The sequence below is a fragment of the Choloepus didactylus genome, chromosome 22 (genome assembly GCF_015220235.1).
Source record: "Choloepus didactylus isolate mChoDid1 chromosome 22, mChoDid1.pri, whole genome shotgun sequence".
Lineage (NCBI taxonomy): Eukaryota > Metazoa > Chordata > Mammalia > Pilosa > Megalonychidae > Choloepus > Choloepus didactylus.
In genome coordinates, this window is record NC_051328.1 from 39,721,599 (window position 1) to 39,858,222 (window position 136,624).

The 136,624-nt window shown below is 42.4% G+C and overlaps 1 protein-coding gene across 1 annotated transcript; it reads left to right on the forward strand.

The window, feature by feature from the left end:
* The first annotated feature begins 3,271 nt into the window (after positions 1-3,271).
* Positions 3,272-100,054, forward strand: USP10 (ubiquitin specific peptidase 10). The gene is made up of 14 exons (XM_037815827.1): positions 3,272-3,567; positions 36,152-36,220; positions 54,619-54,679; positions 59,980-61,023; positions 72,584-72,675; positions 73,190-73,299; positions 73,709-73,764; positions 73,991-74,094; positions 76,672-76,771; positions 77,993-78,170; positions 81,046-81,211; positions 84,269-84,413; positions 85,144-85,209; positions 99,010-100,054. Exons 1-14 carry the CDS (start codon positions 3,451-3,453, stop codon positions 99,195-99,197), a joined length of 2,496 nt encoding a protein of 831 aa, XP_037671755.1. The 5' UTR covers positions 3,272-3,450; the 3' UTR covers positions 99,198-100,054.
* Positions 100,055-136,624: the final 36,570 nt, after the last annotated feature.

The following is a 136,624-nucleotide window of genomic DNA, read 5'->3' on the forward strand; positions in this document are numbered from 1 at the left end:
CCCCATTTTACAGATTAGGAAACTGAGGTCCAGAGAGGTTAGAAAGTTGCCCAAGGTCACACAGCCAATGGCCTGCCTCTATGCTATCCACGTTCTTGAAAAGGATCCTCTGGCACAGGCTGGTGAAATACTCTGCCCCCTTGGGCCCATGAATTAACTCCTGCTTGTCAGACCGTGTATCTTATTCTGGTTTGCTAATGCCGCGTTTTCGCAAAACACCAGAAATGGATTGGCTTTTATAAAGGGGGGTTATTTGGTTACAAAGTTACAGTCTTAAGGCCATAAAGTGTCCAAGGTAAGTCATCAACAATCGGGTACCTTCACTGGAAGACGGCCAATGGTGTCCAGAAAACCTCTGTTACCTGGGAAGGCATGTGGCTGGCGTCTGCTCCAGAGTTCTGGTTTCAAAATGGCTTTCTCCCAGGACATTCCTCTCTAGGCTGCAGCTCCTCAAAAATGTCACTCTTAGTTGCTCTTGGGCCGTTTGTCCTCTCTTAGCTTCTCAGGAGCAAAAGACTGCTTTCAAAGGCTGTCTCCAAAATGTCTCTGTAAGCTGAAGCTCCTCTCTCAGCTCCTGTGCATTTTTCCATGTGTCCCCCTTGGCTGTAGCAAGCTGGCTCCTTCTGTCTGAGCTTATGTGGTGCTCCAGTAAATTAATCAAGGCCCATGCTGAATGGGCAGGGCCACACCTCTGTGGAAATTATCTAATTAGAGTTATCACCTGCAGTTGGGTGGGTCGCATCTCCATGGAAACAATCAAAGAATTACAATCTAATCAACACTAACACATCTGCCCACACAAGATTGCATTAAAGATAATGGTGTTTTGGGGGACATAATACATTCAAACTGGCACATATCTATTGGTTCAGATGGGGAGATATGGGTTCCCCCCACCCCCACCCCCCTAAAGACCTTGCTCAAATCCATGGAGCCTTCCACCTCCTTGACTAAGAGTGAGGACCCTGTTACCATTTGTTGAATGGTAGTTAAAAAAGCCCCAGACACCTTACTCCACGTGCTCCATCTATGACTTCATTTCTTCCTGGCAACATGCTTGCAAAGTAAGTGGTATTGCCTGCTATTGCTTCTGCCACAAACGCTACTGCTTCTGCATTTGCTGGCTTAGATTAACATGAATTCACTCTTTCACAGTTCTGCAGGTCAGAAGTCTCACTGGGCTAATATCAAGCTGTTGACGGGCTGCAGTCCTTCTGGAGGCACCAAGGAAGAATACGTTTTTTATTTTTTCCAGCTTGTGTAGGCCAACTGCATTCCTTGGCTTATGGCCTTTTTATCCATCTTCAAAGCCAGAGTGGCATCCTCAGATCTCTCGCTTTGTCTCTCTCTGTCTCTCTGTCTCTCTCTGACCTCTGCTTTCATTGTCACACTGCCTGGTCTCATTTTCCTGCCTCCCTCTTCCCTTTAGAAGGACCCTTGTGCTTATACTGGCCCACACAGATAATTTAGGATCATCTCCCATCTCAAGATTCTTAATTTGATCACACCTCAAAAGTCCCTTTTGCCATGTATCATAACATATTTATTCACAGGTTCTGGGGATTAGAACATGGACATCTTTATGGTGGGGACATTATTCTGTTTACCACCCCCTTATACAAAAGAGTCACTGAAAGATCAAGTAACTTGCAAAAGTTGACATAGAGAGTGGGGGAGTCAGGATTCGAATTCAGGTCTGTCTAGACTTGAGTTTCTTTATTGCCCCTAGACTCATGGCAAGTACCAGGGCCTGTAGGGTTTGTTCATTTATTTCTTTTAATATTTATTTTCTTGTATTATGGTCATGTGTTAATATTTCTGTCGATCATCTAAAAATTGGGACTGGGTTTTAATTATTATAACTTTTATTTTTTGTTCAAGCGACATTATAATGAAAATCAGATGTTGAACATGAATCTCTAATGGGTTTTTGTGGCCTTTCTAGTCCCTATCTATATGCAGATGTAATTTTTCTGTGGTTGTAATCATAGCATGGGTACAATATTCTATTCGGTGTTCTCCAATTTTTTCTTATAAAATTTTTTGAATATAGAAGTTGAAAGGTAGTATCACCTAGATTCAGTAATTAACATTTTTCCATATTTGCTTTCTCTATATATGTGCGTATATGATTTTATTTTTACTGACTCTTTTACAAAATAATTTACAAGCATCATTATGATCTTCACATCTAAATTTTTCAGCATGCATTTCCTAACAATAAGGATATCCTCTTACATAAGCACAATATAATTATTACATTATTAAAATTACTAATTCCCTAAGATCACTTAATCCCTATTCAAATTTCCACAATTACCAAAACATATATACCAGCTTCAAAAACAAAACAAGACAAAACAACAGGATTGATCACACATTGTATTTAGTTGTGGTCTTTTCTTAGTTCCCTTATTCAAGAACAACACCCTCCCACCCCACTTTTTTTTTCACGAGATCCCATTTTTGGCAAAGACCAGGCCCACTGTCTTATGAAACTGGGAATGGATCTTATTGTAATCTCCACTACTTAGCACAGGGTCTGGCAAAAGTCAGCTCTCTGAAGATGTTTGTTAAACAAGCGAAGCCAATATCGTTAGGATATTGGTAAGGAATAATAATCACAGCATATAATGTCTGTTGAGGGCTCTTGTGTCCAGTGTGCTCACATTCATCAGATTTGATCCCCACAGAAGTCTTTTAAGTTATGAAATCTTATTCCTTTTATTCACCAGTGAGGCAATCAAGGCTGGTAGACTGTATAGGCAGGGGAGATCACTAACTGTTTCTGGAACAAATGAATGAACCAACGACCCCAAAGCCGTTCTGTCTGTATATATGTATGAATGTGTGTAATAGATGACACTTACTAATTGCCAGGCCCCATGCTAAGTATTTATGGGCACAAAGGTTATTCTCCAAAGCCTTTGCAAAAGGCCTGACACAGAGTAGGCACTCAGCCAATACATTTGGAAAGGATGAATGAATGAATGGACAGAAATGTGATCTCCGTGAATCCTCTTTGGGGATCTTCAGCGATCACTTCGGAGTCTCCGGCCTAGGGAGGCCGTGGGGACCGCGTGGGGCCCCGATCGGCCTCGGGACGTCCCGAGTACCGCCTCCTGGCTCCCAGGTGGCCTTCCAGCAGGTGAGAAGCCCGGGGCCCGCTGGGCGCTTCGGTATAACCATCGTCATCTTCCTGCCCTCCCCCTTTCTGACGCCGCGACAGGGCCCCAGCGGGCTCCTCCCCGGCCCCCGGCCGGGCCCGCATCCGCCCAAGGGGCGCCGGGCTCAGAGTCCACCCTCTCCCGGTTGCAGCGCGGGGAGAGAAGGTCGGCGGGCCCCGGCGGCGCACGCCCACCTGTCGGCGGCGCAGGCGCAGCAGCGCCCTGGCGCGCCGGCCTCCCCGCGCCCCGCGGCGCGGCGCCCAGTGCGCAGGCGCGGCGGCCGATGCGAGTGTGTATGTGCGGGCGAGAAGATGGCGGCGGCGGGGGAGGCAGCGTGAGGAGTCCGGAGGAGCGCCGAGCTCCATTGAAACGGGCCGCCATGGCCCTCCACAACCCGCAGGTAGCTGCCGGCCGGGGCCCTCGGCGGGGAGGGGCCCCGGGCCCCGGGCGGGGCGGGGCCGACCGGCGGGCGTCCGCACCCTGCCCCGAGAGCGAGCGTGTGGAAGTGGGGGAGGGCGCCGGGACATGCTGCCCGGGACTAGGCCCCGGAGCCTCCCGCCGCCTGCGCGCTCCCGTCCGCCCGCAGCCCGGCAGGGACCCCCGGTCTCCGGCGGCTGGGAGAAGAGAGGAGGTGCCTGGGCCCCGCCTCGGAGAGGGCGTGGGGGGCGCCGAAGGGGTTAATCTCTGGGGGAACCTGGGCTGTGGAAATGGGGACCCTTCTCGCCGAGGCAGCCCCGGCTGTCCAGGAGAGCCCCCTGGAACGACGTATCCATTAGAGCAGCTCGAGGTTGCTTGCTTTTCTCGAAACGAGCCACAAAGATTTGGGGGTGCCTCCATTCCCCCATGCCCCAAAAGGTTGCTTTCTCAGCGTGGTCGATTATGGGGAGGGGGGTGGTGGCTGTTTTCCGGGTTTTTAGACTCAGTTACTGAGGGGCAGTCTTAGGTTACTGTTGCAAAGAAAACTCGACATAAGTCGCAAGGACCGTACTTTTGAAGTTGCATTTGAGTGACATCTTTTGCACGAATCCATCCCAGCCAAGCTGACACGAACACACACTGTCAGTACAGCAGATGATGTTTAGAAGCCTTTTAAAATAACCCCTTAGTGGAAAGAGTAAAATGCACCCTTCGCATTGGGGGACATGTATGTGGAGAGTTGAGCTCTTATTCCCCCTTTCCCTACCACCCCAGCCCCGTTACTATTACTCTGGGTAGAAATCGGCATGTAGTATTATTTGTCAAGCTTGTTTTAGACTGCTGATTTGACTTCTAATCCCTAGACATTTTAAACAATCGTATATCTTCTCCATATGCTTTTTGTAGTAAATATGGAAAGGTGAAACAAAGTAGTTATCTGGGAAACCGGTGGCAAGTAAATCATAACCCTTTATAAGCAGTTGGTTTTCTGTGGCCCCTTTGGAAATAACGTTGATCTGGAATAATTAGACATCTTTTAAGAAGCTGATTTTTAATAACTGTTGTAATTAAAGCATGTTGTGGAATTTAAAACGAGAAATCATTTTTTTAAAAATTAGATCTTAAGGGAAGCTGCAATTTTGTTAACTTTTTAGTAATTTTAGATTGTGTCAAAACTTTCCCTCCTTTTAACTTTCTATTCACTTGTACATTTACTTTTCGAAGTATTTAGTATAGTTCTTTGTACACAAAAGGGACTTAGTAGTTGAATAATATTTACAAATGTAATGCAAAGACTTTTCTCAATAGATTTAGTATTTGCCTTTTTCTCTACTTAATTATTAATGTAAATAGTGTGTTTTATTGTTAAAATAGGTATGAACATGTACATGGTTCGTTGTGAGCTAATGTGTCATATGATATAGTGATTTTGAAGTTAGGAAAGCATGTTTAGGCATAATTCGTTTCTATTAGTTAGTAACTACCTAGTGCAATGAAAAATTGATCAAAATGTTAATTAGTGGTGATAATTTAGAAACTTAATCATTTCATTTGCATCCATTGCCCCTTATTTATGTTTTATACAAAAATGTTGCCTACATACATCTTTAGAAGATTGGGATGGCGAAAGTTAGTTGAATATAAATGTTGGCAGCACATTGATAGGATTTATTCTTTTAAAGTATGATTTAGATGCTTTTTAGTGCTACTGTGGAGAAGGTAACAAAGGAAAAAATTTGATTTGTCATAATTTTCTTTTTAAAAGAGTAGTAATGAAAACAAGTAATGGAATCATATGACAGGATTTGATTATTAGATCCTGCATGAATCAGTCTGAGCATTTTAGTGAATTAGTCTTATTCATTTGTTTGCTGTCCTCAGGCCTTAATGGCCATTCATTCATTAATTTAAGAAATATTGATTGAGGCTTGCCAGGTGATAAGCACCGTGATATGCATATTACTTGTTTGCTGTTGGAAATAACAGCATGTTAAGAAGTAAAAGTCTTATTTTAAAATTGGGTGGTTAAGATTACAATAATAAAAAGGAAAACTTGTATAGCTTCTAATGTGTTTTGATATTATTGAACCCTTTTCCCCGGATTGAGGAGCAGTAGTGCAAAACTTGGCAACAATTCTAATGCCAATAACTTTCAATATTTTAGCAAATACAAATGATGAACTTTGACAGTTGAAGTATAAGTAGATTTCTATCACTATTTGTTGTCGTGAGGGAACTGATTAAATGATTTGGGGTGATTTGAACTGACCAGTTCTGCCTTATACCTGAAGACATTTTGATGATCACTGGAGCCATTTGTCATGACCACAGAGATGCTTCCTTTGCCCCTGCAGTTGTGGGTGTCCTGCGCTGGGCTCCTGTCCTTTGTCCCCTGCAGCAGGCCCACCCGCCTTTCCATTACCTCACAGTAATGCAAGCCCTCATTTTGCATGATGGGATTTCTTGGATCTAACTTCCAGCATATGGCAGCATGTTACTGTATTATTCAATATCTGTTTATAAGTGACAGCTGTATTAGTGTCATTCTTGAAAGAGATACATTTTTATTGGATTCTCTCACATAGTGAGCAGCTGAAGTAAATAAAATTATTCGAAATGCTGACTGTTTGGAGATGCCCGTTTCCTTTGCATAACATTTAAACATGCCCCAAGAAAAGATTAGCTGTGATATTAAAAGTTTGCAATTTGATGGTTGCCTCAGTGGTTTCTGCCAACTGACAGTGTGGACTAACCATCTCTAGGGCTTCACCCTTATGTTCTTGAGACCTTCTTGTTGGGATGGGCCACTGTGTACCGAAGTGACCCGCTTCATTCTGAAGTCCACTCTGTAGCCATAGTTATGACAGATATCCCACTGGTCTTTTATCTGAAATTGATGCGATTTAAACAGTGGTTCCCATCGGGAAGCTTAAGAGAAGCAAAGGATTACAAAATGTAATAGTTTTTATTTGATGCCAAGCCTAGTGGCACATTTAATTTGTTACAGGCTCAGAATATAATTGACTCAAGTAATTGAGGAAACTTGTATCAGCCCCACTTAAATTAGTTACAACATTTTTTTAACAAATTTCAGACACGTAAGTACTTCTGTTAACTCTCAAGTGTCACACTAAAAGTGGTTGTTTGAGGATGTTTCTTCCTGATAACATACTAAAGTATGAGAAATAGTAGGAAGAGCTTGCTTTTGAATTTGTAATTAGACTGTTATATTTCTGTTTGCTGCCACTGGCGCAAGGACCACTATTACACAAAACAGATAAATCTGTTTGCAGTAGAATGTGCTGGCCTTGGGCCATTGGATTACTGTCATTTGTCACTTTAGTGCTACTTCAGCAGTGTAGATATTCCTTTCCAAAGACTTACATATGCTTGTACTGCAGTTTTCTAGTTTATGACAATGGTATCTCAGAAGTCTTTCTGTGATCATTTCTGTTAACACAGGGCTGAATTTAGAACTGATACAGGTAAAATAGAGTTAGACCATGGGGGTGTATTTATAGTATTTATTTAAAGGATCAGAAATTGTAGGATTTCTTGTAAAACTAGATGTGGAATCTTCAGAAAGACTGATAGACTTTTCATGGGCTGGCTATTTTCTGACTATTTGAAAGCTCCTCAACCATGACCTCATTTTCAGCAGAAGACCTGAGAAACTAGACTCTATCAACCAGTAGCTCCATCCTGCTTCCCGCATCTTGAAACCTGTCGTGTTCATACCTGTTCTTCCCTCCCTGCTTTTGGGCCCTATTGGGAATAGGGGAGGTGAGGTGTAGAGCTCCGTGTGTCTTTTGTGCCTGGAAGAGAAAGGTAAGGTCAGAGAGGATTAAAACCTCCCGTCCTTGACTTTCCCTTTCTGGCAGACGTGAGACTCGGTGGATGACACTGTGCATGTGAGCATCAGCCCAGAGCCGGTCAGAGTATGTACACAGTAATGATGGCTGTTCTCTCCCTTTTGAACTGGTATCTGCAACTTTTTTGGTCATCATTCTTCAGATCACTTCTCAGTTTATTTTTCTGATATCAGCTTGAGGACCATTTCCTAAGCCTACATTTTCTGATTCAAGAATCTCATATCTAGTGCATTAGAAATGCAAGTACCTCCCAGTGAAAAGTTTGGTGTCCTCACTCTTAAGCCTTGGGTACCTGAGTTTTATATCTATCTGCCTCCTCCTGTTTTCTTTTTATTTATTTATTTAAATATATCTATTGGTGATTGGTTTTTGTTTCCCCATTTGTCCTTGTTTTATGAAATGCTTCTTTTCATCCGTGTTTATTGGGTATGGACAAATTGGTGTGCCCTTGCTCTTTGGCAATGTAATCTCAAAAGTATCAGAAGATTCACTCTGGCAGGTCCATATTTATATTCTCAAGGGCTACTGTGAAGCTGTCTATATGCATAAATCTTAATGGACTAATATTAGAAGTGTCAGGTATGGCCTGGTTTTAAGAAGCCGAAGTAGGAAAAAAGCAACATTGAAACTGCCCAGAATAGAGGTACTTACATTCCAGTCCTGAGTGCGTGGCTGTGCTGGCCAGGGCGGGCAGGGCGAGTCCCGTGAATGGTGCATCCCTGGGAGCTATAGGCGTAGAGGGGTCCGCCGGCTGGGCTGGAAAGGGTGTGAACAAAAAAATTTACTATTATTGTGAGTTCATGTCAAAAATACTCTTTTTTGTTTGTTTTAAAATATATTCAATAAAGCCAGATTTCTGTATAAACTCTATCTTGCCAGCTATGGGCCTTGTTGAACTACAACTTCCCTAGAGCATTTGACTTGTGATTCCATTTAGCAAATTTTGATTTGCCTTTGGGTCTAATGAGTCACAGCCTGCATTGTTTAATTGTTGTTGCATAAACATGACAGTGTCCTTTACCATGGACATAAGCACTGCATTTTTAACTTTATTACATTTATTTAAATTTAGTCAGGACCAATTAACTTGTGAATTTATTTAGCATTCTAATAACTTTCTAGTGTTCCTTTTTTTCCCTGCATTTCTCCTATTTTAGACAATTATAAGTCAGAAAAGGAGCAGAGCAGTGTCTCTCTTGAGAGACTTACGTCTTAAGTCATTTGAACATTTACTTTACCTGTTCTTTCTGAAAGTGTCCATCTTTTTTTCTTTTGATAGGACACATTGATGCTTTGGGAGGAAATGGAAGAGAATTTGAAAATGAAGTTTAATTCTGGTCCATATAAATCTTCTGTCCACTGTTCTTGCTTAAATTCCTGCCCAATATTGTAAAAAAAAAACTTGTCTTAATATTTTAAGTAATAATTTCCCTTGGATGGTGTCCAGGAACCTTTTTATTTATTTCAGACCTGAAGTAGACCTTCTGAGTAGCTCTGACAATTGGGCAAGGAAAAACATACTTAATTATGAAACATTAAGCATTGCAGCAATCAGTGTTTGGAGAATGTTGTATAATTTGTAAACTTCATGGCATGTGAAGTGGCATTCATATGTAGTAGCTTGTTTGCTCCTTACAACAACCCTGTGATGTGTTATTATCACCATTTTATAGATAAGTAAGGTGAGACCCAGAGAATTTATGACTTGTCTGAAGTCACATGGCTGATAAGGAAATGATCAGGGGTTAAAAAAAAAAAAAAGGAGGTATTTGAGCTTCTAAATCCTTTGCTTTTTCTGCTTTGCCCAACTGTTTTTCCGGGAGAGACTGGTGACTTCCCCCTAGTAGTTATTCAGTGAAAGTTTATAAATAAATGAATGAAGGAAATAAAGATGTTAGTATGTTTGCATTACTAAACTTTGTGTGGGGTGCATTTCAATAAAAGTCATTTTATTTTTAATTACCAAACAAGCACATGCTATTTTTAAAACATGCACATAATTCAGAAGTATTTACAGTAAAAAGTGCAAGTCATTCTCTTCTTCTCTCTATCCGTAATCCCCAGTTTGATGTGTATCTCTGTGCTTTTTTCTTTTAGGGCATTTTTACGTTCCATTTTATGTCACAGTACAGTCTATTCTAATCCAGTGGTTGCCGAACTGAACTTTCTGATGCTAGCCTTGTTTTCAAAATTATTGAAGGCGTCTACTCAAGTATAGTAAGGTTTCTTATTATTACCTGATTGTACTGGGGAATGGAGCAGATATTCTGAAGGTTAAAGTGGCTCATTGGGATCCAGTATACTGAGGACTGGGAGAGCTGAAGAAAATTCTGAGTGATAAAATGTTGCCCGCAGAACTTATTTTTAAAGAAATGTTATTTTGAAGACATTCAATCCCACAATCAGAGCATCTGTGCTGTCCAGTTTTTACATTGTAATAAAAAGTCTGCTTCAAATTCAAACACTTGTATCTCTGACACTTTTGTACCAGAGATTACCGAGAAGACAAGCCTTTTGTGAGTCGGAGACACCTCTAGTCTGAACAGACAGCAGGGTTGGGTAATTCACCTGAATTTTTCCCCATCCTCTCCCAAGTCAGGTTTTCTTTCCTTCCCCTTTTGTTTTTATCAAACTACTGCAGTAGCCAAAATAAAAAATAAAACAAAATAAAATAAAACCATGCAGAAGGACCTAATGATGAAAAGTAACAGACCCCCAACTCCCCCATCTCATTCCAGGTCCCTCTCCCCAGAAACAACCACACTTAGCCACTTGTGACCAATAAATGCGAAATCTGGTCTTCCAAGGGTAGCATCACTGTTTTGTTTGGAATTAATTTATAGGATAGCAGACACTATTCAGAACCACAGATAAAGGACTTTTATGTCTTTTTGTGACTGTTCATTCATTGGATAGAGATTTTTGGTTGACAGGCATTGGAAATATGGAGCTAAAAGGTAGTTCTTGGGCTTGAGAAGTTCACAGAGGTGTACGGGAGAGAAACAGGCTGGTAAATTCTGTTTTTGCATGCTAATTCCTATAACAGAAGGGGAACAACATAGCTGAGAACTTTCATTCATTCACTGATTTGTTCAGTCAGCGATATGGAGTAGCCTGTGTCCCATGTACTCAGGATGGAGTGACAGGCAGGGACAGGCATAGTGCCTCTTGCTAGAGAGCGTGTCTGCTGAGGGAGGCGGTTGCTAATCAGATCGTCACTATGATGGGCATGTCAGTCCAGGCTGGGAAATGTGTCCTCAAGGAATGGAACAAATCTCTGTTAGCATGGCCTGGGGAGGTCAAGGAAGGTTCCCCTGGAAGTGATCCATTTGCTGAGATTTATAGCATGAGATGGTAGGAACAGCATGTGCAGTGGCCCTGGGGCTGCAGGGAGTTAGTTGGGAGCACCCAACCTTGCAGCCTTCATTATGGGTTATTTATTCTAAGAAAAATGGGAACCCACTGGAGGGTGTTAGGAGTGCAGAGGAGGGGATGATACATTTGACACCTGGAACCTGGTAATCAGGTTGCAGTTTGGGATCAAACTCAGTAGGATGACACAGTGGAGAGATGGTCCATTCAAGAGATCTTCTGTGTAAGGTGCATTGGAAGAGGAAGAGAGAGTGGCTGATTGTCAGGGAGGCTGGGAAGACATCTCTTGTAGAAAAGTAACATTTGAGCTGGAATTTTCCAAGCAGAGAAACAGGAAGACAAGGGCATAGGAGGGAAAATACACAGAGAAACAAAATGTCAGAGACTGCGGGAAGCCATGATAAATTTGTGGTGGAATCGGATGTGTAGGGTGAAGTGGTTAGAAAGAGTCTGGGGAGGAGAGGTGAAAGAACTTGGTATTCCAAGCCAAAGACTGTGGATCTTACCTTATAAGCAGGTGGGTGTCCAGGAAACTGTAAGTTTCAGTAAACCTCTTTGGTAGCACTACTCTCAGCGCTGCTGGCGGAGGTGAGTGTGTGGTGGGCTGAGTGGGTCCTTCTGGGAGGGGAGCTTGCTGGTGCCTTGTCAGGGATTTGATTCTTTGGGTTCTCCTGCAGTTCTGGGAATGTACTCTGCTCATGGCAGTGCCCCAAGCCTCTCAAACCCCAAAACTTTGAGGGAAAAGAGCAGGACATTTCTTTGGGGACATCCCAGGCAGATTTATGCAAGACACATAGCCTTTGAATGTCCTCACTGATAATTGGGCAGAATAATTAGGAAAGGTCATTTGAGGACACTATTCCCTTTATTTTTAAGGGAACACCTTTAAGAAGTATTTGCCCTCTGATTATGCTCAGAGGAAATAAAGAAAATATTAAAAAAGAAAATATATCACACATAGTATTCCTCTACTCTGAGATGACTTCTGTTAACATTTTGGAATGTTTCTTTTCAGCACATTTTGTAAATTTTAGAAGTTTGGAATCACTGTGTATGGCAGTGTTTCTTAATTGTGATCCTTGGACACACTTTTTTCTCCCATCAGAATCACCTGGCACCTTTGCTAAAATTGAGATTCCTGTGTGTCATTCAGACATACCAAGTAAGATCCCTGAGAACAGGCCCCAAATCCGTATTTTAAACAGCTTCCCTGTGTTGCCTCGGCTGGTTTCAGAGTGGCTGTACCGTCTTGTACATGACTTTTTCACTTTACCTGCTAAGCACTTAATCGTAATAGAAATAATTAAATTGTATTTTGGACAAAGCAGATTTAACGTCCACAAAGTACAGGCTTGCGTCAGAAAGGTGATATCTAATTTTAATGCTGAGTGAAATTAGGGGACAGTTTTTAGCAAAGAAAACCAACATGAGATGCTGTAAAGGAGAGGCTAGGCCTCCCTATAATTGTGCCTAAGAGCCTCCTCCCAAATGCCTCTTTGTTGCTCAGATGTGGCCCTGTCTCTCTAGCTAAGCCAACTTGAAAGGTGAAATCACTGCCCTCCCCCCTACGTGGGATCAGACACCCAGGGGAGTGAATCTCCCTGGCAACGTGGAATATGACTCCCGGGGAGGAATGTAGACCCGGCATCGTGGGACGGAGAACATCTTCTTGACCAAAAGGGGGATGTGAAAGGAAATGAAATAAGCTTCAGTGGCAGAGAGATTCTAAAAGGAGCCGAGCGGTCGCTCTGGTGGGCACTCTTACGCACAATATAGACAACCCTTTTTAGGTTCTAAAGAATTGGGGTAGCTGGTGGTGGATACCTGAAACTATCAAACTACAACCCAGAACCCATGAATCTCGAAGACAATTGTATAAAAATGTAGCTTATGAGGAGTGACAATGGGATTGGGAAAGCCATAAGGACCACACTCCCCTTTGTCTAGTTTATGGATGGATGAGTAGAAAAATAGGGGAAGGAAACAAACAAACAAACAGACAAAGGTACCCAGTGTTCTTTTTTACTTCAGTTGCTCTTTTTCACTTTAATTATTATTCTTGTTATTTTTGTGTGTGTGCTAATGAAGGTGTCAGGGATTGATTTAGGTGATGAATGTACAACTATGTAATGGTACTGTGAACAATCAAATGTACGATTTGTTTTGTATGCCTGCGTGCTATGTGAATATATCTCAATAAAATGAAGATTAAAAAAAAAAAAAGAAAAAGAAAACCAACATGAGAACCCTGAAAATTTTGCCACTCTGAAGGGCCACCAGGGTTGTGTTTTCAGAATGAGATTTCAGTTTTGTTTGAGGTTCATTAACTTACTATAATTAGATAATTCCTTTTCAGCAAACATTTGCTATATGCTAGGGCCTTGTGTCAGAGTTTGTAAGTTACAAAACACTTTTTTTTTAAAAAAGTGCAAATACATTCCCCAAGCTGTGAGAGAAGATCTGCCTGATAACTTAGCTGTACTTGAGATCTTGGACTAGGACTGTGGTGGATGGATGGGGAGGAGAGCCGTGCAGACTCCATCGGAGCTGATTTTAACTGGTACCAGCAGATTTCCCAGGTATTTGGTACTAACTTTCCATTTCATCCTGAAATCTAGCTGTGGTCAGAATCTCTCTGAGGACATATGCATAGCATTAAGCCGTTTTGCCATCAGAGGTTCGTGCAACCTTCTTTGTTGCTGGCAATGGGTTTGTCAGCTTAGAAAATTCTTTCTTTGACTCCAGTTTTTCACAACCTGGTGCTACTAGTGGTTTCCCCTTGCTGCTTGGCTTTTCCATGCCACTACAGCCTAGTGTGAGTTAAACACCAAGAGCATAAACTTCCATTTTCATCTATGACTAGATCTCTTTGATGAGAGAGAGCTTTTTTTTTTTTTCAATTCTTTAAAAGCATTCTTTTCGGTTTTAGTCTGGAAGTTTAGCAGACTTTAACTGGAACTTCATATGCCGTGATACTGTAGCAATATCCTGGCGATGACTGGGCTTGGACACAGAGTTACCAGAACGGGTGTGGAAGAGTGTCTCTCTCATGGCACATATCGAACAGGCACTTTTTTTCTTTTTAACATGGACAGAAAATAAAGTACATTGCTATTTTGGTGACCTTTCTTTGCCATTGGTTTCTTCTTGGGTTGAAACACAGACTTGAGTTAGCTAATTAATTCAACTAATTAGTGATCACTTTTCTATGAAAAAAAAAAGAAATCCCCTGTATTTAGTGTGAGCAGCAAGCTTTAAGGGCCACATGGAATTATGAGTCTGTAGATAACCGAATCTTTCTCCGATAGTCAGTGAACTATTTGTAGAGTCTGCAGTGTGCTGGCCTCTGTGCAGAGAGCAGTGGAAGGAAAACATGGCGCCTGGCGGGTGGAAGTTGTGTTGTGTGCAGAGGTGAACCCACAGAATGATTTCTAAAATAGAGCTGTGACAGGTGCTACGAGGTAGGAGACTGGGGACTGGGGCGTGCTCATGGGCTTTAGTGGTCCGGTTGGTCAGGAGTCAGGCATGCTTTCTCGGGGTCAGGTGTAATCTGTCTTCTCCTCTGTTGCCCCTTACTCTGCATAGCCTTGTGTTTTGGCTTTGGTAAGCACTCAACTTTTTAAAAAAATTTTTAATTGTATTTTTTATTGTGGAATATAACATATATACACAGAAGTGATAACTTTCCAAGTAAGCGCTCAACTTTGTAGAATGGATATGTTAATTGATAGAAGGACCAGTTGAGGAGAATGACACAGAGAACAGGTGGTCATAGTGTATTTTAAAGACTGCGTTTGGGTTTGTTTTGGTGATTCTAGTTCTAGGAATGAAGGTCAAGACCACAGCGGGCAAAACCACAAGGGGCAGATTTGTCCTTCCTAGAAATACCTTTTTAATAATGAGAGCTGATTAAGAAGAGATGACTGCTTCATGAAGTATTCAAATTGATTGCACTTTCTGCATGAAGAATGCATAAGTGACCTCCAAGCTTCCCTTAAGGTTTTGTAGTGCTCTCTTTACCTCTGTAGTTTTTTGAATCTAAGTGACTGAAGTGTATAGCATATATATAAGCTATGTTGTTTCATTCCTTGGGCTGTTTCTCAACAGATGTAGTCCTGAGCTCAGATGACAGTTACTGAAGCAAATAAAATGTCTTCACAGTAGTTACCATCAAGTGGCCAGTATAAAGGCTTTGTATGCTAAAGTTTTTTCCATGATTAATTAGCGGTCCATGGCAGTAATCCTTTGTTGACTTGCGCAGAGCAAATACAGCTGTTCCTCAAATTACTGAACCACAGTGCAGCCATCCTTCCAAATTGGGGAACTTGATTGTGTGTCAATTATGAGCATGGAAAGAAGTTTTCAGTTGGCTTGCAGCAATTATTTTTCATTTTTCCCATCTTTACCACCTTAGATACCCCAGCCAGTGTTATCTTTTATCCATTAGCTATCTGTTGAGCTCTAGCTATGTGCCAGACACTGTAGATTCAAAAAAGAGCAAGAACCAGTTGTCTGTACCTGAGATACTCTGCTCCCAGCTCCGTCTGTCCCCCTGCATCCATGCAGCTTGCTCCCTTGCTTTTGGCAAGTCTTTGCTCAGGTGCCATCTTCTCAGAGAGGCCTGTTTCCTACCCTCTTTCCTTGCTCCTTCCTTCACACTCGTCACCCTCTCTCCTTCCTTCCTCTGAAAAGCATTTACCATCTTCTGATAGCCCATATGACATGGTTGTTTTATTTTCTGTCTCACCCTACCTGAATGAGGGCAGGGATTTTGTTTTTGTTCAATCCGACATCCCCTGGGCCTACAACATAATAGGTGCTCAATAATGTTTACTGAATGAATTAATAAATTAATGAAGGACATAAAAGTCTATATAGTCAGAAAGTCTACAGTTGAGTGTGGTATTCACCTGTTAAAATACAGATTAAGATAGTTAATAGAACAATTACAATAACATTTTTTCATCAGCTGTAACAAATGTACCACACTAATGCAAAGTGTTAATAATGGGAGGGGTATATTGGAACTCAGTATTTTCTGCATGATTTTTCTGTAAGCCTACAACTTCTCTAATTTTAAAAAAAGTGAAAAAGAAATACAAAGTGAGAAATGCTGTCACAGGAGAATATCAAGGCGGGGACGCCTTAACTGGCCAGGTTTGTTGGGAAAGTGGTTAACAAAGATGGGACTGTGGAACTGTGTAGTACATGCCAGGTCAGCCAGGCCACCAGGGCCAGAGAGAAGGATGCACGAAGCAGGGGGTCCAGCACTCACTGTGACGGGGGGGCCTAAGGCATTGAGAGAGATGCCCCAGGGTGGGGGTGGGGTGAGGACATGGTTGTGAGAAACAAGCACTGTTCCTAAAAGGGAACAAACACTCACCTGATTGTGGAGAAGAAAAGACTTTATTCACAATCTTGCAAGAACGGGCGCCCAACCAAATGTGGAGGTTGGCGCACAGAACAATAGATTCAGCAGTATTTATTTCCTAAACCTAACCTCAAGTCCCTCCCCTGTTTCTCCATTGGCTAGATACTCCAGAGGTTACATTCTATTCTACAAGCCTGACTAGCCCGCTCAGATTTGAAACATGCAGCCCGCCCAAATTGAAAATATTTGAAATACGTTTCCTGCGCAAATTTGCGACATTAGGAACCCTTGGAACGAATCTCCACCCCTGACCATAATGGGTATGCCCAGGCCTCTTTAGAGCCAGTCTGGGCTAGTTTGGTAACAAGTTATGAGGCTATTTTGAGAACCTCTATTCCGAGGCTCCACCCTGCAAGGATAGTAGATAGTGGGTGGATAAGCATGGGGACTGACTGGATAGTGGGTGGATAAGCAGGGGGACTGACTGGATTACAGTTTGTCTTTTTAACCTTCTACCAATTCTTTAACTGCCCCACCCTGCTAGGCACACCTGTCCTGTGTGTAAGCTAAACTTAATCTCATTCTCACAATGGTGATGACAAGTGACAGCGTGGCAGGTGAGTCTCAAAGGCAAACGGGCGCTGACTCCTGACGGCTCCTGTACACTCTTCCAGAGGGTTTAACCTGGAGGAGGTGAGGCTGGAGATGGGAACATCCACCAGGCAGGGGTCCCCTTGAGAAGCATGGAAAGCCTGGGCTAGGGCGGTGGTGAGGGGCAGACGAGCTGGAGACGTCGGTGACGAGTTAGAATGAGATGTGTGGGGAGCTGAGCAGCAAAGTGCTGTGATGAATTGGTAACAAGTCCTTTTTTTAAGTAAAATGAGATGACATTGTATCTGTTGTTGAGTGTTTGTGGACTGCAGAGTAGTTACAAGGTATATTATGCATACTGCAAATAGTGATGTTTGGCATTTTTTTGGATTACTTTTTTAGCTGTCTCTGTGAATTGATTGTCATATTTCCCAGAGCTAAATTATAGCACACCATTGTAAATTGAAGGGTGAGTGCCTTTAATTCATTGATTTTGGGGGCTGGGGTAGGGGGAGATATATTTTCTAAGTAATATTAAAAAAATAATTAGTGGATATTTACAATATAAAATTTTATTTTGGATTTTAAAACTATACTAATTTAATCAAAACAAGCTGTTCTAGTATATATGAAATGTTTGAGAAAGGTTGAGAAAGATCTTTTTTATCAAATATTTGTCAATAAGCAAGTGTGTTTGGTGAAGGCGAACAGTTTTAGCTACTGCTATAGATATTCAGGAAGGTAACAAAAACATTCTTTCCTTGTGCAGATTACAATCTGGTAGGTATCTAAGATCTAAGAAACAGTTGGGGCATGTTTTGGGATCTGTAATTAAGTGCTGAATTAGGTGGTGCACATGGTCAGTGCTGTAGCAGCAATTTAGAGCATGAAGGAGATGGGTAATGAACTGGCTTTGAGAATGAACAGTAGTTGGGCAAACAGAATGAGTAGGGCTTACATTTTAGAACTCACCTGTTTTTTTTTGTTTTTTGGGTGATTTTATTTATATGAATCCTCTGGTCACTTCTACTTGGAACAAGCCTTTGATCTCTTTTTTTGTTCAAACCATGCCTGTGATAGGATGCTTTTGATAACAAGGAAAAGAAAGCCTGACTCTAACTGGCTTATTCTATAAACTAGGGATTTATTAGCTCATGTAACTAGAAATTCCAGAGGTAGGTCAGGCTGCAGGGTTGGTTTGATTCAGCAGTTCAGTGATGTCTTTGAAGCCCTGGTTTCTTTTCTTTTCACTCTGCTGCCTTTTGTGTCAGTGTTACTCCTAAGGCAAGTTTTACAGTTGCAGCCTTCACATTTGTGCAGAGCCTACACCACACCATCCAGAACAAGAGAGTGAGTTGAGTGTGCATCGCAGAATTCTCAGCAATGTTCTGAGCATCCTGCTGTGTGGACCAGCCCTAAACCACAAGCACATTGGCTGGGAGGATGGCATGCCAGGTGTGCTCACCTCTGGAGCTAGAGAGTGCTGGATGCCAGTCTTCTGAGCTGGACGGGCAGGGGTGGGGTGAGGGGCGATGGAATGAATGTTGGGAGGATGGCCTCAAAGTCCATTTACAGTCCTACTTGGAAGCACCTCGCCATCCCTCCCTCCCCTCCTTTTCCAGTTTTGTCGTTCCTCCTTCTGGACTCCTCAAACTTAAGACTCTGTACTTCTGTGGTGGGTCATCCTGTGATGTCTGATGGCATCTTATTTATCTTATAATCTTAAATATTATTGCTGCTTAACTGTTCATATATCTGCATTTTGCGGTCAGCCCCACATTCCAATCCTTGCCATCCCATTTTCTGTTTGTGGGACCTTGGGCAAGGTTGGTTTCTCTGAACCTCAAGTTGTTTTATTCATCTAAATCATTCAAACAGATGTTTATTAGATGCTAAGTATTATGTTTTAGTGTGGGGATGCAGAAAGGAAGGACATAAGGAGTTCACAATTTAGTTGCAGAAATACATAGGTAAACAAAAATTATTGTGAGATATGAGCAACATTTTCATAGAAATAACGTTTAGGAACACTGCCCTGAGGAGGTGATACCTACGTTGAGTTCATCAGGGCAGTGGGGATAGGGCTTCTCAGGTAGAGGGAGCTGCTGGTGTGAAGGCTTAAAGATGGGGAAATCATGAGTAAATTTAGAGAACGGAGAGTGTAAGGCATGCAGTGGAGAGAAGGGGGATGGGTAGGCGGGAGCAGGGGAGGTTGATGTGGCCCATTACACCATGTGAAGAGTGAGTGTCCCTCTGTGTGCCTTACAGTGAGGAGTGACTGTTACGTCCTGCTTTTTATCTTTTGTCCCAGTGTAATTAGTAAGAGTGATCCTTTCACTCTGAAATGTGCCTCCAGTTTGATGATAAATGGTCATCCACCCTAAAATAGGATTTCAGAACCATAGAGACAAGTTACTCTGATGGCAGTGTACAGGAGACTCGGCTTACCTTAGAGTGGGACCCTGCTAGTACATGGAATACAGCATAGTGGTGCTTTCCGGGCTTAAAGTATATTAAGAATCAACCTGGTGTCTTTTTAATGTGTCTTTTCGGTATGTCTGGGATGGGGCTTGAGAATCTGCTTAAGCTCCCAGGTGACACCTATGCTGCTGGTCTGGAGAACAGGGGAGTATTGGACTTGGAGAGCACTGGAAGATCTGTGAAGTCCTTGAAATCACGTGCAGAAAAATTGTGTTTATGTGCATTCTTTGGGGAGTGGGCCTAAATTTGCTTATATCACATTCTCAGGAAGGTTTGTGACCACCCATAAAAGGTTAGGAATCACTGCCTTTTAGAAGATTAAACAAGATGTAGTATATTAAATGAGATATAGTATATTAAATGCCTTTAGTTCATTCTAGTCCATAATAGACGCTCAGTATGTGTTAGATATCTGTTCTCCTCTTCCTGCCTCCAAGTTCTTTGAAGCCAGTAATCATTGCTTAAACTTTTTTTTTAAAATATGTATGTGTTATTGTGTGCACCATTGATGCTTAATAAAATATCTATTTGGTTTGGTGACAGTCTGTTTTAGGACTGTTAGCCCTTCCATCAGCATTTGAGGGCTCTTACGAGCCAAGCATTTTACTCAGTTTTAAGTCCAATCTTGCTTGTCGCAGATATCCTGATGTGGGTGGGACAACTGGGACAGATCGTAACAGTAGGATTGAATAGGAGATGAAGACATTTTTTTTTAGTAATATTCTTAAGGTAAAATATATGTTCAGAAAGATGCACATGTCCTAAATTTACAGCTCAGTGAGTTTTCTCATAAAATGAACACATCTGTGACCAGTATCCAGAAGCCCCCTCGTGTCCCCTTTAATCACTACCCCTCTCCCCAAGGTAACACCACTTTCCCAAATTCTAATGTCATGAGTTATTTTGCTTGTTGTTAAACTTTATATGGATGGAGTCATATGGTGTGTACTCTTGGATCTGACTTCTTTCCCTCAGCATTAGGTTTGCACGATGCATCTGCACTGCTGTGTGTGTGGTTGCGGTTTAATCATTCCCATTCCCATACTGGGCAACATATTCCCAAACATATGTTGCCCAGTATGTGAACATAGCCCAGTTGATCTGTTCTGCTATTGCTGGGCAGCTATGGTTGGATTTTTCCACTGTAGCAAACTTTTTGAAGGAACAGTGGACTGGATTCCTGACCTCTTGGTAGAGTACAGGCCTTGTGACCCTATTTTCTGAAATAAATGTTAGAAACCATAGTTTGCCAAAGGTTCCCACCCCTCCCCTTTTGTGAACTTAATTATATGAAGTCTAACAAAAGTATAAAAATTAAATAATTTTGTTACACATTTAATAGCCTTTGCTGAAATGAATGCATCCGCTTGCAAAAATATAAAATACAGCAAAAAGTTCTTGTTGCTTAAAATTAGGTATCTAGACTGTCATTTTGTCATTTATCCCATCCTGTTTTTCAGTAATATTTCTTTGTGGAGCCCAGCCTACTCAGGGTTGATTGTTCTTAAAATTTGCTAATTTCTCATGCAAATTAGTGAAACAGATTTTTCGCATGTATTAAAATGCTACTCCTGCCTTTGATTCGTTGAGATCCTTTTTTCTGGATCTCGAATGTATATGATTTTGGTATGAATTAATTATAATGATGGTTTCAATTCATTCACTTGCTGTCATTCTTGCCGAGAAATAATTTTCTGGACATTTTGATGTTTTGTTGAGATTGTCCCAGAAATTTGAGGTTTGTAATCATTTTAGGGTGTTTGGGACGGAAAGCATGTAATTCAAGATACCTTCAAAGTTTCTCACCCAGGAGATTGGAAGAACAATAAAGTGTGCCATTGGCAAAAGTGCAGGGGCTTGTTTCGAGAAGATAATGGACCTTTGGGATTTAAGGTTAAGGTAGAACATAAAAGTGGGAGTGCCATGTAATTGGCAGCCTGAAAAATGAACTGGAGTATAATTGAGCAAAGTTTAAGATGTGAATTTGGAATTCTTTAACGCAGTTGGAGCAGTAAGAGCAGATGAGTTGCTGAGGGGAAATATGTAGGTACAAGCCCCAAAATGAGGGAGGGATGGTTAAAAGACAGAGTCAGGTCTTGTAGAGTCCATGGAAATCACAGAAGAAAAGAGTATTATGAAGGGAGAGCATGTTCCTGTGTGTTCTTGTAAATCAGATGCTGTAGAGAGATTGATTAGCTTGAGAAATGAAAATGAATTTGGGTTGGATTGGAAAAGTATTTTGAGAAATCAGAGCATTGGAAGTCAAAGATTTCAGTGAGTTAAAAGAGCAAATGGGAAAAGAGTTCAGCTATAAAAAGCAGTTTTCTTTTGTGTAAAAGACATTTCTGAAAAGTTCAGTTTTTCTGTCAGATCATTTCTGGTTTAGTTGCATCACAGTTTTTTTTCTGATTGATATTTAGGTTTGTTTTTTTGACTTTATAAGTTGTTAATGATCAGTAAACCCTTAAAAGCTCTAAAAGATTTCCCAGTCTAAAAACTTTGGCTCTGGATGTTCACAAAGCAGCAGATTGTCTTACAAAATGAATAATCACATCGTTTTATCATTTCTGATTTTTGATTGGGGTGTATACCTGTGTGGAAATGCAGCTCTGCTCACCCTGCCTCCTGTTTTCTGCTTAGTTTCTCCCATTCCCTCTGTTGGCTCTAGTGATAGGGCTTTTTCTTGGGTATGAGAACACTGTACAGGGTGATTCTGAATCCTGACTGCACAGTAGAGTCAGGCAGGAAGCATTTAAAAATGGCTGGATGATGCATGGCTTGAGCATCTGAGTATTTAAAAAGCTCTTCTGGTTCTATGTGTAGTCGGGGCTGGGAACCCCTGTCTTAGCCCTTTGTCCTGCCCAGCTGGTGCTGCTCACCTATTAGGGGCGAGTACCACCTGCCGGTGGTTTTCTGCTTTTGAAGGGGAAACAGATGACGTGAGCTGATGGGGTGGAAACATCTCTCTTCCAGGGTGCCCAAGTCCTGAGGGACACATGCTTACCAGAAGAGGGGCTTGCTGAAATCTTGTTGCATTTTTCTAATAATAGATATTAATCATAACAGCGAACTTAATTACTTAAAGATCGGGGTGCAATCTGTTATAATTTAGGCTGGTAAATTATATCATAATTGCATTTTTTGGACGATACTTGATCACTTGGTGGAAGTCAAATTAAGAGAGAAAACAGTGGACTGCTTTCCTAGTGTACCCTGGGCAGAATTCTTAGGTATCATTACCCCTTTTTGCATTCTTTTTTTTTTTGTATATAGTAATTTTACAGTATTAACTTCTTTGACCAAACCTTTTAAGTAACAATGGTTTTTATTAACAAAGCAACAGATTAAGGGGAAAACTCTGTATTTCCTTCTTAAAATCAGAAGGGGAAATATATATACCAGCTAACAAATACTCCTCATTTAGGCAAGTCTCAATTTTCCATGCTATTTGAAGAGACCGTTGGTAATGGCCAGCAAATTAGAAGAAAGTAATGTTGGTAGTCTGATTTATTTTTTCTTGATGTCATTTTAAAATGAAATTTTGCTTTAGTGACACGCTTTCCTGCCTGGCAGGTGACCTTTAGTAGGTGTGCTTTTGTTGGTTTTGTTCCAGCATATTCCATTAAGTGAAAAAGCCTGTAGAACAGATACACTTAAAAGTTTCTGCCCATATAGTACTCTGTTTAGTGAAACTATAGTTTTGATTCAGTGTTTTTGGGTGGTGATTGTCTTGTGTGGTGTGGAGTGTGAGTAGATGGTCAGGGATCAGAGCAGACGGAAAGGCTGAGCCAGGCCAGTGTAATCAAGAAGTGGTGATTGAGCAAAGACGGCAGGGCAGGGGCTTGAAGAAGGGTGCGGCACAGCTACAGTGACAGCAGACACCAAATAAAAGTGCAATGCACTTTGTTTTTAGGGGTCCTTGTGTACCCCTAATAAGAGTGTTGGGACCAAGGAACCTGCCATCTTTTTAGAAACCCCAGTGTTTAGATGTTTACAAATACAAAGTACTTAAAGAATTCCATCTATGCAAATGAAGTGTTAATGCTATGGTCCTCAGTCTTCCAGAGCTGTTTTTATAACACTGAAAGTTTCCTCATCCACCTTTTATGGATGGTGCATCAATTTAAAAAAAATCAACTTTATTGATGAGTAACTTTCTACACCAAATGTACCCATTTTAAGGGTACATTTGCTTTTTGGCAAATATGTACAGCAGGTAACTACCAACCCAGTCAAGATATAGAATATTTCCATTGCTTGAAAAGTGCACACACAGCCCTTGCCCAGGCAACTCGTAGTCTGCTCTTTGTCACTGTAAATTAAGTTTGCCTTTCTAGAATTTCATTTACACAGTTATGTGGTGGGTACTCTTCTGTCTGACTTTTTTCACTTGGCATAATGTTTTTGAGATTCTTCCATGTTGTTTGTAAGTGTGTTCCTAAATTTTTAGTGCTGAGTAGTATTCCATTGTATGGATTTGCCACGGTATGTTTATCTTTTCATCTCTTGATGGGCATTTGTGTCATTTCCGGAGTTGGACTGTTAGGAATAAAGCTGCTATCTACGCTCATGTACAGATCTCTTTAGATCTCTGTAGACAAATGTTTTCATTTCTCTTGGGTAAACTGCCTAGGAGTGGAATTACTGGGTCATATGGTGAGTTATATAAGAAACTGCTGTAATTGCCATGGTTTTCCAAAGAGGTTGTACCATTTTCCATTCGACTTTCACAGTGTATGAGAATTCCACTTGTTCTATGTCTTCACTAGCTCTTGGTATTGTCAGTCGTTCTAATTTTATTGTGTGTCAACTTGAAAGGACTTTTTGCCCAGAGGAATGTGAATCCCTTTCTATGACAGAAAAGTAGATCTAACTTCAGACAGTTGTGTTTTTAGTGAAATAGGTCCAAAACGATAGTTTAAACACAGGAGTGAGGGTGAGAGGCAAGGAAGAATAGGCTTGTGCCCTCTTCTTTATGCTGGACACAGGAAACTTTATGTTCTTGCCACTTTATTTGGAGTTTAAAAATGGATTTTTAAAGGATTTGCCTGCACTGATACTTTCCGATTACATCCATGGTTTATATTGTCCCGTTTTTCTTTCTAAATTTAAGATTTTCGGAGTTTAGATTTCTTTGGCTTGGGGAGACCACGTGGTAATTGTGAATGAAAATAGGTGGAATCTATTAGGGCTGACTGTATTCAATTCCTAGTTTATCTGTTCTGTTTCATGTGATAAAAATTCCATATTGCAAGGTATTGAATAATGAGCATTCTAACTATTATCTTGCTGTTTAGTACTAGTTTAGAACAATCAGATTAAAATTTAACTGCCATTGTGTAATGTAACAGTAATGTAGCCATAGAATTGGAAAGTTGGTAAAAGTGGGTTTCTGTTAAGTGAATCATGTTGTCTAACTTGCAGGCTCAGGCTGTGGGAAAAATTACAGCTCAGAATCTCCATGTAAGCACTTAAAGAATATGCAGCCAACCAATTAAAACCATACTTTTTAATTTAATACAGTTTTATTGAGATATATTCACATACCCTACAATCATCCACAGTGTACAATCAGCTCTTCACAGTACCATCATAGTTGTGCATTCATCACCAGAATCAACTTTTGAACATTTTTCTTATTCCAAAAATAAATCAATAATAAATAAATAAAAGTAAAAAAGAACACTCAAAACATTCCGTCCTCCCCACCCCACCCTATTTTTCATTTAGTTTTTGTCCCCATTTTTCTACTCATCCCTCCATACACTGGACAGAGGGAGTGTGAGCCATGAGGTAAAACCATACTTTTAAAGGGGAGAGGATTACTTTTTGGTAGGATTCAATAGACAAATACGCAAACACAACACAGGAAACTAGACACTAAATTGCAATATTTGAACATTGGAATCTTAAGAAAGAGAGATGCAACCATGGGGGTGGAGGTGGCTTTATCACAGTTTGTTCCATTTGTTCCCTTTCCCTTCTGCCCCCAAGAAAAGCAAAATTATGCTACAGCCCAAATCAGTTGAGGAACAAGACTTTTTCTGTCTCTCCATGTCTGCTCTAGCCATTCGTAACCTCATTGCCACTTGCAGTTAACTTGCGCTGTAACAAAACTGTGAACGTCATGACGTCCTGAACATTGTGGTGTCTGTCTCATTCAAAGTTTTCTTCTGAGAATCCAGGGAAGTTCATTGTGGATAGTTGGTGCGCGATAAATATTGTTAGATCAATGGAATTCTTGCTGTGCTTTGACTAATTGAACAGTGACATTTCCAGATATCCCCTAAAACACCACACAAACCACGTTCCAAAGTTGAAAGCTCACCAGGTACTGGGCCATGACCAATAATGTGCAATAAAGAAATTAAAATTTTTTGTTTGATGCAGGTTCTGACCTGATGATAGTTTTTTTTTCTTTATTTGAGATATACTTTACATACTATACAGTGTACCCATTTAAAGTTTATAGTCCTCTGTTTTTGAATATATTCACAGAGTTGTGCACATGTCAACACGATCAATTTTAGGACAGTTTTGGATCAAGTTTAGGATCAGTTTTACTCTGTACTGATAGCAGTCACTCCCCTTCTCCTCTTCCCACATCCCCTGGCAACCACAAATCTATTTTCTCTTTTCCTAGGTCTGTCTGTTCTGAACATTTCATATGACTGGACTCATACAATATGTAGCCTTTTTGTGTCTGACTTTAATGTTTTCCAGGATCTTCCATGTTGTAGCGGATTTATTCTTAGTCTGTTTTAAAACCCATGTTTCTTAATCCTTGTTAGGTCCAGGAGGTTGGTCTTGGATCCATAGTCCAGACCAGCATATGCTCGTTTTATCCATAAAGAAATTAAGGCTGCTCTCACTCCAAACAGTTTATTTCTCCTTAATGTTACCTCGTATCTCTCAAACTCACCTTATTTGGACCAGTAAATGAGGGAGAAGAAGACTTTGTATGTCTCTGTTTCTTCTTTATTAATTGTGACTTTGGTTATGTCACTTAACTGTGACGCTTTGAAGCTTCGTTTTGCATCTGTAACTGGGAGACTGTGCCGAGAGCTGGGCTGATAGTTATCCAACTGCCTTTGAAATTGTCAAGTCTGATGCAAATACAGCACAGTATTTATTGATCACTGCTTCTTGTTTTAATTCTTTAACCAAGGGAATGATCCACTCCTGTTCCATTAGTCCTTTTGGAGGCAGAAAGCATTAATTTGGCGGCAACCTTCATGCTTATTTTCATTTCTGGAGAGTGGAAGCGTGTGAAAGTCTGAAGTTCCAGTGCCCTCTAGTGCCATGCTATAGCGCAGGCCTCGGTTTCTGCTTCTCCTGATGAAAGCGGCGTTTCCTGTGGCTTCATTAGCTCAGTTGGGAGGAACCGTAGAATCATGCAAGTGAATGGTAAACTTCATTTCCTCTTCTCCCCTTTGGGCTGAGATTGAAGAATTTATCTTCATTTCAGAGGTCGGTTTCTTTGCTTTTCCCTAAGCCTGAACATTGGTCTTTCCAGTGTTGCCTGACTCCTTCTACAGAGTTTGTAGACCTAGACCCTCTGATGCCTGTGGTGGCTCTCCAGGCTGCCCCCACTGTAAAGCGAAGAACAGCCAAGAGAAGGGGCTGGGCTTCAGTAAGGGGTCTTTTGTTTCTATCCTACTTGTGTTGGGGGCTTGCCCTTAGATAGGATCAAAAAATAACCAAGTTTGTGAGCATTTGGGAGTTTTTAAAGCCCGGGATTGGGGGAAAGTAGGAAATGAGGGGAAGCTCGGCTTTTGTTCCCAGTGAAAGTTGGGAATAGCTGCTGCATCTTACAGTCCTGCTTCCCCTGAAAGGGGACTGCAGATGCCCAAAGCCCTGGTAGCATGTTCCCCTTTCCTCGTGGCTGTGGCATTTCTGTACCATGTTCTCACAGCAGTGGGTGTTTCTTGTCATCACAGCAGGGGGCAAAGGAGGACTTGATGTTGTTTCCTTGTTTTTCCTTTTGAACCCATTATTCATTTCACTCTGGTGGGGAAGTGCTTAAATCTAGGGAAATTTCCAGCATTTGCCCTGTAGTATTTGATATAGTTATTAGTATACCAGATGGTCCTGATTGGCAGCTGCTCTTGAAGCATAAAGTTATTAACAGTGTAAGCATTTCTGAAATGCATTGTGGCTTACAGAGGGCCTCCGAGGTACACTATTTTACTTTAACCTTATGACAGACATTTATCAAACATCTCTGTGTTATAGATGTCACAAAATTAAAGACTTTAATATTGGTGAACTGTGACTGCTCACTTTCCCAAACTCGTGCCTTGTAAGATTGAAAATAGGTATAATTGTGGCAAGGGGACATGATTTCATGTGTATTTCGATGGAGTTGTTTATTGATGCACATGTGCCAGTGTTAAAGGATTTAAGTAGGTATTCAAAAGAGTTCTGGCTAGCCATTTGTCAAGTGTTAAATGATATTTTAGTGTTGCATAGTTGATTGTTAGCAGTTACTTATGGTATCTTAATTGGATTAAATGTTTTCATCAAGTCCTCATCTGTGAGATCTTGAAACTAACACATGGAAAATTATAACTTCTATTCAAGATGGGTTTATTTGAAGAGTTGTAAAATGATTTCGGTTGTTTACATTGATGTTTTTATGGTTAATTTTTTGAGTAGATAAGGTGTTTGCATGGTTCAAAAATAAACACTCTGAAAAGGTACACACTAAGAAATCTCACTCCCACTCCTGTTATTTAACATTATTTCTTGGAGCTGTCTTCCTGTCTGTACAGAAAGTTCTTGCTTATTGTTCCCTTATGAATTTTGTAATCAGATTGAAGATGCATATCTGTGGAGAAAGTATTGACATGTTGTAATAAACGTACACTTAGAATCTGCCTCAAACTTCTTCAAATAATACTTTTAAAATAAAGAATAATCCTCTGATAGGGCATTCATCGTAAAGTAAAATTAGTAAAACTGAAATAATAGGACAGAATATTTCACTGGAACCTTTCTAAGCATTCCAACCATTGAGCATGAGCTCGTTTCCAGATGGCTAGTGGTGAAGTGATTTGGCGTCTGAATTCTAGTGGAAAGAGTTGTGTCAACTAGTAGCTTGAAATCAGGTTTCCTTCTCCTTCTCCCTCTTTACTGCCAGGATTTTATTAAAATCTTGTGGAGCTTTACTTCTCTCACTGGATTAACTAGCTCTCTCTGTTTTAAAGACTTAGGCTCGTACAGTGTATGAACTCAAGGAAGGGTGCTTGAAAGTGTTATTTAAATGAACATTTCATTTTGATTTCTTTTCATTTCCCCCTCAGGAAGAAAACCTGCCTAAAGAAAATATCTAACAAGATTGTGGAACATCCCAGTTCTCATTTTTAATCTTTATATATCTGTTCTAGTTTGCTCCTGCTGCCAGAATGCAAAACACCAGAAACGGATTGGCTTTTATAAAAGGGGGGTTATTTGGTTACACAGTTACAGTCTTAAGGCCATAAAATGTCCAAGGTAATGCATCGACAGTCGGGTCCCTTCACTGGAGGATGGCCAGTAGCGTCCGGAAAACCTCTGTTAGCTGGGAAGGCACGTGGCTGGTGTCTGCTTGCTCCCAGGTTGCGTTTCAAAATGGCGTTCTCCAAAATGTCTGCATCAGCTTCCAGTGGCCGTCTTCAAAATGTCTTGTCTCAGCTACAGCTAGCTGTGAGCTCCTTCTGTCTGAGCTTTTATAGAGCTCTGGTGAACTAATCAAGGCCAACACTGAATGGGAAGGGCCACGCCTCCATGGAAATTATCTACACCTGAAGTTGGGTGGGTCACATCTCCATGGACACAGCCTAATCCAGAGGTTCCAACTTAATCAATACTACTATGCCTGCCCCTACAAGAATGTAGTAAAGAATATGGCTTTTTCTGGGGGACATAATATATACAAAGCGGCACAATAGCTTCTCCAAATTTGGAATTGAAGTAGAGTCCTTTTTCTCATTCACAAGAACATGATTGTAGAGTAGTAATTGCTTTTGAAGATTTGCATTAAAAGTCACAGTTACAATATCAGTGGTTTCTTGTATTTTACTTCATTGTTCACTACTCTTGTATCCTTTTACTTGAATTCATTTTCTGGAATTCTTAAGCAGGCACCCCCCCCCCCAAAAAAAAAAAGTATATGCTATCAAAGAATATTATTTTTCTTTGCACTTGAATAATAATCTAACTATAGAATAGAATTCTTTGGGGACAAACTTCTAGGAACAAAATACTTTTTTCCAGAACTTTTTTTTTTTTTTTTTTAGGTGGGGAAGCCCAACACCCTTGAATTCTCCACCACCTCAAGGGGGCTCTGCATATTTTTTTCATTTTTTTTTTTTAATTAGCTCTCTCTTTTTTAAATTAACTATATCAAAAAATAAACATACAGCAAAAAAACATGTCAGACAAACCATAACATAACAAGGGAGTAAAAAAAAGGCAGCTAACCTAAAATAACTACTTTACTTCCAATATGTTCCTACTCTACCCCAAGAATATAACCTAATACAGCAACATTTCCAGAACGTTTTAAACATTGCTCCGTTGCTTTATGGCATTTAATGTTGCAAAAGAGATCGTCTTTTCCTCCACCCCAGCAAAGGTTTAGAGGATTGTCTGTTCATGGATGCGGAAGTTTAGACCAACTGTACAGGTGGAAGGAACATAGTCTACACAAGACCACCCTCATTTCTGGCACCAACTGCAAGTTTGGTGGGGTTTCTAAAACCACCCTCAGGTTTGATAATTTGCTAGAAGGACCCACAGAACTCACTGAAAGCCATTATACTCACAGTTACGGTTTATTACAGGGAAAGGACGCAGATTAGAATCAGTGCATGGAGTAGAGTCCAGGGAGGGCACCAATTATGGAGCTTTCTATTGTCCTCTCCCCAGGGAGTCATAGATGTGTTACTCTACTAGTGTCATTGTGTGACAATATAATACGTGTGAAGTATTGCCAACCAGGGAAGCTCATCTGAGCTTTTGGTGTTCAGAGTTTTTAGTGGGGCTTGATCACATGCTGCCTTGTGGCTGATCTTTAGTCTCCAGCCCCTCCCAGAGGTCAGGCTGATGCCTTTAGTCTCTGGTCCCTTCTGGGGGCAAAGCTGATACTATGTAGCCCAAAGCTGCCATCATAACTCACATTTAGACTAGTAAGACTGGTGGCCAAAGCCCCCAAGCAAACAAAGTCCTGTCAGACGCGACATACCAAGGGACTAGAGACCACCTCCAGTAGCCAAGGGCAAAAGCCAGACCTTTCTTTGGGAAAAGTTAATTCTTCACTACATATTAGAGTTCAGGAGTTTAGTTACAGTTAGGCAAGTATGCATACAACATTCCTTTTGGCACCTGGTGTGAGACTGGTTTAAAGACTCAGGTCTTGCTTCAGCTTTGGATTATTTTAATATTTTTTAGGATTCCACTTTAACTTATCTTTAGATTTTTAGATATACTCCACATTATATTTTTACAGTGGTTGCTGTAGGTTATTACAGTATACATTTTATACATTCTTAAGTTTTCATAGGCTGTTTAGAGTTAAGATTGTGCCACTTAATGTAAAAGAAAGAAAGCTTGAAATGGTATGGGTCCATTTATACTCCCCTTCCCAACCCTTCTGTATACCTTACATTAGACAGTATAATAATTGCTTTAAATAGCCCTGCATACTTTAAAAATATTGAAGGAAGGAGAGATAGTCTAACATTTACCCAGATATTTACCATTTCCTGTGCGCTTCAGTCCTTCTTAAGATCAAAGTTTCCAGCCTGTTGCATTGTCCTTTAGCCTGAACACCTTCCTTGAAGTATTACTTGCCGTGTAGATCTGCTGCCAGCAAATTCTCCCATTGTTCTTTTGTGAATTCTCGGTTAACAGTTTTGTTTCTTTTCACACTTTGAGGATGTCTTTTGGCCTCCATAATTTTCTGATGGGAAGTCAGCATTCACCTCCACTGTTATTCCCCTTTATGTAATGTACTATTTTTTGTTTTGTTTTGTTTTGTTTTGTTTTATGGCTGCTTTCAGGATTTTCTTTTTACCTTTGGTTTTCAGCAGTTTTACTTTGATGTTTGTAGCCATGTGCTTTTTCATTTTATATATATATATATATACACACATACACATAGACATACACATATGTATATTGGCTGCTCTTCTTGGATTTCACTGGATTTCTTGAATCTGTAAATTTACATTGTTCACATATTTGGGGAAATCTGAGTTTCTTGAATCTGTAAATTTACATTGTTCAGATAATTTGGGGAATTTTTAATTGTCATATAGTCATACTTTTTTTTTTCCTGCCCCATTCTCTTTTCTTTGTAGTTACATGTATGTTAGACCTTTTATTATTGTCCTGCAGGTCCCAAAGGTTTTGTTCATTTTTTTTTTCCCCAAACTTTTCTTCTGATTGACTTTGTCTTCTCTCAACATCATTCAGCTTTTAAGCCTATCTGGAAAGTTTTTTTTTGTTTTTGGTTTTGTTTTAATTCAGATATTGTATTATTCGGTTTTAGAATTTCCATTTGGTTCTTTTTTTAACTTTTTATTTTGAAATATTTTCAAACCTAACAGGACACTTAAAAAAATAATACAAAACCCGTACAGAGAACTCCAACATATCCACCACCCAGATACCCAGATCCACCAACTTTTACCATTTTGTGACATTTGCAGTATCATTCTGTCTGTTCATCCATCCATCGTCCATTCATCTATCTCTCTGTTTACCTATTTTTAAATATTGGAAAGAATGTTATATGCATCATAGTCCTTGATAACTTAATACTGCCACCCACATTCCCTAAGAACAAGGATATTCACTCATGTAACCATCTTAGGTATGGTTATTCAAATTCAAGAATTTTAACATTGATACAAAGCTTACAGTCTATATTTCAATTTTTTCATGTGTCTCAATAATGTCCTTTGGGGCATTTTCTCCATTATTATTAGTTCAGTCCAGGATCATGTATTGCTTTTAGCCGTTATTGTCTCATTAATCTCTCTCTCTTTTTTCTTAATTGTGGGAATGTATACAACATGAACTTCCATTTCGACCACTCCCAAGAATATGATTCAGTAGGATTTATCACATTCACAGTGTTGTGCTACCTTCACCACCATCTGTTAACCAGAACTTTCCCATCACCCCAAACAGAAACCTTGCACTTATTATGCATTAACACCCCATCTCCCCCACCAACCTTTAGTCTACTTTGTCTTCATGTATTTGCTTATTCTAGCTATTTCATATAAGTGGAATTGTACAGTATACGTTCCTTTGAGTCTGACTTATTTCACTCAGCTTTGTGTCTTCAGGGTTCATCCATGTAGTAGCATGTATCAGAACTTTCAGTTCTTTTCAGGGCTGAAAAATATTCCTCTGTGTGTGTGTGTGTGTGTGTACACCACATTTTGTTTATCCATTTATCTGCTGATGGACATTGGCTGTTGTGTTAACGCTGCTATGAACATTGGTGCGCAAATATCCAGCTGAGTCCCTGCTTTCAGTTCTTTTGGGTACATACCTAGAAGTGGGTCATTTGGTAGTTACATGTTTAACTTTTTGAGGAACGACTAAACTGTTGTCCACAGTGGTTGCATCATTTTACGTTCCCACCAACAATGTGTTAAGTTTCATATTTCTGTGTGTCCTCACCAGCACTTGCTATTTTTTGTTTTTTCAAATAGTCATTCTAGTGGGTGTGAGGTGTTAACTTATTGAGGATTTGATTTGCATTTCCCTAAATGTCTAATGATGTTGAGTGTCTTTTCATGTACTTATTGGCCATATTTATGTCTTCTTTGGAGAAGTCTGTTCAAGTCCTCTATTTTTTAATTGGGCTGGTTTTTGAGTTGAGTTATAGAAGTTCTTTATATAGTCTGAATATTAATCTCTTATCAGATATATGGTTTCCAGGTATTTTCTCCCATTCTATAGGTTGTCTTTTCACTTTCTCAGTAATGTCTTTTGATGCACAAAAGTTTTAAGTGTTGACAAAGTCCACTTTATTTTTTGTTGTTGTTGTTGCTTGTGCTTTTGGTGTAAAGAATCTGTTGCCTCACACAAGGTCCTGAAGATATTTCCCTTTGTTTTCTTCTAAGAGTTTTATTAGTTTAGCTAATATTTAGGTCACTGATCCATTTTAAGTTAATTTTTGTTTATGGTATGAGGTAAGGATCTACTTTCTTTCTTTTGTATGTGGATATCCGTTTTTTTCCAGCACCATTTGTTGAAGAGACTCTTTTTCCCATTGAGTGACCTTGGCACACTTGTCACAAATCAAATGGCCATAGATAGGTGGTTTTATTTCTGTGCTCCCAATTCTATTCCATTGGTCTATATGTCTGTCCTAGTGCCAGTACCACATTGTTTTGATTACCATGGCTTTATAGTAAGTTTTAAGATCAGGACATGTGAGTATTCCAACTTTGTTCTTTTTCGAGATGGTTTGGCTTCCCTATGAATGTGATGATAAGCTTTTCCATTTCTGTGAAGAAGGCTGCTGGAATTTTGATTGGTATTCTATTAAATATGTATATTCTTTTGGTTAGTATTGACATCTTACCTATATTAAGTCTTCCAGCCCATAAGCATGGAATATCTTTCCATTTACTTAGGTCTGCTTTAATTTCTTCCAGTACAGATTTGTAATTTTCTGTATGAGTTCTTTTACATCCTTGATTAAATTTATTCCTAGATATTTTATTCTTTTAGTTGCTATTGTACATTTGGTTCTTTTTTATATTTTCTATTTCTCAATTGCAATTTCCTGACTTTCATTCATTGCAAGCATATTTTCATTTTCCTTCATTGAACAGAGTTATAATAGCTGCTTTAAATTTCTTATAAGCTAATTCCAGTAACTGGGTCATCTTGGTATTTATCTTGGTTGATTGACCTTTCTCTTGAGACTGGTTCTTGGAATTTTGAGTGGTTTTTGGATTGTATCCAGGGCATTGTAAATATTATTTTTGAAGACTCTTGATTCCTCCAAAGAGTGGGTTGACATTTTTTTGTATTGTTGTTTTAACAGTAATTTAACTTGATTGGACTAAACTTAGTACATAGTTGGTGGGAACGTAAAATGATTCAACTACTGTGGAAAACAGTTTAATTGTTCCTCAAAAAAGTTAAACATGGAACTACCAAATGACCCACTTGTACCCAAAAGAACTGAAAGCAGGGACTCAGATAGATATTTGTGCACCATTGTTCATAGCAGCATTATTCACAACAGTCAAATGTCCATCAGCAGATGAATGGATAAACAAAATGTGGTGTGTATACACACGCAAAGAGGAATACTTTTCAGCGCTGAAAAAGAATGAGGTTCTGATACATGCTACTACATGGATGAACCCTGAAGACATCATGCTGAATGAAATAAGTCAGGCATAAAGGAACAGATACTGAAAAGACAAACAGAGTAGAAGAAAATACAGTGTCTTTTCATTTTGTCCTGAGTAAGTTTTTGTGGTTTATTCTAGACTTACACAGTTCTCTCTGCAGTGAGATTCTAATGGAATACCAGCCAGCAGTGTCACCCCCACCCTACCCCACCCCTGCCTTTCTTCTGCTTTCTTTTTAACTAAAGATGCCTTTTCATTCTATTACTTTGTATTGTGCCAGAGTGAAATTAATATAAGCCTTTCTCCAGTGATAACAAGAAGGTCTCAGCTCACATGGGTGTATTTCAGACCATTTTGGGACTCTGCTTATTTTTACTAATGCCGTCTGTCAATGCACGGTTCTTTGTGTACTTCTGCAAATATATGTAAATTCTACATGAAGGTGTTTTCGTTTTTGTTGTTTATTTACCGTTTTGCTGTTTTGATCGAGATTGCCAAAAACCATCCAGAAATGTTTTCTCCTGTGCATTCTTACCAGCAGGGTGTGGGAATTAGTTGCCATTTATTCGCATCTGCAGAAAAAACTGGTGTTACCCACGTATATAAGGTTTGGTTACTGGTTATTTTTTACTCACATGCTGGTAAATTTCCCTGTAAGTTACTACAACGTAAGCTCCTTTCGAGCAGAGGAACCACAGCTCTGCTCCTCATTTTTATCCCCAGGGCAGTCGGAGTGCATGGTGCTCAGTAGGTTCTGTGACGTTATTGATTGAGTGGATTAATAACTGTTGGATGATCTCTGTTATAGAAGTCTGGACATATCAGTCCTTGTCAATTACTTATTTCTTAAGCTCCAGGGAGAATATGAATTGGTAGGCACTTGCTAAACTCATATGCTGTTTAACCAACTGTTTTTCCAAGACGTCAGTCACATCCAGGATACAAGTTGGTTTATGTTTATTTAATAGTATGTGCATCTGTGCGTCATGTTCAAATACATTTTTAAAATTAAAATACTTATATGTATATTTAATGATCATTATCAGATCATTAACATTTTCCTTTGAGTTTCCCTGTTTTCCCGCTTGAACTACATTTTCTGCTTTCCTTTTTACGTATGGCAGAAGAAACGGAAATGGAGGTAGTGACATGAGTCGGCAGAAGGGTAAATGGAACAACTGGAAATTTTTGTGAACCAAAAAAATTCTCCTGCAAGCAGGACTCTACTTTATGAATTTGGTAAACAAAATTGACTTGTTTCAAATAAGCTTTACCCAGAGTGTTCTTCAGCAATTTGTAGAAAAGGTTAAGTAGTGTTTTCACTTTTTTAGTTGGAAAATACTACATCTGGATACCTCAATTTGCAGATCCTCGGTTTGTTTCATTCAGAAAGGATCTTGGAGATTCTGGCACAAATATTTCTTAGGATTATTATAATTTATAGCATTTTTGGAAAGTATATAATTTGTATATTTTGTGTGATTGGTACTCTCTTATTTTTTGCAGTATATTTTTGGAGACTTTAGCCCCGATGAGTTCAATCAGTTCTTTGTGACTCCTCGCTCTTCAGTTGAGGTAAGACAAAATTTTGTTTAGTGAGTACCTGTGTTGATAAAATTAATGGTTATGTTTCAGTTTTAATTTTTTTAATTAATGTTTTTTAATAAAGAATTTCAAGGTAGAGAAATGAGCAGAGACTAATAGGATAAATGCCTGTGAACCCACTGTATGGATTTGACTAATATTAACATTTTGCCATATTTGCTTTAGACTTTTTAAAAATAAAAGAAACGTACAGATACAATTGAAGCTTCCATTTTACCCCTCCCTCATCTCATTCCCCTTCTTCCCTAGATATACTGACTCTGTTGAAATTGGTAAGTGTTGTTTCTTGAGTATGGTTTTACTGTAATCTTTTACTACATAACGTGTGTATCAACAAATAGTACATTATATTGTTTTATGTGGTTCAAAATGCCACATTATTAGTATTATATGATATTTATTGTTTTGTCATTTAATTATTTTAAGCTAACATTATGCTCTTTAGAGTTTTACTACATAGATTTTTCTCTTTAGATTTATCTACACTGATACATTTTGTTCTTGTTCTTTGGTTTTAATTGTTGGATACCATTGGTTAAATACACCACAATTTATTTACCTGTTTTCTTGTTGAAGGCCATTTATTTAGGTCTTTAGTTTCACTGCTACAAAAATGTTGCAGTAAATGTATTTTGTCATGTCTCTTCCTCCTTTGTGGGCTTCTCCAGGATGATGGTACCAGGAGTAGAGTGGCTGGGTTCTGCAGAGATGGGCATCTTCAGCTTACCAGCTGCTGCTGCTTGTATGCTCTCTAAAGTGGTTTTATCGATTTGCATTCCCACCAGCAGCACATGAGTTTTCTTGCTATCTTTTTAAAAAAATCTTTGCTAGATCTTGGCATTGACGTACTTAATATTTGTTAATCTGTTAGGTAACAAATGGATTTTTATTGTTTTAATTTACATTTCCCAGATTACAAACAGTGCTCTACTGTTTCATTATTTTCATATGTCCAGTGGTGAGATAGATGTCTCTTCTCTGAATTACCTGACCCATAGCTCTTGCTTGTTTTTCTATCAGAGGTTTTACTTTTTCTTATTCATTTATAGGATTAATAATTTTTTGTATATTACAGGTATCAGGTATCTCTTCCTAGTATGTGTTTTTTTTTTTTTTTTGTTTTGTTTTTTGTTTCAGCTGGGGGCTCACACTTGCCTAGGCTTACACCTCCCCACATGTGTTTCTGGAAAAGAAGGATGGCTGGCAATTGCAGGATTACCTACCTGCTCTGTCTCCTATCCTTTTAGGATGGCTGGCTGGACCTCCCTTTCAGGGGGCCACTGTGACCTCTAGTACCAGAGACCCCCTTGTGTGTCTACTAGCCAACTTTGCTGAAGGGAGAGAAGCAGAAGCCTTCTCTGCAACACCCCCTCTTTTTTTCCTTTATCAGAGAAGTTTTAGGCTTACACGCAGAAAGTAGAAAATTCCCATACCCACCCCCTCACACACAGTTTTCCCTATTTTTAACATTTCACATTAGTGTGGTACCTTTATTACAGTTGATGAAACAATATTATTGTAATTATACTATTAACTGTAATCCATAGTTTTAATTAGGGTTCATTCTGTGTTGTGTGGTTCTGTGGTTTTTTAAATTTTTATTCTGTACAACCTAAAATTTCACATTTTAACCACTTTCAGACATACAGCTCAAGCATGGAAGCTTTTAAACCCTCGTGTATGATGCCCCACCCCATCTCCAAGGTTACAGGGGTACATTTTTAACTTTAATGTCAAATGTTTTTATCTTTCTCTTCATGATTCGTGGGTTTTTGTATTTTAAAAATATCTTTAAGAAATTCTGTCCTATCCTAAGATAATGTAATGTTTTCTTCTAAAGGTTTTTAAGTTTTCATTTTCACATTTCAGTGTGTGATACACCTGCAACTGAGTTATTGACTTGTATACTTGTCTGAGGTGGGGTTCTCTCCCCTCTGACCCTCCCCTCCCTTCATGGCAATAGCAAGTTGTCCCAGAACCATTTGCTGAGAACTCAGACCTTAGTTGTAATGCACCCCCCATACTTGGGCACATTTCCATGGTACTTGGGTCTGGTTCTGTGTCCCTTCTTCTTTGGTCTTCATGCTTTGTCTTTGTGCCATTACCACCTGTTTTCCTTGCTGTAGCTTTATAACAAGTCTTCTGGTAGGGCAGACATCCTCAACTTATTGTTTGGGCTATGCTGTTCCTTTACCTCGTGAGTTTTATGATCAGCATATTAAATTCCATGAAAAAACTACTGAAATTTTGATTGGAATTTCTTGAAAATTTGGATCAAATGTAGGAAAATTAACATTTTTGTGATAGTGAATTTTCCAAAATGTTTGTGATATAGTTAACCATTTATTCAGTTCTTTTACATCCATTCTATGTGATTAATAGTTTGTTTTAGTTTTTAAAAAGCTTATCTGGAAATTTTTTTCAGATTTATTTGTAAGTGTAAAAGCTGTCGAGATTGTCCTGCAAGGGGTAAAAAAAGGGAGAAGTAATTATGTAGCAAATATTTCCATAAGCTGATCTGTTGTTTTTATTTACTCTTGTAAATTCTTCTTTGTGCTCTTCTAAGGTCTTCTTGATGTCCTTTATATCCTGAGCCATGATCTTGTTGTTTGTGATTACTTATTTGGTTAATTGCTCCAGGTTCTGTGTCTCCTCTGGCTTTTTTTTTTTTTTCATTTTTTCATTTTTATTGAGATTGTTCAGATACCATACAATTATCCAAAGATCCAAAGTGTACAATCACTTGCCCCTGGGTACCCTCATACAGCTGTGCATCCATCACACTTAATTTTTGTTCAATTTTTAGAAACTTTTCATTACTCCAGACGAGAAATAAAGTGAAAGATGAAAAAAGAAAAAAAGAAAAGGAAACTCTAATCCTCCCCTATCCCTAACCAACCCCCCTCAATTGTTGACTCCTAGTATTGATATAGTACATTTGTTATTGTTTATGAAAAAATGTTGAAATACTACTAACTGTAGTATATAGTTTGTAATAGGTATATAGTTCTTTCCTATATGCCCCTCTATTATTAATTTCTAATTGTATTGTCATACATTTGTTCTGGTTCATGAAGTGATTTCTAGTATTTGTACAGTTGATCATGGACATTGCTCACCATAAAGAATCAGACAATACCACCAATGTCAAGTGTCTAACATGCCTCTCCTATCCCCCCCTCTTTTCTGCATTTACCTTAGTATATCACCTTTGTTACATTAAAGGAAGCATAATACAATGATTCTATTAGTTACAGTCTCTAGTTTATGCTGATTGCATCCCTCCCCTAATGCCTCCCCATTTTTAACACCTTGCAAGGTTGACATTTGCTTGTTCTCCCTCGTAAAAGAACATATTTGTACATTTTATCACAATTGTTGAATACTCTAGATTTCACCAAGTTACACAGTCCCAGTCATTATCTTTCCTCCTTTCTTGTGGTGTCTCACGTGCTCCCCATCTTCCTCTCTCAACCGTATTCATAGTTACCTTTGTTCAGTGTACTTACATTGTTGTGCTACCATCTCCCAAAATTGTGTTCCAAACCACACACTCCTGTCTTCTATCACCCTGTAGTGCTCCCTTTAGTATTTCCTGTAGGGCAGGTATCTTGTTCACAAAGTCTCTCATTGTCTGTTTGTCAGAAAATATTTTGAGCTCTCCCTCATATTTGAAGGACAGCTTTGCTGGATACAGGATTCTTGGTTGGTGGTTTTTCTCTTTCAGTATCTTAAACATATCACACCACTTCCTTCTTGCCTCCATGGTTTCTGCTGAGAGATCCGCACATAGTCTTATTAAGCTTCCTTTGTATGTAATGGATTGCTTTTCTCTTGCTGCTTTCAGTATTCTCTCTTTGTCTTTGACATTTGATAATCTGATTATTAAGTGTCTTGGCGTAGGCCTATTCATATCTCTTCTGTTTGGAGTACGCTGCGCTTCTTGGATCTGTAATTTTATGTCTTTCTTAAGAGATGGGAAATTTTCATTAATTATTTCCTCTATTATTGCTTCTGCCCCCTTTCCCCTCTCTTCTCCTTCTGGGACACCAATGATACGTACATTATTGTACTTTGTTTCATCTTTGAGTTCCCGGAGACGTTGCTCATATTTTTTCATTCTTTTCTCCATCTGCTCCTTTGCGTGTAGGCTTTCAGGTGTTTTGTTCTCCAGTTCCTGAGTGTTTTCTTCTGCCTCTTGAGATCTGCTGTTGTATGTTTCCATTGTGTCTTTCATCTCTTGTGTTGTGCCTTTCATTTCCATGGATTCTACCAGTAGGTTTTTTGAACTTTTGATTTCTGCCGTATACATGTCCAGTGCTTCCTTTACAGCCTCTATCTCTTTTGCAATATCTTCTCTAAACTTTTTGAATTGATTTAGCATTAGTTTAAATTCCTGTATCTCAGTTGAAGTGTACGTTTGTTCCTTTGACTGGGCCATAACTTTGTTTTTCTTAGTGTAGGTTGTAATTTTCTGTTGTCTAGGCATGGTTTCCTTGGTTATCCAAATCAGGTTTTCCCAGACCAGAACAGGCTCAGGTCCCAGAGGGAAGAAATATTCAGTATCTGGTTTCCCTGAGGGTGTGTCTTAGAAAATTGCTCCACCCTTTGATGCCTCGGGTCACTGTGCTTTTCTGCCCAGCAGGTGACGCCTGTTAGCCTATAATTCTTGACTGGTGTGAGGAGGTATGGCCCTGTTCCCCCAGGCTCTGGGGTCTGGTTCTGAATGGAAAGGGCCCCACCCCTTTCCTCCTAGAGAAGACAGACCCCCCAGGTGGAGGTCATTAGCATTTCAATGGTCTCGCTCTCTGCTTGTGCTGTCTCCGCCCTTCCCCGAGTCACAGCCCTGGAAACTTAAAATGACTGGGGCTTTCTCCACTGAGCCAAAAAAGAAACAGATAGTCCCCTTCAGACCCAGTCAAGGCGACCCTCTGGCTCTCCCAGGTCAGTCGTCACCCAAAGCCTCTGTCTGTTTTTTGGGGCTGCGTACCTGTAGTGGGCAGTTCACACTCGCTACTTAAAACCCCAGTTGGAGCTCAGCTGAGATGTATTCGCTTGCTGAGAGAGAGCTTCTCTCTGGTACCACGCGGCTCCGCAGCTCGGGCTATGGGGGAGGGGGTCTCCCGACCTGGTTCCGCAGGTTTTACTTACAGATTTTTTGCTGTGTTCTCGGGCATTCCTCCCAATTCAGGTTGGTGTATGATGAGTGGATGGTCTCGTTTGTCCCCCCGCAGTTATTCTGGATTATTTACTAGTTGTTTCTGGTTTTTTGTAGTTGCTCCAGGGGGACTGCTTAGCTTCCACTCCTCTCTATGCCGCCATCTTGCCTCCTCTGGCTTTTTGATTTGGGTGTTTGGGTTATCCATATTGTGAGAAACAAGCACTATTCCTAAAAAGGAATAAATGCTTACCCGATTGTGAAGAAACGAATTTATTCACGGTCTTGCAAGAACGGGCGCCCAACCAAAATGTGGGGGTTGGCGCACAGAACAATAGACCCAGCAGTATTTATTCCCTACACCTAACCTCAAGTCCCTCCCCTGTTTCTCCATTGGCTGGATACTTCAGAGGTTACGTTCTATTCGACAAGCCTAACTAGCCCACTGAAATTTGAAACATGCATCCCGCCCAAATTGGAAACATTTGAAAAAAGTCTCCTGTGCAGACTTGGAATGTTTGAAACAAGTCTCCACCCCTCTTTCCTTTGTTCTTGAGCTGCAGAGCCAGTCTGAGCTAGTTTGGTAACAACTTATGAAGCTGTTTAAGGAAACTCTACCCCGAGTCTCCACCTTGCAAGGACAGTAGATAGTGGGCAGATAAGCAGGGGGACTGTGGATAGTGGGCGGATAAGCAGGGGGACTGACTGTGGCTTATAGTTTGTCTTTTTAACCTTCTGCCAATTCCTTAACTGCCCCCACCCTGTGTGAAAGCTAAACTTAATCTAATTCTCACAATATCTTCTGGTTTCTTCATATACTTTAAAATTTTCTGTTGTTTTTGGCCTCTTGGCATTTGGTTATCTTGATAGGGTTCTTTTAGGATATGAGGGCTTATTTGAACAATTATCTATAATTTGACAGAGGTACAGCTTGGTGGAGCACACTTTCCCTGACCTACCAGCAGATGGCGCCCCCAGCCACCTATTACCCTCAAGCCAGTTTTCTCCCCAACTTCGTCTGTGCAGTGAGTGGGGGTCTAAACCTTGTGGAGGTCCAATCAGTGCACCAATTTTCTGTTTGCAGTTGGGACTGCCAGCTGTGAGGGTGGGGGGTGTGCCCTGTGCAGTTAGGGCAGACGGCTTTAAGACCCAGAACTCCTAGCTGTTTCCAGGGCTGCGACTGGAAAACCTTGGGGCTGTTGCACAAGTCCAGCCCTTCAGCTCAGATTCCCCACAGTCACTCTCTCCCACAGGCCCACAAGTCCCTGAGTTTGGTGTGTGATCCCCACTCTAAGCTGTGCCCTCCGTGGGCCTCTGCGGAGGAAGACTGCGCAACGTCACAGATGAGTGGAATCCCCAAGGGGAGCTCTCAGCTGCGGCACTGCAAAGGGGCATCTCCCAGCCCGCTGAAAAGATGGCTGTACAGGCATGGTAACTTCTCACTTTCGCGGTTCTCTGCCTGCTGCAGCAGCCCATTCCTGGCTCTGGGACTATTAGCTGCGGGTGTGTGAAAGGCTGTCACCCACCCCAGATACTGAGGTGGGTGCCCGGGGCGTGGAAGGCACTCCCCACCGCGCTCGATTGCGTGGCTCTCTCTGCTGGATCTGCAGCCGTCCTCTGGGTTTTCAGACTAACCCACCTCCAAATGCCAACCCCAGGTTTCTCCCCACTGTGGCCGCCGAGCGCCATTTCCCCAGCCGCTCAAAAACTCACTCGTTCCGAATGCAGACTCTCGGTTTCACCAAGTGCACAGTCACTGTGGATATAGCAGACCCTGTCCAGCCAGTAGAACCCTGGGACTGCTATTCTGGAGCACTTTTTGTCTTTTATCTAGTGTTTTTCACCGAGGAGTATTTTGCTCCTTCTCTCCTGATCTGCCATCTTGGATCCCTCCTATATAGCAAATAAAATCTTAGTTAACCTTTAATAAAACTTTACTAGTCTGTTACATCCTAATTTGATAAATTCACCCAAGTATACGTAAATATATACAATACAGATATATAGGGTTTTTTTTTTAATCGTATTTTTTTATTGTAGAATATAACTTTCCAAGTTCAATTTAACAAGTAGTTAGCAAATTTCAAAGACTATTACAGGTTACAGTTCCACAGTTTTGATTATTTTCCTATTTTGAATATAACATGTACAAAAAGGTAATATCTTTCAAAAGTATGATTTAACAAGTAGTTATATAGGAAATTTCCAAAGTTGTTATGAGTTATAGTACCATAGTTTCAGTTATTTCCTTGTTGTGAAATATAATATATATACAAAAAGGTGATAGCTTTCAAATTACAATTTAACAAGTAGCTGTAGAACAAATTTCAAGGGATGCTATGTATTACAGTTCCACCATTTCAGTTCTTTCCTCCTAACTATTCTACTACCCTAGCAATTAAAAAAAGAGAAAATTATATGAAGATTCAGTATTCATAATCCTTTGTTAATTCCATCTTGTCTGTTTTACCCCTTCCTCTAATTTAATCATTTTCCGATCTTCAGGGATGTCTAGGCAGTGACCACCTAACTTGTTCATGTTGGAAAGGGGTGTCAACTTTATGAGAAAAGGGGGCACATCTGGTTGATGGTCTTGAAGAGGCTATTGCCTCTGGGTTTGGGGACTTAGCTGGCATAGGGAATTCTCTGAAGAATTTTACGTTTCTGAAGAATAAACTTAGTGGAGTGAGCGCGAAACCTTTATAGAGTCTCAGATAGGGATCTGGGTATTCTTTAAGGTTTTCGGGACTATTGTTGACTTGGGCTTATCATATTGCGGTTATTTGGCATATGTAGGAGAGACTTGCATGGGAGTAATCTCCAGGACAGCTTCTTGACTCTTTGAATTCTCTTAGCCATTGAAACCTTATTTTGTTGCCTTTCTTTTCCCCCTTTTGGTTAAAAAGGCATTCTTGATCCCTCTATGCCAGGGTCAGGCTCATTCCTGAAATCTGTGTCCCACATCTCCAGGGAGACTCATTCATCTGGGGGGTCTGGTCCCATGTTGGGGAAGGGTGATGAATTTATTTGCAGAATTGGGCTTAGAGAAAGTCCACAATTGAGCAACCAAAGAGGTTCTCTGGAGGTGACTCCTAGGCCTAATTATAGGTGGGCTCAGCCTCCCCTTTACAACCATAAATTTCATCCGAACAAGCCTCAAGAATCAGGGCTTGCATAAGGACCACACTCCCCTTCGTCTAGTTTATGGATGGATGAGTAGAAAAATGGGGGACGGAAACAAACAAACAAACAAAGGCACCCAGTATTCTTTTTTACTTTAATTACTCTTTTTCACTTTAAGTATTATTCTTGTTATTTTTGTGTGTGTGGTAATGAAGGTGTCAGGGATTGATTTTGGTGATGAATGCACAACTATGTAATGGTACTGTGAACAATCGAATGTACGATTTGTTTTGTATGACTACATAGTATGTGAATATATCTCAGTAAAATGAATATTAAAAAAAGGAAAAAAAAAAGATTGAGGGCTTGACTTATAAAGTTGAGTGTTCCTGAGTTCACATAGCATATGTTATGTCCACGATAATTCATCCATATCTCGCATTATTGTCACTTAGTTGTACAATCCTCATTACTCTCTGTTTTAAGCAGTTCTCATGACCCAAAACATCTCGTAGTTCTTGTCAGCCCTTAATTATTTGTCCCTAATATTTGTGTAGTACTAGTATGGTATTCCTATAAATTATAGTCCCTAGTATGCAATTTGTAGATTTTCCCCATATATCCTTCTGTTGTCAACCCTCTGTGCTAGTGTCATACTTTAGAAGTATATCATGCAAGCTCCTGTCTATATTTGTAGTGCTGATCGGTGGGAGACATTCCTTTCAAGAAACTCTTTCAATTCTATTCACCTTTAATAGAAGGCTGATACTTATAATCCCATTGACAGACAGTCATCATGCCTGACCATTACTATACTTTGAATTCACCATCATTAACATATCTGAACCTATTAGCTTATCATTCCCCCTTACTAGCTGCTGTCTATCACTAGGTCCCCAATATTCTATATTATAAGACATTGATTTTACATTGTTCAGAGAGTTCATAGAAGTGGTAACATGCAATATCTTTCCTTTTGTGTATGACTTATTTCACTCAGAATTATCTCCTCAGGGTTCATTCATGTTGCTATATGTTTCAGGACCTTGTTCCTTCTTACTGCTGCATAGTATTCCATTTTATGTATATACCACGTTTTGTTTATCCGCTTGTTTGTTGAAGGACACTTGGATTGTTTCCTTCTCTTGGCAATTGTGAACAATGCTGCTATGGACATCAGTGTACAAGTGTCTGTTTGTGTCATTGCTTTCAAGTCTTCTGGTTATATATTGAGAAGTGGAATTGCCGGATTGTAGGGTAATTCAATATCTAGTTTTCTGAGAAACCACCAAACTGTCTTCCACAGTGGTTGTACCATTATACATTCCCACCAGCAATGAATAATAGTTGCAATTTCTCCATGCCCTCTGCAGCATTTATTGTTTCCTGTTTGTATAATAGCAGCCATTCTTACTGGTGTGAGATGGTATCTCATTGTGGTTTGATTTGCATCTCCCTAATGGCTAGTGAAAATGAACATTTTTTCATGTGTTTTTTAGTGATTTGTATTTCTTCTTTGGAAAAATACCTTTTCATATCTTTTGCCCATTTTATAATTAGGCTGTTTGTACTACTGTTGTTGAGATGTGTAGGATTTCTTTATATATGCAGGATCCTCAATCTCTTATTAGACATATGGTTTTCCAACTATTTTCTCCCATTGAGTTGGGTGCCTCTTCACCTTTTTGACAAAGTTTTTTGAGGCACAGAAGCTTTTGAGTTTGAGGAGTTCCCATTTATCTATTTTTCTTTTGTTGCTGGTGCTTTTGGTGTAAGGTCTAAGAAGCAACCTCCTAATACTAGGTCTTGAAGATGTTTCCCTACGTTACCTTCTAAGAGTTTTATGATACCGTCTCTTACATTGAGGTCTTTGATCCACTTTTGAGTTAATTTTTATATAAGGTGTGAGGTGTAGGGGTCCTCTTTCATTCTTGTGGTTATGGCTATCCAATTCTCCCAGCCCTATTTATTGAAGGGGCTGTTCTGTCCCTGTTCAGTGGATTTGGGGGCCTTATCAAAGGCCACTTGGCCATATATCTGGGGGTCTATTTCGGAACACTCAGTTCAATTCCATTGATCAATGTGTCTGTCTTTATGCCAATACCATGCTGTTTTGACCACTGTAGCTTTGTAAGTAGGCTTCAAAGTCTGGAATTGTAAGTCCTCCCCCTTCATTCTTCTTTTTTAGGATGTTTTTTGGCAATTCAAGGCCCCGTTCCCTTCCACATAAATTTGATAACTAGCTCTTCCAAGTCTGCAAAGTAGGTTGTTGGAATTTTGATTGGAATTGTGTTCATGTGTTTCCAGGAAATTGTCAGTTTGGGTAGAATTGACATCAAACAATGTTTAGTCTTCTTGTCCTTGAGCATGGAATATTTTTCCACCTATTTGGGTCTTTTTTTTAATGTCTTTTAGTAAAACTGTAATTTTCTCTGTAGAGGTCTTGTACATCCTTGGTTAAGTTTATTCCTAAGTACTTGATTTTTTTAGCTGCTATTGTGAATGGATTTTTTTTTTTTAATTGCCTCTTCAGTTAGGTCATTCCTAGTGTGTAGAAACATTACTGATTTATGTGCATTAATCTTATACCCCACCACTCTGCTGAATTTGTTTACTGGCTCAAGTAGCATTATGGTTGAATTCTCAGGATTTTCCAAATATGAAATCATATCATCAGCAAATAATGACAGTTTTATTTCCTCCTTTCCAATTCAGATACCTTTTTTATCTTTGTCTTGGCAAGTTGCTCTGGCTAGAACTTCTAGCACATTGTTGAATAACAGAGGTGACAGTGGGCATCCTTGTCTCATTCCCGATCTTAGGGGAAAGGCTTTCAGCCTCTCACCATTGAGTACTATGCTGGCTATGGGTTTTTCTTATATGCCCTTTTTCATATTGAGGAAGGTTCCCTCAATTCATACTTTTTGAAGTGTTTTTTTCAAAAAGGGATATTGAACTTTCTCTAATGCTGTTTCAGCATATATCAAGATGATCATCTGATTTTTCCCTTTCAATTTGTTCTGTCGAACTACATTAATTGATTTTCTTATGTTGAACCACCCTTGCATGCCAGGAATGAACCCCACTTGGTCTTTTAATGTGCCTTTGGATTTGATTTGCAAGTATTTGTTTAGGATTTTTGCATCTGTGTTCATTAGGGAGATTGGCCTAAGTTTTCCTTTTTTGTAGTATCTTTATCTGTTTTTTTGGTATCAGAGATAATGAGCTTCATAAAATGAGTTAGGTAGTTTCTCTTTTTCTTCATTTTTTTGAAACTGTTTGAGCAAGAATGGTGTCAGTTCTTTTTGGCTAGTTTGGTAAAATTCCCCTGTGAAGCCATCTCGCTCTGGCTTGAGCTTTTATTTGTAGGTAGATTTTTGATGACTGATTGGATCTCTTTGCTTGTGATTGGTTTGTTGAGGTCTTCTGTTTCTTCTTGGGTCAGTCAAGACTGTTCATGTGTTTCCAGGAAATTGTCCATTTCCTCTAAATTGTCTAGCTTGTTGGCATACAGTTGTTCATAGCATTCTCTTATGATTTTTTTTTTTTTTAATTTCTTTGGGATCTGTAGTAATTATCCCTGTCTCATTTCTTATTCTGCTTATTTGGGTCTTCTCTCTTTTTGATTTTGTCAGTCTAGCGAAGGGTCTGTCAATTTGTAGATCTTCTCAAAGAACCAACTTTTATTTGTTCTATTGTTTTTTTTGTTCTCCAACTCATTTATTTCTGCTCTAGTCTTTGTTATTTCTTTTTGTTTACTTTCTTTAGGGTTTGCTGATCATTCTTTAGCCTCTTCAGTTGTTAAGGTAGGTCTTTGATTTTAGCTCTTTCTTACTTTTTGATATATGCATTTAGAGCTATAAATTTCCCTCTCAGCACTGCCTTCGCTGCATCCCTCAGGTTTTGATATGTTGTGTTCTCATTTTCATTCATCTCTAGATATTTACCAATTTCTCTTGCAGTTTCTTATTTGATCCACTAGTGTGTTGTTTAACCTCCATATACTTGTGAAAGATCCGGTTCTTTGGTGGTTGTTGATTTGTAGTTGCATTACATTGTAATTAGAGAATGTGTTTTGAATAATTTGAATCTTTTTAAATTTAGTAAGACTTGTTTTGTGCCCCAGCATATGATCTATCCAGGAGAACATTCCATGGGCGCTAGAGAAGAGTGTATATCCTCGTACTTTGGTGTGTTAACGATCTATATATGTTCATTCTAATTCATTTATCATATTGTTTAGGTTCTCAATTTCCTTATTGTTCCTCTGTCTAGTTGTTCTGTCTATAGAAGAGAGTGGTGTTTTAAGTCTCCCACTATTATTTTTGATGTGTCTGTTGCCCCCTTCAGTTTACCCAATGTTTGTCTCATGTATTTTGGAGCTCCTTGATTGGGTGCATAAACATTTATGATTGTTATTTCTTCTTGGTGAATTATCCCTTTTATTAATATGTACTGTCCATCTTGGTCTCTAAGATGAGTCTCTTGTAAACAGCATATCAATGGGTCATACTTTTTAATCCAGTCTACCAGTCTGTATCTTTTAATTGTAGAGTTTAGTCCATTCACATTCAAAGTTATTACTGTGAAAGGAGTTCTTGAATCAGCCATCTTATCCTTTGGTTTTTAGTTGTTAGATCTATTTTTTTCCCCTTTTTCTCTCTCTTTCTCTTTCTTTTTCCTTTGTTACCCTTACTAATACTCTTCAGTTATGTGCTCTTCTCCAGACCTCGCTCTCCTTTTGCTTTTTCTCAGCTGGTAGAGCTCCCTTTAGTATTTCTTGCAGGGCAGGTCTCTTGTTAACAAATTCTCTCAGCATTTTCTCTCTGAAAGTTTTAAACTTTCCTTCAATTTTGAAGGGCAGCTTTGCTGGATAGAGTTCTTGGCTGGCAGTTTTTCTCTTTCAGAATCTTAAATGTGTCATCTTGCCTCCTGGGTGCTCATTGAGTAGTCAGTACTTAGTCTTATATTATTTCTCTTGTATGTGGTGAATCGCTTCTCTCTTGCTGCTTTCAGAAGTTTCTCCTTCCCTTCAGCATTTGACAGTCTAATCAATATATGTCTCAGAGTAGGTTTATTTGGATTTATTCTATTTGGAGTTTGTTGGGCATCTTTGATTTGCGTATTTGTGTAGTTGGGACGTTTTCCTCAACTGTGTCTTGAGACACTCTTCCTAGCTCTCTGCCCTTGTTTTTTCCTTCTGGGGACACCAATGATTCTTACATTTGTTTGCTTCATGTTGTCCATCATTTCTCTGAGATCCATTTCAGATTTTTCAATTTTTTTCCTCATTTGTTCTTTTGTGTGCTCACATTCAATTACTTTATCCTCAAGTTCACTTCTCCTTTATTCTGTCTCTTCAAATCTGCTATTTTGTGTCTCTAGTATATTTTTAATTTGATCCACAGTGTCTTTTATTTCCATAAGGTCTGCTATTTTTTCATTTACTCTTTCAAATTCTTCTTTATGCTTTTGTAGAGTCTTCTTGGTTTCCTTTATGTCTTTAGCCGTCTCGAAGTTGTTTTGGGGATTTGTTTGTACTTCTTTAATTAATTGCTCCAAATTTTGTGTCTCTTCTGGCTTTTTAATTTATTCATTTGCCTTGTCCATATCTTCTAGATTCTTCAGGTACTTTGTAATTTTCTGTTGGCTTTGTGGCATTTGCTTGTCTTGATAGGTTTATTTTGGGAAATGCAGGATTATTTGAGCACTTATTTAATTTGGTAAAACTGTAGCTTGCTGGAGTGCAGTTTCCTTAACCTACCAGCAGGTGGCCCTCTCAAGCCACCAAATTTCTGTGCAGTGGGTGATGTCCAAACCGGTTGGGGGCCAGTCAGCGCACTGGTTCTTCATGTTCATTGGGGACTGCCCGCCCAGTGCTGCGATGTGGACCCTGAGCAGGTAGGCAGGGAGCCTGGTCAAGGGTACCCTGCAGATGGAAGGTGGGTCCTGCCTGCCCACTCCCTGCCTGCTGTGCACCCATGAGTCTCTGGGATTTGGGAGGGCCTCCTGATCATTAGTATGGCACCTCTCCTGTCCCTGCTTCTCGCCACTTCTTGTCGCTGCACCCCCCAGACTTCTGTCGGGCCAGAGCAAATGCTGCCTGCTGGGTTCCCTCACGGGAGCTCCCCGCTGTCTAGCTGTGGAGGATTACCAACCCAGCTAACTGTCAAGGTAGGTGCTTGGGAGCGGAGAGCTCATTGCTCACTCCCTTGCCTGGCAGCCATCTTGCTGCTGCTGCTCAGGAAGTGGTCCAGGAACAAACTCCCCTGTCCCTTGAGCCTCCGTCTCTTTTCCGTTTTTTGTCAGTATACCCTCCACATACTGTGCCAGTCACACATCCCCGCTATGCCAGTTCACACCCCTGAAACTGCAGTCCTGGGCATCCTCTGGCCCCTCTCTAGTTACTTTCATGGAGGAGAAGATGGTTCCGCCTCACCTACTTCCCCGTCTTCCCCGAAGTCCGTATAGGGTTCTTTTATTGGTAAAATCAGCAGGGAGCCAACTCCTTAGATTAGGAGTCAGATGCCAGAGTTGAGGCCCACCTGGGCCACTTACGTTTGACTTTGACAAGCCCTTCACTCCTCTTCACCTTGGCTTCTTGAATTCTAACATTTTTTAGAGTCACAAAGGTAGGGTTAAGGGAGAACCTGTTGAAGGCATTTACGCTATACAGATGTAAGAAAGATTTGTACTTGCTTTCTTCTTTTTAGGGGAAAAAAGGAGATCAAAGAAAATAAGCTTATAGCAGATTTCATTGTGGAAAATGAATGCATTCAATTCAGTCTCCTCTGCATCTATTGTGTTGTGTCTGCTGATGTTAACAGGTGTCATTTTAAGCCACTTAGGCTCTTGGGCAGTGTCGTTAATCTTGCCACGTCTTCGTTTTTGTGTATGTTTTTCTTTTTAATTTGAAAAATCTAGGGGCCTCTTTACCTTGTAGAAATGTTGGGAAGTAAACTAATGTTGGTCTGGTACCTAATATGTAATAAGTGGGAATAGATAGAAAGGATGTAGAATGGTAAAGTTAGACCAGACTTTTTATGTGCACAAGTAGTGGCTGTGTTTGCACCAAATGAGTCAAGAGCCTCAGAAATTGTAGTGTTTCAGGGCTTGTTGGGGTCTTGAGCATGTGTTGGCATTCTGAGGGTCTGACCAGTGTTGTCTGTCAAAACCACATGAGGTCCCAGTGGCTCCCACAGACAGGAAATACAGGTCAGTTAACTCGATTAGGCTGAGTTGCCTTTATAATAATTACACATTACACTGTGAGTGTCTGTGAGTTGGCATGTGGTTGAATCGGTGAGTGAATGAGTGTAAGTGAGAGAGAAGGAGGGAGAGAGGGAAAGAGTGTAAGCAAGTGATATTTCCTCACTTCCACTGTGTAATCATTGGTTTGGCTTTTTCTCTCAGGTAAAATAATTGCACCTCATACACACACTTTTCTTACCATGTGACCATGGCATAAATTAGAATCTCAGTTCTATTTTTTATATACTTTTTTGGCTATTAGAAACTTGATAAAGCATTTTTTCCTCCTCAATCATAACCATGTTACCGCTGTTCAAAACTAGGTGTAAGAATCTCATTGCTCTTGAAAGTTTCCAGAATCTTAACTTTGGAGTCAACATGCACACTTCATTCAGTTACTAAATAAATAAGCCCACCATAGTGTATGAGCACCCAGTTGGTAGGCGTGTGTGAGAGAGCGAGTAAGTGATTGTGTGTGTTTGTGTGTGCGTAAGTGATGCACATCGTAATGGGAACTCAGAGGAAGGATTCACAGTTTATGTGGGTGTTTTAAAGAGTGGAACAAGCAGTGGCAGAACCAGAAAGAGACTTTAAAATGTTAGCCTCTTATGTTAGGGCTTAAGGATTACCTTAACACTGGAACACTGTTTTCAGACTAAGTTGATTCTGTTTTGTTTATAACTCACTTTCAGTTTTTTACATTGCTCTAGCTTGCATTTGTGTGTGAGGTAATGTATGTTTTTTGTGTTGATTTTCTATTTTGCATTTGTTAAAAACTAGCTGTATGGTTCAAGAAGGAACTTTGGACAGTTCTTACAGTTTTATTCTGTATATTTGTTCTGTCCACTTACCATAGACTCCTGAAGGGCCTCTTATGAGTGGTAGAGGTTTGTTGAATTAGACAGTAAACACACACGCATTCTGATTTTCACGCATTCCAGGATTTGTTAATTCCTGCAGTTATGTTGTCTTCTCAGATTGGCGAATCAGAGTAAGTGTTTTAACACAGTAACAGGAAATAGCAGTCATGCTCTGGCATTTGACGATATTATTGGATCCTGCCTGTACCACTTACTAGCCATGGGATTGAGAACAGACCACCCTTAGCTTTTTCATCTGTGAAGTGTCTTCGGACTTCCCTAGGCAGATGAGAGGAGCGAGACTCACCTGCCAAGCATGTCTTACTGTCAGGCAGTCATTTTAGTCCATCGTCTCGGCATGTGTCTCCAGCCTCATCTGTTGTTCTTTCAGATTGATGGTTTTTTCCTGTATGCACATTGCTCGGTGGGTGGTTTGGGAGTTTAGGTGAGGTTTTATGATTCCTGCAGAGGAGGGTAAGTGAAGGATGATTACTAGTGTTCCAGTGGCTCTCTGCTTGGGTTGGGGCTTTAAATGGATGAGTGCTGGGGTCTGTCTTGAAATTGGGAGTCTTCCCAGCCTGCCTAGCTCTCCGAGGGCTGAAGATTTTCTTTGAAGTTCTTCTCTTCCCCAAGCAGAACAGAAAAGAATAAGTGTGAAGAGATTGGTTTTATTTTCCTGTTTTCAACTTTAAAACAAATAAAATTATGTTGACTTTAGATATTGCTTTTTTGCGAAACATTCTAATATGCAGTATTATGAAGCTGTTTATTCTGACTCAGAAAAAGATGGCTTCTTGATGTGATTACAATGAGTTTCTGAAAATACAGTGATTCAAAGAGTTAAACACTTTTAGTGCCTTAAAATTGTATAGATTTCTATCACCAGGTGGCACCCTAGTGTTACATTGACAGAAAAAGAGACCCCATTCTGTGTATGGGAGTTTGCTGAACTACTGTGCCTTCAGGACACAAACCGATTCACAGCTTCCCCAGCGGTGTTGCCATGGTGCACACTGCCCTTTACGGGCATGCCCTCTCAGCTCCATGAGCACTGCCAGGGCCTGGTGGTGGGGCCCCTGGTGGCCCTAAAGTGGAGTGCAGCCACCCTGCTTTCTCCTTTTGTGTTAATGAGACGAAAACTGAGGTGCCCAAGTGGCAGAAATATGTCCAGCCCTCAAGTCCTGAAAGTGTTCGTCTCTTTTTGAATTAACTGTTTTTTCTTAGCTTCCTATTTGTCATTAATTCTCTGGGAGAGAACCTACTTGGAAAGATAAGCTTTTAGTGCTTCTTTTGTTCTGCCTTCAAGTAGCGGTTATCTGTCACCCTAAGCTTTCTCATCCCATACTTGTCCATTCTGAACATTCCCAACTCTTAAATAAATACTGTGGTGTAACTAGGAAGAAGAGTAATTTGAGATAGTCATAATACCTTCCTGCTTTTTGCAAAGACATCAGACATTTGCCATTTTGCTTTTTTTCTCTTACAAACAAGGAATGTGATTTCTAGCCATGAATTCATTTATTTAAGGCACTGTTAGAAAGGGAGCCACCTTCGCAGGCTTTTTCTTCCCAGTGGGCTTTTCTCTGCTCTCTGGCTATAGACCTGGTCCCACTTCAGCTTGCTGTGCTGCAGCGTAGGGATCTTGAACAAGAAGTGCTGGCTGTTCAGCCACTGAGGCAGGAGAAGAATGGTGTATAATGAGCATTTCAGTTTAGCAGATTCATGTGTCCACTGAAGTCCATTTCGATAGGATTCTTTTACCTCATTTTGGAATCAGTTTAATAGTAAATATTTGAAAGTGTCTCTAAGTTAGATGAAATTGATTTCTATTTTATTGACACCACATGTGTTATTTTGGTAAATGCAATGAGAAGTTGCATGGATAAATAGTTTTAATGAAGTGTGGTAATGAAGTAGGATGTATTGGGTTTTAACATTTTGTTGAATTAAAATTTGCTTTCCTCTTTCATGTGCAGCTTCCTCCATACAGTGGAACAGTTTTGTGTGGTACACAGGCTACCGATGAACTACCTGATGGTAAGCTGGTTTTCTACTTTATTTCCCTGAAGTGTGTTCTGACTGTATGCATTCTGGCTATTTGTGTATGTATTGTTTTCCTGTTTGTTCATACCTTTTGAATAATCATTTACTTCCTTACAGAGTAATATTCTTGCTGTAAACTATAGCAGATTTGATCGTTCAATCACTGTGACTAATAAATTACTTTTAAAATTTATTCTGTCTTCAGCATGACAAATGTTCAACATTTCATTCAGGAAGTAGTTATTAAATTCTTTTTTTCCCTTAACAGTTCTCAGTACCAGAGGTATGTTATTCTTCATGACCATGTGCTTTGTAAAAGTTCTGAAGTGGACTTTCTTGTCTTGTTGCTGAGACTGCTGGGTCCAGAAGCTTGCTAGTCTGTGAGTTTGTGCGCTTTGTCCTAAGTGGCAGCTTGGATCTGTTGTTCTTAACAGTCTACATTCATGTCTGGCTGTGTCGCTAACTCTTGGGAATGCAGATAACTTTTTCCCCTCCTGGTTTCTTCCTTTTTGTCTCTGTCACAGACACTGAGGCTGATTACTGGAGATTGTGCTTATGGAGATGAAACCATTTTGTATTGTATAAGGACCCAGTGTTTAAATAACAGCAGGATCAGTTAATTGTTGCAGGCTGCCATTACACCATTTCAGTCTATTTGGACCATTTTTCAGGCTGGATCACTATTTTAAAGGCCATTGTAAGCCTGGAGAAGGTGGAAGCCAGCCTTCTCTTTAAGAGCTAGGGATGTGGATTCCCTGGTTAGTGAGCCTAGTCAGACCTGCGAAGGGGATTTTCATTATAGTTTAGGAGTAAATAACCTTGAAAACATTAACCAAACTTTTTATCTAGAGTAAAATCAGAAAGTGATTATATTAAAAATTACTTTAGCACTTTTATAAGTCAGTAACAGTATACCATAAGGAAAAAAGCAGCTCTTAATAATAGATTAGGATGAGTAATAGAACAAAGAAGATGAAGCAGTTAGGACCCCAGACCTTGCAAGTGGCTTTTTCATCTGCCTTCTGCACTGTGTCCTTGTCTCTGTGTCACTGAGTATCCCTCTGTCTCCACATTGTCCAGCTGTGACTTTGTGCATAATAAGTGTGCCGCAAATGTTAGTTGAACATCTGAAGTGGTTCATAACTTTTTCTTTCATATTATTCCTTTCCTTCTAGTTAAGTTAATGGCCTTGCCATCCATCCAGAGGTTTAAGTTAGAAATAGGAGGCACCATCAGCTCCTCCCAACACCCCAACCCCTCAGTGTTCTAACTCCATACCTCTGAGAATCCATCCCTCCTTTTCTTTCTCACAGTTACTTAACTAGTTCCAGGATGTCTTCACTTTTCAGCCGTTGCTTCTAGGCTCTTCTCCCCATCTCTGCTCTCTTCCCTAAGTCCATCCTTTATTCTTCTGAAAACACAACTGGAATCTTGCCACCTGCTTGCACTGTTGGTGACAGGCCAGTTTAAAGGCTCCTTGTTCTCTGAAGCCTTTTCTTTATACTGTTGCATTTCTGTTGCTTTTATTTCTCTTAACAGTGCCTATCCCACTGGACAGTAAGGAATCTGCCTCCCCTTGTGGACTGAATTCACATCTTGAGGGCAGGGACCAAAGTTAATTCGTGTCTAGTAGCTGCACTGTGGAGGATCTGGAATGTTATAAGCCCTCAATACGTTCGTTGGAGGAATTATTTGGAATGATTTATTCCCATCACAACACAGCATGCGTTTTTATACTCCTACCTTTTTTTATTCATTTCTGAAAGCTTGAAATAGCCTATCCACCTCCCACCCCCCTATCAAAAATCTAGTCATCCTTCAGGTTGCACAGACCTCTCTGTAGCTTATGACTGAAATCATTGCTTTTTCTCTGTGTCTGGAAGAATTCTCTTTGTAAAATCATTGAGGGTCTTCTCCTCCTGCTGCCTTGTCGTCCTCAGTTGTATTGTGTTTGTGTCCCTAGTAAATGGAAACTCCCCAAGGACAGAGGCCTTGCCTAGGTCATTCTGTGCCCTCTGGTGACTGACACAGTCCTCGTGCACACAGTAGGTGCTCTGTGGTGATTGAACTGACTTGCTGAGAATTAAGTGGAGAAATCACTTGTAGAAGCCACTGAAGCAGCAGTTTTCAAACAATGGTGTGAGAATTCCCTGGAAGCCCCTGAGCATTGTAGACGCCAGGACCCCATCCAGGGCATCATATTTCATGTATGCAGTGAGCAGATTTTGAGAAGTGTTGTGTTAAGATGTAGTTGTTTTGTTTGAGCTGTGTGACTCAAACCTTGCCTGTATGACTTCAGTGTTGAGTTACCATTTATCCGATACATTGGTTGGGTTGTTTAAAACACAAGTTTTGCAGCTTTCCCTCCTACAGCCCGGCCGACTGGGCTTTGTCATGACCTCGCTGTCTTGCAGTGCTGTGTGAACATGTGTCCATGCTGATTATTATGTGATAAGAAAATGAACTGTTGTGGGCAGGAACCTTCCTTCCAGTGAAGTGATCAAACACTGTACTTGGTAAATGTTTTAGCGATAGCCTTAGCATATTGAAACGGTTCCATTAAGGACACGTCACATTCTAGGATGTTTTATGATATAAGATTAAGAATTGCAATGCAGAAGGCACTGTGTCTACTGGAAATAATCAGAGTCTTGCACAACTTGGATGACGCTAGTTTTTCATGTGATTTCACAACCCACACCATTGCATCTGGTCTCCAGAGGGTAGCCTCCCTGTGTACAGTACTTGTCACTTCTTCAGATACGTCCATTTCAATCCATGGAACTTTGCATAAGGAACTTTGGAATAAGTGATGCCTGGAAGCAAAACAGATATCCAGCCTCTAGGTATAATAGTAAATTCATTTTTTCTTTGATGGTTCTTTTCAGTAAAAAGGAAACAATACAAAATCAGTGCTCAGTGGACAAAGGAATCAAAGTAGCTTATAATCATCTAGGTAAAATCAGCAGCAGCATTCGTTTTTCCTGGAACTTTTGGTTGTTGGGCAGGAGAATGTCCCCCCTCCCCAGTGGGAGAGGTGATGGGAAACAGAAACGAAGGATTAGGAGACCTGCGTTTAGGCCTTTGTCCTGCCACCAGCTCTCACATGACTGACCTCTCTCTGGATCTTTTCTTTTTCCTTCTATAACAAGACTTCTAAGGGTCCTTCCAAATTAAAATAGATTTAATTCTATCTTTGGGCGTTGTGATTTTTTTTTTTCTTCTTTAAATAACATTCCTTAAAAAAATTGGCCTTATGCCAGACTTCGAGAAAGCCTCAGAGTTAGGCATTAAAAGTGAATTAAAAGGTATGTGTCCTTTCCTTCATCAACTCCACAGTTTTATGACTGTTTCATCAACATAAAATGACACTGATGTGCTGCATCTGCTGAAAAACACCAGCGATTCTAAGACTCAAACTAATTTCAGAGATGTGAAATGCGATAAAATATCCGTCTTGGAATGGTTGGAATGTAGATTGTACTCAACTGGGAGGAAGTATTGAAGGGTTTCAAAGAGATATTTAGAATTTTGCTGTCCCGACTTTATCTTTTGGTCCTTTTGGAAGAACTTTCGCCACTTGTGGAGTGAATCCAGTATGAATTCACTTGATGGACATTTGCATGCATTCACAGGAAGGCTGGTTTCAGGCTTCATGTGAGGTGTCAGGTAGGAGACTGAGAGGTGGGTAATTCGAAATAGTGTCTCCAAAGTGCCCTTTTGAAGAGCCCTTTCTATAAAAGGATCAGTTCTTTGTGTGGTTCCTATTTTTGGAATTATAAAATTAAAGTATAAACTAAAGAAGCCAGATTGTAAAGATTTGATTTAGGCAGCACCCTTTAGTGGTCCTGCTGCCTGGCCCAGCTCCCCAGCCATGCGGCTGGCAAGTGGAGGGGGTCCTGGGTTAGGGCTCTCCTGTCATGGCAACTGGGTGCCTGTTCCTTTTGAAGTCTCGTGTAAAAGTTGAATGACGTGTTACTGTAAACCATTGACCTTTGAAGCTATCGATTAAACTTTAATTCCATTAGTAAAGTTCTGAATTTGCAAGGAAGGTAATCCCAGAGATTTGACTGTTTCGTCTCCTGCCCCCAACCCCTTATCTTCTTTGTAGATGAACAATAAAACAGGTAGCTTCAGTTCTCAGCCAAAAGAAGTTGTGTGTGGGAGGTTAATTTCTTATGGGCTCAGCTCTCTTTCCCCTCTGGAGGAATTTCTGGGGATAAGATACATGTATATATACTTCAAAGAAATTATATTTATGTTATCTCTGGGGCAATGCTTAAAGCGTTAATAAAGAAGTAGGTGAAACTTGGCACCTTGAAAAGTTTCCTTAGTTTTGCAGGTTTGAAGTTAACTTTTGTAGAGTTTGTAGAGAATTGTTGACTCTAGTTGGAAAAATATATATGTGACTTTTTTAAAAAACATTTTTGTTTTCACACTTAATATATGAATTCACTTTTGTCATAAATTTAAGACATACTGATGAACATTATAATGAAGCAGGGTTTCTATGTAACATTTTAAGATGAAATATGAGAAAGAATTTGTTTAGTCTTTCACATATATTAAGTAGCATTTAAAATCTCTTAAATTAATTAAATGTAACTGGAATTTTAGTCATTCTATAGTGATCTTTTTAAGGGCAATTTTTCTTTTCGGTATCTTCAAAGCAAGTTCACAGTGCAAATGTTATCTGAATTATTTCCACATAAAAGATAAGTGATTAAAAAACTTGATTTCACCAACGAATTTTTTTTTGTTAGTACGGATTTTTAAAAAGCTATGTGTTTTAGTTTTAATGAAATGTAACAATGATTTTTTTTAAGTCCCTAGTTAGTTGGGGTGTGTGTGTATGTGTGTGTGTGTTTTTAAGATAAAGCTGTCCAGAATACTTATTCCCTAGTTTCAGTCTTAAAGTAAAGTAATAAACTAATGAAGTCAGATTCTACTGAAGGGTTTTTTAAAACAGGCAAATATTATTTACTTTTTATTATAAATTCATTTAGACTTGTACCTTCCAAGGGTTTGTTTTTTTAGCTACCCAGAAAGTGGAGGATAAGCATAGGCTTCTGTTTTTCATATCTCCAAATTAGTTATAATTTTAGTTATTTATGATTTTTAGCAAATTATTTCCTTGGCACAGAAATAAAATATATCATAGCTTTATTAATGAGGAAAAGAATTTAAGGTCTCAGTTTTCAAAGAGAAAATGAATGATAATTAATACTCTTATACTCTTTACAGCTGTTGGCTTCTGTTATGGCATGTTGACTGATTGTTTTCTTTCTGTACAGGACAAGAATATCAGAGAATTGAGTTTGGTGTTAATGAAGTAATAGAGCCCAGTGACACTTTGTTGAGAACCCCCAACTACAGTATTTCAAGCACATTGAATCCCCAGGCGCCTGAGTTTATTCTTGGTTGCACACCTTCCAAGAAGACCCCAGATGACATAGATAAAGAAGCAAACTACAGCTCCATCGAATGCCAGTACCCAGACTCTACCCTTGCCTTGGATGGCAGTTCTCATGTGGAGGCTGATGTTTCAGAAAATGATGGCATCTCAGGTGGTCTTGGACAAAGGGAGCGTAAAAAGAAGAAAAAACGGCCACCTGGCTATTACAGTTACTTGAAGGATGGCAGTGATGGAGGTATCCCCACGGAAGCCCTAGTCAATGGGCATGCCGGGTCAGCAGTCCCGAATAGTGCAAGCCCAGAGGATGCCGAGTTTTTGGGTGACATGCCACCATCGGCCACACCCAGGACTTGTAACAGCCCTCAGAGCTCCATGGACTTCGTCAGTGACACTGTGCCTGATGGCTCTTTCCCCAGAGCACTCGAAAGCAATGCCAGGACTGCGGGGCAGCCCGAGGCTTGCCACCTGACTGACTTTGAGCAGTCATGCCTCCCTGCAGAGGCTGGCAGAGACAGCCTAGTAAGGACAGCTGGGGCTCAGCCTTGTATTAGTACTGATACTACTGAAAACCTTGGCGTTGCTAATGGACAAATACTTGAATCCTTGGATGAGGGCTCGGCTGCCAATGGGGTGGAGTTGCACCTGCTGGAGAGCATGGACTCAGACCCAGCTAAACCTGAGAGCACTTCACCGCCTGCTGACCCCACAGCTGTGGTAGCAGGCTCCCTTCCTCTCAGCCAGCCTGCCAAGTCATGGGCTAGTCTTTTTCATGATTCTAAGCCCTCTTCTTCCTCACCTGTGGCTTATGTGGAAGCTAAATATTCCCCTCCTGCCACATCTCCCCTGGTCTCTGAAAAGCAGGTTGAAGTCAAAGAAGGACTTGTTCCAGTGTCAGAGGATCCTGTAGCCATAAAGATTGCAGGTATAGTTAAAAAGATACAAATCCACAGCGAAGATGGGCTCAAGTCTCATCTACCATTGAATGAGAATTTCAGCACAGTCTGGGATTATAAATTGTGTTGATATATTGTTATCCGTAGCACTAGTAGGCTACCTTTTGACGGAAATTTCTGAAGAGTGTCTTTGTCTTTACTGTTATCTAAAAGTAAAACGATATAAATAAATGAAAATGGGAGGGGGCTTCCCTCTGATATTAAGTGAAAAGTCCCTGTTTCTCACCAGTCCTTTTCTATGGACAGCTTACATTTCCTTTACTTGCTTTTGATTGAATATGTAATGAATTTGTCCTCTCTGTGCTACAGCTGTTTCGAACCTTTGGTCTGATAATCCCTGATTTGTACTCACTTTGTACTGTTTCTTTCTTTTTTTAAGTCATAGGAAACAATTTTGTGAATGACACAGGTTTTTGCTTTTTAATGCCTGTTTTGGATTGAGTAGATAAATTTTATTTAGAGTTTTAGCACATCAACATCAGCTCTTGACAGGTAAAGAAAAATTATGAAAGAGTTCCACCCAAAGATAACATTTTATTTTAAAGTGTGAAGTCTCTAAAATATGACCAAGTCACAATAAAAATACAGCATTGCGTAATGTTTTTCACATTCAGCTTAAAGCAGGAAGTGAAAAACAGGGTCATGCATGTGCATGCACATTAAGAAGCATAAGCTCTTTTTTCAGGTTTGATTCAGACAAGAAATTCAGTGACTGTCTCTTCAGATTCTTGCCCCGTTAGCCAATTTAAAGTAAGTTGTGTCATCGGGCTCTGTGTAACAGTTACTGATTTAACATCTTTGAAACCCCTGACAGTGTTCGCTGCCAGGGTTAGGAGAGCACAGTGGCAAGCAGCACGTTTCCTCTTTCATCACCTTCAGAATGACATCAAAAATGAAACACATTCCTTTGATAGCAGTAGGTTGATAGTAAGCAATACTAAGGGAAAAAGATAGCATTTTTATTCCTCTCAGAAATAATGTTATTTTAAATAATCTTGGTGTTCTGGAGTTCTCTTTAAGTGAGAAAATACTTCATAGGCCAACCAGCATCACTTTGGGCTTCATATGTATTTTTAAAAGCCACACAATTTCTTTATTATAACTTTCAGAGTGTAATTCATTGCAAGGTTACACTATCTCAGGATAAGGGAATGTAAACCTTTGTACATAGATTAAAAAGTTAAAAGTTTGTTTTGACCTATAGTAAGAAATGACAGTAGAGTGCTTTTTAAAATGTATATTTTAAATTCAAAGTTATGGAAACCTTGTAATTAGACTTTGCTAAAAATTATTTCAGGAAGGAAAATCTCCCATCTGTGGGAAATTTTTTGAATCCCTACTTAAAAGAAGAAAAGAAAAACTTCATTATAAGTGTTTTAAAATCATTCTGATCATAGTCCTATGGTACTTTGAGTGTGGTTTGAAACATAATTTGTGATATTCTGCATGTTAAAATTTAATTGTTAATCTGCATTATAAAAATACTGGTGAAAGTAGGGGACTTGTAGTTACTTGAGTTAGCAAAGGGGAGAAAATTGCTATAAAAATCCAGGTAATTGTTTGAATTGGTATATTGTATCCCTTCTCCCCCAGGCAGAGTAAATCCTATGTTTATTTGATTAAGCCAGTTATAAAGATGGTTTAATTATCTGAGCAGAAGTGTAAGACTTTTTAAAATATTTCATTCTTTTAAGCCTGTTAATTGAATATAGTTGTTGATGGTTTGCAATATTACTTCCTTTAAAATAATGTGCTCCAACTGTCACACTAAGTAACTCCTGAGATCATAAGAGCTTAAAGTATTGTTTAGAATTTTCCCCTTTTGTCGTTTTCTCCTATTTAGGGATTTACTTTATAAAGATGATAAAATATATTCAGTTTGTTATAAATTAAATCTACTACCACACACACACACCCACACACCTCTTTAATTGATGTAATTTCAAGCATAGACCCACTTATTTTAAGCAGCATTTAACTGGTATGTTAAAGGATCTGTTGATGTGACTTGCATTAGCAGCCAACTGGTTTTACTGAGAAAATGCTTGTTATGTTTACTGTTACATTTAATAACTTTGGGAAAGCAGAAGAAGGGAACAGTTGGTGCATCAAAGTCAGTTCTTGTCTGAATTCTCAGAGTAATATCCCCAACTGGACGCCAAGTCCATTTATTTCTGATGCCACATTTCTGGATCATTTTTCCTGTCATTAAGTCTCTACTCAATAAGTGCTAACTAATTTTTATATGACTAAAGATGGAGTACAAATAATGGAGGTAAATCAACTGTTAAAGAACCGTAAGAATCATATGTAAGGCATTTTGAAGTGAAATACAACTGACACTGATTACTTGGAGATGGTTTATCTGTTGTTCTAGCATGTTCTTCTTCCACCTTCTCTGGTATGCTCATCTTCCTTCTTCTCTGTGTAGATTATTGAACATTTGTCCTCATTTACTGTTTCTTCCAAAGTGTAAACTCTTACTTAAGAAGGAGATGGAAAGAAAGACACCATAAACTGAAACTTGAAAGAAGTACCTTCCCTAAAAATCCAAGGAAGCATGAGCTTAAGCAGAGAAGGCCTCATGAGAGTTGGGAAGGGATATGCCTTTCAGTGAATGGTTTGCATTAGTCTGAGAGAGGGTATTTGCCATTTTTCAGTAGGAATAACTGAGCCAGGAAACTAGAAAATCTTAATTGCTTCTGTTTGAAAATGGTTGCAAAACATCAGGCATACCCATATTCAAGGAAAAGTATGACAGATACAAGTAATGCAGGGATTATCTGTGCTGTGGCCACCCTCCATTAGCACAGATAATCAAGAATTGACCATATGTGTGATATTTGAAATTAAACAGTCACCTTTTTGAAAATTCAGTTTTATTGAGATATATTCACAGACCATACAATCATCCACAATGTACAATCAGTTGTTCACAGTACCATTATATAGTTGTGCATTCATTACCACAATCAATTTTGAACATTTTCATTACCACACACACACGTAAGGAATAAGAATAAAAATTAAAGTAAAAAAGAACACCCAAAACATCCTATACTCCCATCCCTCCCTATTATTCATTTACTTTTTGTCCTCATTTTTCTGCTCATCTGTCCGTACACTGGTTAAAGGGAGTGGGAGCCACAAGGTTTTCATAATCACACAGGCACACAGTGTAAGCTATATAGTTATGCAGTCATCTTCAAGAATCAAGGCTACTGGGTTGCAGTTCAACACTTTCAGGTATTTCCTTCTAGCTATTCCAACACACTGAAACTTAAAGAGGGATTAATGCATAAGAATAACCTCCAGAATGACCTTTCAGCCTCCATAATGATCTCTCAGCTACTCAATTTTATTTTGTTTCTGTTCTCTTTTCCCCTTTTGGTCCAAGAAGGCTTTCTTCATCCCACGATGCCAGGGCCCAGCTCATTCCTACGAGTCATGTCCCATGTTTTATGGGTCATACGCTTTTGATGAACATTAAACTTTCCCTGGGCCTTTCCCAAAGGGAGATGTGTTATAACCGAAACCTAAACGGTATCATATGCTTTCAAATCACAAGTTAGGACTGTTTTGATTTTATGGTTTGTCTTTAAAAATGTGTGTCAGTATATTTTCATTTAAAGGGGCATAAATAATACTGGGCAAGGAGAGGGATTAGGCCAAATGTGCCCAAATGAGTCAGAATTCTGATGAAAGAGAATTTGTTAAGCCAAAGTCTTTGACAGATCTTAAAAAAAATTTAATTCTGTTCTATGAGGAAACTGAAGTATTGATCCAGTAATGCCATTTATTAGGAATTGTTAGTCCATATCTGTTTAATAGATGATTTCACACAGTGGTATTATGCCTAAAAAGTGTTGTTGGAAAGAGCAACATGATCATTACAACTTAGGTGTGCCCAGAAAAATGAATTTCCGTGTCCATTTTAAGTGTAAGTGAAAATGTATCATAATACTGACCTTTGTTGTTTTGGTGGTTTGTAAATCACACATATAATTTCCTCCCCTGGGAAACGGTTTCTCAAATATTTTGACTTTCCTCTTCAAACACGTAGAGTAGCAAAGGCAGTGATAATATTAAAAAGGTGCGGTACCCGTTTCCAGGAATCTGTACTTGTAGATCGAGAGTTCAGCCTGTATCAGATTCAATATGTATATTTCTTTGCTGATCTGTATATGCAATTATAGAAACTAAGTTGATACTCTTTCACTTAGGAAACGTAAGTTGATCTGTAGCTAATGGGTAGTAGTACACTTGGGTCACTGTCCTCCACCTAAAGTGTTGGGTAATGAAGAAATGAAAACACTTGGAGAATGTTCTGAAAGTTAGGAAGATGACAGAAAAGCAGGTCAACTATATCAGAATGCCAGTTATGGGCCAGTTACTGAGACTTAAGAATCTGTGAAATTTCCATACAATGCATTTTAATAGATTTTAAATAGTAATATGACCTCTAAATCCTAGTATTTATAATTTTAGGAAAACAAAATGTGATACATAAAATATGTGTAAGAATAACCATAGCTTCTGTTGACATAAAAGTTAATGATGCTGGTATTGCCTTTGAGTTTAGAAGTAGTTTCAATTGAATGGTTTGTGCCACTGGACTTCAGCTAGCTGTGTGTGTCTTCAGACAATAAGGCTATTAAGCAACTCAGTTTTCTTTGTATGTCAGTCATAAGAAAGTTTAACTTTAATTCACCCATTTAATGTTTGAGCTGTTACAAAAGCAAAGACACTTTAGATGGTGTGGAGTCATTCTTGCATTTTTGTCCCCTTCCATAAACATTGTTCCGGGCAGCCTCACGAGCTCCTCTGTGACCAGATAGGCCATCTTCCTAAAGTTGCTGTCCAAATGGATCCAAGTACAAAACTACACCAACAATGATGAAGGGAAAAGAAGGCCTCTTGGGAAGAAAGTTGAAATTATGACAGTCAACTTCTGATGATTTGCCCTAGAAGGTGAAATAGATAAACTGACAGCAGTGACTGGAATGCAGGTCATGTGTAAAGTTTCAACCTCAGAAATACCCTGCCTCCTTTGCCTTCCAGTCCTTAGTGGCCCCCCATTTTCTGCTTTGAATTCTCTCGACTGCTATGATTGTAGTGCTTATTGGACTTCCGGCTAGAAATGAAATAGTAAGTGGAAATGGTGAGGATGTTATAAAAGGAACTTAAATAAAGGAAGGAGTCATACTAGAAAATTGAATGGAGTGTTAATACTAGCTTGTCTAGAAATCATGAAGAATTGACTTCTCAATTGGAGCAATAGGATTATTCATTCTGCCTGAATTCACTTCAGAGATGGTGAGTGTTACAAGGAATTAGACATCTTTGCACAGTGCTCTTTCACTCCTGGGTAGAAGAGGAGGATCTCGTTGATGAACTTATCAAGTGTCATTGTCAGCTTCAGTTGTGGTTATTGAAATTAGTCAGGAGAAAAAAAGCTTACTATGTGTTATAAAATCGGACCTTTAACTTTTTTGGAAGTTTAGGTTTTAAGGAAAAATCGTAGACAATTAGGTATTGAATCATGATTCTTTTATTTCCTTTCAGTCTTTTCTTTCTTTTGGAATGGAACTCAATTACTATGTATTTGCAAAGTGTTCAAAACTTAATTTTAAGGAATTTACGCTAACTTAATTCTTGGAATTGTGAAAATTGTTGGCTTTCTCAGTCTCTTGCATAGAAGATCTGCGGTGTCTGCGATGAGCCCTGCCCCTCCTGCCAGGTGTTTCCTACACACTGCCCCAATGCTCTCCATAGCTGCGCATGGTGCGGCTCATTATGTCTGTGCTGCAGCTGAGGCATCGGTGGCTCTGCTTCGGTGGGCTCTGGTGCAGGTGGCAGCGTGAACCAAGTGGCAGCGCCTGGGTTTGGACCCGAGTCCTTCTGGTTTGTGTGCCTGGGCTCTTGCCCTGACTGTGCTGCTCCATGCTCTAGGCTTTCCAAATGGGGGCCACGAAACTGGACCTTCAAAGTCCATCGAGTCATTTCTAAGAAACATCAATGCAGCCACCTGCTGTTGGCAGCACATTTGTGTGGAATGAGGACTTCTATATGCCACGCTCTCTCTGGGTGAATGAGTGCTGCGTGCTTTGCCTCGAAGGCCAAGGAATAAGTTAAGAAAGGAAAAGATGATTCATATTAGCAGAAGGAAAGAATCGTTTGTAGAAGGATGTGGGGAAAGGAGGCTAGGAGGAGACCTGATGCAGCCATTAGGGATGACAAAGAAGGACATTAAGTCCTGTTACCCTGGACGGAGGACTCTCGTGCAGTTGGCAGCAAGGGGCTGTTGTCTCTAAGGAGCTTCCTGTCTGGGCAGGGAGACAAGCACCACTCACACAGGGGAGGCGGTGGTGCCTGCTGCTGTGGGCCCCACTGCTGGGAATCTCGATGCCCTCAGGGCAGGGACTTTTCAGTCATTCTTTCTTTGAGGGTAAGATTTAGGATCATCAGAAGATACCAACCACAGAATGATAAGTGTATTGTAGTTTATGGAAGGTATGCTAGAAAGAAAATTTTTCTGGAATATATAACAAAATCATTAAGAAAAATCTAGTTTGTTCAATCTCTTGTCTTTGTTTGTCTTTGAAGCTCTACATTTAATAATATTATACCAGAGAGCTCTTTCGAAGAATTTTAAATGCTTGAAAAGATGTTAGTTCATTACATTCTTTAGTAAATACAGCAGGTGTCCTTTTGTTCTTCGCTTTTGTAGATATGTCTACCTGGAATGTTCTGTTACTTGCAGCTGTTAAACTAACCACTAGGTGATGCTCAAAGACTTGAACATAATGTTATGGAAGGTAACCAGTGAAACAGCTTTTTACTTTCCTGCTCCTCAAAATAAGCAAATCGCAAGTAATGGCCAGAATTTGGCATTGATTTGAGGGAACAGTTGCTGTAGAAAAGGTTTCTGTTCACTGATACTCACTGCTTCCCAAATAATTAATGGAAAGAAGAAAAAGCTTATAGTCAATTTTTTTTTTATTAGAGAAGTTGTGGATTTACAGAACACTCATGCTTAAAATACAGGATTTCTTTACAGCATCCCAGACACTCGGTGTTGGAGTAAATCATTTGCTAAATTGATGATAGCACATTTTTATAATTATACATTTTTATAATTGTATTTTTATAATTGTACTATTAAGTTCATGATTTAACTTGGGGCTTACTGTGTACTGTAGTTCCATGGATTTTTTTTTTATTTTATTTTATTCTGTTAACATATGTAATTGAACATTTCCCCTTTAATCATATTCAGATATGTATTTCAGTGCTGTTAATTGCATTTACAACATTGTGTTATCGTCACCACCATCCATTACCAAAGCATTTCCATCATTCCAAATAGGAACCTTGTACATTTTAAGCCCCTCCCCTGCCCTCCCCTTCCCTCCTCTTTCGTGGAAACATATGTATTAAAGGTTTCCCATCTTCCCAAATGGAAACCCATTAGACATGAACTCCCCATTTCCCCTGTCCCCTGCCCCTGACAACCTATACTCTACCCTCTGTCTTTGTGAGTTCGCATATTGTCCAATATTTCTTTGTAGATAGTTACTATGGGGCTTAAATTTAACATCCTAAATCTATAACAATCTTGTTTCTTTGATGCCAACATAACTTGGATAGTATACACACACTATGTTCCTATACCCCTCCGTCCCCCCACCTTTATGTAGTTTTTGTCACAGCTTCCATGTTTATACGTTACAAGTCCAAAACTATTGATTTATTACTACATTTTATGCATTTGCTTTTTAGATCCTGTAGGAAGTAAAAAATAGAGTTACAAACCAAAAATGCAACAGTACTGGCATTTGTATTTACCCCTATAATTACTCTCACCAGAGATCTTTATTTCTTCATGTGGCTTCAGTCTGTTGTCTGTTATCCTTTCCTTTCACCCTGTATGGCTCTATCATTTCTTGTAGGGCCAGTCTGTTGGTGATGAGCTCCCTCAGCTTTTGTTTATCTAGGAATGTCTTAATCTCGCCCTCATTTTTGAAAGACAGTTTTGCCAGATGTAGAATTCTTGGTTGGCAATTTTTTCTTTCAGTGCTTTAAATATGTCATCCCACTAGCTGCTTGCCTCATGGTTTCTAGTGGGAAATGGGCACTTAATCATATTGAGGCTCCCTTGTATGTCACACCCTGCTTCCCTCTTGTAGCTTTCAGGATTCTTTGTTTATCTTTGGCATGTGATAGTTTGCTTGTACTATGTCACAGTGTGGGTCTTTTGGGTTTATCCTGCTTGGAGTTCGTTGAGCATCTTGGATGTAAATATTCATGTCTTTCGTTAAGTTTGGGAAGTTTTCAGCCTTTATGTCTTAGAATATTTCCCCTGCCTCGTTCTCTCTCTCTCCTGGGCCTCCCACAATGTGTATATTGGTACACTTGATGGTGTCCCACAGGTTTCTCAGGGTCTTTTCACTTTTCTTCTTTCTTTCTTTTCTGGTCCTCAGTTTGGATGATTTCAATTGTCTTGTATTCAGGTTCACTAATTCTTCTGCTAGCTCCAATCTGCTGTTGCAACCCACAAGGGAATTTTTAACTTCCTTGACTGTGGTCTTCAGCTCTGTTTGGTTCCTTTTCATAATTTCGACCTCTCTATTGATGTTATTTTGTTATTATCTCTCATTTCCCTGATATCCTTTAGTCCTTTGTTCATGTTTTCCTTCAGCTCTTTGAGCACATTTGGGACCGTTTTTTAAAAGTCATTGGTGTGTTCCAGGTCTGCTCCTCCTTGTTGATGTTTTAATTATTTCCTTTGCCTGGGCCATCACTTCCTGTTGTTTTTTTTTTTTTTTTGTAAGTTTTGTAATATGCTTTTGAAACCTGGACATTTTGTTAGTTTACTGTGTTATTGCTGAAATTCAGACTCTGAGGTGTCTGTTCCTTAAGGTTATATCCAGCTAATAATGTTATGACAGAACTTTCCTTGAGTGTCAGGAGCTAATACACAGGCACGTGCGTGCATGCACACACACACAGAAGAAAAGAAAACACCCAGTCATTGCAGATTGATCTGTGCTAGTACTTTCCTTCAGAGCTTATACGTACAATGAGTTTAGAGAACAGCTACAGGCCAAAGTTTAGGGCCCTTCCTGGTCTTCTCCAGGCATTCCTCTTGTCTTGGGCTACATGTGTATGTGGCCATAAGAATTCCCCCATTTACACAGTTTGGAATGTCCCCTCTTCCCCCAAAAATGGTTTCTTCATGGTTCCAGGCACTGCACTGCACTGTATGTCCTAGAGCCAGCAATCCCTTGCTGCAGGCAGCATGACTCGACTGCTCTCCTACAGTGTTGTGTAGGAGACTTTACCTGCAAGGCAAGTTCTGGGATGGTGAGCCTGTGACGAATGTCCTGCTTCAGTCCTTTAGGCTGCCACCAGAGAGACTGGGCCTGATATACATGCTCCATTAGGTGCATGAGGGTTACTCTGCTCTTTCCAGAACCGAGTCTGGGGATCCTCACTGGGAGCAGAAGTTGGCAGGATGCTAGGAGTGCCTACTGCTTTCAAGTGGCCTTGTTTCTAGATTAAGCCATTGCCCTGCCACTGCAGTCCTTTAACTGCTTTCTGAAGTTTTGAGAAAGATGTTGCTGCCAGTTCTTGCTGGTTGTTCAAAGTTTCTGTGGGGGGATGTAGCCCGGGAGCTTCTACTCTGCCATATTAATTGGGGTGGGGCCTCCCACTCCTTCAATTTTTGGACCATCTATAAACATGTTTTTGAGCCTGTTAAATTGACACAGAAGGGATGTTTGAAATAGATCTGATCAGTTTATTTTTGTTTCGCTTGAGTGTGCTGAACTTCAGCTCATCTCTTCAGGTCCCGTCCTCACCTCCATCTGCACCTTCGCTCCTTCCCCCACCCTAGAAGACTTTGCCTCCTCTATCATTAAGGAAATTGAGGCTGCTATTTCATTTCTCCTCCCCATAAACTTTGATATGCCTGCCCTTGCTCCTGCCCCCCAGACCTCCAGCAGGAGCGTGTGACACTTGCTATCTCTGCTCACTCACACTCACTCCTTGGTGCACTGGAAGCTGGCTCTCCCCACCAGGAAGGGACGCTGCCTCGTCCTGCTAGGGCACCATTCTGGGCTCTTCTCGGCTTGCGCCTTGGACCTGGCCAGTCCTGAGGGCTCCAATTCTGACCATGCTCCACTGGCTGTGTGCCATGTCAGAATGTACGGTCCCAGCCCTGAACGGCAGAGGTCTGCGTCTGCAAGAGTGCACACGTTACCTGCTGGCCTGCGAGTCTACATTTGCACTGGAGGTGTCTGGGTACCTACTATCAGCGTGGATCACACAAGGATGTCTGTGTGCGTGTTGAGATTTGAATTTTGCAGATTAATTTTGTTTTACTAGTGCTTAAGTCTGGGACCTCCCAGTACAACGGTTAGAAAAGAAAGCCGCCTTTGCTTTGAGTGAATCCTTGTGTGGATGTTGGCATCAGATGTATTCCTACTTAGTTTTCCTTTTCTCGGACACTATCTAAAAGTAAAGAGAAGGCAGCATAGTATGGTCAAAAGATTGTGGATTTCAGGCCCTGGCCATGCTCCCTGACACCTGTGTGGTCATAGGCAAGCTGTGTCACCTTTCTGAGTCTCCATTTCCTTATATTGGTAAACTGGAGATAGTGATACTAGCTTTGGGTTACTAAGGGTTAAGCGTCCACTACTTAACATTGGTAAATTAAAAGCACATACTTAAGGGTAGAAGGTGTCCAGAACGTTAAGGTCCATAGTGGGACTCGGGGAGCCCTTGTCTTGTCCAGAGTTGCTGGTGGTGGACTGGATGGAGATGGTGCCCCCATCCCCTTAAGATGCACAGAAGACTGTCAGAGGTGAACCTAAGGTTAAGAAATCCAGGTTGCCTCTAAACGGGAAGAGGGAATTGCAGTGTAGAAATCAGAGCCCAAATGGGACTTCTCTTGGAAAAACAGTTTAATTAGTAGGGGACACTGGTACCAAAGAGGAGCGGAGGAGGTTTTCTCACTGAACAGTCATCAGACACTCCCTGTGATGTGTTGGGGCTGCTGTTGGGTTGCTGGGGATTCAGGGATGAACGAAACTGGGTTCTGTATGTGAGTGTCTTCACAGCTGGTGGCTGAGGGCCTGCACTGTCAGTGAGTGTGCCCAGCTGGCAGTATTGAAGGGGAAAGCCTGAACCTTTTAAATCTGTTTGCTACCACAGATAAGTAGTGTGTGTTTTAACATTCTTTATTTCTCATTAAAATAGATCATTCTTGTGTTTCCTAGTTATAGTCCCACAAGAAGATAAATTTTGGTGTTTGAAGAAAAAATATTTATTTGAAAGAAATGTTTTAATCATTAAATAATGCACCTGATGTTGAACTAAATGAAGGTTTAACAGTATGCTTTTTCTTTGAATATGTGCCTTATTGAAGGGATTTTTAACTCTCTCCTGAGTAGAAAATAAGAATTGATTTGAATATTATTCTCTAGATGTCATTAATTTCTGAAATCTACCTCTTCAATCTTTCAGAATTACTGGAGAATGTGACTCTAATACATAAACCCGTGTCATTGCAACCTCGCGGGCTGATCAATAAAGGCAACTGGTGCTACATCAATGCTGTATCCTTCGCCGGCTCGCTGCAGTCGTCTCTTCCTCGGGGCTTTGGCTCAGTCCAGCTTCCATGGGGCCTCCGACCCAAATGTTGAATCCAAAAACTTGGTTCCCTATCTGTTCTGCCTACCTTGCATATAAACAGGGTCCTGACCAAAAAGAAAAAAAAAATTGTTGACCTGTGAATGACAGAACCAGGCAAGTTGTGTTCTCACTAGGATCGTCCCAGGCAATAGGGCAGAGTGGTAATGATTTGTAACTGGAAATTTTGTTTTTATTTATTTGATCATGTTCGTTGAACCAAGTTCTTATATATAAACTAATGATTGCACAGTGAATCCTTCTGTGGATAAGGCAGTTATCCTAGTGAATATTTGGTTGATTCCTTTTTGTGTTTACATGTCTAAGTAGTTCAGTGTCCTTGGTTTATTTAGTTTTATATGCTCTTGTGTGTAATGTGCCTTTAAGAAGTTTGGTGTGTCAGTTTCGTTTCCTTTACGCTTTCTTACTGCCGATATTTAGACGCTGCAGGCATTGGTTGCTTGCCCTCCGATGTATCACCTGATGAAGTTCATTCCTCTGTATTCAAAAGCACAACGGCCTTGTACATCAACCCCCATGATAGATAGCTTGTAAGTAAGGTGCTTAAAGACGTGTTCAGGGGTGGTTTTTCCTGCTGATAATTAGAATTTGAATCATTTAGCAAAATTCTTGGTTTCTTGTGAATGGATCCTACAATTTAAAAAAAATAGATAATTCATAATTTTAAGTGGACATTAACCAGAAATGGAATTGGAACATTGGGTATCTATTTTTTATATTTGATGGAAAACATCTCATTGTTTTCCATCACTTAAAATATATTCAAAACTTCTATAGAAAAGATTTAAGAACACGTTAGCTATTATAGTATTGGTTACCTAAAGTCTGCTGTATTATTGCTGATTAGTATTATGCTTAGCCATCAAGCATCTTTAGTAAAAGTATGTCTTTTAAAAAATGCACTATTTAGTGTTGTGTTTTTTTTCTTTTCACATTTAGTGTTCGGCTAATGAATGAGTTTACTAACATGCCAGTACCTCCAAAACCTAGACAAGGTGAGTGAAAGGATCCCTGAGGCCATTACATTTTAGGAGTCGTGGAGTCAGATGACTGGGTTGCTAAATTCAATCTTGTTGGGGAGAAAAATGCTTTTTTAAATACAGGTTGCTACACCTCTGCTGTTCTCAACTATTCTAGGGGCAAAAGTTTTGTTGATTTTTGCTTTTTGTCATTTAAGAGTACATTTTAATGATGAAAGTCTGTGTCCTGTTTCCGTTGCAGTTCTTGGGGATAAAATCATGAGGGACATCCGCCCTGGAGCCGCCTTTGAACCCACATATATTTATAGACTCCTGACAGTTATCAAGTCGAGCCTGTCTGAAAAGGTTTGGGACCACTCTGTTGTAGCTTGTACAGTGTTGCCTTTGGCTCCAGCCTTCCAGTTAGCTGCTGCTTTATGGGCTGCGATGTGTTGGGTGTTGAGGGTAGATCGAGGCTGCTTCTGGAGTCAGCTGCTCGGGTGAAGGTAAAGAGTATGATGCTGATAAATCATCGTAACCTGCGCTCACACGCACCACATACGCTGCACATCAGGTGCTGTTCTGGGTACTTTACATCTGTTAACTTACTTAACCCTATAAGTAAGTATGATCTTCTCCTTTTATGACTGAGAAAAGTGAAGTCATTGTCTGAGGTCACACAGATAGTAGATGGCAGAGCCTGGCTCTGAACCACTACATGGCACCACCTTTCAGGTAGAGCGGAGCATCGGATCTGGTATAGTGGCAAGACTCAGAAGAGAGTCGGCCTTCGTCATGCTTCTAGGCTTTAATAGCCACTCGATGCTATCAACTCTTTTACCTAGACTTGTATATGTCTCTGTGTGTTTTGTTATGGTAACATATATATATATAAAACATAAACATTGCCATTTTAACCACTTTTAAGTGCACAATTCAGTGGCATTATTTACATTTATCATGTGTCACCATCAATACCATTACCAAAACATGTTCATCACCCAAAGCAGAAACTACCCATTAAGCAGTAACTTCCCACTTTCTCCTCCCTGCTTTGACCCAGATATGTCTTATAATGTATTTGGCTACTAAAGGCCTGGGACCAGGCAAGGAGCCCAGGGGTCTTGTACAAGGCCCTGACTGCTGTTGAGAGTGAATCTGGGGTGCCATTAGCATGGTTGACTCTAGCATTTCTTTCCTTCCTGATGGACTCTTTGATGAACCAGTATAAACAGTTGAAATGATGCTTAGGGAGGTTTTTTAGACAGAAAAATAGTTGAGAAAATTCCACTAAAACTGAGTAAAATGTATTAAAGCTCCATTGCTTTGAGAAGAGTGAATGTTGTCCAGGGCAGTGAACGGGATACCACCAGTGTAGAATTTTAAACTTTTTAAATGCTATAATGCAGCTTTTGGTGTTGGCTCAGACCTTTTACTTCCCAAATAATGGGAAATGTACAGAGTGTTAGGGATGCAGGACCAAGTGTTCTCTGCCCTCAAAGAACTCAGTGTCCAATGGGGGGACTGGATATGTGATCCAAGTAAACAGGCAACTAGAGAAGTGCTAAGATACACACATGCTGAGGAGGTGGAGGGAGAGAGGATGCTCAGGAGACAAAAGAGTCTTTTCAGAGTTAAATTAATATTGGATGTGTCAGGAGTCCAAGACCACCCTCAGGTTCAGTGACTCGCTAGAAGGACTCATAGGATGCAGAAGTTGTTATACTCAATGGTTATGGTTTATTACAATGAAAATATACAAAGCAAAATCAGTAAAGGGAAAAGGCACATGAGGTAGAGTCTGGGGGAAAAAAGGAGCAAGCTTCCAAGAATCTTTTCCTGGTAAAGACACACAGAACGTGTTTATTGCCTCCAGCAACAAGTTGTGACAACGCATATGAAATGTTGCCAGCCAGTCAAACTTGTTAGAGACTCAGTGCCCAGGGTTTTTATTGGGGACCAGTCATGTAGACTCCAAGGAAAGCAGGTGTTTAGCATAAGCCATATTTTCCCCCAAATCCAAGTTCCCAGAAACCAGCAAGGGCCAACTTGGAAGCAGGCTTTCTGAAGGAGAGCAATCTCATACCTGCTTTGTTAGCTCTTTTCTACAGTTGGACCTTAATGGTTTCTGCCCTTGTCCACCCATCCCTACCTAAAGCTGGGAATGCAGAGTAAACTCACCCCAAACAGCTGCTGTCCGTAGCTACACTTCTGTCTGGAGAAAAGAAACCAACTCGCATGCAATCCCTCTTACCCAGAGACCTCAAGTTGAAAAATTTGCAGATCCTTGGGATAAATAGTTATGCTTCAAAACATGAAATGTGAGTCATATAATCAAACTAGACCAGTGTGGGATTATGAAACTGAATATGCAGCAATACTTTGTCATTTATCTAGGAGTGGTTTTGCTGGTGTGTGTGTATGTGTGTGTAGATGAAAACTTCAGCTAAATCTTTGAATCAGTAGCTTTCAAGTATAATGTGAGATCTTTCCCTTGTAGATGCCTATCATCACCAGTAGAAGGACTGTGAATTTCCCAGTTCATAGTGTGATGGTAGCCCCAGGGCTGGGCAGCAAGGCCACCCTGGATAGCTAGCTCTACTACTTCATTTCAACAAAGAAGCAATCTTTGAGTAACCTTTTTAAATTATAAAGATAATGATGTATTTATTGTAGAAATTTTCAAAAATACAGAATAGATAAGAAAATAAATAAGACAATGTAAGTTCCCATTAGTTCCACTTCCTAGAAATAAACTGTTTAATTGGTTTGTTTGTTTTGGGGTTTCAGCTAGCTCAAGAAGAAAAGTGATTTTTTTGAGGAACCACTTTACATTAAATTTTCTGGAAATTTAAGAGGAAGCATAGTTTAAATATGTAGGTCCCTTTTACTCTTTGGAACAGTAATACATTAAAATTAATGTGCTCATTTTGACCTTTTCAGGGCCGACAAGAAGATGCTGAGGAATACTTAGGCTTTATTCTAAATGGACTTCACGAGGAGATGTTGAACTTGAAGAAACTTCTCTCCCCAGATAATGAAAGTAGGTTGTGGGCTCTTTGCTACAAAATTGCATGAGAACATTTTCCAACAAATGTTGTATGCTCACATATTAAATTGCTTTGTTCCCCCAACAATCATTTGCGCTTCAGAAATCACTTATTCACTTATTAAGGTAACTCTAGTTATTTTTACATTGCCACTTATATGCCGCTGAGAATGTTATATTTGGGTAAACCGAAGCTTATCTGGAACCTCTGCTCCTTTTTTTTCTTCAGCTTTTGATTAGGGAAATGATCAAGCATATACAGAAAAGTCAAGAAAATAGTTTGATGAATACCTGTATAAGTATGAGAGTCTGCAGCTGCTAACATGTTGTCATGTCACACACACACACAACTCTGTGTACACATTTTCTGCCTGAATGATTGAATATTAAGTTGGAGAAAACAGGATAATTCATCTCTAAATGATAAGCACATGTCTCCTAAGGATAAGGATGTTCTCTCACACAACCACAAGTCCCTTATCAAACTGAGAACACTTCACAGTAATTACAGAATAATATCTACTTTCCAGTCCATCTTCAGATTTCTCCAGTTGTCCCAAGAATGTCTTTCGTAGCAGTTTATTCAAATAAGAATTCAATAAAGTTGCCCCTGTCGTGTTTGATTGCTGTGACTCTTAATCTAGAATACATCCTGATTTTATTGTGGTATTTTTTTTTTGGATTTTTTTTTTTTAATCATTGTAGCTTTCAAGCATATGATTCAGTGGCATTAATTGCATTCACATTGTTGTGCTACCATCACCACCATCCATTACTTAAAGCTTTTCTATCACCCCAAACACAAACTCTGTACCCGTAAGTATTTGCTTCCCGTCCCCCTTCCTCATCGTCCCTGCCCCCAGCCTCTAGTAACCTATAATCTACTTTCTGTCTGTGAATTTGCATATTCTCGTTTCTTCATCTAAGTGAAATCATACAGTATCTGTACTTTTGTGTCTGGCTTATTTCGCTCAATGTGACGTCTTCAAGGTTCATCCACGTAGTAGCTTGTATCAGAACTTCATGCCTTCCTATGGCTAAACAATATTCCATTGTATGAATATGCCACATTTTGTTTATCCACTCATTTGTTGATGGATGCTGACTTTATGTTTAAAACCATGAATTGACAGATGTATTTAGGTGGTTCATGTGGATTCTGTTTTGTTGTTTGCTGTTGTAACTAATAGGGTAATCAGACTCTGTGCTTTTCAGAGCTTACTGTTTCCAACGGACCCAAAAGCCCCTTGGTAAACGAAGATGAGCAGGAAGAACCAGGCGAAGGAAGCGAGGATGAGTGGGAGCAAGTGGGCCCCAGGAACAGGACCTCGGTCACTCGCCAGGCGGATTTTGTTCAGACCCCAATCACTGGCATTTTTGGTGGACACATCAGGTTTATGCTTTTCTGGAATAATTTAACATTTGTCTTTTTCAGGATTAGCCATTTTGCTAAGGGGGGAAGGTGTGAGACTTGTCCTAAGAAATTTGAAGTCAGTGGATTGCCTTGACACCTCCCTGCCTGTTCTTTTCTTGTGCTTCTAATGCTTCTCTTGCTCAGCCTCCCCACGATGGCATTTCTGCAGGCCTGCATGCCACAGCGGGCTCCTCGCCCCTCACCCCACTAACATGTACGCTTCCTCTGTCTAGCTGGTCACAGCTGGATGATAAGACAAAAGCATAGTTACTGAAATAGTTGGTAAGAGAAGAAATTCATGAACCTAGATGGGTTCCAGGGGGATTTTAGACACCATAATCAAGTGAAGCTAAAAATGAGCCTGGAGGGAGATTTTTTTTTTTTTTTGGGGGGGGGGGATGGGGGGTAATGGTGGTGTAAAAGTCAATTTTTTATTTCAAACATTTCAACTTATGTATCTGATGGTATGAGATTTATAAGCAAAAGAAAATACATTTAAAAATAATGGCCAACAGTCACAGCAAGTTGGAAAACACTGGATAGGAGAGAAATGGGAGAAACTAGGAACACTTCATTTTCATTTGAAAAAGCACCCATATAAAATCAACCCTATCACTTGATTTCTTGGATAGAAATAAGGCCAGAATGTTTTTTTGAGGGAGATATTTTTAAATGAAGGAGAAAACATTACGTGGGCTGCAATACTTGGGAGCCTGACTTAGGAACAGTTCCCTTAAACCAGCTGCGTTTTGGTGATTCATGAGCTCCTTTTAAAAGGTTTTTATTTAGAGCATTTCAGTACTGTTGTGATAGGGAATTCAATAAAACTTGTACTGTCTCCAGAGTTTCCACCTCAGAAGTACTAAGCGGACCTCATGACAGCATGGCTCCTCTCTGAAGGCCTCTCAGCATAACCTGCAAGGGTGGCATTTTAGGGAGACTCTTAGCATATTGTTTGTCCCAAATGCTGTGTAATCGAAAGAATTAATACCCTTTTAAAGGCATCACGAGTAAAGTCAGTCTCCATCTCTGGTCTCAAACAGCTTAGATTGAGCAGTTTTGACAGGCTAGTAGAAACTCAGAAACTTTGTACTGGCTCACTCAGAAGCTAGTTACTGGTCCTGTGTAGGACTGGATTAAGAAGCCACTCAAACAGCCATGTGACCATGGCAGGTCATTTCTGTATTCCTTGCTGTAAGCTGGATCCACAGGCCCCTTTGGATTCTGGAGGTGCTCCAGGTCAGCTCTGTGGTTAGGTGTGGTCTGGGGAGCAGGCGGAGCCTGCCTGCTGCTGCAGCCCCTGCCAGAACTTATTTTTGCCAGCTAGGTTTCCTTGGGCTGGCCTGATGGCAGAGGAAAGCAGAACCAAGGACCCAGGGTGGCTGTGCTCTTAGCTGTTCACTAAACCGGCAACCTTGGTGGTAGGATTTTGGGGGCATTCAGGAGGTGGGAGAGAGGCAATAAAGGAAAAACTCAAATGTGTAAAATGAGAGCACAATTTTTGTGCATCTCAAAATTGCAAGGCCTCAGGTGGCCAACACCACCCAAAGATGCCAGATTTGTCTAAGAATAACCAATGGAAAGAAAAACAGAATCCACCTTGGGGAACTTGCTAGCTTTGCTTGAATGGCTCTATTGGAGCTGTTAGCCTTGGCCTCTGTGGGGGTCGTTGTGTTGAAATTGGTCATTTATGTTTCTATTTGAAAAGCAATAAAGCAAAGATCAGGAATTTGCTGTTATAATTTAGGAGGTTCTTCTTTTCTGTTTATTGTAGCCATCACTAAACTTGATTCTTTATTCAGAACAATTGAAAGATTTCTTCTAAACTTCATATTTCCCAGTGTTTTTTTCAAATTTCCCCAGAAAGACCAGCAACTTTTCCTTTTTTTTCCTTTGAATTAAGAGAGCCACTTCTTGGTTTAATTACAGGTTTTCCCCACAATTCTTCTTTAGAACCAAGGGAATGGCCATAGCTTAAGTCTTTATGCTCAAAAGGTATGTGGAGATAATTTGTAATAACCTGTGCTGGGAAAGGAACACATGTAAATTAAACCCTGAACTGAAAAGCTTTTAGCTTTTTAGCTTTTCACTGCATCTGTTTTATAAAGGCTGAATACCTATCCACACCCACTTTATTCTGCTTAAACTAGGTCAGTGAGACTGCAGAAACAGAACCCCTGTTGAACTGCTAGAATGTTTCCTTGCTTGGGCTAAATGGGAGAGAGTCTGAACACAAAATTTTCACTCAGTTAAACTTAGAAAAAGAAAAATGAAATAAAAAGCCAGCTAAGTAAACAAGGTTGAATTGGTACCTTTCTTCTTGGAAAGGTGATAGCCTTTTTTTCCTGGAATGTTAACTTGTTTTTATTTAAATTATATCCACCCCCCCACCCCCTCTTTTTTTTTTTTTTTGTAGACCATTTTTATATGGGGAAAATATCATTAAAAATATTCAACTCAGGATGTCCTCTGTTTTACAAGAACAGGCTTTGCCACTTTAAGAAGGTAGAAAGTCTGAGCATTTTGAGGCTGTAGCAAGAGTCACATTTATTAACTAGGACATTGAGTAATAGTGTGGATTGGAGGATGAAATGTGTTTTCTTCCAAAGCACTTGAGTTGGGAAAACTTATCAGCTGGTGGATTTAATTGCTAGCAACACATAGGAGGTGGTATGCAGCAGGATTATTTTTATATGGAGTACATATATTCTTGGCATTTCTGTTCTAGTCTTCTCAAAGTGATAGCAAATGATCTTATTTTCAGTGTTTATTTCTCTTCTCTTATTGGTTAATCTTAAGGGAAAGCAGGTAGGAGTGGTCTCTTAAATTTTTTGTTTTTGTTTTCAATTCTTAGGTCTGTGGTTTACCAGCAGAGTTCAAAAGAATCAGCCACTTTGCAGCCATTTTTCACACTGCAGTTGGATATCCAGTCTGACAAGATACGTACAGTCCAGGATGCATTGGAAAGCTTAGTGGCAAGAGAATCTGTCCAAGGTTATACCACAAAAACCAAGCAAGAGGTATATTCACAGTTGATCTTAACTTTATGCTGAGGCACTCTGGTGAGGTGGTAAGAACCCAGAATCAGGAATCAGGAGAAATGGGTTTGAGTTCTGCCTCTTAAATCAGTTGCTTAACTTTATTGGACTGAAAGTTTCCACATTTTTAGAATGAAATGGTTGAAAAAGAAGATCCCAACAGCTTCTTTTAGCTCTAAATCCATGTACTGTAAGCTTATGATCTCCTTTTGGATTATTTATTCTGAGCTACATATAATCTTCTGGCAATTTAATCATGATACCACAAAATTAATATCACCTGTAACAAAGACTGAGTAGCTGATTTACATTCCTATCATAGACCACTGTTTTTATTAGAATTCTTAAGATATAAAAAGAGATTTTCAGTACATTTGCTTTACATTTGATTGTAGATCTTTAAGGACATTGAAAAATGTAAAGTAATTGTTCTGATGCCTAGTACTCTTTGATTTGATATGAAAAAGATGAAATCTTTCTATCTGCATGATTCAGAGAATAACAGATTATATCTTAGTGGTGTACTTTTGTAGATTAGAATTTGGGCCCTGGCAGCTGAATCGGGCGGGATAGGCAGTGGTTTTCACATGCAGTGAGAGCCGAACGGCTATTGGCTATCTAAATGTGCCAGCTTATGTCTGTTTTCTTCTCTGCAGTAGAAAACAACTTCTGTGTTATACATTGCAGATTATGCCAGTAAATTCATAAAAATGAGTTAGGGATGGTGGTGAGTGCAGGCTGGTTGTGGACCATATTTATGGGACAGTATATAGTGTTCCTGTGAAGCTTTATTTAAATACTAGGGCAGTATATGATGTCTATAAGCTACTATTTCCAGTTGAAATAAGTTGTCCCAATTTAGAAGTGTGGCCACATTGTGTGACTGAGATAGCCCTATTGTTGTCTTGTGGCTGGTGCTGCAATAAAGAGGAGCAGAAGTGGGACATGGAGACCTTGAATATATCTGGTTGTCTCCTTCTTTGGATTAGTCAAGCCAGAGACCCTTAGGGTGTCTGTGCCATATTTTCAGACTTGCTCAGTCATGGGCAATCTCATTTAAAAAAGGGGGAAAAGGTGCTAGGAGTCAGAGGCAGAAGTTGGCAGTTGGCTTAAGTGAATAAGCTAAGAGTCTGATAGTAGAACTCAGTGGAAGAGGTAGATAGTGGCTGTTTGTTTTAGGGAGGTGGCTAGTGTGGCTAAGTCTGTGTATTTGGCTGTGAGTGACTGTCAGCTTGGCGTTTCTGTGGTAGCTGTGAGTCTCCAGAGATGCAATGACCGTTCCCGGCAGCTGTTGTCACTATTCTTGCTCTCTCTTCTTTCAGCCAAACAGTGGGGGTCTTTAGCCACTTACCCGGCCGGGGAAATTTTTCATCCTCTCCCTAGGCTACCTCAGGAAAGACCTTTCATGATGTATCTCTTCTCTTTTGTTCCTGCTGCGATTAAATGTCGATTTTGGGATGGAGGAGAGGGTTGAGACACAGAGGTAGTTGCTGGCCTACCTGTGGTTAGAGAGTAGTGAGGAAAGGATGATTTATCCTAAATGGCAGGTTTCAAGTAAGGCTTCAAGAAAGAGCTGACATTTTGGTGGAGCCTTGAAGTATGAAAAAGAACTCAGCTAACTGTGATGAGTGGTGAGAGTGCTATTAGGTAAGGGTGAGAACACTTGAAAAAGGAGATGTTTGAGGAAGGAAGATTTTGGCCAGCTTGTATGGCTTTACCTATAAAAAGCAAATAACATACTTTCTTGAATATGATTCTTTTTTCATTTACATTTTAAAATACTCAGAGTAATTTTATTATATTTTTGGGTCAGAGTCTGGGAACACATGAAGATCCTTGAGAAACTATGATATAAAATACTTGCTATGTACAGAAGGTTTGGTTTTGTTGGGTGATTAGAGAGTGTACCTCAGTGGGGAAACCCAAAACACATATAAAAATTTCAGATTAACCATTTAATGAATTGACAAAAAGTTTTAAAGCCAGAATCCTAGATCATTTGCATGGAAAAGCCTCCCATAGATAATTTAATCCAACTCTCAATTTGCCAGTGAGAAAGCTATCTTGTGGTCAAGAAAGCTATCTTGTAGTCGTTATCTCTGGTTTTAACTGTTGAGCTGTGTTCGCACTTCTTATTGGTTCACAAATACCTGTCGGATGCACTAGAGTGTAGAGACCCGAAGGGACCAGGAGGAAGACTGAGGCTCCTGCCCGCTGGGGTCTGAGCCCAGGTGGGAAGACAGGCAGGGATCTGAAACCTCAGGTGCAAGCACCGTAGATGACTCAGATTGCTGTCAGAAAGCTTAATGCTTTCCAGATACCTTCAACCAGATATGAAAGTAGTTCTCTGAAAGTTTTTTATTTTGTGTATGCGGCTGTCTTTTGGATTGTTGCTTTAAAAATTATTTCTAGAAAAAGTATTCTCCAAAGATATACAAGAAGCATCAGAGTTTGTAAGTAAATGAAGGGATTAAGTGTTGTTTGTAAAGCTGAGTTTTAATAAAAATAGAACAAAAACCTGGCTTTATTTAAAACCATAGTCTTTAGATCCATGAAAGTTCTTCAGGGGCATGTTAAATTGATAAAACCAAAATAGTTCTTAAACTAATGGTTAGAATAAATTGTTTTAGGGTTATTTAAAACATCTAATTCAAGAAACACATTGGCATCAGTTTTATAAATTCAACGAGTGTTATTTAAAAATCAGGCAGGTTAATATATACATAATTCAAGTTGCTACTAAGTCAGCTTTTTTAATTTTTTTGCCACCGAACAAAGGTTCTTAGCTTGGATGGGCCTCTGGGAGCCAAGGGAGGCCCTGCAATTGTGTTTCTGGGCATATGTATATTTTTCTACAATGAGTGTCAGTGCGTTTGTTAGAGTCTCAAAGGATTCTTGCTGCAGAAAAGGTTGAGAACCACCATGTGGAACTGGCAGGGGTTGGTTCTCTGAGGGCAGTGTTTGCATGCAAGGTGGAGATGGAGCCTGCTGCTCGTAGTAAGACAGGGGTGGTGTGTCCTTGTGTGCTTTGTGTCATAGGTTGAGATAAGTCGAAGAGTGACTCTGGAAAAACTCCCTCCTGTTCTTGTCCTACACCTTAAACGATTTGTCTATGAGAAGACTGGTGGATGTCAGAAGCTTATCAAAAATATCGAATATCCTGTGGACTTGGAAATTAGTAAAGGTAATATATAAGGCAAAAACCATCTATGGGACAGTATTTCCACTAATCAGTGAGCTTAACACTTTAACATTTGCTCTGTAATTTGTAGAAAAGAAATGACCTAAGTGGGGACAAGTGGACCTGGCTTGGTTGGTCGTGGGGTGGGGAGTGGAGAAGGATGTGATAACGGCTGCCCAGGACAGCATGTCCTCAGCTGAACAGCTCCCAGCTGAAGTGGCTCTTCTCCAAAGATGGAAGCTGCATGCATTTAGGAACGGGAGGAATCCCCACCAGCCTTTGACAGCTCTTAGGCTAGTATGTCTTTGAAGAAATCCTCTGTTAATGTATTGCAATCTCTCTCACATGTAAAATGTTTTAATTCTAAGGGTTTTCTAGGCTGTTTTGTTGGTTTTTAGTTTTTTGTTTTTTGTTTTTAAGTGGACAGCCTTTTCTTTTCTTTTTTTTAGAGCCTCTGTCTTTAAGGGGTTTCCAGTGTGAGCTTAACATGTTTGGTGTACTGCTCCTATTTCTGTGAAGGATAGGTTCTGATTATTTGATAGTGTTGCAGAGCAGAGCTGATTTCCCACATGGTTCAATTTCTGTGCAGATAAAGAGGTGGAGTTTTGTTTTGTTTTCCTGGTCTGCTGGGCAGTTTCCTTGAGTGGAGACTGTTGTGTCCCTTGCTTCTGTTACTATGGTCCTTTCTGCAAGTGCTTTTATAATTTGCAGCTGTTGATATTTTATTTTTCAGAACTGCTTTCTCCAGGGGTTAAAAATAAGAATTTTAAATGCCACCGAACCTACAGGCTCTTTGCAGGTAAGTAAGCTTGTACAACATTACTTTCTTTATAAAACAATGATAAAATGCTTTATGTCCAGGTACAGTTTTGCCAGATACCACTTATCAGAGAATAGGTTACTCTCATGGAATGCCTGTGGTCTTTTTCTGTTAAGAAACCCATGACTCAGAAAATCATTTGAGAAAGTGTGCTTTCCCTGAAATAATAGTATTTGGAATTTGACAGAATGTCATCTTGGCCCTGAGCTGAGCCCATAGGACCTAGCTCAAGGTGAACATTTCTGCCTTGGAGTCTTAATAGGAGGGGTGAGTTTTATGCCACCAGGTGGGCAGTTGTGGTTCCTGCAGGGTGATGGTTGCCATGGAGTTGCTGTGGCAGGTAGTCAGCCCAGCTCGGCTAGGGAGAAGGCATCTCAGGCTGGTGTTCCGTGGTCCCTCCTCTGCCCCTGGTGTGCATGGGGAGGCACATCCCTGCTCCCCACACTTCGTATTTAAAAGTCTCTTTTATCCCTTGGCTTACAGCTTCCTGTAAGAGTGAGTTTTCTTCTGCACCTTATGTCCTTCTTTCTCTTTTCTTTTCTCCCTTCTTTTTAGCCTGAGCCTGTGTTCCTTTGGGTCTTTATATCTCTCTTGGTTGTTGCCATTTGTTTGCTTTTCTGACTATTTTCATAAGAATTTTCTGGTTTCTCTATCTTTTGTCTTTTTGTGTTGACTTTGGTGAGCCCCTTTCCATTTTAAAAATAACACTACAATTTTTTTCCATTCCATGTTTATTTATTTATCAGATATTTATCAAGCCTTGTTATTGGATACCCAATATATAAATTATCTCATTTATTCCTTACATCTCACCCTGAGAGATAAGTGATGTTATCCTCATTTTATAAAAGAATAAACTCAAAAAGAAAAATTCACCAAATATCTTTGCGACCTGTAGTGGCAGAGCAGGGTTTCACACTCTGCTCTACCCTCAGTCTACTCCAAGGTTTTCAGAAGTTTGGCCACTAGTCAGGGGTGGGGCTAGTGTGCTCCAATACAAGGTCACTCAAGCAGGTGTTTTTGGCCCCATCTTCTCTCTTTTCTACCATGGACTATTCCTTTTGACTATCTCTTTTCCCCCTGGGCAGCTGACCATGGCCCTTTGGCACCTGCTGGGACCCCGTCCCCAACCAGGGGGCTCCAGGTGCCTCACTCTGGTGGGTGTCTTCAGCCCTGTCCTCTCCTGGCCCAGATGTTCTGGGACTTGGGTTGATTCTCAGGCTCTGCAGCTGCCTGGCCCAGAGCAGAGGAGGACCAGGGTCCCACCTGGCTCCCTGCAGCTTAACACTGAGGTCCCAGTGGGAGGCGCGGTGCTGCTGGCAGTCTCACTGCATGTCTCCCCACTGGAGCACTGAAGGGGGCAAAGTTTGATGAGCAAGGGCAGAGTTTAGGAATTCATTTTAAGTGGACAATTCTTTGACATTACGTACATCGGTAATACTGTGTAACTATCAACTTTCTGGGCTCTTTACCATTGCAAACCAAAACTCGTACGCATTTAGCAATGACTCCCCATTCCCCTCTCCCCCAACCCCTGATAACCACTATTCTGCTTTCTTTCTCTATGAATAATATCCTTATCCTAAATATTTCATATGCGAGAAATCATACAGTGTTTGTCCTCCTGTGTCTCGCTTATTTCACTCAACGTGATGTCTTCAAGGCTCATTCATGTAGCATGTACCAACACCTCACTACTTTTTATGGGTAAATAATATTCCATTGTATGAATATAGCACAATTTTTTATTCATTCATCTGTTGATGGGTATTTGGGTTGCTTCCACCTTTTGGGTTATAGTGAATAATGCTGCGATGAATATTGCTATACAAGTATCTGTCCGAGTCTCTGCTTTCAAAAGCTGTATACCTAGGAGTGGAATTGTTGGGTCACGTGGTAATTCTATGTTTAACTTTCTGAGGCACCACCAGACTGTTTTCCACAGCGGCGTTGCCATTTTACATCCCCACCAGCAATGTACTAGCATTCCTGCTTCTCCATATCCTTGCCAATATTTTTGTTATTTTCAGATATTTTAATGATAGCCATCCTAGTGGGTGTGAAGTGGTGTCTTATAGTTTTCACTTGCATTTCTTTAATAGCTAATGGTGTTATCTTTTTTTTTTTTTTTAATAAACATAAAAGGTTTTATTCTTATGTACAAGGAAGTGTGGAGGTACTTATCGGTCATTAAATTTGTCATTACGGATCTAGTCTTCTTTGGTCTTCTCTTTTACCATTCTTACCCTGTGACTTTTCTCCTCTCAGACTTAAGATATTTGCTGGCATTCCAGGCAGAAGAAGGAAAAGACAAGGCAAAAGCCGCCTTCCTGCAGGGTTACCCTACTTTTTGTTTTGTTTGTTTTGTTAATGCCCCTTTTTTTGAGATATATTCACACAGCATAGAAACCATCCGAAGTAAACAATCACTGGTTCACAGTATCATCACATAGTTGTGCATACAACCCCATGATCAAATTGAGAACGTTTTCATTACTCCAGAAAAAGAAATAAAAATAAAAAAGAAAACTAATCCTCCCATGTGCCCTGTCCCCCTGTATTATTGACCTATAGTATTGGTGTAGTATGTTTGTTATTGTTGATGAAAGAGTATTAAAATATTACCGTTAACTATAGTCCATAGTTTGCAATAGGTGCATTTTCCTCCATATGCCCCTCTATTATTTTTTTTTAATCTTCATTTTATTGAGATATATTCACATACCACGCAGTCATACAAAACAAATCGTACATTCGATTGTTCACAGTACCATTACATAGTTGTACATTCATCACCTAAATCAATCCCTGACACCTTCATTAGCACACACACAAAAATAATAAGAATAATAATTAAAGTGAAAAAGAGCAATTGAAGTAAAAAAGAACACTGGGTACCTTTGTCTGTTTGTTTGTTTGTTTCCTTCCCCTATTTTTCTACTCATCCATCCATAAACTAGACAAAGTGGAGTGTGGTCCTTATGGTTTTCCCAATCCCATTGTCACCCCTCATAAGCTACATTTTTATACAATTGTCTTCAAGATTCATGGGTTCTGGGTTGTAGTTTGATAGTTTCAGGTATCCACCACCAGCTACCCCAATTCTTTAGAACCTAAAAGCCCCTCTATTATTAACTGCTTAGAATAGCGTCATTCATCTGCTCTAGTTCATGAAAGAACTTTTTTATATTTGTACAGTTAATCACAATCATTGTCCACCACAAGATTCACTGTGTTATAATTCCCATGTTTTAACCTCCAACTTTCCTTCTGGTGACATCCATGACTCTAAACTTCCCCTCTCCACCACATTCACACACCATTCAGCACTGTTAATTATTCTCACAATAATGTGCTACCATCACATCTGTCCATTTCCAAACATCTAAGTTCACCCTACTTAAACATTCTGCACATATCAAGCAACCGCTCCCCATTCTTTAGCCTCATTCTGTATCCTGATAACCTACATTCTATATTTTATGTCTGTGAGTTTACATATTATAATTATTTCATATCAGTGAAATCATAAGATGTTTGTCCTTTTATGTCTGACTTATATCATTTAATATAATGTCTTCAAGGTTAATCCATGTTGTTGCATGCTTCAGGACCTCATTTCTTCTTACTGCTGAAATAATATTCCATCATATGTATATACCAGATTTTGTTTATTCATTCATTCATCTGTTGGTGGGCACTGGGGTTGTTTCCATCTTCTGGCAATAGTGAATAATGCCACTATGAACATGGGTATGCAAATGTCTATTCACGTCCCTGATCTTCTGGGTGTATCTTGAGTAGTGGGATTGCTGGCTTGTAAGGCAACTCTATGTTTAGCTTCCTGAGGAACTGCCAAACTGTCCTCCACAGTAGCTGTGCCATTTTACTTTCCACCAACAGTGAATAAGTGTTCCAATTTCTCCACATCTTCTCCAACACTTGTAGTTGCCTGTTTATTTAATAACGGCCATTCTGGTAGGTGTGAGATGTTATATCATTGTGGTTTCGATTTGCATTTCCCTGATAGTGAAATTGAGCATCTTTTCACGTGCCTCTTAGCCATCTGTATTTTCTCTTTGGAGAACTGACTACTCATGTCCTTTACCCATTTTTTATTTGGCTTGCTTTGTCTTTTTATTGCTCACTTGTAGGATTACTTTATGTTTTGCGGTCGCGGTTACTGCTTCTAGGGGGAGTGGCGGCCGGTAGCTGAGCCCTCAGCTCTCGGGGCTGCTTAAAGGGTACCGGCGGCGGGGGCTCTTTCCCGGAGGCGAGGGCGAGGCGGAGGACTTGGCCGGGTCCTCGGCGGGAGGCGTGCAAGGTGTGGAGGGCGGCGATAAGGACAAGACACTCTTCATCCAGTAGGAGTATGCGCCAAAGAGAGAGAGAGATTTATTCAGGGGTGATTACAGGTTATATAGGCTGGTAAGAAGGGCAGGGCTGGAAAGGAGGTGAAGTAGCCTTAAATGGCAATATTGAAGGGAGAGGGGCTAGGATTGGTTCTGAGAGGACGCAGGAGCCGTTGCAGCGGGCGGGAGTTGTTCTGGCCACGGTGCATGCGCGCTGGCGGTGGCAGGAGTTGCCTTGGCACAAGGGAGTGTGTGGGCAAGATAAGGAAGTGAGGAAAGGGCGGTTGGGAGAAAGGCGGTTCCCTCCGGCAAGCCTCCCCTGCCAGTGGCATTTTGGGTGAGGAAAAGGGAGCTGCCTTGACCTCGCTCCCCAGGCTCGGGGGGGCTGCAGAGGGCACTAACGCCCGTACCTACTACCCTCCCCAGGGGGTGATATCAGGTCCCCTGGCCCAGGCCTGGTAAGCCGAGGTACAAGCTCAGTCACCCGCAATGTTTACTGGATATCAAACCCTTACCAGATATGTGGTTTCCAAATAGTCTCTCCCATTGGGTCAGTTACCTTTTCACCCTTTTGACAGAGTCCTTTAAAGCAATGAAGTATTCGATTTTGAAGAGTTCCCATTTATCTGTTTTTCCTTTTGTTGCTTGTGCTTTGGGTGTAAAGTTTAGTAAACTACTGCGTGTCACTAGATCTTGAAGATGTTTCCCTACATTTTCTTCTAGGAATTTTATGGTACTGTTTCTTATATTTAGGTCTTTGATCTACTTTGAGTTAGTTTTTGTATAGGGTGTGAGGTAGAGGTCTTCTTTCTTTCTTTTAGATACGTATGGATATCCAGTTCTTCCAGCCCCATCTGTTGAAAGAGACTCTTCTTTCCCAGTTCAGTGGGTTTGGGGGCCTTGTCAAAAATCAGTTGACCATAGATATGGGGGTCTGTTACCGAACTCTCAATTCTATTCCATTGATCAGTATGTCTGTCTTTGTGCCAGTATCATGCTGTTTTGACCACTGTGGCTTTATAGTAGGCTTTAAATTAGGAAATGTAAGTCTTCCTCCTTTGTTCTTCTTTTTAGGATGTTTTTGGCAATTCAAGGCCCCTTTCCTTTCCAAATAAATTTGATAACTAGCTTTTCCAAGTCTACAAAGTATGGTTGTTGGAATTTTGACTGGAATTTAATTGAATCTAATATCCGTTTGGGTAGAATTGACATTTTAACAACGTTTAGCCTTCCTATCCATGAACATGGAATATCTTTCTACCTATTTAGGTCCTCTTTGATTTCTTTTAGTAAAGTTTTGTAATTTTCTGTATAGAGATCTTTTACATCTTTTAGTTAAGTTTCTTCCTAGACACTTGATTCTTTTAATCGGTATTGTGAATGGAATTTTTTTCTTGATTGCTTCTTCATTACTGGTGTATAGAAACATTACTGATTTTTGCTCATTAATCTTGTATCCTGCCACTTGATACAGGAATTTGTTTATTAGCTCAAGTGGCTTTGTTGTCAATTTCTCAGTATTTTTCAAACATAGGATCATATCATCTGTAAATAATGGAAGTTTTACTTCTTTCCAATTTGGATGCCTTTTATTTCTTTTTCTTGCCTGGTTGCTCTGGCTAGAACTTCTAGCACAGTGTTGAATATTAGTGGTGACAACGGACATCCTTGTCTCATTCCTGATCTTAGAGGGAAGGCTTTTAGTCTCTCACTGTTGAGTACTATGCTGGCTGCGGGTTTTTCATATATGCCCTTTATCTTACTGAGGAAGTTTCTTTCAATTCCTACCTTTTGAAGTGTAGGATGCTAAAATTTGTAGAATGCTTTTTCAGCATCTATCAAGATGATCGTTTGGTTTTTCCCTTTCGATTTTTAATGTGTTGTATTACATTGATTGATTTTCTTATGTTGAACCACCCTTGTGTGCGTGGAACGAACCCCACTTGGTCATGGTGTATAATTCTTTCAGTGTGCTTTTAGATTCGATTTGCAGGTATTTTGTTAAGCATTTTTGCATCTATATTCATTATGGAGATTGGCCTGTAGTTTTCCTTTCTTGTAATATCTTTATCTGGTTTTGGTATTAGAGTGATGTTAGCTTCATAAAATGACTTTGGTAGTGTTCCATTTTCTTTAGTTTTTAAAAGAGTTTGAGCAGGAATGGTGTTAGTTCTTTTTGGAATGTTTGATAAAATTCCTCTGTGAAGCCATCTGGCTCTGGGCTTTTCTTTGTAGGAAGATTTTTGATGACTGATTGGATCTCTCTACCTGTGATTGGTTTGTTGAGGTCTTCTGTTTCTTCTTGGTCAGTCTAGGTTGTTCATGTGTTTCCAGGAAGCTGTCCATTTCCTCTAAGTTGTCTCGTTTGTTGGCATACAGTTGTTCATAATATCTATCCTCTTAAGATTTTTAAATTTCTTTGAGGTCCATAGTAATGACCCCCCTCTCATTTCTGATTTTGTTTATTTGGATCTTCTCTCTTTTTGACTTTGTCAGTCTAGCTAAGGGTTTGTCAATCTTGTTCTTCTCAAAGAACCAACTTCTGTTTTTATTTATTCTCTCTATTGTTTTTTGTTTTGTTCTTCAGCTCATTTATTTCTGCTTTAATCTTTGTTACTTCTTTTCTTCTGCTTACTGTAGGGGTATTCTGCTGTTCATTCTCTAGCTTCTTTAGTTGTTCAGTTAGGTCTTTGGTTTTAGCTCTTTCTTCCTTTTTAATATATGCATTTACAGCTATAAATTTCCCTCTCAGCACTGCCTTCACTGCATCCCATAGGTTTTGATATGTTTTATTCTTGTTTTCATTCATCTCCAGATATTTACCAATTTCTCTTTCAATTTCTTTTTTGACCCACTGATTGTTGAAGAGTGTGTTGTTTAACCTCCATATATTTGTGAAAGATCTGCTTCTTTGGTGGTAGTTGATGTCCAGCTTCAGTCCATTATTGTCAGAGAAAGTGCTTTGAATAATTTCAGTCTATTTAAATTTATTGAGACTTGTTTTGTGCCCCAGCATATACTCTATCCTGGAGTATGTTCCATGAGCACTAGAGAAGAATATATATCCTTGTGTTTGGGGATGCAACAATTTATATATATATGTTAGGTCTAATTCATTTATCACATTGTTTAGGTTTTCTGTTTCCTTATTGATCCTCTGTTTGGTTGTTCTATCTATAGAAAAGAATGATGTATTGAAGTCTCCCACTATTATTGTAGAAATATCTATTGCTCCTGTCAGTTTTGCCAGTGTTGGCCTCATATACTTTGGAGTTCCTTGGTTGGTTGCATAAACATTTATGATTGTTATTTCTTCTTGGTGAGTTGTCCCTTTTACTAATAAATGGTGTCCTTCCTTGTCTCTTTTGACGTCTTTGCGTTTGAAGTCTATTTTGTCTGATATTAGTATAGCTATCTCTGCTTTCTTTTGGTTACAGCTTGCATGGAATGTTTTTTTTTCCATCCTTTGACTTTCAGTCTATTTGTATCCTTGGATCTAAGACGAGTCTCTTGTAAGCAGCATATTGATGGATCATACTTTTTAGTCCATTCTGCTGTCTGTATCTTTTAATTGGGAAGTTTAATCTGTTCACTTTCAGAGTTTACTGTAAAGACAATACTTGAACCAGCCACTTGTCCTTTGGTTATTTGTCAGATCTATTTTTTCCCCTCTCTCTTTTTATCCTTTAAATTACCTTTACTACTGCTCTTCAATTCTTTGTGCCCTTCTCCAGACCTCTCACTCCTGTCTTTTGTTTCCAGCCGACAGAACTCAACTTTAATATTTCTTGCAGGGCAAGTCTCTTGTTAACAAATTTTCTCAGCATTTGTTTGTGAAAATTTTAGACTCTCCTTCATTTTTAAAGGACAGCTTTGCTGGATGAAGAATTCTTGGCTGGCAGTTTTTCTCTTTGAGAATATTAAGTATGTCATACCACTGCCTTCTCGCCTCCTTGGTGCCTGTTGAGTAGTCAGTACTTATTCTTTTGTGGTTTCCCTTGTATGTGGTGAATTGCTTCTCTTGCTGATTTCACATTTCTCCTTTTCTTCAGCATTTGACAATCTGATTAGTATGTGTCTCAGATTTGTTCTATTTGGATTTATTCTATTTGGAGTTTGTTGGGTTTCTTTGATTTGCATATTTATGTCTTTTACAAGTGTTGGAAAGTTTTCCCCAACTGTCTCCTCAAATACTCTTCCTAGCCCTTGAGTCTTCTTCTGGGACACCTGTGATTCTTATTTTTGTGTGCTTTTTGTTGTCCATTATTTCCCTGAGATCCATTTCAAGTTTTACTATTTTTTTCACAGTTTGTTGTGTGTTTGCATTCACTTGTTTTATCTTCTCAGTTCACTTACTCTTTCTTTTGCCTCTTCATATCTGCTGTTGTGTGTCTCTGGTATATATATATTTTTTAATTGGGATTGTTCAGATACCATACAATTATCCAAAGATCCAAAGTGTACAATCAGTTGCCCCTGGTACCCTCATACAGCTGTGCATCTGTCACCACACTTAATTTTTGTTCAGTTTTTAGAAGCTTTTCATTACTCCAGACAAGAAATAAAGTGAAAGATGGAAAAAAGAAGAAAAAGAAAAGAAAAGAAAAGAAAAGGAAACTTGAATCCTCCCATATCCCTAACCAACCCCCCTCAATCGTTGCCTCATAGTGTTGGTATAGTACATTTGTTACTGTTCATGAAAGAATGTTGAAATACTACAAACTGTAGTATATAGTTTGCAATAGGTTTATATTTCTTCCCTATATGCCCTTCTATTATTAACTTCTAGTTGTATTGTTATACATTTGTTCTGGTTCATGGAAGAGTTTTCTAATATTTGTACAGTTAATCATGGACATTGCCCACCATAGGATTCAGTTTTATACATTCCCATCTTTTGACCTCCAGCTTTCCTTCTGGTGACATATATGACTCTAAGCTTCCCGTTTCCACCTCATTCATGTGCCATTCAGCACTGTTAGTTATTCTCACATCTTGCTACCAACACCTCTGTTCATTTCCAAACATTTAAGTTCATCCTAGTTGAACATTCTGCTCATACTAAGCAACCGCTCCCCATTCTTAAGCCTCGTCCTATATCTTGGTACCTTATATTTCATGTCTGTGAGTTTACACATTATAATTAGTTCCTATCAGTGAGACCCTGCAATATTTGTCCTTACGTGTCTGGCTTATTTCACTCAGTATATTGCCCTTGAGGTTTTCACATCAACCCATTTTTTTTTTTTTTTTTTTAAGATGGTTTTGTTCACACCCCATACATTCCATCCTAAGTAACCAATCGATGGTTCTCTGTATGGTCACATATTTATGTGTTCACCACCTTCACCACTATCTATATAAGGGCATCTACATTTCTTCCACAAGGCAGGAGGGAGCGTCAGAGAAGGTAGACAGGGAAAAGAAAGAGGAAAAAAGATGACAGCCAGGAAGTAGCAAAAGGCAAAGCAACCCCAAATCAAAGTAGGGTAAAGAGTCAGACAGCACCACCAATGTCAAGTGTGCAACACGCCTTCCCTATCCCCCCCTCCTATCTGCATTTACCTTGGTATATCACCTTTGTTACATTAAAGGAAGCATAATACAATGATTCTGTTAGTTACAGTCTCTAGTTTACATTGATTGCATCCCTCCCCCAATGCCTCCCCATTTTTAACACCTTGCATGGTTGACATTTGCTTATTCTCCCTTGTAAAACATATTTGTACATTTTATCACAATTGTTGAACACTCTAGATTTCACCAAGTTACACATTCCCAGTCTTTATCTTTCCTCCTTTCTTCTGGTGTCTCATGTGCTCCCAATCTTCCTCTCTCAACCATATACATAGCTATCTTTGTTCAGTGTACTTACATTGCTGTGCTACCATCTCCCAAAATTGTGTTCCAAACCATGCACTCCTGTCTTCTCCTATCACTCTGCAGTGTTCCCTTTAGTATTTCCTGTAGGGCAGGTGTCTTGTTCACAAAGTCTCTCATTGTCTGTTTGTTGGAAAATATTTTGAGCTCTCCCTCATATCTGAAGGACAGCTTTGCTGGATATAGGGTTCTTGGTTGGAGGTTTTTCTCTTCCAGTGTCTTGAATATATCACACCACTTCCTTCTTGTCTCCATGGTTTCTGCTGAGAGATCTGCACATAGTCTTATTAAGCTTCCTTTGTATGTGATGAATTGCTTTTCTGTTGCTGCTTTCAGGATTCTCTCTGTCTTTGATATTTGATAATCTGATTATTAAGTGTCTTGGCGTAGGCCTCTTCATATCTCTTCTGTTTGGAGTACGCTGCGCTTCTTGGATCTGTAATTCTATGTCTTTCATAAGAGATGGGAAATTTTCGTTAATTATTTCCTCTACTATTGCTTCTGCCCCATTTCCCTTCTCTTCTCCTTCTGGGACACCAATGATACGTACATTATTGTACTTTGTTTCATCCTTGAGTTCCTGGAGATGTTGCTCATATTTTTTCATTCTTTTCTCCATGTGCTCCTTTGCGTGTAGGCTTTCAGGTGTTTTGTTCTCCAGTTCCTGAGTGTTTTCTTCTGCCTCTTGAGATCTGCTGTTGTATGTTTCCATTATGTCTTTCATCTCTTGTGTTGTGCCTTTCATTTCCGTATATTCTACTGGTTGTTTTTTTGAACTTTCAATTTCTGCCTTGTATATGTCTGGTGTTTTCTTTACAGCCTCTATCTCTTTTATGAAATATTCTCTAAACTCTTTGAATTGATTTAACATTAGTTGTTTAAATTCCTGTATCTCAGTTGAAGTGTAAGTTTGTTCCTTTGACTGGGCCATAGCTTTGTTTTTCTTAGTGTAGGTTGTAGTTTTCTGTTGTCTAGGCATCTGACCTCCTAGGCCACCCCAATCAGGTTTTCCCAGATGAGAACAGGCTCAGGTCACAGAAAGAGGTAATATTTCAGTATCTGGTTTCCCTGATGGCTTTTCTTAGAGGATTGAGACACCTGTGCTTTTCTGCCAGATCGATGCACCTGTCTCTGCCTGTGTAAGAGGGTGTGACCTGTGGCTCTTCTCCCCCAGGCTTTGGGGTCTGGTTCCAGAATGACCGAAAGACGGACAGTAGAGCTGGGCCCCTCCCTTTCCTCTTGGGAAGCTATGCTCCCTTCAGAGATGTCATTTGCATATCAATAAGTTCTTTGTTTCTGTGACTCTGCTGATCAAATTGTTTTGGTTTTAAAATGTCTGAGGCTGTCTTTACTGCAAAGCGCTGTGGGCTGAGAACAGCTGAGGTTTTCTCCACAGAGAGAAAGTGACAGAAAAACTCCCAGGTTCACCTGTCAGCCAGAGATAGCACCTGATCCTCTGGGCTCCCCGTCCTGAGACAGATATGTCCCCCGACTCACCCAAGGTCAGTTGTCACCAAAAGCCTCTGTCTGCTTGTTGAGGATTCGCTGTCTGAATTGAGCAGTTAATATTAAAACCTCAGTTGGAGCCGGGCTGAGAGAGTGCTGCTCTCTAGCACCGCGCGGCTTCCGTGAGGGAGGAGCTCTCGGCTCTCGGCTCTCAGCGTGGGTCCGCAGTTTTACTTGCAGATTTTATGCTGTGATCTCGGGCATTCCTCCCAATTCAGGTTGGTGGATGATGAGTGGATAGTCACGTTTGTCTCCCCGCTGTTATTCCAGGTTGTTTACTAGTTTTTTGGTCATTTATGTATTGTTCCGGGGGGGGGACTAAGTCTTCCACTCCTCTCTATGCCGCCATCTTCTCTGATTCTCTCTCTAGTATATTTTTAATTTGATCTACAGACTTTCATTTTCTTAAGGTCTGCAGTTTTTCAATTTAGTCTTTCAAATTCTTCTTTATGTTTTCCTAGTGTCTTCTTGATGTCCTTTATGTCTTGAGCCAACCCATTGAAGTTGTTTTGGACATTTGTATGTACTTCTTTGATTAGTTGTTTCAGGTTTTGTGTCTCTTCCAGCTTTTTAATTTGGTCATTTGGCTTGGCCGTGTCTTCTTGGATCTTTGTATACTTTGTGATTTTCTGTTGATTTCACAGCATTTGCTTATCTTAATAAGGTTATTTTGGGAGATGAAAGTCTATTTGGACATCTTGATAAAATTTGGCAGATCTGCTATTTGCCAGCATGTACTTTCCCTGTCTTCCCAGCAGATGGTGCCCTTGAGCCACCTCTTCCTGTCAAGCCCGTTTTTCCCTGACTGTGCCTGCCTGCTAGGCTGGGTCCAGACCAGGTGGAAGTCCAGTCACCACAGCAGTCCTGTATGCACTGGGACTGCCAGCCCTGGGGGTGGGCTCTGCAGTTTGTCTGAGAATCTGCTTAAGGGCACAATGGGTCTGGTGATTCCCAGGCCCCTAAGTGGATCAATCTCGGGCTGTGGGGCTGCGAGTTTCACCTTTTCCAGCCCTCAGCCAGCTCAGGGTGCTCTTTTAGTCAGCCCACCAGGTCCCTCTGCCGTATGCCCACAGTCCTCTGCGGTAGGAACGGGCTCCTGGTTCTTCCATGTGGTACCCTCCCTCATCCCTGCCTCTCCACCCCTGCACACCATGGGCTTCCTTGGTACATCTGCTGGCTCCCAAGCTCCCCCACTGGAGCGCCCTGCTGCAGGGCGGAAAAGGGTCATCTCCTCAGCTGGTTGCTGAATAGGAGTGTGGGAGTGCGGAGCTCTTCCCTCTCCCGCTCCAGTGTGCACGTAGCTGCCAGCCCTGGGGGTGGTCACAATTGAATAAAGTCACCCTGTCCTTTCACTCGTCATTTCTCTGCTTTTTCACCTAAACCCCACTATATGTTGTAAAAGTCCTTCTCTGGCCTCTCATACCCTGGAACCACTGTCCCAGTCATTTTTCTGCCTTGTTTCTGGTTATTCCATGGAGGAGAAATTTGTTCTGCCTCTCCTATTCTGCAGTCTTCCTAGAAGTGTTAAATGGTTATAAATGGTACCAAAATCTTTGCCTAAGATTCAGATTCTCTGTGGGACAGTCCTCTAGATCTGGAATTGGCTAGATCAAGGGTGGTGAGCATTTTTAGGCCTCTCTGGGTGTGCATTTGCACATTATTGTCCAGAAAGGTGGATGAGCTTGTATTTCTGACAGCTATGTAGTAGAGTATCTTTTTTGTTCTACTCTCTTTGGCATTAAGTATTAAGATAGTTGGTAATTCCTGGCTAATGGGCAAAAAAATCGGACAGCTTCATTTCTTTTGTTGTTTGTGAGGTTGGACATTATAAATGTGTTAGGATGTTTATCACTTTTTCTTGTATGTTCAGGTTTTAGGGGTTTAAATAACATTGTTTTGTCAGATTGCATTTCTCCATCCCACCTGCTTTGGTAAGGGGTTCTATGAGTAAGACAGACTTTTGGAGGGAGTCAGGCAGTCCTTTAAAATGCTTCTGTGAGCACATCTCTCATTTGGTGCCCTGCCTTGCCCTCTCTTGCAGTGGTCTATCACCATGGCAACAGTGCGACGGGTGGTCATTACACCACAGACGTCTTCCAGATCGGCCTGAACGGCTGGCTGCGTATTGATGACCAGACCGTCAAGGTGATCAGCCAGTACCAGGTGGTGAAGCCAGCTGCTGAGCGCACCGCCTACCTCCTGTACTACCGCCGCGTGGACCTGCTGTAGCCGCCCTGGGCCTGTGTGCCAGACGCCTGCTTGTACAACGCCAACGCTCACTAACTTTCTTCCTCTTTTTAGTGGCTCTTTAGAGAGAATCTTTTTCTCCCTTTTGCAAAAATGGGCTAGAGTGGAAAAGAGGCTCTTTGGACTTTGTGTGCAACGTAGTTTATGTTGACTTTTAGCGTCCAAATCAGAATCGTTTGTTTGAAACAGACTGTCGCTTGATTTAAGAAAATACACAAAAACCCATATTTCTGAAATAATGCCAATTCCTAAGATAAGAAAGGGGAATTTGCATTTGATCCCCAGTCTAATTGCTTAGTAGAGTAAATCCTGCACCAGCAACAACACTTGTAAATTTGTGAAAATGAATTTTATCTTTCCTTAAAAAATAAAAATTTTTTAGTCCATTACACTTTCCTCCTCCCCCACCCTTTAGTTTTTGATAAATGATAAAAATGAGCCAGTTATCAGAGGAGAAATAGTTCTTACTTCAAAATAAATTAACACAAAAAATAAGTTGCTGGTTCCTAGCAAGAAAAAATACATTTTAATAATTGTGCGATGAAAAACTGCTTACGTACACATTGCAGATCAAATACTGGGAGTTAAAATGTTGATCTACATAGATGGGTGGTTGTAACTTTATTATCATTCAAAGATTTCAAATTGCTCTCATGCTTCTGTGTACACATAACAAAAAATGGGCAAAATAATGAAGATGGACATTTCCTTAAGTCTGCTCTGTTTGATTCTGCTCTCTGCTCTTCTCTAATGCTGCATCTCTAACTGTACACAGTTCAGTGATATCTAGGAGTATAAAGTTGTCACCCATCAATAAAAATCACAAAGTTGGTTTAAAATTGTGTGTGTTTCTTTGAATGCAGATGGCTTTTCCAGTAATCGGCGTTCTTCTGGACATGAATGCACCCCCAGAAGTAAAATAAGCAGCCCTTTGGTCAGCTTGATGTGTTTGTGAATGCTGGACTAAGACTCAGGTTATACTTCTTCATTATTTCCAAAGTTATTAACTATAGTGATGAGGGTGAATGAATTTTTTAAATTCTTGCACTAGCAGAAAAGGGGAGGAAAACTTTCCCCCAGTTGTTTCTGAACCTCAGTATCACCAAAGGGGTTGGTTTCAATCAAGGCTGAGCATCCTTTGAATTGAGTGCTGCCGGGGCCACTCAGCAGTGCCTCCCCTCGGGTTGTGGAAAGGAAGTCCTTCCTGGACGGAAGAGACGGAGGGTCGGAGAAGGCATGTTTGCCGGTAAGGCCACCAGCAGTGGGCTCTGGTGTCCCAGCTTCTGGTCTCCTGCAGACAGTTGGTGGTCCTCTGCTGGCTCCGCGGAGAATTGTTTCACGGGTCCATGCCTTTTTCTCCAGCCCTTCCTCTTACCATCTGGTGTTCCTCGTGAGGGCCTTGTGTGCTCTGGGCTTACTGAGCTTTTTAAAATTACATTCTGACATCATCTGCTTAGCCTACTTTACCTGTTTACACCCTCTTCTGCTTGGCTAACTTATGAGTTGTGATTAGCTTCTCATTAGAATAATCTACAATTCCTGTGGAACACATGGAGTCTTGAAACCGAATTAACTTTAGGGAAGCAACCCAAACTAGCGATAACTCAGCCAAAGATTAAGTAGAACCCTATACAAAGCACCTCATTGAGTTCTAGTCGTGATACTGGCAGCCAAATCCTGTGCTTTGTGTGATGGTCTCTGGCTGAGTGGCCACACAGCTTCCATTACTGAGGTCCATCATCCCCCTCAGCACTGTAAAGTGGTTTTGCTATTGAAGTGTTATCCATGACTCCAGTTGAGCCCTCAAGGATAAGGCCCCTTGCTCTGGGAATGCCTTTTCACAGTAATCGAACGAGAGGCCTAAGAATGCTGTTGTTGGGTTCATCACCCTGTTCCAAATCTCAAGACACATCCTATGTATTTAGATGAGAAACTTCTCCTTTAAGCATCATTCAGTGATTTCTTTGTAATCTTTAAATTGCTAAGGTATATATTTTATCAAGCCCAAAATATGTTGGCAATGATTCAGATATACCTAGAAACTCTCAGTATCTCAAGTCTTCTTTCCAGAGTAGATACCCACTGGAACATTCGGGCATCTCGGTCAACCCATAGAGTGTTAATGACACTGCGTTTACTCTCAGGAAGGTTGCTGTCTTGTGTGTGGTGCTGGACTTGTAAGTTTCAGCCATCTGGTTGCCAAGAAAGGATTCTTCTCCATTACCATCCATGTGGATCTGTTGTTTGTTCGACAGGTGAAAGCTAGCACTAGAGAGACAGCAGGGCTGAGCCCATACCACCCAACTCTTGGGGTGGTGTTTACAGTAGAAATGTTTTGCTTGACTGGGATCGGCACAGACCAGCTGCAGACAGTAGACTCCAGCTCAGAAAGGGGCAGAATATGTAGGAAGGACTTCCCAGCCTGGAATGAAGAATCATCAGCATCAGGTCCCTGAAGTGACTCATTTGCCCAAGGATAGAGACTCAGGTCATTCTGGCAAATCCAAACATTTCCCATGTCCCAAGTGAATCGTGGGCCTGTCCATGTTATCTGCACTTGTGATTTGCACTCAACAAGTAGTGTTTTGTGTTACTAGGATTCTAATAAGTTTCATGGGATCATCTCCTTGACTTAAGGTCATTTATCACCCAAAGCTTTTCCCTTGATGTCACGAGCTACAGATTCAGTGGTTTTCTTTCATTATCATTTGACACGTTCATGGTGGCTTTCAAATCAATGTGAATGCCAAGTCTTTTTAAAAGTATGTTACAGGGAAATTTTTCTTTAACATGTGAATTATTACTAAAGAGACTTGGAAGTTCTCTTACAGGGAAGGATATGATTGAAGTTTACCTAGTTGGTATATTGTTTGCCCAATAGCCAAGAAAGTTCACGAGCACTGTGGGTTCCATTGAGAATCGAAAATGGCCGTCATTGTCATATTTGTATAACCATAGCTGAGCCACCCGAGGGGCTTGTAACAGCATGCTCCTTTCCTTTTTCTGTGTAATTAGTCATTCATTGTGATCTAATGTGTGTGGTCCACGTGAGCAGGGACTTTGCAGTCAGCAGAGGCACCACTTTGTGTTGTTTCCTTAGTAAAATTTCTGGTGACTGCTCTCATGGGCTGCTTGTCCTTGACCAGGCCAATTGGTAAGAAGAGTGCAGTCACCATAGCTTTGGTTTGAGTGTTGAATTAACCAAATAAACCGGTATTGCACTGCTGTCGACTAACTTGCATGGGTCCTTGGTAATTTAATGCTTTGTGCTAATTCTGATACATCAGTCTAATGGTTTGTTTAGCTTCTCTTTGGAAGAGGTTAGTCCATCCAAAGAAATAACAACAGTAGAGACAGGAAAAGACCCAAGACTTCTATCATCCCTGGATCAACAATGAAAAATACCTTGCTAACTTGTCCTCAGTGAAGATAGGATCCAGTACACTAATATCCTGGGACCTAGAAAACATTAGACAAAAGGCTAGGGTTTTAAAAAGAATCTGTGTCTAGCTAGGCAAAAAAAATAGCAGATTCTACATGTAACTTTGTTTTTCCGTTAAGATCAACCCCAGCAACATGCCAAGCATGCTTCTTTCCAGTCGACTATCACATATTTCCTCTTGCTTCCTGGGAGTTGTTTTTTTAGCATTGTTACTCATCTTTCAGGCTGACCGATCCCGTTGTATTAATACCTTTTGGGGAGAAATTAATTTGCTTGGAAATTGAAATTTACTTCATAGCCTCTGCTAGCTTCACCATGTAGGGATGGTCTTTTAAAGAGCAACTGTGAACACATGCCTAGTCCCCTTTTCCTGATCTTTCTCTCTCTTATCTCACCCTCCACAAGAATGGTTGTTGTTTTAATTAGCGAGTACATTTTTTTAAATGGCATTTAAATTGTGCTTTTATTTCTTTGTTGTTGTACTTGCATTTTGTTTCACAGACTTGGGCCTGGCTCCCGCTGTACACTTTGATGATAATTGGGGATAATTTGCTGAACACAATGATATTTTGTCAAGTGGTCTTTCCTTGGAAACAATTGGCAAGTGACCTTCTAAATCACTGTATTTGCATTAAAGGAAATTTCCCCAAACCCGGCTGCTGTGGTATTTAATTTATGAAGAATTTTGTTTTGACTCTAAGCCAGAGAACTCCAGGACTTCACACCGAGTGATAACAAGATATTTTCATTTAAAATATATGAACTTCATTTGCTCTTTGTCTTGGTATTTTTCAGGAAAGTATTTTTTGTTTGGTTTTCTAACAAATAAAATATTAGTGTAGATTGATTTATTCTCCCTGTAACCAACAAAGTGTTGACGTGTGTTTGTGCATTTGAAGAGTTCCCCCGGTGTAGACTTTTCAAAGTTGCTTGTTATTGGCATGTTTGGGAACTGGATTAACCTGAAATCCTGTTTTTTTTTTTTTTTTTGTTCTGGTTAGTTTTAATAATTACAAGATTTTATTTAGACATCTTACCCCATCTGGAGTACATTTGGGTTCCTGGTTTAGGGCCGAGGGCCGCGGTTTTTGGAGGACTTGGAGTAGCTCTGGGTTTCTGGTGTGGGGCCTGGTGGACCTGACCTGGGCCAGGCCTCCCACCCTGCTTCAAAGAAAGCAGCTCGGCTTTCTCAGATTTTCTCTGTGTTGGGATTCTCTATACAATTTAATAAAAATGATTCCTCTGCTTGAAAGAAAGAAAATGTCTTGTGTAGGATGTGGGTTTCCCGCCTGAGGGAGTGTTGCCCCGGCTCCTCATCACCCCTGTTCCCTCGGGGGACCCTCTCGGAACTCTCCTCTCACCATGCTCTGTATGTCTTTTTTTGCCCAGGAAGCTGCTTATTAACTGCTTTAAAATAGGTCCTGATACTTGAATGGCTAGACTTGCTTTGACATTCTAGTCTGCGCACAGGCTTCTTAGAGCGTCTTCCCCCTGGGTTCTGTAGGGAGCCGGTCAGTGCTTCCCACTTCCGGTGTCTGAGAGAAGCTGAGCGGGTCATCCACGGGGTGATGCAGTGACCTGAAACTTTTCATGTTTTTAAAAAGATGTAAATCAACTTTGCATTGAATAAAACTTTCTTGGGAGGGGCACCCGTCTTTCCTGTGGCTCCATGTGCCCCTGCCTCACCGAGGGCCACTCATGCCTCCCAGTGCAAGGAGCAGACACGTGGGACCCTCTGCCGGGGCAAAGGCCAGGTGCCAGCGCCTCAGATGGTATCTGCTGGGCACCCCGAAGGGCGCTCCTGCTTGCTGCCCCGTCCACGCCTTGCCTGCCCTCCCCAGGGCCTCACTCCTCCTTTGGCTTGACGTTTGGCCTATTTTGTTTTTTAGATGATAACATTAGCTGAGACAGAACTGTCTGCACACCCGGCCCTCGCCCAAGCTCCCCGACGACTCATGTGTCGTTACCAGCTCCACTGTAGGGTTGGGGGATTGGCCCTGGCCGTGGACAGGTCCCGTGAACAGGTCCCCTGGGCAGGTGCTCACGTCCTTCGCATTCCTCGTGGCCTGCCTGCTTATTCCCAGTTGCTGGCACTTAGGAGTAAACCGGTTGGCAGGCATAGGCCTGTGGCTATTGCCAAGAAACAAGAAAAGGGACAAAACCTGGGTGAATTCTCAATGCCGGTTAACAATTAAAGAACAATGATTAGAGACTTGGGGCAAGATGGCGGCATAGAGAGGAGTGGAAGCTAAGTAGTCCCCCTGGAACAACTACAAAAACCCAGAAACAACTAGTAAATAATCCAGAATAACTGTGGGGGGACAAACGAGACCATCCACTCATCATACACCAACCTGAATTGGGAGGAATGCCCGAGAACACAGCATAAAATCTGTAAGTAAAACCTGCAGATCCAAGTCGTGAGACCCCCTCCCCCATAGCCCGAGCTGCAAAGCCTCGTGGTGCCAGAGAGAAGCTCTCTCCCAGCAAGCGAATATAGCTCAGCTGAGCTCCAACTGGGGTTTTAAGTAGCAAGTGTGAACTGCTCACTACAGGTACGAATCCCCAAAAAACAGACAGAGGCTTTGGGTGATGACTGACCTTGGAGAGCCGGAGGGTCGCTTTGGACTGGGTCTGAAGGGGACTATCTGTTTCTTTTTCGGCTCAGTGGAGAAAGCCCCAGTCATTTTCAGTTTCCAGGGCTGTGACTCCGGGAAGGGTGGAGACAGCACAAGCAAAGAGAGAGACCATTGAAATGCTAATGACCTCCACCTGGGGGGTCTGTCTTCTCTAGGAGGAAAGGGGTGGGGCCCTTTCCATTCAGAACCAGACCCCAGAGCCTGGGGGAACACAGCCATACCTCCTCACACCAGTCAAGAATTATAGGCTAACGGGCATCACCTGCTGGGCAGAAAAGCACAGTGACCCGAGGCATCAAAGGGTGGAGCAATTTTCCAAGACACACCCACAGGGAAACCAGATACTGAATATTTCTTCCTTCTGGGACCTGAGCCTGTTCTGGTCTGGGAAAGCCTGATTTGGATAACCAAGGAAACCATGCCTAGACAACAGAAAATTACAACCTACACTAAGAAAAACGAAGTTATGGCCCAGTCAAAGGAACAAATGTACACTTCAACTGAGATACAGGAATTTAAACAATTAATGCTAAATCAAATCAAAAAGTTTAGAGAAGATATTGCAAAAGAGATAGAGGCTGTAAAGGAAACTTCTGGGCATATATATGGCAGAAATCAAAAGTTCAAAAAAACAACTAGTAGAATCTATGGAAATGAAAGGCACAACGTAAGAGATGAAAGATACAATGGAAACATACAACAGCAGATCTCAAGAGGCAGAAGAAAACACTCAGGAACTGGAGAACAAAACACCTGAAAGCCTACACGCAAAGGAGCAGATGGAGAAAAGAATGAAAAAATATGAGCAACGTCTCTGGGAACTCAAGGATGAAACAAAGTACAATAATGTACGTATCATTGGTGTCCCAGAAGGAGAAGGGAAATGGGGCAGAAGCAATAGCAGAGGAAATAATTAACGAAAATTTCCCATCTCTTATGAAAGACATAGAATTACAGATCCAAGAAGCGCAGCGTACTCCAAACAGAAGAGATATGAATAGGCCTACGCCAAGATACTTAATAATCAGATTATCAAATGTCAAAGACAAAGAGAATCCTGAAAGCAGCAAGAGAAAAGCTATCCATTACATACGAAGGAAGCTTAATAAGACTATGTGCGGATCTCTCAGCAGAAACCATGGAGGCAAGAAGGAAGTGGTGTGATATATTTAAGATACTGAAAGAGAAAAACCGCTAACCAAGAATCCTATATCCAGCAAAGCTGTCCTTCAAATATGAGGGAGAGCTCAAAATATTTTCTGACAAACAGACAATGAGAGACTTTGTGAACAAGACACCCGCCCTACAGGAAATACTAAAGGGAGCACTACAGGGTGATAGAAGACAGGAGTGCGTGGTTTGGAACACAATTTTGGGAGATGGTAGCACAACAATGTAAGTACACTGAACAAAGATAACTATGAATACGGTTGAGAGAGGAAAGTGGGGAGCATGTGAGACACCACAAGAAAGGAGGAAAGATAAAGACTGGGACTGTGTAACTTGGTGAAATCTAGAGTGTTCAACAATTGTGATAAAATGTATAAATATGTTCTTTTACTAGGGAGAACAAGCAAATGTCAACCTTGCAAGGTGTTAAAAATGGGGAGGCATTGGGGGAGGAATGAAATCAGCATAAACTAGAGTCTGTAACTAATAGAATCATTGTATTATGCTTCCTTTAATGTAACAAAGGTGATATACCAAGGTAAATGCAGATAAGAGGGGGGGATAGGGGAGGCATGTTAGACACTTGACATTGGTGGTATTGTCTGATTCTTTATTCTACTTTGATTTAAGGTTATTTTTCCTTTTGCTGCTTCCTAGCTGTCATTTTTTTTTTTCCTTTCTTTTGCCTCTCTACCTTCTTTGACTCTCCCTCCTGCCTTGTGGAAGAAATATAGATGCCCTTATATAGATAGTGGTGAAGGTGGTGAACACATAAATGTATGACCAGGCAGAGAACCATCAATTATTTACTTGGGATGGAATGTATGGTGAGTGAACAAAACCATATTAAAAAAAAAAATAGGTTGATGACAAAACCTCGAGGGCAACATGCTGAGTGAAATAAGCCAGACACATAAGGACAATTATTGCAGGGTCTCACTGATAGGAATTAATTATAATATGTAAACTCATAGACGTGAAATATAAGGTACCAAGATATAGGATGAGGCTTAAGAGTGGGGAGTGGTTGCTTAGTATGAGCACAATGTTCAATTAGGATGAACTGTAATGTTTGGAAATGAACAGGGGTGTTGGTGGCAAGATGTGAGAATAACTAAAAGCACCGAATGGTGTGTGAATGAGGTGGAAAGAGGAAGCTGAGAGTCATATATGTCACCAGAAGGAAAGTTGGAAGTCAAAAGATGGGAATGTATAAAACTGAATCCTATGGTGGACAATGTCCATGATCAACTGTACAAATACTAGAACCAGAACAAACATATGACAATACAATTAGAAGTTAATAATAGAGGGGCATATAGGGAAGAACTATATACCTATTACAAACTATATACTACAGTTAGTAGTATTTCAACATTTTTTCATAAACAGTAACAAATGTACTATATCAATACTACGAGTCAACAATTGAGGGGGGTTGGTTAGGGATGGGGAGGATTAGCGTTTCCTTTCCTTTTTTTCCTTTTTTCATCTTTCACTTTATTTCTTGTCTGGAGTAATGAAAAGTTTCTAAAAATTGAACAAAAATTAAGTGTGATGGATGCACAGCTGTATGAGGGTACCCAGGGGCAAGTGATTGTACACTTTGGATCTTTGGATAATTGTATGGTATCTGAACAATCTCAATAAAAATGAAAAAAAAAAAAAAGATGACCAAAAAAAAAAAAAGAACAATGATTAAAAAAAACGGGTGCAAAGCCACAAAACCCTGATTCTCAGCTCAGCCTTGCCACTAACCAGCCTGATCTCAGGATGACCTCAGGGAGGTTGGCACAGACACCCAGTTCCCTCATCTGTAACCTGGCGAGGAGCGGCTCCTGCCACACAGGATCACAGACAATGTTCAGCTAGAAGATCGTGGGGCCTGTGGGTGCAGCATCTGGGTGGGCCAAGCCCTCAGGTGCCAGGATCCATGTCACTAGAGATGGTGCTGCCCTCAGTGCTTGGATGAGGAGGAGTCGGGTCCCATGGCTGCTGCTTAGCCACGTTCATCTCGTCCACCCACCACATGAAAGCATCGAGACCACTGCATCGCTTCATGCAACAGACACGGCACTGCCCTTTGAGAAGAGACACCGGAATGGGGAGGGAATGTGTCATCATGTGGACACTGCAGAAGGGCTAACCCTGTCTTTAAGATCATTGTGTTCCCAGGTTGGGACAGGGGACCCTGACTTAGCATAGCAGTTCCACAGGTGTAAATGCAGGTGAGGGCCGATGGCTGCCTGAGCTCTGCCTTCCCGGGCAGACCCTTTCCCTTGCTGGGGCCCCGGGACTTACAACAGGCCTTTGAATTTCTGTCTTTCACCCGCCTTAACTGCTGACCCCGCTTGCCTGTTGCCTCATTTGGATGTCTGCCATCCTGGCTGGTCTGGCTGTGCCCGTTCGGGCCAGGCTGCTTTCGTCCAGCGTCTGGGCAGTGTCTTCCTGCCGGAGACAGGAGAGAGACATTCAATGCTGGCTGAGTTTCCACTAAAAAATAGTGTGGATGTTTGGGTATTGGGCAGCCCAGTCAAGGACTGGGCTGAATTTTCCTTAAGTAGCTCAGTAGATCATTCTCTTAGATTTGCTGTCTTCATTTTGTACAAATGAATAATTGAGCACTAGCTGCATTTGCATGCCTTGTATTTTTTCTGATACTGCTCTTCTTTACAGCTACCATGGGACTTCTAAAAAATTTAGAGAATTGAACCAGTCAAGACTATATTCAAGTCTGAAGCAACCTAAGATTTGTTTCCAAAGAGAGAAAAATGGAACATTCAGTGCATCCAAGTTTACGACTAAGGAGAAAGCAGGCACTTCTTTCAATAAATAGAGCAAACAACTTAACATGTGCTTAAACTCCACATCCCGCCAGTTAAGGGAATAGAAAGGGTGAGGCTTGGGAAGGTGAAAGACGGAGAAGGTCAGAAGAAGAAAAAAATGGGGAAAAGAAATGGCAGAGGAGAGGGGAAAAAGCAAAAAGCTGGCAAATCATATCATCAGGAGCGCGGCTGAGGGGAGCTGCACTGGCCCACCCCGGTCCTCCCGGGAGGACAGCAGGAGGACAGTGGCCACGCTGGGCTATTCTTGGTCATCACAACCCCTGAAATCGAATTTGGTTCCAGTAACTGGAGTGTCTTCAGGTTTCTTCACTGGGAAACAGCTAGTCACTACTTCTCTTCTGGACATTTATATTTGAAACAAAATTAACCCTGGAATTCTGAAGCTCTTAAGTGTCCTGGGATATAGTTTGTGCTTTAGAAATTCATTTTGGGGATTTGGAGGTGCTCATCTACTTGACCTGAAATCCCATTTGATGTTCATAAGCTGGTGGGGGGGTGGTCCCTGTTTCTCTTCCGTGGGCTGTGGTAGGCTGAGTTAGGGAGCCCCCACTACACACGCTCTTGGTCTTGATCTGCACACCTGTGGTGTGAGCCCTTTGTCACAGGACCTCTAAAGATGTCTCAGGGTGTGGCCCGACTGCAGGAGGGTGGGCCTTAATCTGATGCCTGGATCCTCTGTGAGCAGAAGAAACGCAGACAAAGCCACGAGCAGGAGCCGGAAGCTGGAAGTCTGCGGGAACCTGGAAGAGAAAAGCAAGGACACGGCCCTGTGATGGGAAAGCCACGGGCTGCAGGGATTGCCAGCAGCCAGAAGGCTCCAAAACTGGGAGCCCACGAATTCCTGCTGTTCAAACCCACCCACGAGGTCGTATTTGTGACAGCAGCTTGGGTGAAACGAAGACGGATTGAGTTAAATCCCCAGCGTCCGAAGCGTCCCTTGAAAAACCCACATTTATTTTGATTTCTGAGTTTTTGCCTCCCCAAACCAGATCAGTTTCAGTGTTTTGGTCTTATTAGTCCAAATGGTGACAGAATATAGTATGACCCAAGGAAAAAATAAAATTCACCAGAAAAGTTAGAATAAATGAATGGACAGTTGTGAAGGTCAGACTTCTGAGCCTCTGCTCTCCACGGAACGGCAGCCACAGCACCACGTCTTCCGCAGTGTCTGGCCAGAGCGCCACTCGAGGTCATTTTTGCCTGGCCTGGATTAAGTCGTGGCTCAGAATTTGAGCACCAACCAGAAATCCCAGCTCTCCAGAGCTGACCCACTGGCCCACTGAGCAGACGCCGCGGGGGGCCTTTGAACGCTGACCAGCACCCCCGAGACAGTCTGCTTCTGGTTGAGCAAGTGGGGACAGCCGGGCTCGTCCCCTCTTCATGGAAACGATGATCTCTCCAAAGGAGGCAGCTGTGCCAGAGTAATACAGCCTCAGGGAGCCTGTAAATGCTGGGTGCTTGTGTGTGCTCACTCACTGTGATGGTGGTGGTTTGGAAAATATTGTGAAAGAGGACGGAGTGGCTACCGTGAGTCTGCAAATTCATCTGGTTCGTGTTTGCCTTGGAATCCCCGAAAACCAAACCCTTTAATTTCATGTTCGTAAAAGTGATGCATTTACTAAAACGTTCTGTCCTACTTAAATGAGAGTGGCGGTGAGGGCAGGGATGTAATACAAAACTGTGAGCCATTGCTTTGCTGGAACATGGGTCTGGAATTTTTTTTTTTTTGGTGGTGGTGGGGGCAGGGAATATAACTGACATACGGTAAAGTGGAAAATTGTAAATATGCTTGTTGATGGGTTTTTATGTAAGGCTACACCCATGTAAATGGGTAGAGCATTTCCAACCACCCCATCCCTACAGAGGATTGTTACCCTGAGGCCCATCATCATCAGAATTTCCGGCCTGTTGGCATTTGGCGGTGGGGACTGTACACTGTAGGGTGCTGAGCAGCATCTGTGGCTCCCGCCCACTAGATGTCAGTAGCTCCCCCACCCAGTTGTAACAACCAAAAGTGTCTCCAGATGTCCCCTCGTGGATAAAATCACCCCGGTTGAGAACTGCTGGACATAGCAAGAACCCCTGCTGGAGACGAATTTTGCCTGTTTGAACCTCGTAGACATGGCATCCCATGGTCTGGACTCTTCACTAGGCATTATTTTGCTGAAATACATCCTTGTCATGGAATATCCTGGTAGACCGTCCTTTTTCAGTGCTGAGTAATATTCCACATTATGACTACACCACAGTGTATTTATCCATTCTACCATTGATGGACATTTGGGGCTGTCACAGTTTGGGTAGTCATGACTGAAGCAGCCACATTCTCATACCTGTCTCGGTGGGCATGGGCACTTGATTCTTCTGGGTGACTGACACTCACTCCCAACAGCCGGGGCAGGGAATGCCACTGCAGCTTGCTGGCCATGAGTCAAGCACTGTGCAGGGCTGGTGCCATCCTCCTGATCTGCTGAGCATCGCTTTGTGCTGACACTCATTACAGGGGGATGTAAGCCACCACCTGCTCCCAGAAGTGTCTCCAGCGTTCAGCAGTTTTAGTAACAGTATAGCCATAATAAATTGTTCTCAAAATTATGAGCTCTCATGGTTCTGAGCTCTGTCAAACTTTTTTGCTTCCTGGTTACCATTTGTTGGACACTCAATAGTTGTCTATCCAGCCCCAGGCTGAGCAGCTAATGTTAAGTCTTAGCACAGTAGCTTCCTAAACCTCAGAAAAATCTTACGAAGGGGCCGTAACTCAGGAAAGCAAAGCTTGGGTAGCAGCTGTTTCCAAATTCACCATGCTTTATCCACCATGGCCCGCCTCCTCTCCCACCTTCCTCTTGCTCAGTGTCCGCAGCCTCCTGGGAAGTAGGAAGAAATACTGGTGTCCATATTCTGTCGATGGCAGTTGCAGGGGTGGCAGGCACAGCTGGTGGCTGGCTGTCCTGAGTCCTGGTCTCCTGGCCACCCGGAGAGCTGCCCAGCCACACCCACCTCTCAGTGTGCCTTAAGCTTTACTAGCTTAAATATGGCTGATTATTCACGAAATTCCACCTCCAATTTCAAATACCAGTTGGCCACCTTGAGAGCTGATTCCCAACGCACAGGGAAGACAGACTGGCACTGCCCTAGTCTAAAGGATTGCCAGCAGTTGTCTCTGTAGGAATTTTTGTTTTTTCCATCTTTCTATTCATTTGCATATTCGCAGTTTTCTATGTGTATTTTATTTTATTTTTTAATTTAAAAATATCTTTGAAGCAAAGACTCATACAAAGACAGCTGGGTTTTGTGGAGGAAGGAACCCCCCCCACCCCCTCCACAGCTCTGAATTCCAGGGACCGCATGTCTCCAAGGCCCACGGTGTAGCCTGGGTGCAACCAGAGACTTACCCAGATTCCAGTCATTGGGGGCATAAATTTGCCAAATTTATGCCCTCTTGAGACTCAAGTACTGGTTTGAGAATTAATGTTGGATTCAGTTGCATGCACTCAAAAACTACAAGTATCAAATTCTAGATTTAAAATACAGGGAGCACACGCATCTGGGGTATCTACAGCCTTCTGCCATTCCATCTGCATGAGTCAAGCACAAATCCTAAACCAGAGGATTAAATTCTCCTTTAAATATTTATGGGTTTCCAACTTTGGGGGGAAAATATGCCTGGGAAAAATGTCTTTGAGGTTTCATCAAACACTTGGAAAATAATCTGAAAACACTTTTCCAAACCCTCAACTCCTTGGGATGGTTCCATCCTGAATCCTAATTGATACTTAATAACTATGTCTATAGGGACTCTCTCAGTCTATTATTATTGCTGTAAATGGCTAAGGAGACATCTGTCCTGAGAATTTAAACTGGTGCCAGTTGGGTGACCAGTGACACTGCTTGGGCCCAGCTCTGTCCCCCCACCACAAAACGGGATTTTTTTTCCAGAAATACTTGCCCCCAGTCCACTATCGACCACTACCAGAATCACATCTTGGGCCAGTTGAATGATGAATCCATTCATTCATTAAATTATTTATTGGGCACCGACCCTGCACCAGAGAGATACACAAATGACAGGAGCCCGGAATTTTGACAACCATGCTTGGAGTTCACGCGAGAGAGCAGGATGCCGGAGCTGGGGGCACATACAGTGCTCAGACGTACGGGAGACCCGGGGGCTGGGAGGGACGGGGAGGGCAGATCGGGCTGGGGTCCTCGCCATACACAGCCCACCCTCCTGGCCCCCCAGGCCACCAACCTGGGTGTCACCTCCCACTCCCCAGACCCGCCCCTCCCAAGCTCCTGGCCTCCATGAGAAAGATACATCGGAATCCCCCAGGCAACCTCTCTGGTCCTAGCACCATCCTTTCCCGCCTGCACCCCACAGCAGCCTCCTGGGTCCCCCAATACTCTCACCCCTGCAGATGGCAAGAGTGAGCCTTCTGCAAACCCAAGCCAGAGGACGCCAGCCCTCTGCTCAAGCCCCTCAAGAGCTCAAGCTCGGAAGGAAAATCGAAGTCCTCAGTACCCCGCAGGGCCCCTGCCAGCCTCGTGGACTGCGTTCCACTGCTCCTGGCTCCCGCCGTGCTGACCACGGGCCTCCCCACCCCAGGGCCTTTGCACGGCTGTTCCGTTTGGCTGGAGGCTCTTCCCCAGGCATCAGCAGGACTTGCTTCCTACCTGAGGCCTCTGCTCCAGGGTTTTAGAAAAGCCTTGCCAGTCCCTTCTGTAGCATGTCACTGACCAACCCCTTGTTTGCTGAATTTTTCTTCGTAGTGCTACTGTGTCTTTCACCATGTGATGGATTTGTTTGTTTCCTGTGTGTCTTCCCCTAAGAATGGAGCCTCCCTGAGGGCGGGGGCCTCGTCCTCCCTACCTGGTGCTCCCAGCACCAAGCACGAGCCACGTCAACAAATACTTGTCAGATGAGTGGGCGAGCAGAGCTCCTGAGGAATGAGGAGCAGCTCCCAAGCCTCCCCCAGCGCACTCCTTCTCGTCCACCTCTGTCTCAGGGAGTGACACCCCCATGCACCCCACATCAGGGTCCACAGACATCCCTCCCCTCCCCCATGTCAAGGCCAACCCATTGCCAGGGTCTCGGTACCAATCAAAAGTGGGGGGTTCTCTGCCTGATGCGCTCCCGTGGCCAATTCCTGAGACTCCAGGGTTTCAGAGAGAGAAAGAATTTATTGCCAGATGGGAAGCAGGAGTCTGGATGGCCTATTGGCCTAAAAATCTGTCTCCCCAAACTGCGGTAACTGATGGTTTTATAGAATCAAAAGATGGGCAGGTTTCAGGATAATGAGCCCAATGGCTGCAGATGATGTAATTAGAGGCGATCTAATTATTAAACATGCACAGATTGATGACATGCTTAGTCACAGAACATACGTAAGAAAATGGTGGCCTTGATATGATGATGGGTGTGATTTTTAATATTAGAATGAGGTACAGGTCACTTATAGGTCAAAGTTTAAGCTACTGTACCTGTCAGGGGGGCCCATTTTGGTTAGATCCAGCTTTCTTTATCCAAATAGCTTTGGAATTGGGGTGGGTTAGTTCTGGGCTGACGCAAGGCCCTTCATTAATAAACATTAGGGGCTGGCTTTAGTGATCGTAAGACTCTAAAGTGGAAAAACAGGATAAGGGGTTACAAGTGAGGGGCAGTCACAAGGTTTTTACCATCACAAGATAAAGGCTCTATCGTTCTACAATCATTATCAGAGATCAAGGCAGCTGGATTACAGGCCAGAGATTTCAGGTATTTCCCTCTGTCTATGCTAATATACCAGGAAGTAAAAAGGAGTATCTAAAAAATGATTCAGTAAACATAGTCATCTCTTAAATCCCAACTTCTTGATTACAGTCTGTTGACTTTACCTCTTAAGCATCTCTTAAATCCGTCCACTGCTCTCCACCTGCCTTGCCTCCACTGTAGTCAGCCAGCCCCATGCCCACCGGGGTTTTCCTACAGCCCCCAGGATCTCTGCACCTCCCCACTCCCACCCTGGCAACCAGCTCTCTGCACAGAGCCAGAGGATCCCTTCCAGCGGCAAACTGCGGGTGTCACTCCCTGCTTAAAATCCTCCCAAGACATCCCGCTGCGTCGCGGATGCCACCCACACTCTTCAGGGGGGCTCCCGAGGCGCCCCCAGCCTCCCGGCTCCCGCACTGCCCCTCTCTGCCTTCCCACAGCCACGTGGCCGAGCCTCCCCGACCCTCTGCCTGAAGGCTCTTCCCGCAGAGACCTCAGATCCAAGGGTCTCCTGGTCACAGCCCTGGGACGACTCCTCCAGCCCCCATCACAGGTCTTAAACCGGGCCCCGGACCTCTGGGGTCTCCGTCCTGCCCGCCTCCCCTGCATCTCACTCTGTTCCTCCGGAAGGCAGAGCCCTCGCCTGGCGCAGCGACCGCCTCCCACGACCCAGCTCCAGCCCTGGTGTCCGAATACTTCAGCGTTGTTCTCCTTTCTTCTGGGTGGCATTTATTAAGCACCTACTGTGTGACAGTGCTGAAGATACATTGACCCATTTGATTCCCATCACGATCCATCGATCTGCTGCTGCTTTTCAACTCTACTAAAAGTACTCCGCAGTGTGGAGGTGTTGGGGTTCAGTTGGCCATTCTCCTATTGATGAACGTTTAAGTTGCTTCCAGTTCAGATTTAAATTGATTTGCTTTTTTTTTTTAATTTCTTGCTATTTTAAAAATATTTTTAAAATTTACCTGCAGTAAAATTGACTCCTTTGTGTGTGTGTGTACAGATGTATGAGTTTCAACAAGCTGTATAGATTCAAGTGACATCACAATTCCTGCAGTAATTTTGATTGGAATTAAATCTATCAGCTTAATTTAGGAAGGATTTACAGCTTAATTACACTGAATCTTTCACCGTAAAAATGCTGTCCCTCAATCGAAAGAAATCTTTGATTTCTTTCATCAGTGTTTTGAGGAAACAGATAGATCCTGTACAAGTTTTGTTAGATTTATACCTAAGTATCTCATTTTTTTTTTTGAGCTATTATAAATGGAATTTTAAAGATTTTCAGGTATCAATTGCTCATTGGTAATATATAGAAATATAATTGATTTTTGTGCATTGACCTTGTATCCTGGGACCTTGCTGAACACTTATTATTTCTATGGACTTTTTTTACACTCCTTAAGATTTTCTAGAAGCATTTAATGCTATCTCACAAATTTTGACACTTGCATTTTCATACCGTTCAAGCTATTTTCTAACTTCTCCTGAGACTTCCATGCATGTGCAGCTCAGCAACCAGCCCAGGAGTTCAGACATGACTTTATGGGGTCACCTTCTTGAGCCCCCTCCTCTTCCCAGCTTCCTGGGTCCTTTCCAGCTCCCAGGGCCTCCATCCTGGGCTTGCGGCTGGAAAGCTGGGGCTCTGGTCCCCTGCTCCGTCACACCTTCCTGCCACTGTGTCTGGGCCAAGCAGCGAGAGGACAGAGTGTGGGGGACGCAGTGGGATTCCCCCAGCCTGCTGGGGACCCCCTCGGAGCCACAGACGGCCGGGGGCTGGGACGGGAGGCCATGGACAACCCAAACAAGCAAAGGAGAAGCCCCGGGCTTTCCCCTCCTCTCACCGGCCCTTCGAGTCGCCCTGTGCCCTCCTGGGCCCAGAACTAGGGGGTCTCTCGGGGTCCTTTCTGCCCCACCCTGTGCTCAGGGCAGGTTTCCAGCTGCCTTTGTGGTTAGGCCGGGGGCCCGTGGAGGAAAAACATGGGAACTCGCCGCCAGCCCAGGGGTCGGTCAGTTCTGACTTCTTTCCCCAATTCGCCTGCCACCATGGATTTTCTGTCCTCGGAGAGCTGCTCCGGTCATCTCTTTAGGGATTTTAGCTGCATTCAGGGGGCTTCGTTCATCCCACCATGATGGACGAAACCTCCACAATTTCAGTTGTAAGAGCAAGAGCTTGCGTGAACGTCCATGGCCGCAGGGGTATCGTGGAATCCAGTGTGTTCTGGCATCGCAGGAGCCCAAGGAGTCGGATTTAGAAAGTGATTTTCCTTTGCAATATTGAGATTCCACTCCAAGACCTCAACTTGCCGGGCCACGCCTGTGTTCCTCTGCTTCGTTCCAGACTGTGGGTGTTGAGCTGAATTTAGTTCTGCTCTTCAATGGAAAAGCGGAGAAGGTCAGGAGGGAAGGGCCCATGGGGAGCTTGCCCAGCCCAGGCATTTTACAAATGGAGCGGCAGGGTTCACAGCGGAAAAGGCGGCGATCGCTGTGGCAGAGCCCGAGTCACCCGGGCCTGCTGTCTCCTGGGCCGTCCTGTTCACACTGCCGGGCAGCGGTGTGAGCGGATCCTCGGCCAGCCTGACCGAGCGGTTCAGCCGACAGTGTGCCCCCTCCGGGGAAGTGCTTGGATCAAGTACGTGCAGCCAAGCATCTCTAGTTTAGATAATAAGCACTCACTTCCATACTTCCCCTTTATCGAGCACTTCATGCATCATCTCATATATCTCCACAGCAGCCCTATGACGCTTATTTACAGATGAGGGACTCGAGGCACAGAGAAGTCAAGTGACTTTTCCTAGGACACACAGCAAAGAAGTGCTATGGCAATGATCTGAACCCCGGCCCATTTTTATGGGGACTCCTAGCCATGAGAAATTGAAAAATAAAATTTTGAAGACATGTCTTCCAGGTAAACACAGGGGCTTGCTTATCTCTCGATAACTTACTTTGAGAATTTGAGCCTTCTCCTGATCATAAATTTTCTAATGAATATCCAGAAAATCAACCACCGTGTCAGCAAATACTCTTCACGGAAACCTCATAAAAAGGCTGTTAGCGCTCTCTCAGATGATTTTAATTTATTGATGGGAAATGTTAGCAAAGCACAGTTTCCCTTAAAAAGTTTGTTCATTTATAGGGGTTTGTTTTGATTTAAGAATTCTGGGAAGCCAGAGAAGTCTTTCTGCATAGACAGCTGCCACTTTTTTCCCCACAAAGTTGGCTCCTTCTGAAGATGGAGCAAAATCATGTCACTTACGGGAATTTAGAACATTCTCTTCCGCTGACCCTGACCCAAAGACTTGGTGAGCAAGGCTGACCCGGAGAGGGCCACATCCCCCCTCCCGTTCCTTGGAGCTTGTGAGGGGGTGGGGGTAGCACACCCCACAACTCCCTGTCCTATTGGTGAATCTCAGAAGCAGGTCACAGTGGGCTGCCCTGGGACTCCACTGGGGTCGTGGGGTGCACATCAAAAGTGGTTCCTCCTTGGTGCACGTGCAGGAGGTGGATTTGCTGACTGTTCTCGATTAATAAGTAGGAAGCAACACCATTTTATGAGCCCAGACTCATAACAAGGACAGACCACGTGGCTGTAGGGTGAGGGCTCTAGAGCTCTCCCTAAAGTAGTCCAGAGAGAAACATATCAATTTTCTTATGGCTTTTCCAAGCACCAGCTTGGTTTTACTGTTTTTCTCTATTGATGTTTTGTTTTCCTTTACATGACTTCTGCTTTTATCTTTATTTCCTTCCTTTTTCTTACTCTAGACTTAATTTGTCCTTCTTTTTCTTGTTTCTGACTTGAGAGATACCTTATTGTCAAATATAAGCACATAACGTTATTAATTTCCCTCTAAGCTCTGCTTTAATTGCATTCCACAATTTTGATACGCTGTGTTTTCATTTTCATTTAGTTAAAATACTTCCTATTTTCCTTTGAGACTTTTTCATTGATTCATTGGTCATTTTGAAGTGTGTTGTTTAATTATAAGCAATTGGAGATTTTTCAGATGTTTTTCTTTTATTGATTACTTTCATTTAATTCCACCGTGGTCAGAGAACATATGTAAGATTTTAATCCTTTTAAATTTTTTGAGAGATGTTTCTTTGGCCGAGAACATATTCTCTTTTAGTGAATGTTTGAGGCACTTGGAAGGAATGTGTATTCTGCTGTGGGTGAGTGGCATAGTTAACAAATGTTAATTAGGCCAATTACTTGGTAACGTTTAAATCTTCTATAACCTTACTGACTTTTCAGTTACTTGTTCCATCAATTAGTGAGAGAAGAGTGTTGAAATTTCCAACTATGACTGTGGATTTGTGTATTTCTTCTTTTTGTTCTATCAGTTTTTGCTTTATATATTTTAAAACTCTGTTATTAGGCAAGTTCATATTTAGGATTTGTCTGTCTTTTGCATGAATTGAGCCCTTTGTCATCATGATAACTTCCTCTTGATCTGCAGAAACACTCCTTGTTCTGAATCTACTTTGTCTGATACTGACACAAACACTCTAGCCTTCTTCTGTTTGATGTAGGCATGCGGCATGGCATGTATTTTTCCATCCCTTTACTTTTATCCTAGGTCTGTGGGTTTCTTCCAGACCACATATAGTTGGGCTTTGCTTTGTTATCCACTCTGACACCCTCTGTATTTTAATTGGAGTGTTTAGACCATTTACATTTAATGTAAATATCAATATGATTGGGTTAAAACCTGCCTGCCAGCTTGCTATTTATTTTGTTTGTCATTTCTTCTTTGTTACTTTTTTCCCCCATTTTCTTGCCTTCTCTTGGATTAATTGCATAGTTTGTTTGATTTCATCTTATCTCTATTATTGGCTTGAAGATACTTTTAAAAACTGAAGTTTGATTAGGGTTGTGTAGAAAATAGAGGTTTTTCATAAAATAATGAAACCAATCATAAGATGATTAGTTAAGGAAAAGAGCAATAATAAAAATATGTATTTGGATTTACCTCTGGTTACCATTAGGAAACAATAAATCTGAACTAGAAGCTGAATGCATTTTATTCCTTAAGCTCACAATCATGGCATCTATGTTTTGAATCATCAGAGGAGCAAAGTGGAGAGTTCTAGAAATTTGGGAGAAATTAGTTAATGGGTTAAAAGCCCAGCCACCATGAATAACAGGAGCACCTCTGCTCCCCTTTCCCTGTGGTTCTCTGTCCTTCCCTCACCCTAAGCCTCTCTGTAGAGCTCTGCATTCTTGTCTCTAAAACTTCCCTAGCTAAAAGGATGCTTTTCTTTAACAGTGCTTTCCAGTTCTTATCATTGCTACGTACAATTCTTAGGTAAGCCTGCTTATCTCTCCAATATATCAAATATTTTAGGACTATTTGGGGTGGGAGAGGTGGGGGATGACTGTGTGTCAGGCGCCATACTTGGTTCCTTTAGACCTCCCAGCAACGCTGTGGACACTATCGTCATCCCCCTTTAATGGCTGATGGAACCGAGACTCCGTGACCTTAAGGAGTTGCCCAAAGACAGAGCTTGAATTTAAACCTGGGCTGTCCACAGAACAGAACCCATGCTTCTAACCTCTAAGCTATCCCACGGAGGGCCTGCCAGTACTTGGATTTCTGATTTCTGTCTTTTCTTCCCTGTGGCTGAAATTAATAGTAAATTATTTCACATGGCTTTCTGAAATTTACTTCCTCTCGATCATCCAAATTTCAGCCCTGTGGTGGTGCTGGGGGTACAGAGAAAGACATATCTTTGTCTTCCAGATGCTCACAGTATAAAGAGGAGATGGAACCCTTGTAGCAGTTAGCTACTATCACAGTGATGCTGAGTAACAAGCTGCTATAACTCCATGGCTCTCTTGTTGCTACCAGGCTGTTGCAGTTTGCTAAGCTACCAGAATGCAATATTCCAGAAATGGGTTGACTTTTTCAATGGGGTTTTATTAGGTTACAAATTTATATTCCAAGGCCATGAAAATGTCCAAATTAAGGCATCAAGAGGAAGATACCTTCTCTGAGGAAAGACTGCTGGCATCCGGGGTTCCTCTGTCATGTGGGAAGGCACATGGCAACATCTGCTGGTCCTTCTCTCCTGGTTCTGATTTCAATGGCTGTCTCCAAATGTCTCTGGGCATTTCTCTCTAAGCAATTTCAGCTTTTACTGCCTTTTATCCTCTTCACAAAGGACTCCAGTAAAGGATTAAGACCCATCTTGAATAGCTGGGTCACATCTCAATTGAAATAGCCTAAACTAAAGGTCCCACCCACAATAGGTCTGTCAAAGAACATGGTTTTTTCTGGGGCACATAATAGATTCAAACCAGCACACATGCCTTCAGGTCAGCCAGGGTGTGTGGGGGGGATGGGGTGGGGGGGCACTGGGGCCACCTAATCTACACTGGGCTTAGCTTAGGGCTTGGCCCCAAGCTGCAGGTTGGATCCAGTTCTGCCCTACACGTCTTCACTCTATGACCAGTGGGCTGCCTGGGGCACGTTCTTCCCCTGACAGTGGCAGAAGCCATTAGCCAAAGCAAGTCGCATGGCCGGGTTCAAAGGCAAGAGGCGGGGAGCACTCTGCCCACCACGTGCCCGTGGCAACTCCAAGGCCGTGAGGCTGTAGAACACCCTTCCAGTGGAATGAAGAATTGGGACCAATAATTCAGTTATACCTCATCCATATTAAGAGATGAGTAAAGTAACTTGCATGATAAATGTAAAACACAGAAAGTGAAGGAAGTGGGGTGGCACTCCCCAGGTGGAGAGGTAGGGGAAACATTCTAGACAAATGGAAAAGCACGTGCAAAGGCCCCTGTGGGTACTGGGAGCAAAAGGAAGTAGGTGAGGCTGAAGCCTGGGATGTGCGTGTCTGTGGGTGGGTGGGATGGGCTGGGTCAGGGAGCTGGGCAGAGTGGAGAGAGAGAAACCTAGAAAGCAGCTGGCAGTGAGGCTGAGGTTCTTAAGCAGGGGAGCATCCTTATTAGATGTGTGTCTCCAGTTAACTGGCTGCAACTGGAGAATGGAGAGGAAGGACAATAAAAATAAGTACAATCTGTAGGGCTTTTAATAGATGCCAGCCACTTTATACGCCTAATCACATTCGAACCTCAAAATGACCTTGTGAAATAGGTGTTATTATTAGAAACATGGAAATAAATGTATCTTTATTTCTTTATTTTGAAATAGTCTCCTCCTCTGCCAAGCTTGAGGAGCTGGCGGCCTGCGTGTGCTCCCCTGCAGGGAGGTTGGCCTGAGTGCGTATCTCATTATCCCCGTTCTGTAAGAAGGAAAACCGAGCCCCGGAGGGACTAAGTAGCTTCCCCAAGGACTCACAGGAAGGAAATGGGGGTCCTGGACCCAAACCCAGGGGCTAGGCTCCCGACTGCACTGTCCATTGTCTCCCTCTAGGTGAGGCCATGAGGCCCACACCGAAGTAGGAGAGCAGCTCCAGGGAGGGGCGGGCCGGGGTGCCCTCCACCAACATCAAAAGGACGGGACATGCAGCCAGTCAGATGGGGGGGGGGGGAGAGGGAGGAATCCAGAGCAGCTGTTTGCTCCGTCCGGTCCATCTCTGGCATTCTAGATCAGGCAAAATGAACCCACCGCAACAGAAAGCAGATCGGTGGGCACCTGGGGTTGGGGACGGAGTTGGGGATCAACTGGTCAGGTCATAAGGGAAGTTTTGGGGTGCTAGAAATGTTCCATAACATGACTGTGGTGGTGGTTATGTAGGGGTAGTAGACATTTATCAAAAACTCACCGAAAATGGGTGCATTTTACTGTACGTAAGTGCAACCTCCTATGAAGTCAATTTAAAGAAGAAGAACTGATCTGATGCCTCGTGCTGGTGCGGTTGGGGCCGTGGCCATGTCGCTCGTGGAAGGGGCTCGTGTTTTCAAGAGTGCACGGATGTGCCTCCTTCTCTTGTTTTGCAGGGCAGGTACCCTTCGCCCGCTCAGCCCAGGCTGCCTCTGCTTCCAGGGCACTGGGAATGCTGAGCAGGAATCCAGCAAGGAAGAAAGAGTCCAAGTTTTGTTTCTTGACCTCAAAAGAGGATTTTTTTTTCCCTTTTAGTTCTTAGACAATAGCCCTGAATGTCCAGTGTTAGTAGAGGACAAAAGGGTTTCCTAAGTTTCTGTAGCTCCCACTTATGAATCTAGAGTCAGGTCTATTGAACTTTGAGCTTATTATCAGCCCGAAGGGAAAGAAAACTCAACGCTTCGTGTAAGGGATGTCCTTGCACCCAAGCAGGGGAGTAATTCCTCCCCCTCGGCTCCAGCAGGGTGAGGGCAGATGGAAAAAGAGACGGAGAGGCCACATGTCTTCCCCACCCTGGAGGTGAGGAGGGAGGGGAGACGGAGGGGAAAGAGAAAAGGGTAGGAGCAGCTGCGGGGCGGGAAGGAGAGTCCCAGGCCCGGTGGTCCTGCTCCAACACGGGGCGCTGTGGGGTGGCCTGGTCGGGAGAGAGCGGGCGGGGAGCGTATCACCCAGGTCAAATAGGGGCCCCCAGAGGCTATGTCCACGGCCCAACTCCCAGCCCCTGTGACCGCGGCCTGACCTGGAAGTAAGGTCTTTGCAGGTGGAATTGAGTTAGGGATCTCGGGTGAGGTCATCGTGGGCTAACTGGGTGGGCCCCGAATCAGTGACTGGTGTCCTGAGACAGAAGAGAAGGCCGTGTGGAGGCGGCGGCAGGGCCGAGGGACGCCCAGGGCCTCCGGAAGCTGGAAGAGGCCAGGAAGGATCCTTCAGGGGAAGCAGGGCCACACCTGGGTTTTTTATTTCTGCCTCTAGAGCTGTGAGAGGATAATTGAGGTTGTTCTGAGCCCCCCAGTCTGTGGTCATTTGTTAGGGCAGCCCCAGGACGCTCATATCCTTCCCGTGGCTCCTGGATCACGTACAAAGGGTCTGGTTATCGGGGAGGCTCCCCTCTCCCTGCAAAATCTTGAAGACCCCAAACCTTCCCACGCTGTCATCCAGGTGCCACCTTGGAAAGTGGGGAGTGGGGAAGACACGACTGTTGGATTCCACAGAGGAGTCCCTGGGGAGCTACCACTTCCCATGAACCAGAGAACCTGGGATGCTATGTGTCATTCAGTTTAAGGACCACTCCCTGCGCCCTTCCAGCTCCAGATGTTGCATTTTGCACCTCTGAGTGGTTGTGGGTGTGGCTTGAGCTGCCCTGACCCACCGGGAAGGGAAATGCAGGAAGGTCAAGGATCTGGCTCCAGAACACTAGGTCTGGCTGGGCTTTCTGTCCAGCTGGGCTGCTCTTGCGTCCAGCCTGTTCGGAGCTTCTGCCAGCATCTCGGGGTTCACCCCAACAGTGTGGGGGCAGCTGCTACAGGCCCTACAGGGCATTCAAGGTGCTGGGACGGGCGCCAGCCTGAGAACCCACTGGAGTCTCCTGCGGGGTCACCCCAGGCCAGGCAGAGTCTGAGACTGGCCACTGTCCGATTTTTGCATCTGGAAAGTGTTAGTTGATCACTAGAAAAATAACCAGGGCGAAGCCAGGGTGTTCCGGTAAAGAAGCTCTGAGGAGCACCTTTCGGAGCCAGATGACTCAGGGTGTTCAGGTGTGGGGTCTGGGGAGCCTGCCCTCCACGTCGTTCTGCCTGGAACCGAGCAGCCTGTGCTGTGTGCTGAGTCACCCGGTTTCCCTTGCGGGCGGGGGTGCCTGGGGTGCCCAGGGCCTCGCCTGTGGCCTTCCTGATGTTATTTTGCAGACACAATAAATCACGGGTCACGTATGAGTTTCCTGTTACTACTGTAACAAATTATCACAAACTCAGTAGCTGGAAACAACCCAAAGGTTTTCTCTCACAGTTCTGGGGGCCGGAAGTCCAAGGTCAGCTTTACTGGGCCAGAGCCAAGATGTTAGCAGAGCTGGTTCCTTCTGGAGGTGGTGGCAGAGAAGCTGCTTCCTGGCCTCTCCCAGCTTCTAGAGGCTGCCTGCATTCCTTGGCTCGTGGCCCCTTCCTCCACCCTCAAAATGCACCACTCCAACCTCTGCTTTTGTCATTACATCTCCCCCTCTGAGCCTGACCCTCTGCCTCCCACTTATAAGGGCATTTGATGACCTCGGGCCCACCTGATCATCCAAGATGACCTCCCCATCTCAAGGTCATTAGCATAATCACATATGCAGAGTCCCTTTTCCCATGGAAGGTCACGTTCACAGGTTCCAGGGTTAGGACCTGGACATCTGGGGAGCCACCCTTCAGCTGACCACAGAGCCTCAGACAACGGTGAGGAGACAAACAGCCCAGCCTCCACCCAGGAGAGGTGCTGCAATGTGGGCCTGGGGCAGCAGCTCAGAAAGGGGCACGAGTCTGCAGCTGACGGGCGGGGTCTTGACTCTGAGCCCCACTGCTTCTTAGCTGTGACTCAGGCTGGTGGGCAAGTTCCGCTGGGTCTTGGTTCCTTCTCCAGGCAAAGGGGAAGGAGATGGCACTTAGCTGCTGCAGGAGGCGTAAGGGTGGAATGAAAGCCTTTATGAGCTTGGCACATCTCAAGTCCTCAGTAAACACCAGCAGTTGTGATAATTAATGTATTCCACAGCACCTAATGAGATGTGCAAGTGCCGGGGGTGGGCCTGGGCTGGGGGCCTGGGAAGGACAGTCTGGGGTGGGGGTGGGGGGATTTCCCGATCGGTTGCCCTGGGGATTTCACCATGACTTTCCTGTCCAGCCCTGATGGCAGAATTGCTCTCTTTATGAGAAGAAATAGAAGGCATCCGGACATCCCCCCTATGTGGGACCCGACTCCCAGGGGTATAAATCTCCCTGGCAACGCAGAGTATGACTCCCGGGGATGAATGTGGACCTGGCATCGTGGGACTGAGAGTATCTTCTTGACCAAAAGGGGGATGCAAAATGAGACGAAATAGTTTCAGTGGCTGAGAGATTCCAAATGGAGTCGAGAGGTCACTCTGGTGGACATTCTTATGCACTATATAGATAAGACCTCTTAGGCTTTAATGTATTGGAATAGCTAGAAGTAAATACCTGAAACTGCCAAACTCCAACCCAGCAGTCTGGACTCCTGAAGGCAAGTATATAATAATGTAGATTACAAGGGGTGACAGTGTGATTGTGAAGACCTTGTGGATCACACCCCCTTTATCTAGTGTATGGATGAGTGGAGGAATGGGGATAAAAACTAAAGGACAAATGGGGTGGGAGGGGGATGATTTGGGTGTTCTTTTTTCACTTTTATTTTTTATTCTTGTTCTGGTTCTTTCTGATGTAAGGAAAATGTTCAGAGATAGATTGTGGTGATGAACGCATAACTATGTTATCACACTGTGGACAGTGGATTGTATACCATGGATGATTGTATGGTGTGTGAATGTATTTCAATAAAACTGAATTTAATAAAAAGAGAAGGCATCCGGACAGACCCCCGAGAGCTCAACAACCAAGTAGCAGGAGAAAGTCTCTATTTGGGATTCCTGGGGGGTTATGCATTAAAGTATTAGTTGAGAAAACACAGGTTAAAAGAATTCGGACACTTCGAGAGATGAAGTGATTCCTTCTCCTGAGGGTGACAAAGCAGGGGTCAAATGAAGACAAGTGCAAACTTCCAACCCAAAGGTTCAGAGAAGCAAGGAAGCAGGAGCTCAGCCTCGGAGCAGACAAGCTCTGGCCAGGGCTGTGCAGGAAGTGCAAAATATCCCACAGCGTTTTTCAGTAGATGGCTGAATAGGTTGGAGGGGGAATGTGTGGTTTTCAGGACATTCTCTCCTTGAAGGTTTCTCGTTACATGATATGATCTGTCAGTTGGGTTCTGCTGCGTAACAAACCACCCCAAAATGTGGTGGCTTAAAACGGTAACCATGCAGTACCCTCAGGTTCTGCTGGGTGGCAGTCTGGGTGGTCCTTCTGCAGGCCTCGCCTGGGCGCACTCATGCAGCTGCGGTCGGCTGACAGCGCGGTTCGGGCTGGAGTCTCCCAGGCGGCTCACTCATGGGTCTGGCAGTTGGTGCTGACTGGTGGCTCCGGTGCCCTGGTTCTCCTCCTTGGGCCTCTCATCCTTGAGTTGGCCAGACTGGGCTTCTTTACAGAATAGTCTTGGGTCAAGGGTAGAAGCCACAAGCCCCCTGAGTCCCAAGCTTGGAACAAGTGCATTGTCAGTTCCGCCATTTTCTGTAGGTCCGTCAGTCCCACAGTCAACCCAGATGCAAGGCGGTGGAGGAAAGACTCCAGCTTGTGACGAAAGGAGTGGCAAAGTCACATTGCAAGGGGGCATAGACAGGGAGGTGGGACTCATTCGGGACCACCATTCTGGTGATTTACCACCTGGTCAGTACTCTTTGGAAAAGATATTTTCTGCTTTGGCTTGGGTTGAAAGCAAGACCAAATTTGTGACAACCGTCTGGAATAAGCGCATGCAGATGACATCATTCTTACAAGTGTCCCCAGGTCAAAGCCACCTGTTAGGACTTGCACATCTGTAGGTCTCATGAATCCACTGACTCGCCTGGCCAGAGCCTGCCAAGGGCTCTGGAAGGTCTGTCTTCCATCAGGGGCCAGTATCGCCTGTTCAACAGGAATACCGTAACAACCCCATCCTGTGGAAATAAAAAGCCCAATTTATCTGGGTTTACTCAAGAAGGAAAACAGAGTCCAACATGTTCTGTTTATTAGGTTACAAGGGATTAATGGCTTTGGCTGTTGCCATTGTCATGTAGCAACTTGGGACTCAGAGGTGATTCTGTTCCACTCGGCAGACACTGAGTGCAGGCCTACTGTGTGCCTGGCACTGTGCCGCAGAAGCAAGGCTGTCGACTGCCCTTTCCTGTTTGTTTCCTCTATTGCTGCGTAAAAAGCCATTCCAAAACGCAGTGGCTTAGAACAACACATTTATTTTGCTCCCGTATCTGCAGTTTGGGCAGGGCTTGCAGGGAAGTCTTGTCAGTGCCCCACATGGCATTGGTTTGGCCAAGGATCCTCTTCCAAGATGGAGACTCTCGTCACTGACAGGTCGGTCAGGCTGTTGACTTCTCTCCCCATGGGCCTCTCCTCCGGTGGTGGGGTCTCACCAGCAAGCATCCCAAGAGGAGAAAGTGGAAAGCTGCCAGTTTCTTCCGGGATATTCTCAATCATGCAGTCATAGAGTTCAGAGTCAAGGGGAAGGGGACATAGACCCACATCCCTGTGGAAGGAAAGCGAAAGATCTCTGGGGCCATTTTTCAAAACCAACAGGGTGAGCTAGCTGAGCCATCTCAGTGTTCTGGAGCAAGGCGTGGGAGGAAGCTGAGGAGGGGTCTGGTCTGGGACCCTGTGATTCTGAGCCCTCAGGCCCCTCTTGGCACCTGTCTTCATCACGCCTTCCTTTCGTCACTCGGCCACCTTGGCATCTGCCTCTGGTTCAGGCCTTTCTCTCAGGTTCCACAAGCAGCAGGTGAATCACTGCCCCCCTCCCCGTGGTGCATGCACCTCTCTGCTGCCCCACCTGCCCCCCAGGCTCCGAACTTGTTCTCCGGAAGTGGGGGGGCCTAGGGGAGGGTTTGGTGTGGGGCCGGCAGCTCCTCCACCCCCTCACCCAGGGTCCAGCCCTCAGGTGTCTGCAAGGTGGATGGCTCGGGTCTTCTCTTCTCCAGGGGACACATCCCAGGGCTTCGCTCCGGCTCCACCCAGCATGGCCTCCAGTGTCACCCGGGCAGCGAGCACCGGGCCTCCATGAAGGGGCCATACCCAGGCCATGTTATTTTCTCTCACAGTGATAGTGATGCTGTTGTTGGGTGAGTCTCAGTGATCCCAACCCTTATTTAAATCTTAATAACAATAATGACTTACTAAGCGCCTGAGCACTTTACATATTTTTATGCTTTTCTTTCCAAACTTGGACCACAAATAATCCTTGTTTTACTTTTTTGGGGGCTGGAGGTGACCGGGGAGAGGTCCAGGAGAGACAGCGCTTGGCAGAGGCTGTGTTTATGGAGGCGGGAGTGTTGACAGCTCGGGACAAAGGCGGAAGGGCTACTACTGCTCACGACTAGGAATCCCCCAGAGTGAACGCATTTGATACAATGTTATAAAGTGGATATTATACCCATTTCACAGCTAGGGAAACTGAGGCACAGAGAAGTCAGGTCACTATGTCGAGGTCTCAAGCCAGGCAGAGGCAGAACCAAAGTTCAAATCCAGGCCCTGCGAGGGTCCCCCTCCCCGACAGGAAGGCGGGTCCTGCTGGTTCCTTTGGTGGGGGCTGGCGGGGGGGAGCGTCCACGTGCCCTGTCTCTCTCCCAACCCCCCAGGCTGGCACGGAGGGGTCTGGACTCACACAGAGGACCCAGCATACCCGCCAGGGGCACGGGGCCATCCCCCGAGGAACCAGCAGCCTTCCCAGGCTTGGCTTCTGACCCCAGAAAGCTTTGGGCTCTTTCAGGAACACCATCCCTGAGACGTGAAACCCAGAGCTCCCCCTCCTTGGAAAAGCCTCCTGACTGTCCAGGGGTAAAAAGCAGCCAGTTGGGCTCTTTTCCAGAGGAATTTCCACTCCTGGTGATAGGCACCCTCTGATTCCTATGATTGGATCTCAGAAAAACAAGAAGGGGCAGGAACCCTGGTTGATGACAGGCACCCAGGTGTGTTTCAGATATGGGGTTTGGCTGTCTGGGGTGAATGGTCACAAAGCTGCGTGAGCAAGGAGCCTTTAAAAAAATTATGAAACGCAGTTCCGCCCCACCACCCCCCCTTTTCTTGAGATGTAATCATACTTCCGTTTTGTCATTCTCCTCCAAGGATAAATAAGTGCCAGATGGAGGACTGAAAGGAGACAAAACCGAGAAAATATTAGAAAATATTTCCTTTGTTCTAATATTAGATCTATTTTCACTTTTAAACTAAAGGTGTTTCAGGATTAACTACTGTGAATGACAAGGACCTCCGCCCCTCGTCCCCTCCCAAATAGGGATAGAAGTTAAGTAAAAGAAGCCTGAAGCAGGCAGATGGGGTGGGGTGGCAGAGAGGCTGTGGTATCAGGGACCCAGGCTCCTTCTGTCTTGTTACTCCTCCATTTACGTCATCTGATCCCAATGCACCTCGTTGTCCAACATGGCTGCAGTGCTCCAGCCATCATACCCATATTCCAGGCACGTAGAAGGAAAGAAGAACAATGAAGGGCCCACCTCCCTGTCTCTTGAAGGAGACTTCCTGGCAGTCACTTCTCTTTGGCTAAAACTTAGATCCACAGACAGGAGAAACTGCAAGGCAGGCTGGGAATACAGTCCTTTAGCTGAGTGACAATGTGCTCAGAAATCGGGTTCTTACTCCTAAGGGAGAAAAAAGAAAAGCTATTAGGAGTCACCTTGAGCAGCCTGTGACACTGCTGGAGAATTTGGTGGTAAAGGAACTAGCCCCGAGATGGGAATTGGGAAGCTGGCATTGTGGTCCCAAGGCGGTCACAAACTGTGTCACTTGGGGTATTGATGATTTGGCATTTTCATCACTTCTTATAAACTTTTCCTTGGCTTCAGAGGAAGGATTGGTGAGCGTTCCAGGATAATTGTTTGTTTTTCAAAACCACAGAAGCATTTTCATCCCAAGTCCTGTAGCAAAAGCTAGAAACACACCTCCCTCCTCTAATATCCCGGTATTTCTTAACCCGAGAATTCAACAATGTAACCCCTGTCTGACCAGTCTTTGCTTCAGCAGGTAATCCTCATTAGCTGAGAACTCATGGTTGGAGCTCAGGTTCCAAATAGATTCAGAGAGAGAGAGAGGGAGGGAAGGAGGGAGAGAGACGGGGTGGGGGGGAGACAGACAGAGAGAGAGAGAGAGAGAGAGAGAGAGAGAGAGAGAGAGGGAGAGAGAGAGCTGCATTTGACCTATTAACAATTAATTAACACAACACACGGTCGTGGAAAGCGCAGGTTTGGCAGGCAGCTGGACCTGGGTTTACCCCTCTCCCCTGTGCCTCTTGCTGTGTGATCCTGGGCAGCTTGTTTCACGCATCTGAACCTCGGTTTCCTTCTGGTTACGTGGATCCTATGGATCCCGCCCCACGTTCGTGTAACCCACTCAGCAAGCCCTCGGTGTCCTTGTCTCCTCCACATGGTGGGTGGCCCGCCGAGACCACAGGGTGCCCCAACCTCTTCGAGACAGCCCCCCTCTCCCCAGGCACGTGTTTCTGCTGCTCCCCAAGCTGCACAACAAATTTCCCCTTCACTCGGGGTGAAGGAGGTGGTGAGGAGCCCTCCTGGACCGCTTGGGGCTCAGGGAACTGTTGGTGTGGGGGATGTGGCTGACCACCACCCTCTTTGGTGCCAGGGTCTCCCCCAAAAACATCCCTCTGTTTCCTCCCCTCCCGGGTCACCCTCCCACGGACACCCCATGAGCTGCCTGAAGTGGACATGTCGTGAGTCGCTGCTTTGCTCACACCTTTTTGGGATTCCCCATTCTTTCTCCCCCCGAGCTGGAAGCCTAAGTCCTCAGCAGGTCTCCCAGGGCGGCTCTGCCTCGCCTTCTCTGCTGTGATCCCCTTGCCCCACGTTTCCTCTCACACGCCGTGTTTCATGCATCTGGGCCGTGCAGCAGCTGCCCGCTGCCCGCCGAGCCCCCAACCCCGTGTCTGGTTCATCCTTCCAGAGCCTTCTGTCTTGGCCATCTCTCTGCTCAGCCCCCCTTCTGCAGGGCCACCGCTCTTCCCCGACTCTGGTCATGTGATCCTGACTTGCTACCCTGGCCACGTGACCCAGGCCAGCCAATCGGAATGTCCCACCTCTGGCCAGGGGCTTGATCCAGTGGTAGCTGTCCCCTATTTAGGTTTGAGTCTCCTGAGACAGTGATGTGAGCGTGAGTGGTTTATTTGGGAGAGAATCCCAGGAAACACCAGTAAGAGAGTGAGGAAGTGAGACACGGAGAGGAGCCAACCAAGGGTGGGTTACGAAGCAGCACCACAGGCTCCTGGGGCTCCATCCCCCTGGGGAACTTGGGGCGAGAGGCCACAGTGGAGCATTTAGATGTTGGTTCCTATAAATTATTGGCTGATGGCTGCACCTGAGGGGGGTGATTCCATATTGATCCTGGCATGCCATGGGCTCTTGTGCCTAGCAAAGGAATGCATGTGCTGGCAGCTGGGAACAGGATGGAGCAAGGCATCATCGGCCGGAGACAGTGTGTGACCCAGCCAGGCCAATCCCTGTCTTTCCATGGGACTCTTTCTCAATGGCAGCAAGGCGGGGGCGCCCAGCCAGATGGGTCACAGGGCTGGAAGGGGCTGGCCTGAGAGTGGCCAGGAGCCATGTTCTCTGCTTCTTGGCATATCAGGAGGGAATGTGGCCACACAGAGAGCCAGGCAGGACCAGGCAGAGCCAGGAGAGGAAACGGGAGGGAGATGATGGCCGTCTTGTTTGAGGTCCTGGACCCAGTTGTGCCTGAAACCCGCCCCAATAACATTTGAATCTGAATAAAATGGTGTGTCATGAGCTCCAGGGATTCCTGGGTGGTCCTGGGTTGGAAGGGACCTAGATCCTCACCCGAGTTCAACCGGGCTGGCGACGGATATTCTTGGAAATCCCAGCCAAGGATCCTGTTTGCCACCAAGGAAGAGAGTTAAGTCATGGAGAGTTGAGACCAAGGGAAAAATCTTTCAGTTCATAAAGAACCCAACCTGGCAAAAGTAACTTGTAGGTCTGGTAGGGAGGTCCGGGGAGGTGGCCCAGCTCTCATCCCCTTATCACTCCTGAAACCCAGCTGGGCTGTAAAGTTCACTCACATTTCCGCAGAATGGCAGAGTGGGCCCTGACGGTCATGAATCTTCAATTATTCTATGCAAAGATAAAGGTCTTTCTTTCCTGTCTCTGTCTGATTGCCATAGGGCTGACAGCTTTTGTCCTGCCACCAATTTCTTATTCACCAGTTATTTTTATTGGCAACGCCTGGACCGCACATCGGTAGCCAAGGCCAGGGAGTTCCAGTTTCTCATTTGTTCCTGCCACACCCATGCATCTCCAGAATGTCATAGAGCCTCAATTCGCCATCAAAGACCATGGAACATTGAGTCAAGGAGACATTTTCTTATGCATGTGACTGCAAAGGAGAAATTAAAGGGACAGAAAAGATGGTGACACCTCTGTAGAGGCAGGTGTCAATTGTGTGGCTCACCAAGAGCCTTGGTGGGACTGACTCGTCTGCCACGTTGGGAGAGGATGGGCACAAGGGTGGGTTCCACATCTTATATTGATTCTCAACTCTTTGGGACAGTGAGAGGCCCTGTTGGTGGGAAGTTCTGGGGCAAGATCTTAATCGATGAAGTTGCAAGTAACAGAAACCCACTCAAGTTGGTGTTGGCAGGGAAAGGGGCTTCTTGGTAGTGTTCTGTGTTGCTGTAGCGCTCAAGGACAGCCAAGAGCTCCAAGAACTAGAAATAGTCCTGGAAAGGTGCCTGGCCCTCCGGCTGTGCTTTTGAAGTCTACTTCTGCCCTCCCTGTAGAGGGGTCCCTTCCTTCTCTTTCTGCAGCCAGGGCTCACCCAGTCCCCATGGATGGGACCATCCCACCAGCACGGGGGCTTCATGTCTTCTTTGCTCCAGGGATTGGCTCAGGCTGTGCCTGGCCATCGCCCCCTTCTAATGTCCTGATCCAATCAAGTGAGACCAAGGGGGCCTTGTCAGGCCATCACAGCATGGCGGCAAGGAGCCGGGAGCTGGGCAAACACGCAGAAAAGGTGAGGTTGATGGAGATGAGCCACAGAAGAGGGTCTGTGGGCCCAGCCAGAAACAGGTCCCAGGGATTTAGTGGGATAAAGAGTAGGGTAAATGAACACTATCTATAGGACCATAGCAGCCGTCAGTGTTTTCCACTCCTGTCCCCTCAGACCCCAACCATTTCCGTGCATGCCAACCTGCCCTCCAACAGCCACTCCTGTGTCTTTGTGGGAGCGCTGCCCTCAGGCTGTCAGAACCCACTTAGCCCAGGAGCCTGGCGGCCCCAACATGCTAAACAAAGGCTGACAGGGCTGACAGAGGGCTAAATGCCATAGACTCTGGGCTCTTGTCTGGGATGATTCTGAGGTGTGTGTCTCCAGCATTTCCCACAGGGATTCTCCAGCTGCCCACGTAGTAACTGGCTTAATATCGTCCACGTGGTCGGCTCTCTTCCCTTCCCTTCCCTTCCCTTTCCCCTTTCCCTTCCCCTTCTCCTTCCCATGTTCCTTGTACCTCTCAAACTGCCTGCCCTCGAGCCCTTGGCTTGGGGTGTGCTTCTGCGGAACCAAAACCAAGAGCAGGACCTGATAGTGTGGGGATAGGGCCCCAGGAGTGACTGCTGTTCTCTTAAGGTATCTGTGAATTCATTCATTTGTGCCTTGAATATCTGTTGAGCCTCTAGACCTGCCAGGCAGTGTGCTGACAGACAGGGGACAGAAACAGCCAAGAACCCAAGAAAGTCGAAGTTGCCATGTAAAGAGAGAAGGGCTCTTTACAAGGGGAGTTTGGGAAGCTGAAGGCTGAGCGGTGTCCGTTTAACTGTATCAAACTGTGACTCACATCGGAACGTGGACAGCAAATCCCAGAGTCGGACGGGCACCCCCGTAAAAGTGGAGAGAGCTGTTTACAGCACGTTAAAGGAGCTGCTTCACCAACAGCGCTGAGCAAACAGACCCAACGTAAATTACCCCACGAGCAGTGATAGAGACAGAAAATATAAACAGATTTTTAAAAACAAATTAATGATAGGGTCATGAAACTGGAGTTCATTTTTCAATTCTATTTGATGAAACTTATTGAGGACTTTCTTTGGATGAGGGATTATGGAAAAAAAGAGATGAGCCAGGAAGACGTGAGACCTGGGTTTCGATGCAAGGACCCGGTAAACAGTTAACACAGTCCTCTGTGCTAAGTGGAGTAACAGGCACCCGGAGGGTTCCGGGGAGCTGGGAGAAGGGTCGGGTGTACAGAAGGTCCCAATGAGGTGAGGCTGGGGGCAGTACATTAGCTGGGCTCTGTCATTGCAAATGACAGGAACTAGGCTAGCACCGAGTGAAGTGAAGAAAAAGGCAACTCAACCATTATATCCCCTTTGAGAAATGTTAGCTCTACTGAAATATTAAGGAGAGATGAAATGGCTTGGAACCTTCTAATGGGTTCATACTGCAACTCCATAGTCCTTAATCCCCTGTGGCCACATGGTTTAGCGGCCAAGGTCATGGGCAGTTGCCCTGAACTCTCCGAGTTGGTGTCCCAGCTACACCGCTGAACAGTTGAGTGGCCCTGTGCTAGGATCTTCTCCTACTCGAGCCTCAGTTTCCTTGTCTATGAAACAGGGCCAATGACAGCCCGTCCCCCTCGTTGGGCTGGGAGATTCACTGGAGATGATGTCTGGAAGCCTGGGGCACAGTGCCTGGCACGCGTGAGCACCCACCTATGTCAGTGGTTAGTCACCAGGCCCGAAAGGCTTGGCAGGGAAATGAGCAGGGGGTGGATGCAGAGAAGACCACAGAGGGAGAGGAAAGGTGCAATCGAGGGAGAGGAGGGAGAAAAGTGGGGGTGGGGGGGTCTGGGAGCTCGCCCCCACCGATGGCAGGCAGGGCAGCTGCCTGTAAAACAGCGCCCTCAGGCTGCCGCTCTGCCAGCGGTGTCCCCAAGGTGCCTGGGCTGGGCTGGGTGTCCCCAGAGCCTCCCTGGACCAGCAAGTTGTCTGCAGAGTTGCTACAAAAAGCGTCTGTGGGAAAGTGGAGGTTGGGGTTAGTGGAGCTGTGGATATTTCCATTATTAACATGCCCTCTTGCCCCCCAACACACATACACACACACACACACTCCAGCCATCCAAATACTGCCCATGAAAGCCTGATCTTCTTGGCTTCCCTTCCCCTGGGATGGGGGGAGAGGGTGGGGAGTCAGCTTATGCCACTCCCTGCCCTATACCCTCAAGGCAGTGGCAGCTGAGTGGGCAAGACTGAGGGTTCCATCCAGCTCTTCTGCTCGGTAGCTGGATGGCCTTGGGAAGGCTACATACACTCTCTGTGCCCAGTTTCCTCATCAGAAAAAGAGCTGAAAATAACAGACCCTGCCTCAGAGGGCTGCGTGGGGGCCAGCGAGATGACACATGGGAGGCCTGGTGCCTGAGAGGTGTCTGTTAATACAAACCTCTTCTCCCCTGGGGTTTGCCCGTCATCAGGCGAGGACCTGACGGTTGTTCTGAAACCATCTGTTTTGTCCACCACTGGATCCCCTTGTGTTTAGGAGGTGCTTGGTAAATGCTGGGCCAGTGAATGTTGAGCTGAAAATGATCCTTCAAGAACCGAGAGAAGAAAGAAAAGAAAAAGAAATGGAAAAAAGATAACGCAGGACGTGGACATTATTCTTCATCTGCATTTGAGCTGCGCCAAATTCTCGGGCCTGGGCTTCTAGCTTGAGTCGATACTGCACGTGCCCTGCCAGTTCCCAAAGGGCTCTTCTTCTGTGGTCCTTGCCCCACCTGCTCCCACCTGCACCCATCAGGATTCTCCAAAGACACAGAACCAATAGCAAGATAGATATATAATGTTAATTACATACAATTATATATTAATATTATATGTTAAGAGATTTATGTTAAAGAATCAGTTCTCATAGTTGTGGGGTCTGGCAAGTCTGAAATCCA

Excerpts from the sequence above, each read along its gene's own strand:
- USP10 (XM_037815827.1), top strand. The coding sequence starts at position 3,451 with ATGCGAGTGTGTATGTGCGGGCGAGAAGATGGCGGCGGCGGGGGAGGC. Across the intron at positions 61,024-72,583 it reads TGTAGCCATAAAGATTGCAG|AATTACTGGAGAATGTGACT; the intron begins GTATAGTTAAAA and ends TCAATCTTTCAG. Across the intron at positions 76,772-77,992 it reads TCTCTCCCCAGATAATGAAA|AGCTTACTGTTTCCAACGGA; the intron begins GTAGGTTGTGGG and ends TGTGCTTTTCAG.